General features: G+C 43.0%; 2 long non-coding RNA genes across 6 annotated transcripts; both read left to right on the forward strand.

Annotated features, from left to right (window-relative positions):
• The first annotated feature begins 3,520 nt into the window (after positions 1 to 3,520).
• On the forward strand, positions 3,521 to 84,989 carry LOC141578213 (uncharacterized). Of its 2 annotated transcripts, XR_012508332.1 has the most exons (9): positions 3,521 to 3,583; positions 7,664 to 8,237; positions 9,618 to 10,784; positions 29,972 to 30,157; positions 32,626 to 32,849; positions 57,533 to 58,416; positions 62,482 to 63,054; positions 64,443 to 64,611; positions 84,880 to 84,981. It is a non-coding gene; the product is annotated as an uncharacterized LOC141578213 (long non-coding RNA). The 2 variants fall into 2 exon arrangements; XR_012508333.1 differs by lacking the exons at positions 3,521 to 3,583; positions 7,664 to 8,237; positions 9,618 to 10,784; positions 64,443 to 64,611 and adding an exon at positions 27,320 to 27,477 and having other exon boundaries at positions 84,880 to 84,989.
• A 13-nt stretch (positions 84,990 to 85,002) lies between these two features.
• LOC141578214 (uncharacterized) lies at positions 85,003 to 111,569 on the forward strand. Of its 4 annotated transcripts, XR_012508335.1 has the most exons (9): positions 85,003 to 85,065; positions 87,545 to 87,769; positions 90,805 to 90,976; positions 92,973 to 93,157; positions 93,914 to 94,113; positions 94,414 to 94,537; positions 96,349 to 96,509; positions 99,963 to 100,058; positions 111,468 to 111,568. It is a non-coding gene; the product is annotated as an uncharacterized LOC141578214 (long non-coding RNA). The 4 variants fall into 4 exon arrangements; XR_012508336.1 differs by lacking the exon at positions 90,805 to 90,976; XR_012508334.1 differs by lacking the exons at positions 85,003 to 85,065; positions 87,545 to 87,769; positions 90,805 to 90,976 and having other exon boundaries at positions 91,581 to 93,157.
• Positions 111,570 to 144,179: the final 32,610 nt, after the last annotated feature.

The following is a 144,179-nucleotide window of genomic DNA, read 5'->3' on the forward strand; positions in this document are numbered from 1 at the left end:
TCGGAGGATGGACTTAGCTCAGGCCTCTTTAGAATGGACACGTGAAACTGGAGAAAGACAGTCAAATCTGTGCAGACATTAAAGTTCACTTGAACATGCTCCATCCCTGAGCCAAAGATAGGACAAATATGCAGCACTTCTTAAGGACAGAGGAGTGGTTTCTAAGATTCTCCAAGAATGAATCCCAGGGAACCGGGATGGCCAGTTGTCAAACTGTGACTTTGCTCTTTGGACGGTGTACCCACCAAGGGTATTGGGCTTTTATAAGTTTCCATTTCTCTTTAATACACGTCAGGTGATTAGGACGTGGGCACAAGTATTTGACACCTTGTCGAGGCGACTTTGGTTACCTGCCTAGAAGCACGGGCACTGCTATGGCTGCGTCATACATCTTGCCGCCCATCCCGTTCCCCGGCTCAGTGATCACGGCAGAGTGGTCCCTTGTTGACCTGTCCGTCTCCTCTGTGACATCATAACCCATGAAAAGACCGGAGCGTATTAACGTGGTTTTCTTAAATTCAAAGGAACAGATCAAATATGGAGTCAGATTTGTTTTATCCTACTTCAGTAGTGCCATGGAGAAGGCAGTTTGGGCAGCTTTTTGTAGGGCCATAGAGGCTTTCTCTCTCAGACTCTGGGCACCTTTATTGAAAACCCTTCATAGCTGTCTGGAGTGCTGTAAAACCACTCCGCCTGTTTTGCCCTGAAGATGTGTTCAGTTTATAACTCATCTCTACTCCTTGGAAAACAACTCAATAAGAACTCAGTTGGTTTCCCGCCAGTCATGGGCAGGGGTGGGGGATACCGTGTTATTATTTCATAAAATAAAAATAACAATAATAATAATAATAAATAATAATAATAAAAGAATTCTTAAAACAGCACTGAGCACATTGGAGAGAGTCAATAAATGCTTCCTGGCTTAAGTCAAAAGTGATGACTCAGTGATTCCATGGCTGCTGTATTTGCTGAGCTAATTAATCCTTTGCTCCATTACACATTTTTTTTAACTGAAAAAGAAATACATGCAAATGGTTAATAAATATTCAAACAGAGCACAAAACTACACAAGTGAAAGAAGTTTACCCTCATCCTCTGTTCTTCCAGCCCTCCCTGGAGATGCCACTGTTTACTATCCTTTGGATGCTTTTCCAGATATGGTATGCTCATTCCCAAATATGTATGTAAATTCATTTAAAGTTTTAGTTATTTTTAACTTAAAGGGATTTAAACCCTCAAGTGGCTTCTGCCCAGGTAATAGAACAGAACAAATCTGACTGCATATTAGATCTTTTCATTTGACTTAAACCCTATGCTCTGTCTCCTAGGCTTCATCTTGCTTGTAAAACAATGTTGCTTAGAGCCTGAAATATACAGGAGAGCCTATTCTGAAGGCTCTGACCTTTAAGGATATTTAACACTTTTTCATTCATAAAAAGATAACAAATTACAGAATAGAAAATAACGTTTGTTTTGTTGGAGGTTTACAGAGATTTGACCCAGGCAGATAGCTGCAAGAACAAAGGATTCTAACAACAAGGAATTCCTACACCAGGAAGATTGCAACAACCAAGCACGTAGGAAAGGAGCCTGAATTCTGACTTGGGGAGATGGTTTTCCAGGACATTAGTTTGCCATCTAGGTCTACAGAGACTTGCTATTCCTTGCCCCAACACCTGGTCTCCCAACTTATTGGCCTGTCCTGCACTGAGGAGAATGAATTTGGACTCGGTAAGACTCCTATCTACCTAGCAAGCAGGGCACTGGAACTGAGTGTTATGGAAACAACAGGCCAGCCAAGAAACAAGCACCACTGGGAGGGTTGGAGTACTCAGATTTATTATGCCGGCGGGCTCAGAGGGGCTTCTGCTCCGAAGTTCTGAGCAACTCCAAGACATGCACATGAGGTTTTAAAGGGTTAATTACAAGTAAGGGGTATTAGCCAATAAGGCTCAAACAACATAAAGCAAGGAATCAGTACACTGGAGCTTATCAACTTGTAATAGATCACGTTACTGACACCTGTTGAAGTTGGATTTACGAGTTAGCTTGTTAGCCCAGTAAACTGACACTAAACTTCAGATTTACGAGTTAGCCCAGCAGAATTTAGATCAGTAAACCGACACTTATCACACTTAGATTTGTGACTTAGCTTGTTAGCCCAGCTGGGCTTTTCCTTTACATGAGGATAGCTCTCCCACACCCAGCGAACTACTGTGAGCCCTTGATGGTTCCACTAGGGTGGGGTGTGGTTTACCCAGGAGGGATGGGGACTGTGCACCAACACTCAGGCAGTCTGCTCTGTCTGGGGCTCTGATCTTGTACCACCCCGCTCCCCGACAGCCCAACACCTGGGAGAGTGGAACTAAGGCAGAGATCATGCCTGCCTGTTTCCCAGAGTGTAAAAGGGGAATAGGTACTCTTCCCAAGGTAGTTCTGAGCGACAACACCTGCGGGTGCTTGGTTCCCAGAGCAACAGAAAACCCAGCTCCGCGTGGAGGCAACGGGTGTGATACCCATAGGGGTTCTGCAGAAGCATCGGATGGAGGGCTGGATCAGAGAGGTAAAACATGAGCTGCGGGCCTTGAAGGGTAACAGAATGATACAGAGGCAAGACTGCCGCCTCCTTCGGGGTGCCCCCAGAGGTAAAGCTTTTTCTCTCCATCTCCGCAACGACCCTCCCCTCTCCAGATCCATCCCTTTTCTCTGCTCTTCCGGTCCATCTGTCTCCCTCCACTTTTCCCCTCCTCTCCTCCCCCTCCCATCTTCTCCCTCCCTCGCTGCCCCACCTTCTCTCGCAGAACCCAGAGTGGATCGCTGGCCCTCCTGCGCATGGGCAGTCGGTGCCAGCTGGACCGCGGGTTGGAAGCTCCAGCTCTGAGCCGGGGATCGGCCCCAAAGGCTTCTCAGCTCTGTCGACCGGTAGGCCTTTAGCTCCTGCCCGGGGCCGGGGCCTCTGGCTGTGGAAGTGCAAGGTGGGGGGCTCCCGGGAAAGGGGTCAGGCGGCTGCGGGAGGGCGGGCGGCATGTCACAGACCCCTAGGGCGCCAGTCAGCCTGTGTTCAGCTGAATTGCTCTGGCCAGACCCCTCTGCCCGCGCCACCTAACCCGGCGCCCCGGCCACACCTTTCCATGGCCAGGTGTGCACCTGCAGCCTCTCACCCAGCCGGGCTCCCCTCAGTCCGTGGCTGGCGTCCCCTTCCCCTCTCCCGCCCGCGAGTCCTCTCCTCCCGGGCTGCCTCTCCTCGGCCGCCGGCCCGTCCCCGCCCCTGGGCGGGCTGTGTCCCGGGCGGGTGGGGTCTGCGGACCCGAACGGGGGCAGGCGGCTGGGGCTGGGGCTGGCCTCCGAGCGGGGCTGCAGCCCGCGTTTCCACCAACCACCCCCCCCCCGCTTTCCCTGCCCCTCGACCCCGGGGCTGCCCTGCTCTTCCTTTCCTGCTCCCTGAGGACAAGCTCAGCGGCGTGGGCGCTGCTCCCTGGGCTGAGAGCCTCCGGCTGTAAAGCGCAGCCTCTGGTGGTGTCGGGAAAGTGGATCCTCAGTGCTGAGCGAGCTTCTGTCTCCTCCCTCAGTGTTTCTGCCCCAGGTAAGTACTTTGAACACTTTCAGGTGTAATGATGGCGGTGCTTGTTGATGTCACGTGTTTTTATAGTGCCAGGGATTACAGTGTTGAAAGCAGGGCTTGGTTCAGTTAAAAATGAGCTGAAGGCATGAGGCTGTGACATGGTCCTTCCTTCCCACTCCCAGGGTGAAACGTGTAACCGTCGATTTTAAAAAGATAATTACAGTCCCTAACTAGCCCAGCCCAGCTAGGGTGCGTTAACAGGAACAGCACCACCAGAGGCGTTGGAGACCCAGGGACATTGCAGTCCTAAAGAGCTCCTGGCACAGTTTGGTTTGTTTTGGTTTTTTGTTTTTCTTAAATCGTGGGGCAGACTAGTAGTATAGAGGGAAAAATAATTGTCAAGAAATATTTTTTCATATAACAGCTTTATTGTGATATTGTTCACACACCATGAAGTCCATCCATTTAAATGGTACAATTCAGCAACTTTTAGCATATTCACAGTGGTGCAACAATTATTATTCCAGAACGTTTTCATCACATCAGAAAGACCAGTGAAAATGAGTGACAAACCCACCCCTCCTCAGTGGTGTTTCTAAGGAAGTTTCATGCCTATTCCTGACCGTAAAATAACTTGTTACATTCCATGAAATATCTGGTAGGAATTCTAATCAGAATTGCAATGAATCTGTGTATCAAAACAGGAAGAATTAATGTCTTTATGGCATAAATTTCTTCTACCCATGAATATATCTGGGACTGTATCTTTTCATCTCTCCAGAGCCTGGCCCATGGGAAGTCCTCACTAATTGTTGGGCTTGTGAATGATGAGATTCTATACAACGTTAGTTGCTACTGTAGCCTTTCACAGAAGAGAAAAGTAACCTCAGTGAAGCCAAGTGACTCTGTAATGGTCAGAAAGAGTGACAGCCAGTGCTGGAGTGATCCAGTGGACTTGGTGCTTGCAACCAGGATTCTCCAGCACCTACAGCTAAGGGGATTACAGTATTCTTTTTTTTTTCTTAATGGCGTTGCTTTTATTTTTAATTATTTTTTTAATTTATTTTTTATTGAAATGTAGTCAATTTACAATGTTAGTTTCAGGTGTACAGCAGAGATTCAGTTATAAACATATGCATATGTATATACATATGTAATATATTGTTTTTAGTAGAACTCATTACAAGAAATTGAATATAGTTCCCTGTGCTATATAGTAGGCCCTTGTCATTTATTTTATATTTATTAACGTGTATCTGTTAATCTCCCCTTTCCTGCCTGCTAAGCACAGTTTGCTTCCTATGTCCATGAGTCCATTTGTAGCAGCACCATTTTTCCTAGTAATATATGCTCTTTGGCTGCTTTCAGTTTCAGTAATTCCATGTTATCTGTGAGCGCTTTTCTTCTGGTGGGCTTTATGTGGTTTGCACACGTGGTAATAGAGATTTGTATTTCGGAGAAATCCAGGCCTCGTGTAGTCCCTGGTACAGAGTGCCCACTGAGTTGATGCTTGAACTGGGAAAAAAAAACATAGTAAATGTAGGAATTTCCATTATGGTTGAGACTTCCAGGTTTCTGTAACCTGTTTACCCCACCTTATTATTGGCTGCCCCCATACTGGGTAATTTGGTGGAATTTCATGGTATGGTGGTGTAGAGACAGGGCCTTGTATGCTTCTTCTCTTTCCGTTTTCTAACACTCATTCTCCTGGGCCTCCCAGATCCTCCGACAGTAGTGCCCAGGGCTGGCTTGGTGTTGTGCTGAGGCAATATTTGTTAATAAGGCCCTTTCCTCATCTCTTCTGACCTTCCGTTTCTTTCTCTGCACAATGAGGGCTTAGACTAGATAAGTGCTTTTCAGTTTCTTTTAAAGCCATGTTTCCTTTGAGAAACAGAAAATGCAAATCTCTCCTCCCATCCCAACACTTTAGATTTTGTTACTTCCTGCAAGGAGTCACATAGCTCTTTGTGGAAAATTGATGTGATTGTGATTCCAGGTGGCACAGAAAATACTCTGCAGAGATTTATTGCAGGGAGAGGGCAGAAAAGGGGCAGTATGTCACACTTTCTAGTGTGAGCACTGGAGCAGGGGCTTGGATTTAAATATGGTGTCTGTCGTGGCCTCTCTTTAATCTTGCACAATGTGACAAACCTCTCTACCTCAGTTTCTTGATGTGTCAAGTTGGGGTGATAATATTTTAAGGCTTTTGTTAAACAATATACACATAATCTATTTGTGTCTCAGTAGAAACAAGACCTGCAAGGGATTCAGGGATTTAAAAAAAAAAAATCTTGCCCATAGCACTATGTCGCTGTGTATTTTAAATTTCCTGGAGGGTGATGGTTGAGTCTAAAGTCCATCGTGGGACAGGTGGCCACAGTTCTCTATGCCCCAGATGGCCCCCTCCTCCCCAGTCCTCTTCCTCAGTCCAGGATGAAGTTCCCTAGTAGATTTACACAGAGGACTTGTGGAAATGGCTTTTCATTTTATTGTTTCAACAAGAAGGGCTGCCATCATGATCTCTGTGGTCAGGTTTTGAAGGGCTGCCATCTTGATGTGTAGTCAGGTGAAGGCTATGCAATTGGGAGTTTCTATGTAATAAAAAGGAAAAAAATTACAAATAGAAAATTAGAACAAGGGTGGTGACAGGGACTCTTGGAAGTGAGCACCATTAGCTTTGTTAGCTTCAGGTGCAGTGGCCTCTTGCCACGAGGACCCATCCTCTTGCTCTGAATTTGGAGGGACCTGTGGGTTCAGTGGGAATGTTAACTGAGTGTATCTCATGTGCTGGGCATTGTCCTATTTTTTCTGTGTGTTCCTTTTTTGAGACAGTGAGCACATTTAACCTCAATAGCTTCTTTAAAAAAGTAGAAATTTTATTTTGAGATATAATGTAGATTCCCATGTAGTTGTAAGGGATAATATGGAGAGGGCCTATGGACCCTTTTCCCAGTTTTCCTTAATGGTTCCATCTTGCAAAGTTGGGGTACGATTAATTACTGACTCACTAACAATTTGAGGTTTGTGTTATTGCCATCATTTCTATTCACGGTTAAACTGGGGCTTAGAGAAGCACACACGCCTGCCCAGGTCACCCACATGGTTAGTGTAGAGACGGGTGGAACGTGGGCTTGGGATTTCCAAGCAGTACCAATATGATGGTCTGTGGCAGGGAGCAGCATTCATTTTGCTTGTTTATTCATTCATTCAACAAACATTTATTGAGTAACCTCTGTGGGTCAGATGCTTTCATAGGGTTATCTGATTCTTCAGCAGTACTGAGAATCAGGTAATATTTACTTTTTTTTAAATCTGAGAAAATTAGCTCTGAGAGGTTATTACACCCCCGAAGGAAATATAGCTCATAAAGGAGGGATAGTAAATTTGTAGTCACCCATTTTTATGCAGGTGGTACCCTAGGCATTTTACATTTGCAAACTTCCGTAATCCAGATATATTCTTGTAAGGCAAGGATTTTTTTTTTTAATTGAATTATAGTCAAGTTTACAATGTTGTGTCAATTGCAAGGTGTTTTTTGAATTTTGAATTAAAAAGTATTTTTTGAGGAGGGTAATTAGGTTTATTTATTTGTTTCATTTATTAAAATGAGGTACTGGGACCTCGTACATGATAAGCATGTGCTCTACCACTGAACTGTACCTTCCTCCCCAAGGCAAATTTTCTTATCCATTATTCTGCAGCTTAGAGGTTCAATTAAATTGGAATTGAAATCCAGATCTTTTGTCCCTACTGTTGTCCTTTTCTTTATATTCTGCTGAAGGGGGTTGCGGAAAGCAGTTCCTTTTTTCATTTCTTTATTCCGCATTTTTGAGCAGTGACTTTGCATCAGGGCCTTGCTAGGTGCTTTGAAACAGAAAACAAGAAATGACCCTTCTCTGCAGGGGCAGGAAGCCTAGACCAAAAGCTGGGTAAAGTGATCCGAGCTACGGTAGCCATGTGCAGGCTCTGAAGGACAAACTGTACCCCTGGATTTGCTTGGGCTTCCCCTGCCTTCTGGCTGGTACACACCAGGTCACCGCAACCCAGAGGCGCCCACAGCACACAGCACATTTACCTCGATCTCCTCTCCCCTCTCGGCAGGGCCTGCAACATGAGCATCCCTGACTACGTGCAGTGTGCTGAGGACTATGAGACTCTTCCCGTGGTGGTCAAACCAGTGGGGATCATCTCAGAGGAGAATTTCTTTTGCATCTATAAGCGAATCTCCTTGGTGAGCCAGATCAGCCCGTGCAGCTCCCAGGGCGCACTCTGTACGCACTACAGTCAACACTATGCGCCCAAGAATAGATTGAGCGTCTTCCAGACCCACCGCATGGTTGTGGGCCTTGTCACCATTACCGACTGCCTCTCGGCCAAGGCCTTCGAGAAGCTCCACGTGCAGAGGAGCTGTATGGCACCACGCTTAATGACTCTCAGCTCTTTGTCTTTGTGCTGCATAGGGAGGTAAGCCAAGCAGCTGCGCACCGACGTGTCCTTCAATCTACGAGGACTGCAGGGTGGTGGAGAAGAGGATCGAGGACTTCACTGAGTCACTCTTCATCTTGCTCAAGTCCAAGTGGCTGGATGGGGCCCCTGACAAGCCTGGGGACAAGATCCCACTCCTCTGCATGCCGTTTGGGAAGGAGGACTTCATGGGACTGGACACAGACAGCAGGTAAGTTTACCTGGTGGCCAGTCCACCCTGGCTGTGTGCCGGGTTTCTTCTCTCCATCCAGAAAGGGATCAGCATGGAATAGGACTGTCTTGTATCCAAGGAGGGAGGGAGGTGCAGCCCGCCTGTTTACAGACATTTAAAAGTGAATCCACCTTTGTTTCAGAGAGATCCTTTTAGTGATAGTGTTAGAGCACTTACTCCTGCTTTTCAGCCAGGACCCTGGTGGGGCCCCTGGAGTTGCTGTTCAATAGAGTAGCCACAGCCACTGATGCTAGGAGCACTGGGGAGGAGGCTGGTCTGAGCTGAGATGTGCTGTAGTTAAAATGCACATGAGATGCTGAGGCTTGTCTACTAAAAGCATATATACTATCTTGTTACTTCCTCTATTGATTACATGTCAAAATGATAGTATTTTACATACAGTAGATTATGTAAGATATGTTCTTAAAATCAGTTTCTAGTACTTGTTTTTTGTTTGTTGGTTTGTTTCTTTGTTTACCGTTTTAAATGTGGCAACTGGGAAACTTTCTTTACATGGTTCTCATTTCATTTATGTTGGGCAGCGTTTCCTGGGACAGTCTCATCCCTTTGCTTATAGATGAAATGCTGAATCCCGAGAGGCAGAACGAGGCGCTGGTTGAGCTGGCTTGGAGCCAGTGTCTCCTGCCTCCCAGGCTCAGCACCTGTTCGGCTCAGGCACTCTCTTCCTGCCCGACAGGCAGCATGCCATGTTAGGACATCAGAAACACCGCAAGGGACCTCCGAATGAACTCCTTAGGCAGGGAAAGGCGTATCACGGAGTATGGGAAAGAGCAGAGAAATGTTCATCCTCACTGTTTCCCTGTGATTAAGTCAACGACCCCACTTTGCCTCGGAATTACAGACGAGCTCTTCTGGGCTGCCTAACCCCCAACTTCTGCTCTGTTTCCCCGTGTATCTATTGTGCTGTCCCTCGGGCAGAAGAGGGTGAGATGCCTTTGCCGGGAGGTGGTCCCCCTTTGCTGGGGAGAGTGAGGGAATCTGTGTACCCCCGGCCTAAGGCCTCGGCCCTTGAGTCTGGAGAGGGCTCATGGCGGTCCCACAGGTGATGGTCGGACGACCTGGCACGTGCCGTGCCCGCTGTGGAGGCGGTGCTCTGTGATTCTTGAACTTAACTAAGATCAGATTCTACTTTCTGGTTGTAGGTAAGTTGGAGGAGAAGATGCCAGAGAATTGATAAAAAGAATATCCAGATCAGCCTTGTGAGTGATAGGCAAGAGGACCCGAGTCCCACCTGCGTGAGGTGCCTAGCGGGCTCTGGATGAATTTCCTGTTCCTCCGGGACATGCTTAAGGAAGGGGCAAGGCATGTCGTGGCCATGATCTGTTCTTGTCCTCACAGGGCCCTGTGATCTACATGCCCGTGCTCCCCATCTGCTCCTTGGAGATGAGGTGTCAAGTTTAGGAGCCTGGGCACTGCTGAGCGCACAGCTGCCAGCACCTTGTTACACCGAGGCTGGCTCCTTTCACCTCACATGTCACCTCCTGCTGATCCCCCAGGCTTCAGTCAAGGTAGGTGCATCGGTGCAATGTAAGCTGGGACCATGTTCTCCCCCTGGACAGACTGGTGGGTGAGCAGTGGAAGCCTGGAGCCCTGCCCCAGCCCCCAGGCCAGTGCCTCCTCTTCTCTCAGGAGGCACTGGTGACATTTTTGCTCAGCAACTGCTTGGCTCTGGGTCTGCGGACCCACCAGAATATTCCTGCTTGTTTTTGCATTTTGAAGTCTGCCCTTGGGATTTGGAGGAGTAACTGTATATGTGCTTAGCACATAGTGGTTGACACAGTCACCATTGTTTACCCAGAACCTCGTGTACCAGGCATGGCTCCCGACATCAAAATATAGCAGCGCATTAAACCTCCCTCCTGGTGCGTCTGTCTGTTTTGGTACCGTAAGGTCTCAGCCAGCATTTTAACGTCAGTGAGATAACGCGGCCTGTGAGCTCGGGTCAAGCACGTTCTCCTCCAGTAACTTTTACTCCATTGTTGCTTTTACTATTCCGCAGACATTAATTTTTTAAACAATGCTTTGGTGCAGGAACAGAGCCTAATTCTCTCCTGCTACTCTTGGTGGAAGTGCGTAAAACTGTCCAGCCTGAAATGTGACCACAATTTGTAGCTTAAGACCTGTATAGACCCATGTATGTGGAGTTTTGGTTAGGGGCGCTGACCACGTTGGGGTCCCCCGGCAGCGCCGCTCCCCTCAGGCCCCTGCTCTCCCTGGAGCAGGAGGTGGGGGTGGGTCTCACCATCCCCGCGTCCCTGGCCTCACACACTCACGTAAATTCTTGTACGTGCTGTCAAAGTCATTTTTGTTCTTATGTGTTTCTAATTTTCTCTTGTTCCTCTTTTCCTTTTTCTTTATTCCTTTTTCTCTTGTACTGCCCTGTGAGCATGTTGTTGCGTCTGAAAATGTGGGCTGTGCACACCCTGCATTGGAAATTGCTAGATCGCCCTCCGTGCTGTCTCCATCGCTTTAAAAAGCAAAAACTTAACAGCTGCCTTAATCCAGGTATTATCCTTGTCATCTTTTTATTTTCTAATTTTTTTTAGCACATCACCCACTGGTGTTTGTTACCTCTTAAAATCCTTGCTTTAAGGAACCAGTTTGGTCCTCCTTATATTTGGTGACAAATGCGCCCTTATTAAATTTGTTTGATTGTTTTGAAGAAGTGAGATGCGAATTCATTTAGGCGGCTGCTGAGGGATGTTTTTCATGGAGTATTTAAACTTGTAAAGTCAAATTCTGCAGCATCTTGCTCCATTCCTTCTTTTACACAAACGTGCTTGGCACTCGGTTCCTGGCTGTCGCTGTGTGACGCGCGTGACGGCGCTGCCTGGCCGGCGGTCACTGGTGAGGAAGTGGCAGGCTCGGGGGTGAGCAGCTGTTGGAGGAAGCAGTCACCGTTTTGTTATTTAATTTTTTTTTTTTTTTTGCATTTTACTTCCCGTGCCATTTACTTTACTTTGCCTTCACAATGAGGCAGAAGTTGGTCTAAAATCCATGCCACTCTTTTGTTCCCTTTACGAGGCTGGTTTATCTGAGTATCAGGACAACATGTCCTTCTCCTAAGTAGCTGGCTCACCTGGATCTGGTGGACATAGGGACTGCTAAAGGGGACCGTAGCTTCCACCCTGCTCCAGCCAGTGGGCATTCAGAGCCGGGTCTGTGGTTTGCCTCAGCAGCCGTGCAGGCCTCCCTGCACCGGCCTTTACTTTTAACCCATGTTGGCAGTAAATAGCTGACTCCGTGTCTGTTGCAGCTGACGTCCACCTCTGTCGGCCTTGTCGTTAGTTTGCGGTAGTGAGTCTCCAACACCCCAGTCAATTGTGAAGGAAGATGCTTTGGCCGACCTAGGACCTTGGATTCTCACCCCCACCATGGTTCATCTCACCCAGTGAAAGTGTTTGGCCACCACCATCATGCTGACCATGAGGCCTTGTTTCTCCTTTCATGCACTGGTCCAAATGTGGACACTTCATTTTTCACTGAATTTGTCTCGCTTCAGACAGGAGAGAATATCTAAAGGAGTCCATCACATTGTGGGTGGGGAACAGATCAGAAGTAAATGTTGCAAGTAGAACGATTCTAGTCTGTCCGGGTTGGCAAATGCAGGCTGGGATCTGTGATGGCCGGGCTATGCCCTGGACACAGGCCTTTCCCGTGGCTCCCGAGAGCCCAGGAGTCGGAGTGAGAACAGCCTGGCCTGGGTTCCTCCATCCTCGTCTGCTTACTGACAACTGTGTCTGCTAATTAGGAGCTCCCCCAAACCTCGGGCCCTTCAAATCTCAGACCACGGGAGAACCTTGAGTCCCTTCTCCTGGGCCTCCTTTGTGAGAATACAGTGCCTTCTGAGGTGACCAGTGGCAGGAGATGCCTCCCCCTCCAGGGAGCACCCTTTGGAGGACTGTGACTCAGTGCACCATGCTGTGAGCTTGTGGGGTTCCGGCCGTGGTCCCTGCAGAACCAGACTTGAGATGGGCTTAGTGACGGATATAACAGGACTGATTCCAGGGCAGGGCTTGGGGGAGGGAACAGTGGAAATTGAATGTGACCTCAATCACATAGTTGGGTGCTGGGGCTGTTACTAAAATGGGGTGTCTGGGAGGTACCTGCCAGGAATCGAATTCCAGAGTAAATGGCAGACATGAGACATATTTAAGATGCCATTTGTCATGCAAGTTAGGACTTCAAAGAGGCACTCGGGTCTATGGCCCTGGGGCTCAGGTGAAGGAGCCAGACTAGAGATACACGTTGGGAGTCGTCATTTTTAGCTGGTGTTCACAGACGCGCATGTGAATTAGATCATCTGGAGAGCTGCAGACTGAGGCTGAGGGGGGCAGTGCTGTGCCTGGGTTGGAGGAAAGCCCAGACCATGCAGCATTCGTGTGTCAGTCTGCGGCGTTTGCGATTTTCAGACTAATGCCATTTATCCTTAAGGGGCCGGGGGTTGGGCAGGGCCAGCCTGGAAGAAATCTGAAAGGAGGGTCGTGGCCACGTGTGTGTCTTGGGAAGATGCAGATTCTGCAGGGTCCTGGAGGTTAGACTTCTAAGAAGCTGGAGTTGGAGTGGGGAGAAATTAGTCACACTCACCTGTGAGGGAGGGAGGGCGTCCTTGGGAGTCGCCACCCTACTGGACTCGCTTTCCAATGAACAGAAGTCAATCAGAGGATCTGAGGTGAGAATAGATGGGCACTGGGAGGGGAGCCAACCTGGAGAATGGTGCGTGCAAAGTTCTGGAATAGTCTCCCTGAAAATTTGAGTTAAAAATACCCAGACTCTTAAGAACATTGATAGTGACTGGGGAGGAGGCAGTTGTTTTTCTGGCCTCCTAAGGGTAATGCATGTATTCAGGGATACACAGAAGATTCGGGCAGTCCTTTCCAGGGGTTTGATCCTTACCAGGGGGAACAGTGCAAGTTTAAAGGGGGAGAAGGGCAGCGGAGGGAAGCTAGTCAGTCCCCGTGTCAGGTACCAGTCGGCAGCCCTACTTGCGTGTTGCATTCTCATCCATGCCTCCCAGGTGGGCGATGGCAGCTCCCTTTTGCGGATTGGGAAGCCTTCTCAGAGGGGTTAAGGAATTGGTCCGTTTAGCGGCTAGTCAATGCTGTAGCAGGATTCAAGCAGGGCCTTGTCAGACTTCAAGGGCATGTTCTCTCTACTAATTCCGGTACCTCTCTGTTGACCTGGATTGGTGAATTGGGTCAGTTTTGGAGCCTTTCACAAAAAATACGATTTAAGTGTCTCAGGACAGTTTCACAAAGCTCAGTGTTCTTTGATGGTTCAGAAGCACCGCAGTGCTTTTCGCCCCACAGAGGTAAGGTCTTACTCCTTGCCGATGACGTGGTTGCAAATGACGTACAGGTGCAAAACCAGACTTAGCAGCTTCAGAAGGGAAACTCTCCAGTTCTCCCTTGATCGGCTTTCTTCCACGGGATGTAACTGCTGCAGCATAGGCCTGAGCTTTCCATATGGAGTGAGGGTTTGATAACCAATGTTAGCATAAAGCGGTCAGATGAAGAAAATCGACGTTGACAATTTATTTTTGGGTTACATTAGTGAAGATATTCTATCAGTTAATGACCCATATATCGAATGAATTTGAGTACAGAACATTGCAATTCTTACTTTCTATTTAGAGTTCTCTTACAGAGTAAGTTTGCCTGCTTTCTAACGTCAGCTCCACCACCATGGCACCTATCAGTGTTTTGGTGTGATTGCATTTACGCAGTGAATGTAATCTGGGCTTCCTCAGCCCCAAACACTCCAGTGCAGAATCACGGGCTGTAGCCATCTCTTAGTCACGCAAATACTTCTAAAATTATATGATGCCAGAAAAGAAAGAAGAGGGAGAGAGAGATTGCCTTTATCAAAGTTCCTTTCTATTCTAACTGCAAACTGTTGTTGAACAGCTCTGGTTTCCTTTGGATATGAATATATACATTTCTTTGCATGTAACCCGGGTTTTGGACTAGAACACCAAGCTCTTGCTGTCCACAAGCCACAAAAATAGTAGCCAAATTGCACAGGTGTGAAATAGTTTATACTTTTTTCTGAGAAAGAATCCTTGAATTTGGGACTTGGGCTGTGATTTTTGCTTTTTGCTTCCCCCACCCCTCTTGTAATCTCTCACTCCTTCCCACGTGGCCCCCAAGAGTTCGTGGTTTCAAAGGATTGGGCAAACACCCAGTTGGTCACCATGTACTGTTGCTATAGATGAAGCCCTGCCAAGACCTAAAGGACATTATCAGAGAGGACTTCCTGGAAGAAATGGGCTCTACATTCAATCGTGAGGACAGAGTAAGTGTCAGCCAGGAGAAGGAGTCTAGAGTGTGGCTCAGGTGGCAGGTGCAGCCCGGGCAGAGGCCTGGAGGCTTGTGGGGTGAGGACCTGGGGAGAGTGTCCTGTGTGGTCCAGGGTGGAGTGTTCCCCTGCTTGGTAGGACCCTGGAGAGAGCCTGGGGTGAAGGGCTTTGGAAGACGTTGGGTTTTATTTGAATAGACACTGGAGGCAGTGAAGGGTGTCAGCAGGAAGTGACCCTCAGGAAAGGTACTTCTGGTTTTGCTTCTGATAATATTCTACAGACAGAAGGGTCGGGACGTTCGAGAGCAGGTCTGTCTGCCCTTTGAGACCCACCCCGTCATTCATTTATTCATAACACGCGCACTTCTGTGTGTCTAGGGGAGAGTGGGTGGACCCTCATTATTAAGCAAGATGTATTTGCTTCTTGTGAGCTTAGCAGTGTCAGAAGTTGACTTAGCCTAGAATGTTCTAGGAATAGAGGAACAAGTTGCGGAGGTTGGAGGGAGGGAAGTCTTCCTTGGGAAACAATCAAAATGAGCCTGTAGGTAAGTGGGAAGTAGGAGCAGGACAGGGGGTCCCTGAGGTCACTGGGGACCTGGGAACTGGGGTGAGGCTGGGTGAGCAGTGTCGGGGGCGGGGCTAGAATTCCACCAGGGAGCCTTTGAAGGGTTTGAAGTGGGGTGATGTAATCAACTTTGTGATTTGGGAAGGCTGCCGTTGCTCTGTGTGTGTGTGTGTGTGTGTAGCGGGGAAGAGGTGGATGGTGCCACCAACTGGGGGGGCCACTAAAACACCATTCACAGGCTGGGAGAGGGGCGTCAGGGCTGCTTGGGGGCGGCTGGGGCAGTGTGGATGCCGGATTTCCTTATGGGGAGGGCTTGTTATCGGGGTCGCCCGAGAGGCGACTTTTGGCTGGAAGAAAAGAGATGGAGGCTGCCAGGTGGACTTTCCTCTTCTCTCCTTCCCTGCCTTGTGTTATGATCTTAGCTCAGCCAACTTTTGGAAAAGAAGAGCTAAGTTCCAGGGTAGCCCAGGACTTTGTTGAGCTGGTTCGAGTGAGATCTGATAGGATTTAGATTTCTGTTCAGATCTGCATGTTCACTTAGCTAGAAACCTCCCGTCATTTCGATTTCCATGGGGTATTTATTCTTGATAAAGATTGCTTTCTTGGTGAGAGGAAATTTAATACAGCTGTTATCTTTCTCAAAAAAAATCATATCTTTAAAGAAATTTAATATTCCAAAGAATAGCAAAATTTAAAAATGATAAAGTAAGGCTTTGGTGTAGTTTCTTTGGTTTCTGAGCTAATGTGGAGTTAGAGACTTTGCATTACTTAATAGCACATCCTAAGTGAGCTGTTAGTGAGCACCCCAGGCCCCACCTCTCAAAACACCATTAAAGTTTGCTCTGAAATAGTGAGGTCATAAATGTCTTGTTTGCAGAATTCAGTTTGTTTATATTATGCAGCATAGCTCCATTTATAAAATAATAATAGGTTCAAAATTAAGAAAGTGGAAGATAATTGTTTTTTTAAAGCTGAAACATAAACTTTCTTGTGCTAATGTTGCAACTGGAAATTTTGAAAAGAAAAATCCTACTGTAATATCATCTACGTGGAATACATATATGACTTCCACATTTGAAAAGTAACGGCGCAGTGGTTTTAGAAGTCAGGAGCATTCCAACTCAGATACTGGCATTGATGGTTGCTGGTTTTCAATGGAAGAGCCTAAATTTTTCTTCTTAGCATTTTTTTTTTTCTTTGTATTGAGAGGGCTGAGTAGTGCTTTGCCAGCATGAGTTTGGGGCAATTTGAGGGCAGATGTCGTGTAGCAGCAGTGAGATATTTCCATGCGTTTAATTTTCCGGACATCACCAGGGCACATGTGGGGTTTGTGCATGCAGGCTGGGATGCTGCAGGACTCCCTAATCCATCACCGTTATGTCCTGGAGCTGCTCCGGTTAGTGAATAATTTTCTGTGCCTTGGAGGTAAAGTGGTCTGATGCAAATGATCAGATATGTAGTTAAAGTGCTATTACTTGAAATAAGAGAAACATAGAAATATGGCTCTAACAATACAGGATGAGGGAGGAGAATTGGCTGAGCTGCGTGCAGTGGGGAGTCTTCTCAGGTGACTCCCACGCCGTGATTCCTGCCAAAATCCGTCCCAGCACTGCACGGTAGTCCTGCCGAAGCAAGCATGCACTTTGCTCAGAAACGCACTGAATTTCCTTGCGCCTCTGTTTGTTGGCTTTTTTTGAAAGCACATCTTGCCCTTTGCTTAAATGCCATCCCTGCAAGTCGCGTCATACACTCATCCTTCTGGACCTCGTCCATACATAGCTGCTGAATGGATGAACAGAATGTAGAATCTCCATTTAGTGAAACATTATTCAGACCTAAGAGTGAATAAAAAAAAAAAAAGAGGAAAATGAAAAAGGCCACCTCTTCTGGGAAGTCCACTCTGACTGCTCAACCTGCCCTTTTCTCTTTGAAACACAATCACTTATGCTCCACTCTACTCTTTTTGATACTACTTACAACCCTCTAATAAATTTTAACGTTTTCAAAAAAAAAAAAGAGATGCTGATACCACTTCAACATCGACGAGCCTTGACAAGATCATGTAAAGTGAAAGGAAGCAGACACACACGGCCACATATTGTTGACTTCAGTGATCTGAAATGCCCAGAATAGGCACATGCAGAGGCGGAGAGCAGGTGAAGTTTGCAAAGGGCTAGGTGGAGGGGGGTTAGGGAGTGACTGCTAGTGACAGGGGGATTCTTTTGGGGTGATGAAGTGTTCTGGAAATAGATGGTGATGAGGGCTGCACAACCGTGAGTGTGCAGAAGACTGCTGAGCTCTGTCTCTGGGAGTGCCTGTGGTTGGGGGCGGCTTTATTTTCTTCTCACCCTGCACTCTGAAGAGTCATCTTGTGCAGTGGCCTTTCTACTAGTGTGAGTTGTGAGAATCAGAGACTTTGCAGAGTCTTGTTTCTTTTACCCCCCCTGCTGAGTGTAGGCAAAATAAATTTAAGCCTGAGAAAGTGCTCCATCTGCAGAAATGTATTTCAGTTTTGCATGGTGTAAAAATCTTGAGAGCTTTTTAATTGTTGAGGACAGTCTGTGGGGGGAAATAGCCCGTGAAGCCTTGGGGAGACCTGGAAAATCCGCGCTTCCCTCCCTGACACGGGTGGAGTATTCACCCCAGTTCAGGCAGTGAAGGGCCCAGACCCGTGATTGGAGTTGACAATCGTGAATATTTACGTGTATCCGCTGCTTCATCTTGGATATTAATTTCAAGCTGAGTCATTTGTGGCGGCAGCCTCATCCTACATCAGGAATTTATAGTATCTGCTCTTTGAGATGAAGACCTGACAGAGTTTATTATTTAACAGTCTCCCTTGAATTGATATCTCAGATTCCTTTGTCAAAAGCAAAACAGCAGAAATACAGACGTCCTTTAATGCCAATATGACCTGGAAAGGGTTAAGTCTCTGTGCCTCAGTGGCCTTATCTGCGGTTGGGGATGATGATAACAGTGTTTCCCTCAGAGGGGCTGGTGAGGGGAGAGTGAGGAGCACAAAGGGAGGACTTACAGGAGATGCTCATGAATGACTGAATTTAGTGCTCTCAGCCTGGTGAGGCCTCAGGGGCAGAGATGTCAGAACAGAGCATTCCTAGCCGGAGCTAGATCCGTGTTGGCAGCTGTTGTGATCAGTATCACAACTGTGGGTTATCAGGTAGTTTTAAGACTTGGTAATATGAATTCATGAATAATGTTAGAAGACTAGACATCTCAGATTCAGTTTACATAGTTCTCAAGATTTCCTCTGAGAAATGGATGGTTTTTTCCCCATCTTAAATCTGAGATGAGTCTCTAAAAAATTTCTGTATTCCTCCATCTTTTTGCTTTAATTCTCCATTTCTTAAAAAAAAAAAGTTTTTAAATGGAGTTTATGGGGACTGAACTGAGGGCCTCATACATGCTAAGCACATACTCTCCCAAATGAGGTATAATCTTCTCCCTGATTTCTTTTAAAATTTACTTTCTTAGTATTCAGAGGTTAGAGGCCTCTAATTCTTTTTCTGGAGACTTGTCCATGAACCTGTAAATCTATTATTAATGGACAAAACTTGTTTTATTAAAAAAAATGAATAGTATATTCTGCAATCCATCCAAAAGGAAATGTTCATTGGCTTAAAATGTTTCTCCTTTAAGGTGATTTCTCCTTTTTGGTCTAGCTCAATTTATTAACAGACATCCTCATCATCATAATGACCAAACTCGCTCTGAGTGGACACCTCCCTAAGGTTAAAATACTTTCCTCATGTTTTACTTCATAGCAGGTGTTTGACGGTAGGTATCAGTGTCTCCTTTTTTGCAGCTGAGGGATTGAGAGATGGAGAAGATTGTCCCATATCACACGCAGCTGTCGGTGGCTAGCTCTGTGCTGGAACCCAGGCTGCACAGGATTCATTCTTAATTGCTTCTCTAATCAACCTCCCGTTGAGTGGTTACCCGAACTCCTGTGACTCCATAAATGGCCGATTTTAGTGATCTCAGCCTGATGAGGCCTTCAAAGGGGAGACACCAGTGAGAATGTGAGACAGAGTGGCATAAATTAAAATTGTACATTTTCACAGATGTTTAATTCTCAGGTAGTGGCATAAAAAGTTAATTTTTATGTATTTTAGTGCTCTGTAAGCACTAAAACAAAACATTAAAAATAATTCTAGTGCAAATGAGAAGGGGACTTTGAAAGTCCAACCACTGCAGATGATGTTACTTGTTTTTCTCTAGTGGCCCTTATTGACAGAAATACTTACAAAGACTGAATTGGTTTTATGTAGTCTTAATATGGAAGAAAAGATTGTCAGTGAATATTTTAAGAAAATCTTTATTCTTTTCTTTCCTGATGATATATATATAAGTTGTTTTCATGGCTTAAGTACATTTCCTCATTTGTGAAATTTGAGTAATATCGTTTAACTTGTCTGACTGTGAGAGTAGCCTTGTATAGAAAGAACTCAAGAGGTGCTTAGTAAAAATGTGCTGTCACAATGACAGATATTTTAGAAGGATCAACTCTGAATACTAAAGAGGGTGGCTTATTACTGATGCATATTTAATATGTATATATATGATATATATGAATATGGCTTAAAGTAACAAGGATTCATTTATTTTTTAGTGCACTATGAAGTTTTAATGAAATCTGTATCATTCTAGTGAGACAGGGACTAGTTAAATTGCCTTAAGCAGACGACCTTGAAGATTATTTACACAGAATGTGTATTGTTAGAACTCAGATGTCATGTTGCCGTGTAACCATCCACTCAGACACTTAAATTCGTTGGATTTTGAAATCCACATTGATCATTTTCAGGGAATAAGCTTCTCTCTTTTGTGATTAAAGAAAATTTTGATCTTTTTTCCTGCACTCTTAACAGGTTTAAAATATCAAAACATTGATATGACATGTAACTTTTTTAATAGAGGCAATAAAGCTCATGCTGTTTTATTATGTAAATAAATGTTTTTGTATTTCAACAAACGTATGATTTCCTGGATTTTGAGAAGTATGTTGCAAGATAGTTAGATAACCTACTTTAGGAAAAAACAGACGCGGCTTTTATGAATATAGGCCTAGTACAAATCTGTTCGTTTTTGCTACAGTGCAAGACATGAGGCCTAGGAGAGATTTGCTGCCGATTGCAAGGAGGACAGATCCCATGTCTCAGTCTCCACTCCTGTAAAATGAAGTGGCTGGACTGGATTCTTTCCTCTTCTAAGATGAGTTTCCATGAGCCTGTGTCTTTTGTTTATATTCAGGAGTATTAGCAATATCAGATTAAATACTGTGTTACCCTCGCTTCCCCCGAAGCAAAGTGCAGTATGTGCTACAGAAGCTTTTATTTATCTGATTCTCGTTTCTGATCCTACAGGCAATTTTGTGTTGCATGATTCCTGGCAACCTGGAAGGTCTTTTTAGCCATAGGTGGCGCTTGTTGCACCTTCTTACCGTCTTAATTTTCCTGTTTGTTAAAGAAGGCTTAAACAACGTTATTTTGTTTTGATTTCTTTGCTTGATGCTTCAGAATAGCACAATGTCCATTATGTCTCACTACCTGGAAAAATTGTTCTGCTTATATATTACTTTTATTCTGTCATCTCGCTGTGAACATCTCAGACTTGCTGTGTAAACAATGGCAAAATCGGACTTTTCTTCCAGTGTTAGAAACCAGTGAGCCGAGAATTTATAAAACAGCTAGTAGCGGCCTCTGGAGCACCTTAAATCTGAAAAGTGTGCTGGGTTCCCTGAGTATTGACCCCATTGCTGTGTGTTAATTGGTGGTAGGAGATTTGGTACATATAGGAAGGGGTGTAGTTTTTTGACTTGGGTTTGCGTGCACGTGCTGCCACTGAGCCATGTGAGCCTGAGTCAGTTCGTTCTGAGTTTTTCCCTCGTCTGAGAGATTGGGACGTTGGTATCTGCTTTGTAGAATTGTGAGAAATAGAAATTATGTAAAGTGTTTACCACAGTGGGTATGTCAAGAGGGCTCATAATCTTTAGCTGCTGTTTGGTGTGAAGCCATCATTTTATAGTCTTTGTCAATTACTAAGAAACAGGAAAACAAGAAAAGCTGGCTTTATGATGAAAGATATTTGAGGAGGTTCCATAGTTCCTATACCCATAATTAAGCATCAGCAGAGTCAGAACTGTTATACAGTCACCCTGAACCAACGTTAAGCCACAGAATTTTTTGTTACTTCATATATGTTGGGGCCTATGGGGATCCAATACTTATATGCATGTTGTCTCCAGCAGCCAACTGAGAGATGACACAAAAGAGTAGGCAGGCGATAAATGTCTTCTTTGTTACTGATGAAGCCACGTTCTCCATGAACTTCAGGGCTGTGGGAAAATGTGTGTCATGATACTGTGTCCCAGAATTAGAGACTCACCCTGTCCCAGGAAGCTCTGGGCCACAGCGAGCCTTCCCTTGAGAGGACCTGCCGCTTCATGCACAGGGCTGTCCTGACATGGAGCTGAGCATCCCAGGTGCTTCCCAATGGTGACCAACACTGGAGGGAAAGGTAGGGTTTCACATTCCCTGCTTGTCTCCCCGGACTCACTCCTCACCCTTTTAGTGTGACGAGGGCTAGCTGTGATCCAGCGGCCAGGGGTATGAAGGGAGAAGCACTCTCCATGGCCCAGAGGAGTTGGGAGGAGGCATCCCCTCCCTAGTTTAAACAGGTGGTGGGATGGAATGGGAGGGTGCTCCCCAAGAGTTTATAAAAGGAGAAATAAGGATTTTCTTTGGGACTTATACTAGCCAGGAAACACATAATATTATTAGAAGGGAGACATGTAAATCACTTTTATATTAAGTTGACATTTGTTGAACAACAAAAATGTGCTACATACTTTTCTGAGAGTTTTACAGAAATGAATCCTTCAATCTTCTCAACAAGTGAGTAAGGAAGGATTGATGGTTATCCCAGTTTTACAGTGTGGAAATTTCGGCACGGAGAGGGTAAGTAAGTTCGCCAAGGTCACAGAGCTAGTAAGTGGCAGAGCTGGTATTTAAACCCTGGCTGTCTGGTTTTGAGGCTCCCAGAGATGGGCTTTGGGTGTTTAGAGGTATCTGCATCCCTGAATCTTTGTACCACTTTGCATCAGTTAGCCCAGAAAGGACAGGGAAAGGAGAGTTACACAGGTGCTCACTGTCATGTCTCGGCCACTGTCCACGAAGTGTGCACTGTGATTAGCGTTAATTATTTTCTAGGCAGTAGATCTGTTGGTATAACAGAAATTTAGTCCATTGAGTTAATCTAGAAGCCCTTCCTGCTCTGCTTCTGTCCATGGTTGCCATGTGACTGCCTGCCCGTGATTGGGCTGTGAAGGAGAAAATGTTCTCATGTTTGAACTCTGATATTTCAGTCTGGTTTATAGTTTCACTTCTTCTGTTACATTAATAAGTTTCTGGTTTTCTTGCATCAGTGTGTCATGAGTTTGGTTAATGAGAAACCAGTCCATGGGAGCCCAGGGATGCTAACCGTATAATTTCTGACCACACTGTCGCACTTCTACCCGTGCAGACCTGGCTGGAGGATGTCGGCCTTCCTCACTGATTACTCCCAAGAGCAGGGCCCTCTCCCATCCTCGGATGTGAGGCTGGGACCTCTCTGAGTAGGCCAGTCGGTTGCCAATTCCACCAATCAGAAAATGATGAAGTACCCGGAAGTGGGTTTAATAGAAGAAAAGGGCTTCCAGGTAGTCCGATGGGCTGTTCGAGTCCATTTGGTGAGAAGCTGTCCACTGTCTGTGGTTGAGCTGCTGCTTTGCTGTTGAAAAGTCTGGATTAGATGAAGGGATTTTAAAAAGGAGAAAGGAGTGATTTCAGGTGGTACGTCCACACCGGTGAGAAGTGATGGATGACCGCCTGTGTGAGGCATAGACAGAGTCTTACAAACTTCATAATACAGCTTTAAAAACTCTGCCATCTGAGTGCACTTCATATGGGGTCCAGTTCATCACTGGTCACGCTGAGAGGGCAAATAATTGATGATGGCGGAAAGGACACGGAGGCATCAAAATGTCTCAGTCATGTTCCCTGTTTAAAGGATGTGGCACAATGTAATATATTTGAGCTGGTTTTTCACTGAACAATTTTTAGTGTTTTCTGGGACTCCCCAGTGCCCCAAGGCTCCATGCAGCTGGGTGTCCCCTCAGAGCAGCTCTGTCAGCGCTTGCCCTGGGCTGACGTGTTGTCGCGGGGAGCAGGACGGTCAGCGTCCATGGCTCTTCCGAGATCCGTCTCCTCATCCGCAGTGCCGGGTTGCTCATCCGTGTTTACTTAGTAGGTTAGCTGAGAATCACACGTGATGGTTGTCAGGTGTGATTTGTGATTGTCTCTGTGATTGGCATTTAGTCAGTGTTTGATAGAAACCCTTGTTTTTTTAGTATAATTGTAGCAGCTAGATTGCAGTGGTTTTTAGTCTGTTTTTTTTATAACTTTATTCTTATTTTTAAATATGCACTTATTTTTATTTATTTTTTTGGAGGTACTGGGGATTGAAGCCAGGACATTGTGCATGCTAAGTAGGTGCTCTACAACTGAGTAATACACACCCTCCTTGTCTACACTTGAAAATAAATATTGCAATACACAAAATAGATCTTAAACACCATCATGGGACCTAGTCTCTGTATAGACAATTGAACACGTATGCTATTTCAATAAGAATAAATGTTGTTGAGATACATTTCTGAATCTGTTAATGTGCTTAAAAACGATCATAGGTAGTGATAAACACGAGTCTTTGATCCAGTACTTCTTAGGGTCTGTTTTGCAATCAATGGAAATTACATTCTACAGAGAAGGCTAATTGGGTCTCTTTGATACTTGGATGGTTTAGCAGATGATCAAGGCTTTCAAAAGCTGACAGAATTGTATTTTAAAATAACTACAAAGTTATCTTCTAGAAGTTGGAATTCCTAAGCTTGTGAAGTGTCCAGTAATCCAGGGGGTATGTGTCTGTTTCTGTGTGAACGTTTGTGTGTGTGATTTCAGGAAGGTAGAAATAAGTTCCATATAGACTTCTGATACCTTTCTCCTCAAGTTCAAGGTGTAGGCATATATTTACACAAATAAATTGATATTCTTTTGTCATTTTGCATATTGGAAATAAGAGGTTGTCATACTTGTTTCAGAAGGGTTGGGGAGCATGAGCTTAGAAAACGGGAGGAGAAAGAGGCCGGGAGGCACTACACTCTGTGCAGGATTTGAGGAACAGTAGCTTTTCTTTTTCCTTCTAAAGCAAACTGGCGCTGAATTGTAACATACTATTACTCAGAATTGCTTTTCTGATCAGATACAAATGCCTCAGATTTTTGAAGGCAACATGAATGGTGAAATGTGTTTTAGCAGTTATCTTTAAAAGTAGTTTTATTTTTCAAGTAAAAGGCTATAGCCTGTACTTTCTTCCAGCTGTACAAGACATGCTTATTAATCTATGTACATGATCTGTGTGCTTAGTTTCTTTGTTTTTGTTTTTTTTTTTTTGGAATGCTTTTTTCATTGTGGTTTGAATGAATGTTTAAAATTTCTGGATTTTGATGTTTAGAACATGCTGATTTATGAGAACCGTTAAAAACCTGATTGTTCTTTGGTCCTTGTTTGTTGGGGCACCCTATTGATTTCTGTTGTCTTTTAAAGAGGGAAATGCTTCCTATAGCCTGTAGATCATTAAGTGAATGGTTTGCAGTGTGCCTTTAAAATTCTTTGAATGCATTGAGCATGTTTGTCCAGTGAATTTTGAATTGACTCATTGTAATGACTTTGCTTTTGTTCTGTGGCTTTTGCTCCTCTCCACAAGAATTTGAATTCTCTGTGGCATTTTGTATACGTGTTATTAACAGGGGAAGAAATTTTGCATTTTTTACAGAGCTGGGTTTTCCTATCCCCTCTGAATGCCATCTATACTTGATACAATAAAAATCTGTTATTGCAGTGCATAATTATTTCATAAAATATTTTTTGGCATAATCAGAAACAATGACAAAGAATGATAAAAAAATACAAAAACCTTCCTTCCTTTGAAGAATAGAAATGAGGTGGTCAGGCTCACGCCTGCTTTGTGCCTGACACACTTACTCTCATTTCATCGTGTATCATGATTCGGAGATGGAGTTGCTGCAGGTTTGTAGATTTTTGTTTTAACATTTGTGTTGAATTCTTTCTCCAGGCTGATGTTTCCTGTTGTGTTTGTGGAAAGAGTAGAAGGGAAACAAATAATTTGTTTTGTTTTCAGGAGTCCTGAGTTGATGAGAAAAGTGTTGAGGGTGGGCTGAGGAAAAGAGTGACACTCCCTCTCCTCCCGGCTGAAATTGATAAACAAATAAATCAATTAAGTGTATCGATATTTGACCAATAGTAGTTAGCGGGCCCAAAATGGATAGATATGTCCAATGGAAATTACTGAGTTCACCTGTAGAATTATGTGCTTTACCAAGTAGAAGCAGCTTAGAGCAATCAGAAAAATCAGTAATATGATGAGATATAAAAGGGATATCATATCTTTTATTTCTGAAACTTTTCTACGGTAAGTTGTGTAGAGCTAAAATTAATTTTTAAGAACCAGTATTTAAGAGTGTGGGTGGTTCTGTAGGATCGTTATTCACGGATGTGCCTAGACCCTGCTAGAGTGGCTGAAGATGGCAGGAAAAGACCCAGAGGCAGGATTTGTCATCCTATGGTGTCCTTCATAATGGTTCCATGTGAAAGCCCATGATTGGTTTAACAAACTGTAGCACACCCCAGCCGGCTGTGAACTTTGATAAGAAAAAAATATGCTTAGAAACTGCTTTACAAGCAAGTGCCTGTGCATCCTCACACCAGTCTCCTTGCCTTAAAAAGCAGAGACAATGCTTTGCTTGCATAGTTGAGGTTTTAGATAGCACTCTGCTGGTTGCAAAGCAAGGACCGTGGCCCTCAGCAATAAACGCTGGGCTTGTGTGCTGTTTGATAGTCTATTATCCCCAAAACAAGGACCTGACTGGTCTGGTGGTCTGCTTTGTAATTCACATATATAAAAATGTATCTTGTTCCCCTCACCCCATGACTTCCCTAAAGATACATTAATCCTTTGTACTCATTGTGGATTTTACAATCTCTGCCTCATCCATTCTTTCCCGAAGTTCCTCCTTACTATCTCACAACTGTTGATGAATTTTTCCTTTGATTATACACAATAAATATGGGAGCATTTGAGAGGCTCGTGGAGTTGGCTCCCTACTACCTCTCGATTTCTTGACTTTTTACACAGAGTCTTGAATAATCATTCCGTGCTGTTAAGACTTCTACCAGCCAGATGCCACAGTTCCAGGTGAGAAGTATGCAGGCTTTATCTCTCCTACCAGAGGGAGAGAGAGGAGAGAATTGAGATATGCTCCCCCGTGGTCCCTTCTTGCCCCAGAGCCACTGCAGTTCACCTGAAGCCTTCTGGCCTCTGCTCAGAGGGCCTCTGTCTCAGGACTGACTGCAGCCTTTTCTTCCCTTGTCAACATTTCCTTTCAGAAGTTGGTCTGTTCTCTGCAATTCCACCCTGGCAGATGTGATGGTGGTCAGCGTGCTGGTTGGCAGTCATTTGGGGACTCCCAGGAGCCATGCTGATTCTCAAGAGTCTCTCAATCGGGGTTACAGAACAGTCGAGAACCGAAGGAAGCCCATTCACGTGAGGTCAACAGAGCATTACATCACTTTTATTTTATTTTTGAATTTTCAGTGGAGAAATTAATTGTAGCAAACTGTTCCAGATTTTCGGCCGCCTGCTTTCCTCATCACCACTTCCTTGCTGGCTCTGGTGCTTGTTTTACAGACCAGGTTTCTTCTCTGGTCATTTCTAGCAGCTGGGCTTGCCAAATCCTTGATCTGCATTTGAAGCAGAATGCTTCTTCATGATGTGAAACTAATTTTCCTATTTCTGAATATTTCGTGTACACTCAGCAACTGTTTCAAGTGAAATGCTCTTGTCCAATTTCGGTTAACTCACATTTGCTGATCTCCTGCTTTCATGCTGAAGGCAGTTTCTTCTTCCTGTAATAAAATTTAGCAATTTGCATTTACTATGGGAAGGTACTGGCCCGAGGTGCTTTTATTCTTAACAGTTTTAATACAATTCACCCATTAAAATGTACACCGGTTTTTACTCTATGCCCAGAATTGTGCATCCCAGTCAATCTTAGAACATTTTCTTCCCCCCAACAGGAAGCCCCGTATGCATAAGCAGATATTTCCATCTTCCCCATCCTCCCCCAGCCCCAATGAGCCACTCTTCTCTCTCTGTGGATTTGCCTGTACTGGACATTTCATTTAAATCGAGTCACTTCATGTAAGTGGAACCGTCTATTGTGACTGAGTTCTTTCACACTGAGTAACGTTTTCAATGTTTGTCCACGTTGTGGCCTGGGTCAGTACTGTATGCTTTGCTATTGCTGACTAATATTCCACTGTATGGCTGGGCCCCACTGTTTACCCATTCATCAGGTGATAGGCATTTGGGTTGTTTCTGCTTTTTGGCTGTGATGAGTAGTGTCTCCGAGAAAATTCCTTTAGGAGATTTTATGTGGACGTTTGTTTTCAGTTCTCTTACGTGTGTGCCCAGACAGCAGAATTGCTGGGTCATTCAGAAACCAAATGTTCAACTCCCTGAGGACCTGCCAGGCTGTTTACCAAAGTGGCCACGCTGTGTTACGTCCTCACCAGCAACTGCTGCCTGCTCCGCTTCCTCTGTGTCCTCATTAGTGCTTGTTATTTTTTTTTATTATTATAACCTATTGTTGTGGGTGTGAAGCGGTTTCTTCTAGTGGTTTTGACTTGATTTCCCTTAGAGCTAATGATATTGAACATCGTTTCATTGTGCTTATTGGCCATTTGTATATTTTCCTTAAAAAATACCTTTTCAGATCCTTTATTCACCTTTTAATTTAGTTGCCTTTTTATTGTTGAGTTGTAGGGTTTTTTTTTTTTTTTCATTTGGAGATACAAATTCCTAATCAGATAAATGATTTGAAAAAATTTTCTCCTGTGTATTGGTTTTTCACTCTCTGGATGGTGCCCTTTGAAGCAAAGTTTTAAATTTTGATGAACTCCAATTTATCTCTGTTTTCTTTGTTCCTTGTGCTTTTGGGGTATTATATAATATCTGAGGTATTTTATTTAAAATTTTATATATAAAATAACTTAATTCGTAGGACCGTTCTAGGAGATGGGTGCGGTTGTTGTCCCCAGTTTATGGATAGGAGACTGAGATGCAGAAAATTTCACTGACGTATCAGTGTCACAGCTACCCAGTGCTGTGGGAGTTCAGACCCTCATGTTTGTCCCCAACATCTGTGCTTTTCACCAACATGCTCCACTCTTTCCTGGAATCGTTAATGAAAAACTGTTTCCGTTTTTGATTTCTTGTTAGTTTATTTTCTCTTTGGGGACCTCATCTCCTCATTTTCCTTTCGGATATCAGTGTAGATTTATTTTAGTTCTCATGTAGGCAGAAGTATTGCTATCAGTTAACTTCTTTATTACTCACTCTCCGGTGATGATTGTTGCTATTTGACCTAATCAAGTCATGCTTAACTCTTTCCTGCTCATGACACTGAAAAGAGTCATGACTTACAGCATGCTCAAAGAAGAAAGTACTTGATTGATTTCATCTTGCTACCCAATCAAACCAATCAAATAAAAACCCGGTTTTGACAGATTATATGCCCTCCAGAATAGTGTCACTGACTTCCTTGTGTTTCATTTGTTTGGTCACAGTGTCTGGATAGCGCCTTGCTGTCCAGCAGTTTTGTGAGGATACGGTGCTTGTGAATCATTGTAAGGACAGAATTTTGACAACAGACTATGTTGTTCATTTCACAAGGGCAAAGATAATATAGAAATACTGCTCAGATCTATTTTAAAATTAAGCTTGGAATTTTGAGAAGAATTCAAGAAACCATACAAAGATCTTTTTCACTAATTTTAGATCTATCTTAGACACATTATGGTTACATAGCAGAGTAACTTATCAAGTAGATTTGACAAGAGGTGTGTATTATTGATTTTTTGTTTTAGTTGAAATATTCTATCTGAGATAAAGTAATCAGTGCCTATAAATGCACAAATATGTTTGTATTTCTATGTAATATGGGAGCAGAATTCGTATGTTTCTATATAATATATATGACTGTGTGTTTTAATCTGTCTGTCAGTGTTTTTATAGTTTTTCAGCAATGTTGTAACTTCAGAATTGTTCTAAGAAAATCACCCCAGATTCTAGTGCAGTTTGTACTGTGTATCCTGTCTTATGCATGGGATTCCACTGTCCCCTCAGGGAGAAATTTCCTCTCCTATTGAGTTAGTAGCAGATTTAAAGGAACTGTGATTTCTAGGCATTTGCTCTCCATGTGTTTGCAGTTGGCTGTCAATCACGATATTCCCTTTCTTGAGTTTTCATTGTTCAATTAGAATTTTTGAAAATAAGTGTTGATATGTTGTATTTGTCTCCCTAGAAACTTGATGTGTTTGTGTTTTTCAGTTTTCAATTTCTTAAAAATGTAAATGCACACTTGTTTTTAAGTAGTCCTTTTTCACTAGATATTTGTTTATCTCTTTATATTTAAAATAATTTTTTCCCAATGAATGAATCGTTGTGCATGATTTAAAAGATACCTTACTTTTTATTTTTCTTATTCTAACAGGTATATTCGTTGTAGAGAATTTAGAAAATAAGGATAAACACAGTAATAAGTTAAAATGGCCTCTAATCTCACCTGGAGATACAGTTGTAAGGTTTGAAATTGAGAATTACATGTCCTCTAACGTTGTTCTTCTTTTTCAAGTACGTTTTGGTTACTGAGACCCTCGAATTCCCATATGAATTGTAGCTGCAGCTAGTCAGTTACTGCAGAGGAGCCCACTGGGATTGTGATCGAGACCACGTTGAATATATGGATCGCTCTGTGGAGCACTGACATTCCAAGAGCACTGTCATCTGATCCAGGAATGTGCGTGGTGTGTCTGTCCAGGTATTTAGGTCTTCTTTAATTTTATTTCATCCATGTGTAGAGTTTACATAGTATTATTTTACTTTATATTTTCCCTTTATACTGAGTAAAAATGTGCAAGGTACCAGAATGAGAACTGTATTATAGCCCCGCCCCTTTCTGCTACCATGGACCCTGCGGTCTTTCTTTGCCCTCTGTAAAATCTTGCACAAAATAAGACCTAAGTAACTCTTTCTTGAATGAATGATTTTATGATTGCTGAATGATGCTTGAGAATCCTTGTGATGATATCTTTTTCCCAGACTTTCCCCTTTTCTTAATTATGCCCTTTCCCTTCCTTTCCTCCAGCCTGGGTTTCAGCCTGCCTGTGGCATTGATTTTCCCTATCTGTGGACTCTTCCTTTCACTAGTTCACGATAATGTTACATATGGGCTGTGGAAACTTGCTAGATGTCACGAAAGAGCCAATCCATTGCATGCTAGTATTTTTAGTTTGTGGTATTCTTTTATCTATTGAAATTAAATCAGGCTGACCCCCTGAGCTCTTTTCACCTTCCTATACATGATACTGCTCTGGTTGCTGCATGTGCCCTTCCCCCAGACTTGGTTTTGGAGTTGAGTAAGTCACCATCACTGGAGACCTCTCTTTAAAAGATGAAGAGGACATTTGATCCTTCTCCCTGGTTGGGGACTTGGATGAGATGAGGTAACAGATAAAGAATGGAGCCCCAGCACATTCTGACCACTGCTCTTTCCGTTCCTTTCTCCAGGGGAAAAGAGTACAATTCAAAAATATAATGATTGTGAGCTAAAGAGATAGGCAAGACAACCGATCATTTATAAAATGTCCTTTCATGCCAGAAACAAATGTATTATACACAAAATAAGCACACAAAGCACGGTAGAACCGTGATAACAAACGTGGGTCCGAGTTTGAGTCCTGCTCTGGAATGACCAGTCCTGTGAGATGGAGAAGTGGTAGGCCGGCTTAGCGTCTCTCGGACTAGTTTTCTGTCCTGCAGAGACGGGGCTCGCTAGGCGTCCCCCCCATAGAGGTGCTGGGGGGTGTAAGTGACACACGTGGGCAGCCCTAGCACAGCTTCTCGTTCCTCGTAAGTGCAGGAGAGCATAGCTTTTGCGGTTACGGCTTTATGACCGCCCCGTGAAGACTCTCAGTGCTTCTAAGGGATGCCTTGTGGTTTGGAGATGGGATTCTCATTTCTGTATATACCCAAGGATTGTGTTATTGGGCCCTGCTGATTTGAATCTATTCTTTAGAAAGTACATATTGTAGATATATTTTTCAAGCATGCATGCTTTTTTCTTTTATTATTTATAGTTCTACCCTCTCATCTCTTGGTGTGACTTTTCATGGAATCCAGGAAACAGCCCTAAGCCACCTGCCTCTTCACACGTCTCCGTGGCGGTTTTCTTCCCTGACTAGAAGAGGGTTCTGCATAGGGAATTTTCTTTGTTCCCCTTTTCTTGGAGTCTCTCTGCCTGTCTGCCCACCTCTCACCTGTCCAACTGTCCATTTCTCTACCCACTCATTCTTCTGACTTGTTCCAAAAAGCATTTCAGGCAGCTTACAGAAGAACAGATACCAAATAAGCAGGTGAGAAAATGGGGCCAAGTTCAAACTGTGAGGCTAGGAGGTGGGCCTGTGTTAGGGTTGCAGGCGTGAGACACACGCGTCTGCCCTGTGACTTATATGATCGACAGCAAGAGTGTGCCTGAGGCTCCCAGCAGACACAGGGAAACAGGGTTTGTGGGAGATGCTCACTGGCTGTGAAATAAATAAGTGGCTTAGGATAAGCCCAGCCTTTCCAGCTACTAAGGCTTAGGAGAATATTTTGAGTGTCTTCCAAAATCAGGGTATTGAATCTTTTATTTTTTCAGAGTTCTATGTATAGTTTGTTACATTCTATACCTGGAAATTTCTCCAAAACTGCTTCCCACGTGAGTCCCATGGCTCGGAAATGGGGTGGTTCTGCTCATTGACGGGTGTTGATCAGAAACATAAAATGACAGCCTCAAAGGAGCCTGGGATTTGTCAGTTATGTTTTGTCAGTGCTGTAGATTTCAGAAAACACTTTCAGCGTTTCTCTCCATCTGAGGCGGCAGCGTGTTCTCTTACCAGCATCAGGATCTCAGGGCTACGGGATGGTGGGGGCTGACTGCACTGCCGTGAAGACAGCTAAAGTAGTTACTGCAGGCGTGGTGCTTTCACGTAGTGCATTTCATGTTCTTTAATAGGTTTTAACAGGTAGTTAATTAACTGAGTTAATTAACATTTAATAAATATGATGCTTTGTTGAAAAGACAGTTATAGTCAGAATATAAGTTGTGAACACTTTGAAAACGGTTTCATTACTGAAATTTTAGTAGGGAAGATTTAGTTTATCTTATTTATGCCTCTCTTTAAAAGTAACAGAGAAACAAGACAGAAAAAGCAGAGGATGATTTCTGTTCTTCCTCTCGGCTTGCAGGTGCCCTCACCTCCAGTGGCATCCATCCAGACACCAGCACTGACAGTGGCCGTGCTCAGAACTGCCTCAGCCCTGAAGACACAACTGGCAAATAGAAGGCGGCCACGCCCTGTTACAGCAGGTGCTCTCACTTTGTGGGTCCTTATGTAACTGCGTGGTTTTAATCAGGATCGCCCGTTCTACATTGTGTGGCGCTGCTGCCGTGTCTCCTAGTTATTGTTTCTGTAAGTACTCGTGTATTTTTTTCAATGTGTGGTACTAGACTTCTAAAAATGCATTTTTTAGAAGAAAAATAATGTGTATTTAATAGAAAAGTCTGAAAAAAGGGGCAAAAGGGTCTATCCTGATCCCACTACTCAGAGTTAATAATTAACACTTTAACATCTATTTTCTGTTCTTTTCATCATTGTGTATCTCCTCTGTCATAAAAACCAGCGAGCACTCTGTGCCTTTTTCTGTGTGGAGACCTCCATTTTCCATTGTGCTTATTTCACGTTTTTCTACAATATTCTATCCCCCCTTGCATGATTTTTAATGACCAGTATAGCATTCTGTCTTGTGGAGGCATCTTCCATTTTAGTTCGGACTTAAATAAACTTTGAAATTCCAAGTATACTTAACTGAAGTACTGAAAAGAGAACTGTGGTGGTACCAAAAAGCCCCTACATCCATTCCCCTTTTTTCCTGAGAGTAAAAACTGCTGAAAATGTGGTGTATATATGTCATGACCTTTATGCCTGTGTCATATATATATACACATTCATACATACACGTATATCAGAAATCTATCTATATGTGTGTGTATATATGCTTTATTGAAAAATAAGGCCATACTATATGTTTTCTGCAGCTCAGTTTATTCACTCAGGGGTATATCATAAACTTCCTCCCACTCCAGACTCACCCGGTCCTTTCAGATAGAGTAGAGGGGTCTCCTGATATGTAGGTTTGGTCTCTTGTGCAAGGACACCTTCGGTGGGAGAGTACTGTGGACAAGGCCTTGGACCACGCCGAAACGCTGGCCCCTTAGTGCCTACAGCTCGCCTTGATTTACGGCATCATTGTCTTGATGGTGGATACTTAAGTTTTCTCCATTTTCCACTGTCAGAAATGGTGTTTGACTGGCATCCTTCTTTTACAAACATTCCTGTGACCTTGAATGAGTATTCCTTTAGTTAAGGTTTCTGGAAATTCAGTCCCTGGATGTGACAATTACATACATCACAGGCTGCTTTCAAGTGACTCTAGAAATTCCTTCTCCTGTGGGGAATGAAAAGATGTAGAATAACTTATGTAACCAATTCTCTATCGCTGGATATGATTTCACTTCAGCTTTTCTTCCCACCATTGTAAAAAGTGCTGTGTAAATGCTCTGATGAGTACATGTTTTTGAACTGATTTTTTTTTCTAAGTGAAACGATTCCTAAAAGTGGAGTTCAGTGTGTGTGTACACACGTTTTTCAGAGTTTGCATATCCATTGATATGTCATCCTCCAAAAAGTTCGCTAACAGTTTGTTCTCTCAAAGATGGACACTAGCTAGAATATCTTTTAAAAACATTTGCCAATATGATGAGTAAAAGTGCTTTTTCTTTGTTTTAGTTTGCACTTGATGACCAGAGAGGTATTGAGCATTTTTCACTCATTAGCCATCTGACTTTTAAAAAGTGAATGATCCCTTTTGTCCTTTGCACACATTTAAGTGAGGGAGCTTCTTGTTGCTTTGTGACAGCTCTTTGTATGTTATGAACATTAACCCCTTGTCTTCATCAACATGTATCACAGAGCTTTTACTTGTCATATCTTGCCTTTCATTTTGTTCAGTAGGTTTATTTTTGTTGTGGCCCAAAATAATCTTAAGATAGTAAATGTCTTCTCCTTGGGTTTTATCCTTGATTTTATTCTTAGAAATACTTTCTTATAATGGTATATATCTCTTCTGTAGGTTTTTCTAATCTCTAAGATGGAGATGATAATAGTACTTGTTATAGAGAGGAGAAGTTGAATTAATATGAGCAAAGAGTTATATTTGCTGTTATTAGTACTTTCTAATATTTACATCACTATCTGTAATTTTTCTTGTTGTCATTATGACTGGAATAGAATTTGTTTTTTCCAGGTGATTCTCTGATTGTCCCAAGACAATTATTGAATTCATACTTGGCTCTTTGATTTGAAATCCCACCTGTAAAAATTACTTATGTATACTAGAGTCTCTTTTTGAGCTCATGGTTTATTTCTGTCAATTTTACTTTCTTATTCCAGTGCTATATCTAACATATTGTAAAAATTTATTTAATATCTGACAATGCGATTTTTTTTGATTCTTTTTTCCATCCCTAATTTTCTTGGCTAGTATTATGACTTTATTATTCCTGAAGAATTCTAAAATACTTTTTTCAAGTTAAAAAAAAAAACAGATAAGAGTTGTCATGGGATTTTTTAGTAAGTTTTGAATTATATTTCGGAGAACGTACATCTTTACAAAACTACTTTCCTCCATACAATATGTTGATGTCTCTACATTCACACCTCTTACTTTACCACTCAGTAAAGTCCTGTACTTTCTCCATGTAAAACATGGGCATTGTTTTAGAGTTTATTCCAGATTATTGTTGATGTTTTTGTTAATTTTGTAAGTGAAAATTTTTTGCTATTATATATTTTAACTGTTCAAACTGACACGTAGGAAGGCAGATTCGGTTTGTAAATACTCACTTTGTAATTTGTCATTTAAAATTGTAAGTATTAAGTACTTGTTACAGAATCCTTTCTTTTGTGTTTTTAAAAATTTGTTTCCAAGATTCTCAAAATGGTCATAGCTAAGTAGTATAGGTGGGGAGACAGATGGAGAGAGGTAGTGTGGCTCATGTACAAACTGTGAGCAGTTTCATGGCTGCCTTTAGGCTGGAGAAGCCCCAAAAGAACCCAGGTTAGACAGGGGGTGGCTTCGTATGCACTTGAAAGCCAGCTTTCCTGCCTGTATGGTGAAGCCTGGTGGGCGTGGCAGGTAGGTGATCAAGATCCGATGAAGCTCATTGGCTGCACAGAGCGCTGTGTCTGTGAGAACTGGAGACCTCTGCCATGGGAAATGCTTGGTGCCAGGAACAATGCAGGGGAGCTGGGGAGCCTGTGTGTTAAGGATTTTCCAGTCTTGGGAGTGGGAAGATGAGACTCTGCATTCAGATCTGAGTTTGAATTCATCCTCTCTTGTTTACTGGTCCTCTGACTTTTGTCAAGTTATCTACCCTCTTTGAACTCCTGTTTTCTTGTCTCTCAAAACAGGAGAATTACAACCTGCTGCTAGCATTTGTTCAGGGTAAATTATCTTTGTCTACAAGATGTCACGTATAGTCACAAGCTCAGTGAGAAATAGGCTGTCGCTTCTTCTGCAACTCAGTGCTCGACAAGACATCGGGAGAAAGACAGTTCCTAATTTGTATGTTATGCCAGTAGGAACAAAATTAATGTTTTGCCTTTCCCTAGCAGTATACTTACTCCTTTGCTTCATTACCTCTCCTCCTTTCCTTTCCCTTCCTCCACCAAAAGAACCTGAGACTCTCTCAGAACACTAGATTCAAATTACTTTAAAAGTTGGCTCATTCCCTAGAAATGACAGTGACATAAAAAAATCTGTTCACATCCCAGACTTGACTGTATTTGATTTACACACACACACACACACATCTGGCTACCTCTCAATTCCTGAGGGAGAAGGACCACTTTTTCTGAGTTTTCATTCACTGAGTGTGAGAGCAAAGTCTCTTAAGCAGACTTTCTCCTGGCTTCATGCATGGTTTTTTATTGGATTTCTCTGTGGCCATAGAATTATTCTCCTACTAGAAGAGAGGAAGTGGAGACATAGAGATTCTGCTTAGATATTGGTGTCATCATATTTGAGTTGGAAAGGACTTAAGACAGCATAGAATCGTAACTGTTTATGGGTGAGGATCCATGATGGTGTAACTTGGACAAGAACCTGGGTCTCCTGACATTGTGTCCACATGGATGAAGAGGCAAATGGGTGTGGGATGGCAGGTATCCTTCTTGCTTGAGTTCCAGGGTCTTGCTATTTTTCATTGCTCAGCTGCGTTTAGTTTATGTCCATGTGGCCTCTCATGGGAATGTCACTCTATCCTGATAGATTGAGTTTCTTATCAGCAAAAAGCTCTGGACCCACTCACATTGCCCAGAGTTTTTCTGCTGACCTGCTGACACTTTATGTAAATGAGACCTAAGAAAACTGCTGGATATAAAACCCTTAATTTTATCATTTGCCCTCGAATTCCATAGGAAAGGGGTGCTGTCTCAGGCTGTCTAAGGCTTGATCTGAACAAAGATAGGGTGATAGTTTGTGCTGCTGGACCATCACAAGTGGAATGGGATTTCCACCTTAGCTTTTAGAATCAGGCAGACGAGTTCAAATCTTGCCTTTACCAGTTAATAGCTTCGTGAAGTTGAGGAAGAAAGTTTACTTTTTTGTGTCTAATTTTCTTTATCTGTAAATAAGTTCAGTATTTATTTTAGGGTTTTTGTTTTAGAATTGAATGAGCTAATTGCCTCACTTATACCTAAAATACTGATTGCGTGGTTCTATGCTGGTGCCTTGGTAGTTGATTACTAAGGGAGTTGGCAATGAGAATGGGGGTGGGGGACCCCTGGATCATAGAGATTATATTCCAGGATATGCTTGTAAAAGACTGGATGTGCAGTGGGTTTTTAGTAAATGTATATTCTTTTCCTAATCCCCATTGATTGTATATATATATTTATACTAATATGTGAACTTTTTTGTTGCAATTTAAATCTCTTTGTAGTATTTAAAATATGTAGCTATAACAAAAATACGTGAAATAAAATGATTTGATTTTTATTTTCCTTTCAATAATGAAAACAAAAGAAAATAGAAAAGAAAAAGTTTTGTAGGACTAGAAATAATTTTATTTCCATGGAATCAAGCCTTTATATTAAGTTTTTTGGTTTTGTTGTTAAATGGCATGTAAAATTAATAGGTTGTGACTTCAGTGTTGATAGCTAGGTGAGTTTCTTGTTATTGTTGTCTTTGATGAATTATTTTCACTAGATCATAAATGATGTGCATGCTACATATTGGAAATGAGGAAGAAGTGGAGACATACTAACTCCAATGTATTTTGTTACCGAGTCCAAACTCATTCTACTTGCCGCATGACAGGCCAATAAACTGGGAGATGAGGTGTTGGGGCAAGGAATAGTGACTTTATCTGAAAAGCTGGCAGACCCAGAAGATGTCAGACTGATTTCCTGGAGAACCCTCTTCCCCAAGTCAGAATTCATGCTCCTTTTATACTGCAAAGGGGAGGGGGTGTGGTTGGTTGTTGCAAACTTCTTGCTGTACGAATTGTTTGTCCTTGGTGTCCTTTGTCCTTGCAGCTGTCCATGTGGGTGAAATCATGGTGCCCCTGTAAAACCTTCAACAAAAATAAGGTTATTCTTTATTTTGCAACTTGAAACTCTCTACATAAGTGCAGAAGAGCTAACATCCTTAAAGATCAGAGCCCAGAGAATAGGCTCTCCTGTATATTTCAGGCTAAAGTCAACTTTCTTTCAAAAAAGGTGTAGAGCTAACTAGTCTGAGCCTAGAAAACAGGGCAAAGGATTAAAGCCAAAGGAACAAATCCAACACGGAGTCAGATTTCTTCTTTCCTATTACAATTTCTTTTTCCATCTCATAAATAATTTTAGTAAGAAACATAAGCAATTTTGTATTTTTGCTTCTTAATAACTGATAAGTGGGCTGACTACATTTTTGTGAGCAGGGATGCTGTGCGGGCCTTGGGGTCTCAGCAAACTCTTGTTGAGGGTGGTTGACCCCGCAACATGTCTAATGCCCCCAGGAGTGTTGGTGAGGGTCCCCCCAGCCTGGGGCTCTATTCAGGAAACAGGGTATGGGCATTGCCCTCTGGAGACCTCTTTTTCGGCTGCAGGAAATTTTTTCAGATACTGTGATTGAAAAATCACTCCAGCTGGGGATAATTTGGGAAAAAAGGAAGAGGAAAATTGTTTGGAGTAGAGTAGAAAGAAATGCAGAAGATCAGGGAGGCTGGGGGCTTGGCAGCTGGGCCTATGGAGAGAGGGGAGCAGAGGTGTGGAGGGGCCCGGCTCCAGAAACAGCTCCTGCACCTGTCCCCGCACCCAAACCACACAGCTTTTAATTGGCCTGGGCCACTCTCCTGGCTGGATGTCACCCTGGGCAGAACCTTGAGAACTGAAGTTGACAGGTAGGCAGCACTCACCTAGGGGGTCACTGAGGACTTTGTTCAAGTCCACAGTGCCTTTTCTGGTCATGTGTCTTCACTTGCCCTTTATCTCAGGATCTGAGGAGCAGGAGCAAGGAACTCAGGGAGAGACATCTGACTGTGTTAAGAGAGGACAGAGTGATACGGGAAGCGAGGACAATCGCAGCAAAGTAAAATGACTTCACAACTATTGCATCAGACCTGCAGGTGTGAGAGAGCCTGAGCCTGTCTCAGAGTGCAGGGGCAAGCAGAAAGGAATGGTAAAATTTCCACTGACAATTGAAATTTTGCAAAATAGCCTGCTACTTTTGGTTGTATCACTTGAATGAATGCAGGTGTGTTTCTGTGGGCATTTATAGGTTCACTCAACCCCACCAGCCCCTCTTGCCCACATCAGGGGTGGGTTTTCTCAAGCACAGTGCCCTTCCTGCTTTGGGGGGCCACGCTGAGTGTCCTCGCCTGGGGCCGGGCTGCTGCAGGGCGCTGAGTGCCCGAGGCGCGGCCTGCGAAACATGACAGGAACATCTCTGCTCTTGACTGAGGGCCTCCTTTTCCCCCTGCAGTGTTAGAATGCAGGTGACTCAGTTAGAAGCGTGCATCCAAGCGGTTCTTCCTTGTCATCACCATCTGGAAGTGGAACCTGAATCTTCTGAATTTCTCCAGAATGTGGTTTACAATCACCTTCGACAAGTGGTTGTGTGTCCTCTTACAAGTGGAGGTTTTACTGCCGTTTTCCTGGAACTTACTCACCACTAGTCCATCTGATTTTTCTGTGCTAGGATTCAGTATGGCCTGCTCAAAATTCTGCAGTCAGATCTTGAAACCCTGATGAAGAGGATTATTTTATTTTTTATATGATAGTCTTTTACTTTCAAAATTCAGAATTTTCTGTTCTTTCACTTTTTAGGGTGGATTTGGAGAAACAACTTTCTCTTACTGTCCTTGCGACCTGTTGCTTTATGCCTCTAACCCGTCTTCTGTCACTTTTTAGGCGGTTCTATTCGTGACCCTGTCCAGGTTGTTCATATTATAAAACATAAAGTCTGTGAAAGTACAGTTCCTTTTATTCTGAAAGCATTCCACAGATACCACTAAAATCTGGGTGTGGTTTTAAGAAGACAGAAGTATTAGAACATGTACTTGCAGGTTGCTAGTGCAAAATCCCCAAATCAAAAGTCTAGTTAAATATCTAACATCTTTCTAATCTACCTTGGATTTGTATGGATAAGTGAAGCAGTTTGCTAAGAACTCAAGACCAGGGTTAAAATACAGGCTTGTGTAGCTCAGCAGGTCCTCCAGAGGTGACGCTCTGCCAGAGGGTGGGGCTGAGGGGAGAGGGCGGGTCCTCCCCTCCCTGAGCTGATAGTTTCATGGCAAAGACCTTCATCAGGTGAAGAACTTGGAGTTTCTTCTAAGAACAGTGGGTTTGAAAAGAGTCTTAAAAGCTTGGGAGTGACAGAATCCCATTTGTGTCAAGTAGGGAAAAGTGGCTGGGGGGCCACTGGGAGACTCATGATTCCATGTGGGAAGTATTTGTGGCTTCCACCTGAGAAGTGGGACGGTCAGTGGGGAAAAGCGAACAGATTGAAGTCATGTTAGATGGTAAAATGAAAGGATGAATGATGTCTGTGTGGGTAGGATGGAGTAAGGCCAGGGTTTTTGGGTGGATTAATACGGTAAATGATGGTCCTGCTGTGCTCTGAGGAGGGGAAGCTGCAGAGGGAGTTCTGCGGGAAAACTGATGAGTTCAGCTGTGGGTAAAATGAAAGGCTGTTAGATGTGTGGTCTGGGAGTTCAGGTGAGAGCCAGTAGTGGGTAGGGGGCAGGGGAGAGAGACCTTCAAATCATTTTACCTTGTGAATATACAAAAAAGTGTGAGTAATACACTTACGCCTCTATATTCTGGATTTAAAACCCATTAACATTTTGCTATATTGACTGCAGAGGTTCTTAATTCTTTTAATACAAATAAAATAAATAGAAGCAAAATAGTGGAGTTAATGAAAATCTTAGAGTTGACGTGTGTCCTTGTATGTATTTTGATACCTCATCTGTTTATAACCATAATCTATTAAAAGTTAAGTAGTTTAGCATAAGAGTTAAACAGAGGGACGTGACACACTGTTGGGGGTTGAAGCTGATCTTCTCGGGCAAATTATGTCGCCTCTCTGTGCCTTAGATCCATCTTCTGTGACTTCCCCCGGGCCCCTCATCACAGCTGATTTCCTAGATTAGAAGTTGGGAGGGAGGCTGCTGTAGGGAGAGAGAAGTGGCAACTGCCACGGACCCTGACGAGAGAGACAAAAACAGATTAAAGCCGATAAACTGAGTACAAACAAATACCCTCCAAAGAGAAAGAATCCCAAAGTCTTTTGAGCCACTTAGCGTAAGGGAAACAAAACCACTTGGACCCAAACTTCTTGAGTATGTGAGTATTGTGGGTGGAAATGTGTCATCAGAATAGATTTGAGAAAAGGCGATTTGGTTTCCCTTGATGTTTCCGGTAAGGATGGACAGCAGAAGGGAAAACCCTCCGCTTCAAAGTGAAAGCTGCTATTTTGTGTGAAACTGACCAAAGGTTGGAAAGCAGTCATCATCAGTGCTGGCAAGTGAACAGCCTTCTGGATTGGGTGGGGCACCTACTGTGACTTCCTGGTGACCTGCTGGGTAGGGGCTGGGAGATGGGCAGTAGTTCTGCCTGGTGACCCGGGCATAAACCTGGGCTCTGAAGCTGCTGGTCTGACTAGCAGAACTGGGCACAAGCATTCTTAATGGGGCAGCTCGGGATGTGGCCTGGGACACCTGCCATGCTGAGGGCGAGAGGAAGGCTCCCTTGAGGGGGTGTCCTGCAGAGAGTGGAAAAATCCACCTGCAGGGACGGAAGAGCCTCTGAGCAGGGTGCCGGATACACAGGCATGACTGGCCTGAGCACGGAGGGTTCGGTGAGCCGGAAGTCATACAGTGGCCGGAGCAGCCTTTTTCCTGAGAAACTGGAGGGAAAAGATTTTGAAAAGGCAGCCTGCGGACAGACCCTGTGGTGGGTTATCAGTGACCGGAAAGGACTGGTCAGGCAGGCACGAGAGAACCCTGTGAGCATCCCAGATGGGGCGTCACGCTGAAGGGAGGAGCAGAGTTATACACTTTGCCACTTATTAGCTGTGTGACTTTGAGCAAGATCACCCCACCTCTCTATATATATCTTCATCTGTAAAGTGACAGAGTGACAAGCTCGTGTCATCAGAAGGCTTAGTTTAGCTCTGATCCTCTGTGTCCAGTACTGTCAGTGCTGCCCTGCAAGGTTCTGCAGCGGCTGCTCTTACCCTGAGATGGGAGGGCGTAGAGGGACATTGTAGCACACGAAGGCAGGAGGGGGGTGCTTTAAAAACAGACATGTAGCCGCCTGCAGCTGCAGACATACAGGCAGTTTGATTGATGGTTCTGGAGAGGACTTTGGAGGCCTTAGCATCGACTTAAGACTTGCTTTCCCTTGGGGACCCGGATTGCCTTTGCAGATTAATGTTGAAGATTTGAGCTTCTGGAAAAGCTGCTTTCAGAGATGGGTATATATGTAACATATCGTCTAAAATAAAATGCTTTTATTTAATGTGTGGGACTTTGCAGCTGTTGGGAACAGCTCTTTTGGCCTGGTCACGGAGGACGCTAAGGGTCAGCAGAGCATGCGGGAGGGCAAGAAGCTCGCAGTGCTGCTGCGGGGTGTTCTCCCCAGTAGGGCACTCTGCTGAGTTGACTCTTCTCTGAGTTTGGTTGCCAGATGAGCAGACAGCAAATTATTGAGTTCTGGTGGGTTTGTATAATGACAGGAAGAAAGAGGGACCCGTAGTTTTCTGGACAAGGACAAGCATTTTGTTCTTAATCCAGTGTGTTTCATTGCGGATTTGATGAGTTGTGTCTGTTCTGGAACTGATTTGGGCTAATCTGTATATTTGGAAAGGAACCGAGATGGAATTATTGCAGACACCTTGTTCTTTAATGAGTCCTGTGCAAACATAAACACGGATGAAGCATACGTTTGAATTTAGCGGTGTAGGGAAGGGTTTCTGCACATTACAGGTGAAGGCAAGGCAGAATTCCTCTTCTTTGTGGGCAGGGAATTGGGTCCACCTGTTTTTTCTGTAACGGCTTCTGAGAGCAGTTTATGGTAACTAACCAGCATTGACAAATGGTGGCACACATTGCATTTAAGAGCTGGCCGGCTGCAAACTTGTGTATTGGACAGGTGGATTTCACAGAGAAGTGATGAGGTAGATGGGAGAGAGAAGGAGCACAGGCATGGGCACCCCAGCTTCAGGTTTAAATCGGCATTTCCACACCATAGGAATTTGGAATAGAATGTAACCTCACTTAGCCTGTTGGTGAATCAGTAAAATGGGCATGATAAAATTCACTTCTTCCTGGGTTTGTTGTAAGTTGTGTCGACTGAAATAAATGTTCAGCATAAAAGTTAAGAGTTAAGTTTTATTCGGTGAGAGGACTCCAGCGGGGATGACAGCCTCTCAGATTTCTCTGAGGGACTGTTCCAAAGACTTAGGGGAGGAGCTAAGATATATAGGAGCTTTACAACAAAGACCAGGTAGTTGGAACAATAAAAGATTGCTTGTTATCTAAAGAAAACCAGATATCTCAAGTTAAAGAATTTAGTGCTTTTATATTTATGGGAGGAAGCAAACATTTGGGCTCACTGAATTCATTCATTTGACAAGCACCTAGCTATCTAGGACCAGTATCCTGTCCTTTCTTATTCTGAGTCCCCTCAGAGGGCAGCATTGTGAGTGGCTGCAAAGGCTGGGCTGCAGGCCTGTCCTCGCTGGGGGGTGGCAGCAGCCGCTGTTGACTTGGTTTCAGCATTCTTTGTTTACTGACATGGTTGCAGTATTTTCATACACATTGTAGTATTTTCGTTCACGGACTGATTAAGGATAACCTGCAACCTTGGAAAGCAACCAAGATGGAATTACCTCAGTTACCTTCTAGTTTAATATGCCGTGTGCAAACATAAACACGGATGAAGCATATAAAAAAGATTTGGTGATGTAGGGAAGGTGTTCTGCACACTACAGGAGAAGGCAAGACAGAACTCCTCTTCTTTGTGGGCAGGGATGTGGGTCTACCTGTCTTTTCTGTAGCGGTTTCGGAGAGCAGTTTATGGTAATTAACCAACATTGACAAACAGTGGCACACATTGCATTTAAGAGCTGGCCTGTGCAAACTTGTGTTTTGGACAGGTGGCTTTCATAGGCAAGTGGTCAGGTGGATTGGAGAGAGACGTAGCCTAGGCCTGGGCTCAGATTCAGGCTTAAATAGCCATTTCCTCACCAAAGGGCCTTGGACTAGAGTGTAACTTCCCTTAACCTGTTGGTGAATCTGTGAAATGGGCATGATAATATTCATTTCTTCCTGAGTTTGTTGCAAGTTGTAAACAATATTATAACACACATGAAGCACTTAACAAACTGGCACTTAGCAGTGTTCACTGCGTCCGTCTGCCCCACTTAGCGTGTGTCAGAGCCGTAAAGGCAGCATGTGTCTGTTGAGGACGCACTGGTGGCCCCTTGAATATGTTGTGAATTTGGTGATTTCCTTTAATCCTTGTAACTGTATGTGCCATGGGCAGTTATTTTCTTGGACAGATGAGGAATCACAGGGTAAATAAGACTGTGTAATTTGCCCAAACTCAGACCATAATTTTGGGTGCAGGGTCCTCGGTTCAGCATGGGCCCCTGGGCCTTCTGGCCTCTCCGTTCATCAGGTGTGGGCTCGCCTGTCTCCCAGCCCAGAATATCCAGCAGGCAGCAAGACATACCTGGACCTGTGCTTTTTGAGCAAAACCCAGGAGGGGAGGCAGGTACTAAAGGGATAAACATAAAAACAGACGACAGCAAACTGTGATCAGCTTTGAGAAGGAAAGGAACACACCTCGCTGTGCAGAGATTGGAGCTTTCCCGTCGGGGCTGCTCTGGGGGCGTTCATCTCAGCTAAACAAGCTCTGCTGCTGCACCAAGGCAGGAAGGCAGGGCGCGTGTGGCCAGGTAGACTGAGCCTCGCTGATCGTACTCATTCACCATTAAGCGACAGCTGTCACGGGCACATAACCTTGTAGACAGATGTTGGCCATAATCATCACGTGCATTGCTTGGTAGTTGTATTGGCCCCACCTTTGAGATGAGGTCATTGAAGCTGGGGAGTTTGCTGCATGCCCTTCTATACTTCGGAAATTACCCCCACTGGTCTTTTAACCTAGACTGCTGTGGCTGTCATGTCCCAGCCCTGTGAATGGCATCACGTAGCTTCTCCCAAGCGACCCAAATGACTGACATTAATTTTCTTAATTCGTAGGAAATGGTATGTGACAATAAGAGAAAATGGTAGTAAGAAATTGGAAAACTAGAACAAAATCCAATTCTTCCCCAGCTGGGGAAGGGTACCCAGTGTCACTCACTCCACTCACTGCCTGGCATCTCCTCCCTGCCGACTCCGTGTTCAGAAGCCAATCTGAGCCTTTGAAGAACATTTTGCCTCGTGACACTGTTGACTAGGACCTGCGACAACTCTGTCCCTGGTTAACTCTCTCTTCAAAGCCATTTAAATTTTATGCAGGCTCCTCAGTTCAAATGTAAGAATAGCCTCTTTAAACTTCTTGATGCAGCTCCTTAGTGAAGATATTGCGAAGGAAAACTAGCTAAAACCTGGGAGGTATGAACATAGTGACTGTAACCTCAGCACTTTGTGAAGTTCAGAATCAGAGGGGTGGGAGACTCAGGAAAGGCTTAAGGTAGCAAGGGTAAAGTGAAAGGACGCAGGCTGTGAGACTGAAACATCTCGGTCCCAGCCAGCAAGGCACCTGCGTTCAGGATTGTCTGTGTGAAGAGCAGGTTTCTCACAAAGAAAGAAGAGGTGGGAAGGGAGGGAGAACAGTTAGGTTTTTACTGGGGAAGGAAAAAGTGGGCTGAACATTTCCTGGTTGATGACTGTGACATGATGTTCTTGTATTTTGGAGGGAAGGGTTTTGTGGGGACAGGCCTAGGGAGAACGCTCTGTGGCTGGGGAGTCAGCACAACAGAGAACCACAGAGAACCTGGGCGACGCCAGGGCTGCTTCTGTCCCTTAGCTGGGGCCTAAGAACTCCCTTCACAACCCAGTCCTGTTGATACAAGAAAACAGATGTGGGGCATGAGAAGGGCTGTGTCCCACGCATTAGATGAGCCCCTGGGATTTGTCCCTCCAGATGTTGGTCTTTGGCTTCGTATAGGAAATTGTTCAAGAGCAAACAACTGTTGAGTAAACGTAGATTTACTCAGAGAGATACATTGAAAGTCAAGAGAATCGCCACGAGGTGTGGGGGTTGGGTGCTCAGATTAAAAGTAGGTACACACTCCACAGAGTGTGGGCTTTCTCCGAAGAGGGAGAGAGAGGGGTGACCGCGAGGTGGCGCTGTGTTGCTTGTTTTCTTGGGCTTGGTGGTTTCATATGCTAATAAGTAGAAGGACCAGCCTAAGGGCAAGGGGCTGGGATTCCCGGGGAGTTGGCCATTTCCCAACCTGTGACCTTTTGTGGCTAGCCTTGGGACTGCCATTGTGCCTGGAGGCGTGTTATTCACCATCTTACTATTACAATGGGTGTATAATGAAGCTCAAGCTCTGCTAGTAGTTAAATCTCTTCATCCTGAGCCTCAAGGCCTATTGGAGGTTGAATCCTTCACCATTTTGATGTTAATTGCTGTGGCCTTCCTTGAATGGCTGTGCTCTGTCCCCTTCCATCCTGTCACACTGTGATGACACAGAGAGAGCAAAGGCCAGGCCCTGCCTGTGCTCCTGCATTTAACAGGGGGAGGGGTGGGGTGGGCTGAGGATGACTCTGAGTGGTGAGAAGGTTGTTTCAGATTTTTGCACGTGGGATATGGGGACCTTCCAGCAGTCACAGCGGATTTATCTCTCGGGCATTGTCGCTTGTGTCACTCATCTTTTTCTATTTTTCTTAAAATATTTAATCTAAATTTAATATCAGGTTTTTTTATGAAAGAAATTTCTCGTTTTCTTTTCTTTGGGTCTCTTTTGGAGAGGGGTAGGTAATTAGGTATATTTATCTGTTAGTCGATGCCCTGGGGCTTTAACCCGGGACCCCGTGCACGCTAAGAACACGCTCTACCACTGAGCTCTCCCGCCCGCCCCATCATCTTTTACTTTTTGCTTTAATGTTACAGAAACCACAGGCCAGCGAAGAAACAAGCACCACTCGGAGGGTTGGAGTACTCAGATTTATTTTGCCAGCGGGCTCAGAGGGGCTTCTGCTAGGAAGCTCTGAGCACCTCCAAGATATGCACATGAGGTTTTATAGGTTTAATTACAAGTATGGGGCTATTAGCTAATAAGGCTCAAACAACAAAAAGCAAGTAATCAGTACACTGGAGCTTATCAATTTGGAACAGATCACGTTACTGACACATGTTGAGATTGGATTTACGAGTTAGCTTGTTAGCCCAGTAAACTAACACTAAACTTCATATTTACGAGTTAGCCCGGCAGAACTTAGATCACTAAAGCGACACTTATCACACTTAGATTTATGACTTAGCTCGTTAGCCCAGCTGAGCTTTTCCTTCACATCAGCTGCCAAGAATCTTACAGCTGACTTTCTAGTAGGCCTTTAACACTTACCCTGGCTTATTGGCATCCATTTTTATGACTTTACCTCCCCCTGGTTTCATTTAATTATTGAATCTCCATTTTCTCTTCACTCTCACTTTGTCTATTTGTTGTTATGGTTTTTAAGCTGTGTTTAAAAAAATTGTTTAATTTCTCTTTTAGCAGGAGGCTGAAAGTAAATAAATATGTAAACAAACATCACACTTTAATGCTTTTATACATTCTAAGCTGTTTAGTATTTACTTAAAAACCAAATTGCCTACTAAAGAGATAACATTTTTAAATTATTTTTTAATTTTTTATAAAGGTATAGCTGATTTACAATATGATATAAGTTTCTGGTGTACAATAGATGCACAATTTTTAATGTTATGCTCCATTTATAGTTATTGTAAAACATTGGCTATATTCCCTGTGTTGTAAGTTACATCCCTGTAGCGTGTTTATGTTACATGGAGCAGTTTGTATAAGAAAGTTGGTTATCGCAGAGTCTGGGGCATGGCTGTGTCTGACCCAGGGTCACCGTCACCCTGCCTGTCAGAGCCCAGGCTCTCACACCTCTCTGCAGGGGAGCGAGTGGAGGCAGCCTTCATCAGCGCTGGCACCACCCTCTGAGTGGCAGTGAAAGCAGTGACTGTCTGTGGACGTGCAAAGTGTTGTTCCAGGAGCTTTAATTGCACTTCTGCATTTAATAATTAAAGCCCTCCTTTAAAGAATCCTTTTATATTTTTAATGAATAATACATTTTATTTTGATATTGATAGATTTCAAACCTCCGGAAAATTTACAGGAGTAGTACAGTAAACGCTTAGATACAGTTCATCTAAAAGGGCACTATTTGTCCTTTTGTGTCTGGCTTATTTTAGCATAAAGTTTCAAGGTTCATCCATATTATAGCCTGAATCAGTACTTTATTCTTTTGGTTTGATAATATCCTTTTTCTTTTTATTCCTTATTGGTCTATTTAAAAATATTTTCATTGAAGTCTAGTCAGTTTATAATGTTGTGTCAGTTTCTTGGTTACAGCACAACAATTCAGTTATATAGGAACATACCTGTATTCATTTTCATATTCTTTTTAAACATAAGTTACTATAAGATATTAAATATATTTTCATGTGCTATACAGTATAAACTTGCTGTTTATTCTATACATAGTCAGTATCTGCAAATCTTGAAATCCCAAATTATTCCTTCCCACACCCTCTCCCCTCTGGTAACCATAGTTTGGTTTCTATGTCTCTGTGTCTGTTTCTGTTCTGTATATAACTTTATCTTTTTGTTTCTTTCTTTTTTGTTTTTTGGTTTTTGGTTTTTTTTGATTCCACATGTGAGCGATCTCATATGATATTTTTCTTTCTCTTTCTGGCTTACTTTTCTTAGAATGACATTCTCCAGGTCCATTCATGTTGCTGCAAATGGCATTATTTTATTATATTTTTATGGCTGAATAGTAGTCTATTTTACAATTATACTAAAACCTCTTTATCCATTCATCTGTCAGTGGATATTTAGATGTTTCCATGTCTTGCGATTGTAAATAGTGCTGCTGTGAACATTGGGGTGTAGGTGTCTTTTTGAATTAGGGTTCCTTCTGGATATGTGCCTAGGAGTGGGATTGCTGGGTCATATGGGAGGTCAATTTTTTGTCTTTTGAAGAACCTCTATACTGTTTTCCACAATGGCTCCACCAAACTGCATTCCCACCACAGTGTAGGAGAGTTCCCTATTCTCCACAGCCTCTCCAGCATTTATTGTTTGTGAACTTCTGAATGGTGGCTATTCTGACTGGTGAGAGGTGAGACTTGATTGCAGTTTTGATTTGCATTTCTCTGATAATGATATTGAGCACTTTTTCATGTGCCTATTGGCCAATTGTATGTCTTCATTGGAGAAATGTTTCTTTAGGTCTTCTGCCCATTTTTGGATTGAATTGTTTGTTTTTCTTTCTTATTACGTGTAAATCTGTTTACATATTCTGCGAATTAAGCCCTTGTCCGTCTCATTTATTGCAAATATATTCTCCCATTCCATAGGTTTTCTTTTTGTTTTGCTTACTGTTTCCTTTGCTGTGAAAAAGCTTGTAAGATTAATTACTTCCCACTTGTATATTTTTGCTTCTATTTCTATTGCTTGAGTAGACTGCTCTAGGAGAACATTGCTGAGATGTATGTCAGATGTTTTGCCTATGTTTTCTTCTAGGGGTTTTATACTATCTTGTCGACATGTTTAAGTCTTTAAGCCATTTTGAATTTATTTTTGTGTATGCAGTGAGGGAGTAGTCTAACTTCATTGATTTACATGCAGCTGTCCAGTTTTCCCTACACCATTTGCTGAAGAGGCTGTCTTTACTCCATTGTATGTTCTAACATCCTTTGTCAAAGATTCAATGACCAAAAGTTTGTGGGACTATTCTTGGTAATTTTGTTTATCCGTTCATTGATGGATGGATATTGTTTGTAACTTTGGCTACTCTGAATGATACTGCCATGAATATTGATGTGCAAGATTTTATGAGAATATGTTTTCATTCTGTTGGCTGTACAGTTGGTCCGCCATATCTGTAGTTTCCACTTCATGGATCCAGATGGCTGTAAAGGGACTCGAACATCCTTGGATTATGTTATCCAGGGTGGGGGTTCCTGATCCAACCCCCCGAGGATACTGAGGGATAAATCTATATGTAGGAGTGGAATTGCTGAACCATATAACGCTAACCTTTTGAGGAAACACCATAATTCTCCAAAGAAGATACACCATTGTCCCTTTCCACTGGCTGCATATGAGGTTTCTCTGCCTCCTGAACGACACTTATTATTGTCCATGTTTTGATTATAACCATCCTAGTGGGTGTAAAAAGCGATCTCATTTTCATTTTGATTTGGCTAGTGATGATGAGCATCTTTTCATATGCTTATTGGCCATTTGTATATCTATTTAAATCCTTGGCAAATTTAAAAATTGGGTCTATTTTCTTGTATTGTTCAGTTGTGAGCATTTGTTATATATCCTGGATACAACTCTCTTATTAGATACATGCTTTGCAAATTTTTTCTCCTATTCTGCAGATTGTCCTTTCACTTTAGATTTTTAACATTAAAAAAAATTTCTTTATAGGGGAGGTAATTAGATGTATTGATTTATTTTATTTTTTTGCTAAGCACGCACTCTATCACTTGAGATACCCCCTCCAATGTCATTTCACTTTCTTGATGATGTCCTTTGTAAGAAAATGTTTTAATTTAGATGAAGTCCAGTTTATCTGCTTTTTTCTTCTATCACTTGTGCTCTTGGTATTGTATCTAGGAAACCAAAGCCTATCCTAGGACCACAAAGATTTATACTGTGTCTTCTTTTAAATAGTTTATACATTTAGTTTTTACGTTTCTGTCTGTGATCCATTTTGAATTAAATTTATTTGTTATATAAAATATGGGGGTCCAGATTCCAGATTCATTCTTTTCCCTGCAGATACCTTCTTTTCCCTGCAGATACCCAGGTGTCACTGCACCATTTGTTGAATAGACTCTACTTTCAATGAAGTGTTGTTGGCACCCTTGTGGAAAACTGAATGTAAATGTAAGTTTTTCCCCCTGGGTTTTTATAGTGTCTCATAGATTTATTAATCCAAACTTATGACAGTACCATACTGACTTGAGTACTATAGCTTTTTAGTACCCTTTAAAGTGAGTCCTCCATCTTTGCTCTACTTTTTCAAGATTGTTTTGTCTGTCCTGGGCCCCTTGCACTTCCATATGAATTTTGGGATCAGTTTTTTAATTTTTGCAAAGAAGTCAGCTGGAATTTTGATAGGGATTCCACAGAATTTGTAGATCACTTTGGGGAGTCTTAACATTTTTAACAAAATTGTCTACCATTCCATGAATATGAGATGACTTCCATATATGTAGATCTTGTAAATTTTATTTCGGTGATACTTGAAAATGTTCAATGTACAAATCTTGTAAATTTTTGTTAAATGTGTCTGTCATTTAATTTTTAATGCTGTTGTAAATGGAAAGGCTGAGCTTCTTAAGGGTGGGACTATATATCAATTTGTTTATTTCTAGGATTCCCACACAGCAAATACTCTAGGTTTATATTTGCTACATAAATCTATCCACAACTCTTCTGACCCCCATGTTATAAGAAACCAAGACTCAAGTTAATCTACCTGAACACCTATCTGGAAGTGAGAAATGAGACCCTTGGTTGAGGCTTTGTGCTGTTGATACTGAGAGCTTATTCAGGATGGCTTCATCTTAATTTCTTTTAAACAAACCTTTTGGTGTATTTAGTCAGATACATTAAGAACATGGCCTTTTGATGTGCAGAGGAGCTAAGACTATAATTTTCAAATAATTTCGAGTGAGAGTGTTGTTCTTTAAACCTAATTTGCATCAATCTTTGAAGATTTATGTTTCAGGAGCTTTGACTAAAGAACACCTGTCTTTATTCAATAACGACAACTAAATGCTCAAGCAACATGTAAGAGTTTGAGCAAACTACCCCCTCCCCGTAGTGCTGGTTGGCTGCAGCTGTAACTGGAGTCAGCACTTACCTCTCCCAGTACACTTGTGCTGATCTGCTCAAAGGGGTTCGTCCAACAGTTTGTCAGTCTGTTGGAGAAAGCCATAAAACATTGATTTAAGGTTGCTGGAATGCAATATATTCTTATTAATATTAAGTAAGCACATATTGAGTGCTTACTGTATGTTGGGAATTGTCCCTCAGCCTCACATGAATATTATTTCTCTTAAAACCTCACATATTTCCTTGTTATTCACACTTTACAGATAAGGAGACTGAGAATTATGTCTTCTCTCTTTTGGGGGGAGCTCATTATCAATGACGGGAAGTTGTAAGGAAAAAGATATTGATTCATCCTGAGAAAATATTTTTCTGAGAGTCAGCAATGAAGAGGGTGACCACTGAAGAGGGTGATCATTGTTCGATTGAGATGAGCCCCGGGTTGTACGGAGTCAGCATCCCTGTCCTGGACACGGCACGTGTAGGGCTGTGTGGTGGATGAGGCGGCAAGGGCGCGCAGGGGACGCGGATGCCGGACAGTTGGGCTGTGCTCAGGCCGGTGGGGCTTTATCCTAAGGGCAGTGGACCATCATTGACAGATTTTTAGTAGGGGAGTGGGGTGCTCTCGTAGATCACTTTTGTCTTGTAGAATGCTTAGAAACATTTAGAAGTCTCGGCAGGAGGTGATGTGATGAGTCAGATTAGGGTGGCTGCGAGGTGTAGCAGTGTTCAGTTTTCAAGTGGTTTTCAGTCCCAGGTTTGTGGCTCAGTAGCCGTGGCACTTTGGATGACGCACTCAAGGAAGTGAAACAATTTATCTAATCAATTAAAGCAGTGATGTACCGACTTCCCAAGACTGCTGGAGATCCAGTGAGATTACATGTGTGCAGTGTGCAGCGTGGTCCCCAGCACAGAGTCAGTGCTGTGTGAGTGCCATTGAGTACCTGGTAGGACAGGTGTGGTTGGTGGGACTCCATGACTGAGGAAATCTGGGCCCTGAACGAGGGGTCCAGTCACATCTGTGAGTGATGGGCCTGAGCTGGGATAGGGAGGGAGACCTTGTCCCCCGACCAGGGGCCCTGGGCAGGACTGCTATTGGAGGAGAACCGTGAAGTCAGCTCTTTGCAGGTGGAGTTTGAGGTGCCCTTGAGACATCTAAGTGCAATGTCACGAGCTCAAAGAGGAGGTCTGGGCCCGGCCTTGCATTTTCCTATAATCTCAATCCCTGAGGATGCTGAGGTTTGATCACTGAACGTGAAGACATACTTTACAGGACAAGTGAATAGTAGTATCATCTCTGTCATCAAAGCTCACGTCTATTTATTCATCACTCACTTTGTTAATTGGGTACTTACAGAGCTCACTTTACCGCCCTCACTTGGGTTCAGGCTCCACAGTAAAGAGCTGGTGAGCCTCCCTCTTTTCCAGAAGAAGACACAATAAGCTGGTAGCATTCTGTACCTCGCCAGACTTAGAATTTTAGTTTGTTGTATTAATTCTATTTTCTGTTGGCCATCTCCTGACAGGAGAGACGTTTTACCTCATGATCATATTTCAATTAGCTGTTACTGAGAATTGCTGATCTGATCCCAGTGTATGTATTATATTAACTTTGTACAGTATTTATCATTTTTCTGTCTTTGTCCTTTAATTTTGTATGCCCCTTCAATGTTCTATCCTATTTGGGGAGTTATTTTTTTTAATTAAAAAATGTCTGTTAGCAGTTAAGAAAACAAAAACAAAGAAAAATGCACATGATATCTAAATTTAGAAAATATCTAGTGTGTTTTCTGTCTCGGCAATGGAGTGTTCTAGAATCTCGTGAAAACCTTCATTACACAAGTTCCTTGAAATTCTGATTAAGAAATAAAACCTTCCTTCCTCATCTTTCAAGCTGCACAGCTAATTGTCAAGAAAGTGAGGGGAAATCCTCAGAAGCCAAGACAAACCAGAAAGCAGGGATTCTGGGAGATAAGGGAGCCTTAGAAGCCCTGGGGTGCCTGTTGGCTCCTGAACTGAGTTTTAGTTGCCCTGACAGGAGGGCAGGAGGTGAGCCCGATTCCTCTCACACTGGGAGTTGGATGGCTGATCATATGTAAGGGCAAGCCCATCCCAAGAAGCCTGGTTTACTAAAGGTTGAACAAGGAAAAAAAATCCTCAAGGCAAGAAAGTAAGGAATGTCAATATTTTTGGAAGAGGGGAAAAATAACAAATCCATAGTAAGGATATAGTTTAAAGCTCTTCTGGCATGAGAGTGACCACAAACTCCTGGCAGAAAAGCACAGCTATTCCTGGAATGAGAAGTTGTGTTTTGAATGGATCAGTGAACAGCCATTCCGAAAAAGGCCTCCAGAGTATTGTGGATCAACATACTGGACCGCAAACACCTCTCTTCCAAGGGTCATTTAAATAACCAGAAATGTTTTAAAGGAAAGAAGCCACAATCATATTTCTATTTATTGACATTACTATATGCTAGGAATTCAGAGGTAACTATGTGAAGGTAACTTAGAATAGAAGCTGTGGATGTGCCTGCACGCGGGACATTTCACAGAAGTGACCGGACTTATCTGCAAACATAAATTCCTGCCAAGGGACTCTGCCCATTCCCAGGGGAAACATTGCTTGCAGACAAGAATGTTTATTAGTTCCTCAAAAGGAACAGGCCTGGGAACAGGAGAGTCTCAGTGTAATTAAGATAAGGAAGCTTTAGATGTAGTGCACATGCGTCAACCTAAAAAATGTTTACTCTCTGTGCTTGGCAAGAGTTACTCCTTTGTGTAGATGGTATAAAAAATAAAGGAACCCGAATCTCGGGAGACATTTTGCACCACAGCAGCTCTGTGATTCATTTCGTCGGCAACAACTATGGAGTTGTCTCCTATTTTATGGAACTTACTTTCTCTTTGGGGAGACAAACTGACATAGTCGGGGTAGAGGGAGGTGTTAGTCTGTTGCAATTAGCCAGGAGAGGAGATTAAGAAAGCAGTGAAGGGTGGGTGAACTTTAGCTGAGGACAGACAGCCTTGTTCAGTTGACTTTTAATTGCAGGCTCAATGAGTAGTCACTGGAGGGAATAGATCTTACGGAGGATGGACTTAGCTCAGGCCTCTTTAGAATGGACAAGTGAACCTGGAGAAAGACAGTCAAATCTGTGCAGACATTGAAGTTCACTTGAACGTGCTGTATCCCTGAGCCAAAGATCGGACAACTAGAAAGCACTTCTTGAAGACAGAGGAGTGGTTTTTAAGGTTCTCCAAGAATGAATCCCAGGGAACCGGGATGGCCAGTTGTCAAACTGTGACTTTGCAATTTGGACGGTATATCCACCAAGGTTATTGGCATTTTATGGGTTTCCATTTCTCGTTAATACATGTCAGGTGATGAGGATGTGGACACACGTGTTTGACACCTTGTCGAGGTGACTTTGGGTTCCTGCCTAGAAGCGCGGTCCCAGCTGCGTCTGCGTCAAACATCTTGCCGCCCATCCCGCTCCCCGGCTCCGTGATCACTGCAGAGTCGTCCCTTGTTAACCTGTCCATCTCCTCTGTGACATCATAACCCATGAAAAGACCGGAGCGTATTAACTTGATTTTCTTAAAGTCAAAGGAACAGATCTACTATGGAGTCAGATTTGTTCTTTCCTAATTCAGTAGTGCCATGGGGAAGGAAGTTTGGGCAGCTTTTTGTAGGGTCCTGGAGGATTTCTCTCTCAGCGTCTGGGTGCCTCTATTGAAAACCCTTCATAGCTGTCTGGCGTGCTGTAAAACCACTCCGCCTGTTTTGCCCTGAAGATATGTTCAGTTTATAACTCATCTCTACTCCTTGGAAAACAATTCAATAAAAACTCAGTTGGTATTCCACCAGCCATGGCCAGGGGTGAGGGATAGAATGTTGCTATTTTATAAAATAATAATAATAATAAGAAGAAGAAGAAGAAGAAGAAGAAGAAGAATAAATAAATAAAATCAATAATAATATTATTAATAAAATCAATAATAATATTATTAATAATAATAAAATTAATAATAATAAAAGAAGTTTTAAAACAGCACTGGGCACATAGGAGAGAGTCAATAAATGCTTCCTGGCTGAAATCAAATTGATGGCTCAGTGATTCCATGGCTGCTGTATTTGCTGAGCTTGTTACTCCTTTGCTCCATTACACTTTTTTTAAACTGAAAAAGAAATACATGCATATGGTTAAAAACAATTCAAACAGCACAAAAATACACAAGTGAAAGAAGTTTTCCCTCATCCTCTGTTCTTCCAGCCGTCCCTGGAGATGCCACTGTTTACTATCCTTTGGATGCTTTTCCAGATATGGTATGCACATTCCCAAATATGTATGTAAATTCCTTTAAAGTTTTAGTTATTTTTAACTTAAAGGGATTTAAATCCTCAAGTGGCTTCTGCCTCGGTAATAGAAAAAAACAAACCTGACTCCATATTAGATCTGTTCCTTTGACTTTAACACTTTGCTCTGTCTCCTAGGCTTCATCTTGCTTGTAAAACAGTGTTGCCTAGAGCCTGAAATATACAGAAGAGCCTATTCTGAAGGCTCTGACCTTTAAGGATATTTAACACTTTTTCATTCATAAAAAGATAACAAATTACAGAATAGAAAATAACGTTTGTTTTGTTCGAGGTTTACAGATATTTGACCCAGGCAGATAGCTGCAAGAACAAAGGATTCTAACAACAAGGAATTCCTACACCAGGAATATTGCAACAACCAAGCACGTAGGAAAGAGCCTGAATTCTGACTTGGGGAGATGGCTTTCCAGGACATTAGTTTGCCATCTAGCTCTACAGAAACTTGCTTTTCCATGCCCCAGCAGCGGGTCTCCCAACTTATTGGCCTGTCCTTCACTGAGGAGAATGAATTTGGACTCGGTAACACTCCTATCTACCTAGCAAGCTGGGTACTGGAACTGAGGAAAGCTCTCCCACACCCAGGAACCTACTGTGAGCCCTTGATGGTTCCACTTGGGTTAGGTGTGTTTTACCCAGGAGGGATGGGACTATGCACCAACACTCAGGCAGTCTGCTCTGTCTGGGGCTCTGATCTTGTACCTCCCGCTCCCCGCAAGGCCAAAACCTGGGACAGTGGAGCTAAGGCAGAGATCGTGCCTGCCTTTTTCCCAGCCTGTAAAAGGGGAATATGTACACTTCCCAAGGTAGTTCTGAGAGACAACACCTGCGGGTGCTTGGTTCCCAGAGCAACAGGAAACCCAGCTCCACGTGGGGACAACGGGTGTGATCCCCGTAGGGGTTCAGCAGAGGCATCGCCTGGAGGGCTGGACCAGGGAGGTAAAACTTGAGCTGCGGGCCTTGAAGGGTTACAGAAAGGTACAGAGGCAGGTCTGCCGCCTCCTTCGGGGTGCCCCAGAAGTAAAGCTTTTTCTCTACATCTCTGCTACTCCCCTCCCCTCTCCAGATCCCTACCTACTCTCTGCTCCTCCTGTCCATCTGTCTCCCTCCACTTTTCCCCTCCTCTCCTCCTCCCCCCATCTTCTCCCTCCCTCGATGCCCCAGCCTCTATCACAGAACCAAGAGAGGATCTCTGGCCCTCCTGCGCATGCGCAGTCGGTGCCAGCTGGACCGGGGGTTGGAAGCCCCAGCTCCGAGCTGGGAATCGGCCACAAAGTCTTCTCAGCTCTGTCAACCGGTAGGCCTTTAGCTCCTGCCCGGGGCCGGGGCCTCTGGCTGTGGAAATGCAAGGTGGGGGGCTCCCGGGAAAAGGTTCAGGCGTCTGCGGGAGGGCGGTCCTCGCGTCAAAGCACGCGAGGGCGCGAGTCAGCCTGTGTTCAGCTGAATTTCTCGGGCCAGACCCCTCTGCCCGTGCCACCTACCCCGGCGCCCTGGCCACAGCTGTCCAGGGCCAGGTGTGCACCTGCCGCCTCTCGCCCCAGCTGGGCTCCCCTCAGTCTGCGGCTAGTGACACCTTCCCCTCTCCCGCCCACGAGTCCTCTCCTCCCGGGCTTCCTCTCCTTGGCCGCAGGCTCGTCCCTGCCCCTGGGAGGGCTGTGTCCCGGGTGGGCGGGTTCTGCGGACCCGATCGGGGGCGGGCGGCTGGGGCTGGGGCTGGCCTCAGAGCGGGGCTGCAGCCCGCGTCCCCACCCCCGCTTTCCCTGCCCTGCGACCCCGGGGCTGCCCTCCTCTCCCTTTCCAGCTCCCTGAGGACCAGCTCAGCGTCATGCGCGCTGCTTCCCGGGCTTAGAGCCTCAAGCTGTAAAGCCCAGTTTCTCCTGATGGAGTCTGGAAAAGTGAGCGCCAGTGCTGAGGGAGTTTCCGTCTCCCCCCTCAGTGTTTCTGCCCCAGGTAAGTACCTTGAACACTTTCAGGTGTTATGATGGCGGTGCTTGTTGATGTCACGTGTTTTTATAGTGCCAGGGATTACAGTGTTGAAAGCAGGGCTTGGTTCAGTTAAAAATGAGCTGAAGGCATGAGGCTGTGACATGCTCCTTCCTTCCCTCTCCCAGGGTGAAACGTGTGACCGTCGATTTTAAAAACATAGTTACAGTCCCTAACTAGCCCAGCCCAGCTAGTGTGTGTTAACTGGAACAGCACCACCAGAGGCGTTGGAGACCCAGGGACATTGCAGTCCTAAAAAGCTCCTGGCACTGTTTAGTTTGTTTTGGTTTTTTGTTTTTCTTAAATTGTGGGGTAGACTAGTTGTATAGAGGGAAAAATAATTGTCAAGGAATATTTTTTCATATAACAGCTTTATTGTGATATTGTTCACACACCATGAATTCCACCCATTTAAATGGTACAATTCAGCAGCTTTTAGCATATTCACAGTGGTGCAACAATTATTATTCCAGAACGTTTTCATCACTTCAGAAAGACCAGTGGAAATGAATGACCTATCCACCCCTCCACAGTGGTGGTTCTAAAGAAGTTTCTTGGCTGTTCCTGACCATAAATTAACTTGTTACATTCCATGAAATGTCTGGTAGGAATTCTAATCAGAATTGCATTGAATCTGTCTATGAAAACAGGAAGAATAATTGTCTTTATGGCATAAACTTCTTCTACCCTTGAATATATCTGGGACCCTATCTTTTCATCTCTCCAGAGCCTGGCCCATGGGAAGTCCTCACTAATTGTTGGGCTTGTGAATGATGAGATTTTATACATCATTATTTGTCACTGTAGATTTTCACAGAAAAGAAAAGTAACCTCAGTGTAGCCAAGTGACTGTCTGATGGTCAGAAAGAGTGACAGTCAGTGCTGGAGTGATCCAGTGGACTTGGTGCTTGTAACCAGAATTCTCCAACACCTACAGCTGAGGGGATAAGAGTGTTCTTTTATTTTATCTTAATGACGTTGATTTTATTTGTACTTATTTTTTAAAATTATTTTTAATGAAGTGTAGTCAATTTACAATATTAGTTTCAGGTGTACAGCAGAGATTCAGTTATAAACATATGCATATGTATATAAATATGTTTTAGATTGTTTTTAGCACAACTCATTACAAGAAATTGAATATAGTTCCCTGTGCTATATAGTAGGTCCTTGTCATTTATTTTATATTTATTAATGTGTATCTGTTAATCCCCCTTTTCCTGCCTGCTAACCACAGTTTGCTTTCTAAGTCCATGAGTCCATTTCTAGCAGCATCAATTTTCCTAGTAACATACGCTGGTTGACTGCTTTCAGCTTCAGGAATTCCATCTTATCTGTGGGCACTTTTCTTCTGGTGGGCCTTTATGTGGTTTGCACACGTAATAGAGATTTGTACTTGGGAGAACTCCAGGCCTCGTGTAGTCCCTGGAACAGAGTGCCCACTGAGTTGATGCTTGAACTGGGGAAAAAAGCAGAGTAAATGTTGGAATTTGCACTATGGTTGAGAATTCCAGGTTTCTATAACCTGTTTAGCCCACCTTAATATTGGCTGCACCCATACCGGGTAATTTGGTGGAATTTCATGGTATGGTGGTGTAGAGACAGGGCCTTGTATGCTTCTTCTCTTTCCTTTTTCTAACACTCATTCTCCTGTGCCTCCCAGATCCTCCCCCAGCAGTGCCCAGGGCTGGCATGATGCTGCGCTGAAGCAATATTTGTTAATAAGGCCCTTTCCTCATCTCTTCTGAACTTCCGTTTCTTTCTCTGCACAATGAGGGCTTAGACTAGATAAGTGCTTTTCAGTTTCTTTTAAAGCCATGTTTCCTTTGAGAAACAGAAAATGCAAATCTCTCCTCCCATTCCAACCCTTTAGATTTTGATATGTCCTCCAGGGAGTGACATAGCTCTTTGTGGAAAATTGAAGTTATTGTGATTCCAGATGGCACAGAAAAGACTCTTCAGAAATTTATTGCAGGGAGAGGGCAGGAAAGGGGCAGCATGTCACAATTTCTAGTGTGAGCCCTGGAACAGGGGCTTGGGTTTAAATACGGTGTCTGACGTGGCCTTTCTCTAATCTTGTACAATATGATAAAATTCTCTACCTCAGTTTCTTAATGTGTCAAGTTGGGGTGATAATATTTTAAGGCTTTTGTGAAACATTATACACATAAGCCATCTGTGTCTCAGTAGAAACAAGACCTGCTAGGGAGTCAGGGATTTCTTTAAAAAAAATCTTGTCCATAGCACTCTGTCGGTGTGTATTTTGAATTACCTGGAGGGTGAGGGTTGAGTCTAAAGTCCATCGTGGGATAGGTGGCCCATAGTTCTCTGTGCCCCCAGATTGCCCCCTCCTCCCCAGTCCTCTTCCTCTGTCCAAGATGAAGTTCCCTAGTAGATTTACACAGAGGTCTTGTGGAAATGGCTTTTCATTTTATTGTTTCACCAAGGAGGGCTGCCATCATGATCTCTGTGGTCAGGTTTTGGTGACCTGAAGGCTATGCAATTGGGGGTTTCTATTAAATAAAAAAATATTACAAATAGAAAATTAGAACAAGGGTGGTGACAGGGGCTCTTGCAAGTGGGGACCATTAGCTTTGTTAGCTTCAGGTGCAGTGGCCTTTGGCCACGAGGACCCATCCTCATGCTCTGAAGTTGGAGGGACCAGTGGGTTCAGTGGGAATGTTAACTGAGTGTATCTCATGGGCTAGGCATTGTTGTACTTGTACTGTGTGTTCCTTATTTGAGACAATGAGCTCATTTAACCTCAATAGCCTCTTTAAAATATTAGACTTTTTATTTTGAGATGTAATGTAGGTTCCCCTGTACTTGTAGGAGATAATATACGGAGGGCCTATGGACCCTTTGCCCAATTTTCCTTAATGGTTCCGTCTTGCATAGTTGGGGTACAATTCATTACTGACTCACTAACCCTTTGAGGTTTGTGTTATTGCCCTCATTTCTATCTATCATTAAACTGGGGCTTAGAGAAACACACAGGCCTGCCCAGGTCACCCACATGTTTAGTGTGTAGTCGGGTGTAACGTGGGCTTGGGATTTCCAGGAAGTACCATTATGATGTTCTGTGGCAGGGAGCAGCATTCACTTTGCTTGTTTATTCATTCATTCAACAAACATTTATTGAGTAACCTCTGTGGGTCAGATGCTTTCACAGGCTTATCTGATTCTTAAGCAGTACTGAGAATCAAGTATTGTTTTGTTTTTTAAATCTGAGAAAATTAGCTCTGAGAGTTTATAACACCCCCCAAAGGAAATATAGCTCATAAAGGAGGGATAGTAAATTTGTGCAGTCCCCCCTCTTTATGCAGGTGGTACCCTAGGCATTTTACATTTGCAAACTTCCGTAATCCAGATATATTCTTGTAGGGCAAGGATTTTTTTTAAATTGAAGTATAGTCAAGTTTACAATGTTGTGTCAATTGCAAGGTGTTTTTTGAAATTTGAATTAAAAAATATTTTTTGAGAAGGGTAATTAGGATTATTCATTTGTTTCATTTTTTAAAATGAGGTACTGGGGATTGAACCCAGGACCTCATACATGATATGTATGTGCTCTACCACTGAGCTGTACCCTCTTCCCCAAGGCAAGTTTTCTTATCCATTATTCTGCAGTTTAGGAGTTCAAATAAATTGGTGTTGAAATCCAGATCTTTTGATCCTACTGCGGTTCTTTTCTTTATAATCTGCTGAAGGGGGGTGGGGAAAGCATTTCCTTTGTTCATTTCTTTATTCCGCAGTGTTGAGCACTGACTTTGCATCAGGGTCTTGCTAGGTGCTTGGAAACAGAAAACAAGAAATGACCCTTGTATGCAGGGGCAGGAAGCCTAGACCAAAAGCTGGGTAATGTGATCCTAGCTACGGTAGCCATGTACAGACTCTGAGGTCAAACTGTAACCCCGGCTTTATTTGTGCTTCCCCTGCCTTCTGACTGGTACACACCAGGTCACCGCAACCCAGTGAGGCCCGCAGCCCGCAGCACAATATTTACCTTGATCTCCTCTCCCCTCTCGGCAGGGCCTGCAACATGAGCATCCCTGACTACGTGCAGTGTGCTGAGGAATACGAGACTCTCCCCGTGGTCGTCCAACCCGTGGGGATCATTTCAGAGGACAATTTCTTTTGCATCTATAAACGAATCCCCTTGGTGAGCCAGATCAGCCCGTGCGGCTCCCAGTGGGCACTCTGTATCCACTACAGGCACCACTATGCGTTCGAGAATGCGTGGAGTGACTTCCAGACACACCGCACGGTCGTGGGCCTTGCCACCATTACCGACTGCCTCTCTGCCAAGGCCTTCGAGAAGCTCCATGTACAGAGGAGCTGTATGGCACCACGCTTAATGACTCTCAGCTCTTTGTCTTTGTGCTGCATGGGGAGGTAGCCGAGCAGCCACGCACCAACGTGGCCTTCAAACTACGAGGACTGCAGGGTGGTGGAGAAGAGGATCGAGGACTTCACTGAGTCACTCTTCATCTTGCTCAAGTCCAAGTGGCTGGATGGGGCCCCTGACAAGTCTGGGGACAAGATCCCACTCCTCTGCACCTTGTTTGAGAAGGAGGACTTCATGGGACTGGACACAGACAGCAGGTAAGTCTACCTGGATGCCCGGCCACCCTGGCTGTGTGCCGGGTTCCTTCCCTACATCCAGGAAGGGATCAGCAAGGAAGAGGCCTGTCTTGTAGCCAAGGGCGGAAGGAGGTGCAGCCCGACGATTTACAGACATTTAAAAGTGAATCTGCCTTTGTTTCAGAGAGATCCTTTTAGGGTCAGTGTGGAGACTTCCTCCCGCTTTTCAGCCAAGACCCCTGGTGGGACCCCTGGAGTTGCTGTCCAATAGAGTAGCCACAGCCACTGATGCTATGAGCGCTGGGGAAGAGGCTGGTCTGAGCTGAGATGTGCTGTAGGTCAAATGCACATCAGACGCTGAGACTTGTCTAGTAAAAGGTATGTAAACTATCTTGTTACTTTCATATATTGATTACATGTCAAAATGATAGTATTTTACATACAGCAGATTAAGTAAGATCTGTTCTTAAAATTAGTTTCTAGTATCTGTTTTTGGTTTGTTTGATTGTTTCTTTGTTTACCGTTTTAAATGTGGCAACTGGGAAGCTTTCTTTACATGGCTCTCATTTCAATTTTGTTAGGCAGCCTGTCCTGGGACAGTCTCATCCCTTTGCTTATAAATGAGATGCTGTATCCCGAGAGGCAGAACGAGATGCTGGTTGAGCTTTGTCTGGAGCCGGTGTCTCCTGCCTCCCAGGCCCAGCACCTGCTGGGTTCAGGCCCTCTCTTCCTCCCCGACAGCCAGCATGCCAAGTTAGGACATCAGAAACACCTCCAGGGAATTCCGGATGAACTCCTTATGCAGGGAAAGGCGTATCACGGAGTATGAGACAAAGCAGGGAAAGACTCATCCTCACTTTGTCCCTGTGATTAAGTCAACGGCCCCACTTTTGCCTTGGATGTGCAGACGAGCTCTCCTGGGCTTACTACCTCCCCACCTTATGCTCTGTTTCCCCGTGTATCTATCATGCTTTCCTTCGGGCAGAAGAGGTGAGATGCCTTTGCCCAGAGGTGGTCCCCCTTTGCTGGGGAGAATGAGGGAAGCTGTGCCCCCACGGCCTACGGCCTCGGGCCTTGAGTCTGGAGGGCGCTCATGGCGGTACCACAGGTGACGGTCGGAGGACCTGGCACAGGCCCACTGTGGAGGCAGTGCTCTGTGATTCTTGAACTTACCTAAGATCAAATCCTACTTTCTAGTTGTTGGTAAGTTGGAGGAGAAGATGCCAGAGAATTGATAAAAAGAAAGTCCAGACCATCCCTGTGAGTGAGAGGCACAGGGGGCCCGAGTCCCACCTACGTGTGGTGCCTGGTGGACTCTGGATGAATTTTCTGTTCCTCCCGGATATACCTCTATGACTTTAGTAAGGGGTGAGACATGTAGTGGCCATGATCTTTATTTGTCCTCGCAGGGCCCTGTGATCTACACGTCCGCACACCCTTCTGCTCCTTGGGGATGAGGTGGCAGGTTTAGGTGCCTGGGCATTGCTGTGGGCACAGCTGCCAGCACCGGGCTACACCGAGGCTGGCTCCGTTCACCTCACATGTCACCTCCTGCTGAGCCCCCAGGCGTTAGTCAAGGTAGGTGCATCAGTGCAACGTAAGCAGGGACCATGTTCTCTCCCTGGACAGACTGGTGGGTGAGCAGTGGAAGCCTGGAGCCCTGCCCAAGCCCCATGGCCAGTGCCTCCTCTTTTGTCATAGGAGGCACTGGTGACATTTTTGCTCAGCAACTGCTTGGTTCTGAGTCTGCAGACCCACCAGAGAATTCCAGCTTGTATTTGCCTTTTGAAGTCTGCCCTTGGGATTTGGCGGAGTAGCTGGATGTGTGCTTAGCCCATAGTGTTGACACTGTCACCATTGTTTACCCAGAACCTCGTGTACCAGGCATGGCTCTCGGCATCAAAATACAGCAGCGCATTAAAATCCCTCCTGGTGGATCTGTCTGTTTTAGTACCATAAGGGCTCAGCCAGCATCTGAACGTCAGTGAGATAACGCGGCCAGTGAGCTCGGGTCAAGCACGTTCTCCTCCAGTCACTTTTACTCCATTGTTGCTTTTACTATTCCACAGTCATTAATTTTTAAAACAATGCTTTGGTGCAGGAGCAGAGACTAATTCTCTCCTGCTACTCACTTTGGGAGTGAGTAAAACTGTCCAGCCTGTAATGCGACCACATTTTGTGGCTTAAAAGCTGCCTAGACGCATGTATGTGGAGTTTCGGTTAGGGGCGCTGACCACGTTGGGGTCCCCAAGCAGCGTCGCTCCCCTCAGGCCCCTGCCTTCCCTGGAGCAGGAGGTTAGGGTGGGTCTCACTGTCCCTGCGTCCCTGGCCTCACACACTCACGTAATTTCTTGTACATGCTGTCAAAGTCATTTTTGTTCTTGGGTGTTTCTAATTTTCGCTTGTTCCTCCTTTCCTTTTTCTTTATTCCTTTTTCTCTTGTACCGCGCAGTTGCGTCTGAAAAGGTGGCTGTGCATATCCTGCATTGGAAATAGCTAGATTGCCCTCCGTGCTGTCTCCATCGCTTTAAAAAGCAGAAACTTTTCAGGTGCCTTGATCCATGCATTATCCTAGTCATCTTGTTATTTTCTAATTTTTTGGAATATTTGATTTGTTAGCACATCACCCACTGGTGTTTGATATCTGTTAAAATCTTTGCTTTGAGGAACCTGTTTGGTCCTCCTTATATTTGGTGACAAATGTACCCTTATTCAATTAGTTTAATTGTTTTGAAGAAGTGAGATGCGAATTGATTTAGGCGGCTGTTGAGGGATTCTTTTCATGGAGTATTTAAACTTGTGAAGTCAAAGTCTGCAGCATCTTGCTCGATTCCTGCTTTTACACAAACGTGCTCAGCACGCGGTTCCTGGCTGTCTCTGTGTGACGTGCGTGACGGCGCTTCCTGACCGGCGGTCACTGGTGAGAAAGTGGCAAGCTTGGGGGTGAGCAGCTGCAGGGTACAATGTTGGAGGAATCAGTCACCGTTTGGTTATTTAATTTTTTTTTTTTTTTTGCATTCAACTTCCCCTTGCCATTTACTTTATTTTGCCTTTATAAAGGGGCAGAAGTGGGTCTAAAATCCATGCCACTCTTTTGTTCCCTTTACGAGGCTGGTTTTTCTGAGTATCAGGACAACATGTACTTCTCCTAAGTAGCTGGCTTACATGGATCCGGTGGACACAGGGACTGTTAAAGGGACCGTAGCTTCCTCTCTGCTCCAGCCAGTGGGCATTCAGAGCCGGGTCTGTGGTTTGCCTCAGCAGCCGTGCAGGCCTCCCTGCACCGGCCTTTACTTTTAACCCATGTTGGCATTAAAAAGCTGACTCCGTGTTTGTTGCTGCTGACGTCCCCCACTGATAGCCGTGTCGTTAGTTTGCGTTAGTGAGTCTCCAACCCCCAGTCAGCATTGAAGGAAGATGCTTTGGCCAATCTAAGACCTTGGATTCTCACCCCCACCCTTGTTCATCTCACCCAGGGGAAGAGTTTGGCCACCACCATCATGCTGATCATGAGGTCTTGTTTCTCCTTTCATGCTCTAGTCCAAATGTGAACACTTCATCCTTCACTGACTTTGTCTCGCTTGAGACAGGCCAGATATTCTGAAAGTGTCCATCACATTCTCGGGGGGGAACAGAACAGAAGTAAGTCTCGCAAGTAGAAGGTGTCTAGGCTGTCCGGGTTGGCAAATGCAGGCTGGGATCTGTGATTGTTGGGCTGTGCCCTGGACACAGGCCTTTCCCGTGGCTCCTGAGGGCCCAGGGGTCGGAGTGAGGACAGCCTTGCTTGGGCTCCTCCATCCTCATCTGCTCAGTGGCAAGTGTGTCTGCTAATAGGAGCTCCGCCAGACCTCGGGACCTTCAAAGCTCAGATCACGGGAGAACCTTGAGTCCCTTCTCCAGAGCCTCTGTGAGAATCCAGTGCCTTCTGTGGTGACCAGTGGCAGGAGATGCCTCCCCCTCCAGGGAGCACCCTTCGGAGGACTGTGACTCAGTGCACCTTGCTGTGAGCCTGTGGGGATCCGGCCGTGGTCCCTGCAGAACCAGACTTTAGATGGGCTTAGCAACGGAAATGACAGGACTAATATTCCAGGCCAGGGCTGGATGGAGGGAACAGGGGAAATTGAATGTGACCTCAAACACCTAGGTGAGTGCTGGGTCTGTTACTAAAATGGGGAGCATGGGAGGTACCTTCCAGAAATTGAATTCCAGAATAAATGGTGGACATGAGGCATTTTTAAGATGCCATTTTTTGTCCAAGTTTGGACTTCATAGAGGCACTCGGGTCTATGAGCCTGGGGCTGAGTTGAAGGAGCCGGACTAGAGATACACGTTGGGAGTCGTCATTCTTAGCTGGTGTTCACAGACGCGCATGTGAATTAGATCATCTTGAGAGCTGCAGACTGAGGCTGAGGGGGGGCAGGGCTGTGCCTGGGTTGGAGGAAAGCCCAGACCATGCAGCTTTGGTGTGTCAGTCAGCGGCGTTTGGGATTTTCAGGGCAATGTCATTTATCTTTAAGGGGCCGGGGGGTGGGCAGGGCCAGCCAGGAAGAAATCTGAAGGGAGGGTCGTGGCCACGTGTGTGTCTTGGGAAGTTGCAGAGTCTGCAGGGTCCGGGAGGGTAGACTCCTCAGAAGCTGGAGTTGGATTGGGGCGTGGGTTGAATGTAGTCACACTAACATATCAGGGAGGGAAGAAGGCCTAGGGAGTCCCCGCTCTTCTTGACTCGCTTTCCAATGAACAGAAGGCAGACAGAGGATCTGAGGTGAGAAGGGATGGGCGCTGGGAGAGGAGCCAACCTGGAGAATGGTGCTTGAAAAATTCTGGAATAGTCTCCCTGCAAAATAGAGGTTAAAAAAATCCAGACTCTTAAGAACATTGATAGTGACTGGGGAGGAGGCAGTTGTTTTTCTGGCCTCCTAAGGGTAAGGCATGTATCCAGGGATACACAGAATATTCGGGCAGTCTATTCCGGGCATTTGGTACCGGGTAAAGAGCACAAGTTTAAAGGGGGACAAGGGCAGCGGAGGGAAACTAGCCAGGCCCCGTGTCAGGTACCAGTCGGCCGCCCTACTTGCGTGTTGCATTCACATCCATGCCTCCCAGGTGGGCGGTGGCAGCCCCCTTTTGCGGATTGGCAAGCCTTCTCAGAGGGGTTAAGTTATTGGTCCTTTTAGAGGGTAGTAAATACTGTAACAGGATTCAAGCAGGGTCTTGTCAGACTTCAAGGGCGTGTTTTCTCTACTAATTCCGGTACCTCCCTGGTGTACGTGAAATGGTGAAGTGGGTCAGTTTTGGGGCCTTTCAGAAAAAGTACGATTTAAGTGCCTCAGGACTGATTCACAAAGCTCAGTGTTCTTTGATTGTTCTGAAGCACCGCAGTGCTTTACGCCCCACAGAGGTAAGCTCTTACTCCTTTGACGATGAAGTGGTTGCAAATGATGTATAGGTGCAAAACCAGACTTAGCAGCTTCTGAAGGGAAACTCTCCAGTTCTTCCTTGATAGACTTTCTTCTACGGGATGTAGCTGTGCTGCAGCATAGGCCTGAGCTGTCCGTATGGATTGTGGGTTTGATATCCAAATTTAGCATAAAACAGTCAGATGAAGAAAATCAACGTTCACAATTTATTTTTGGGTTTCATTAGACAAGATATACTATCAGGTAATGGCCCATATAGCTAATGAAATTGAGTACAGAACATTGAATTTCTTACTTTTTATTTAGAGTTTTCTTACTGCATGAGTTTGCCTGCTTTGGAACATCAGCTCCTCCACAAGGGAACTTGTCAGTTTGTTGGTGTGATTGCATTTACACAGTGAATGTAATCTGGGCTTCCTCAGCCCAAACTCTCCAGTGCAGAATCACGGGCTGTAGCCATCTCTTAGTCACGCAAATACTTCTAAAATTATATGATGCCAGAAAAGAAAGAAGAGAGAGAGAGAGACATTGCCTTTATCAAAATTCCTTTCAATTCTGACTGCAAACTGTTGTTGAGCAGCTCTGGTTTCCTTTGGATATGAATATATACATTTCTTTGCATGTAACCCGGGTTTTGGACTAGAACACCAAGCCCTTGCTTTCCGCAAGCCACAAAAATAGTAGCCAAATTGCAAACATGTGAAATATTTTATTGTTTTTCTGAGAAAGAATCCTTGAATTTGGGACTTCAGCTGTGATTTTTGCTTTTTGCTTCTCCCACCTCTCTTGTAATCTCTCACTCCTTCCCACGTGGCCCCCAATAGGTCGTGGTCCCAAAGGAGCAAGCAAACACCCAGTTGGTCACCATGCAGTGCTGCTACAGAGGGAGACCTGCCAAGACTTAAAGGATATTATCAGAGAGGACTTCCTGGAAGAAATGGGCTCTACATTCAGTTGTGAAGGCAGAGTAAGGGTCAGCCAGTAGAAAGCATGAAGACTGTGGCTCATGTGGCAGAGCAGCCCGGGTAGAGGCCTGGAGGCTTGTGCGGTGGGGACTCGGGGAGAGTGCCATGTGTGGTCCAGGGTTGTGGGTGCCCCTGCTGGGGAGGACACTGGAGAGGGCCTGGGGTGGAGGGCTTTCGAAGAGCTTGGGTTTTACTAGAACTGACACAGGAGGCAGTGAATGGTGTCAGCAGGAAGTGACCCTCAGGAAAGGTACTTCTGGTTTTGCTTCTGATATTCTACAGTAAGAAAGGTCGGGACGGGCGAGAGCAGGTCTGGCTGTCCCTTTGAGACCCACCCCATCATTCATTTATTCATAACACACACACTTCTGAGTGTCTAGGGGAGAGAGGTTGGACCCACATTAGTAAGCAAAATATTCCTTGGGAGCTTAGCAGTGTCAGAAGTTGACTTAGCCTAGAATGTTCTATGAACAGAGGAACAAATTGCGGAGGTTGGAGGGAGGGAAGGCTTCCTTGAGAAACAGTCAAAATGAGCCTGGAGGCAAGTGGGAAGTAGGAGCAGGTCAGGGGGCCACTGAGGTCACTGGGGACCTGGGTACTGAGGTGAGGATGGGCGTTCAGGGTCGGGGGTGGGGCTAGAACTCTACCAGGGAGCCTCTGAAGGGTTTGAAGTGGGGTGATGTAATCAAATTTATGCTTTGGGAAACCTGCCTTGGCTCCGCGTGTGTGTGTGTGTGTGTGTGTGTGTGTGTGTGTGTGTGTGTTTGTGTGTAGCGGGGAAGAGGGGGAGGGTGCCACCAACTGGGGAGTGAAATTAGAAGACCATTCACAGGCTGGGAGGCCACAAGTGGGAGAGGGGCATCGGGGCTGCTTGGGGACGGCAGGGGCAGTGTGGATGCCGGATTTCCTTATGGGGAGGGCTTGTTAGCTGGGCCGCCCTTGCGGCGCCTTTTGGCTTGAAGGAAACAGATGGAGGCCGCCAGGTGGACTTTCCTCTTCTCTTCTTCCCTGCCTTGTGTGATGATGTTAGCTCAGCCAACATTTGGAACAGAAGAGCTAAGTTCCAGGGTAGCCCAGGACTTTGTTGAGCTGGTTCGAGTGAGATCTGATAGGATTTATGTTTGTGTTCAGATCTGCATGTTCACTTATCTAGAAACGTCCTGTCTTTTGAATTTCCATAGGGGTTTTTACTCTTGATAAAGTTTGCTTTCTTGGTGAGAGGAAATTTAATATAGCTGTTGTCTTTCTCAAAAAAATCATATCTTTTAAGAACTTTAATATTCAAACAATAGGAATATTTAAAAATGATAAAGTAAGGCTTTGGTGTAGTTTCTTTGGTTTCCTAGTTAATGTGGACTTAGTGCCTTTGCATTAATTAATAGCACATCCTTGTCAGTATTTAAAGGGCTGTTAGTGAGCGCCCCAGGCCCCACCTCTCAAAACATCATTAAAGTTTGCTCTGAAATAGTGAGGTCATAAAGGTTTTGTTTGCAGAAGCCAAACACTTGGTTTATAATATGAAGCATTTCTCCATTTATAAAATAATAATAGGTTCAAAATTAAGAAAGTGGAAGATAATTGAGTTTTTTAAAAGCTGGAACATAATCTTTCTTGTGCTAATTTTGAACTGGAAGTTTCGAAAATAAAAATCCTACTGTAATATCATCTACGTGGGATACATACATGCTTTCCCGTTTGAAAAATAAGTCCGCAGTGGTTTTTGAAGTCAGGAGCATTCCAGCTCAGATACTGGCATTGATGGTTGCTGGTTTTCAATGGCAGAGCCTAAATTTGCCTTCTTAGCATTTTTTTTTTTTTTTTGTAGTGAGAGGGTTGAGTAGTGCTTTACCAGTATGATTTTGGGGCAATTTGGGGGCAGATGTTGTGCACCAGCAGTGAGATATTTCCATGCATTTTACTTTCTGGACATCACCAAGGCACATGTGGGGTTTGTGCCTGCAGGCTGGGATGCTGCAGTACTCCCTGGTCCATCACAGTTTTGTCCTGGATCTGCTCCGGTCAGTGAATGATTTTCTGCGGCTTCAAGGTAAGTTGGTCTGATGCACATGATCAGATGTGTAGTTAAAGTGCTATTACATGAAATAAGAGAAGCCTAGAAACATGAGGGAGGAGAATTGGCTGAGCTGATTTCGGTGGGGAGTCTTCTTAGGTGACTCCCTCCCCGTGATTCCTGCCAATATCCTCCCCAGACCTGCACTGTAGTCCTGCCGAAGCAAGCATGCACTTTGCTCAGAAACGGACTGAATTTCCTTGTGCCTCTGTTTGTTGGCTTTTTTTTTTTAAAGCACATCTTGCCCTTTGCTTAAATGCCATCCCTGCTAGTCACCTCTTACCCTCATTCTTCTGGATGTCGTCCATACATAGCTGCTGAATGGATGAACTGAATGTAGTATCTCCATGTAGTGGAACATTATTCATACGTAAGGGTGAATAAAAAGGAAAAAAAATAAAGGGGAAGATGAAAAAGGCCACCTGTTCTGGGAAGTCCACCCTGACTGCTCAACCCACCCTTTTCCCTTTGAATCCCCACCCCTTATGCTCCACTCTACTCTTTTTGATATTACTTACCACCTTTTAATAAACTAACGTTTTCAAAAAAAAAAAAAGACAGAGATGCTGATACCACTTCAACATGGAAAAGCCTTGATAATAGCACGTTAAGTGAAAGGAACCAGACATAAACGGCCACATATTATTGACTTCAGTGATCTGAAATGCGCAGAATAGGCAAATGCAGAGGCAGAGAGCAGGTGATGGTTGCAAGGGGCTGGGTGGAGGGGGATTAGGGAATGACTGATAGTGACAGGGGGTTTCTTCTGGGATGATGGAGTTTTCTGGAAATAGATGGTGGTGAGGGCTGCACAACCGTGAGTTTGCAGAAGACTGCTGAGCGCTGTCTCTGGGAGTGCCTGTGGTTGGGGCGGCTTTATTTTGTTCTCACCCTGCAATATGAACTGTCATCTTGTGCTGAGGCAGTTCTACTCCTGTGAGTGGTGAGGCTCAGAGACTTTGCAGAGTCATGCTTCTTTTCTCCCCCTTGCTGAGTGTAGGCAAAAATTGTTTAAGCCTGAGAAAGTGCTCCATCTGCAGAAATGTCTTTCAGTTTTGCATGGTGTAAAAATCTTGAGAGCTTTTTAATCGTTGACGACAGTCTGTGAGGGGAAACAGCCCGTGAAGCCTGGGTGCGACCTGGAAGAGCAGCTCTTCCCTCCCTGACAGGGGTGGGGATTTCACCCCCGTTCAGGCAGTGAAGGGCCCAGACCAGAGAGCGGAGTTGACAGTCGTGAATATTTACGTGAATCCGCTGCTTCATCTTGGATATTAATTTCAAGCTGAGTCAGTTTGTGGCGGCAGCCTCATCCTACATCAGGAATCTATATTATGTGCTCTTTGAGGTGGAGACCAGACAGACTTTATTATTTAACAGTCTCCCTTAAATTGATATCTCAGATTCCTTTGTAAAAAGTAAAACAGCAGAAATACACACGTCCTTTAATGCCAGTGTGACCTGGATCGGGTTTAGTCTCTGTGCCTTAGTGGCCTTAACTGCGGGTGGGGAAGATGATCACAGTGCTTCCCTCAGAGGGCCTGGTGAGGGGGGAGTGAGAAGCACAAATTGAGGACTTACACGAGATGCTCATGAATGTCCGAAGTTAGTGCTCTCAGCCTGGTGAGGCCTCAGGGGCAGAGATGTCAGAACAGAGCATTCCTAGTCGGAGATCGATCCGTGTTGGCAGCTGTTATGATCACTATCACCACTGTGGGTTATCAGGTAGTTTTAAGACTTGGTAATATGAATTCTTCAATAATGTTAAAAGACTAGACATCTCAGATCCAGTTTACATAGTTTTCAAGATTTCCTCTGAGAAATGGATGTTTTATTCCCCATCAGAAGTCTGAGTTGAGGCTCTAAAAAAATTCTGTATTCCTCCATCTGTTTGCTTTAATTCTCAATTTCTTAAAAAAATAGTTTTTAAATGGAGTTACTGGGGACTGAACTGAGGGCCGCATACATGCTAAGCACATACTCTCCCAAATGAGGTAAAATCTCCCCCATAATTCTTTTTAAACTTTACTTTCTTAGTATTCAGAGGTTAGAGGCCTCTAATTCTTTTTCTGGAGACTTGTCCATGAACCTGTAAATCTATTATTAATGGATAAATCTTGGTTTATTAAAAAAATCAATAGAATATTCTGCAATCCATCCAAAAGAAAATGCTCATTGATTTAAATGTTTCTCCTTTATGGTGATTTCTACTTTCTGGTCTAGCTTAATTTATTAACACCCATCCTCATCATCATAATGACCAAACTCGCTCGGAATGGACACCTGCCTAAGGCTAAAATGCTTTCCTCATGTTTTACTTCATAGCAGGTGTTTGAGGGTAGGTATCAGTGTCTCCTTTTTTGCAGCTGAGGGATTGAGAGATGGAGCACCTTGTCCCAAATTACACACAGCTGGCAGTGGCTTGCTCAGTGCTGGAACCCTGGCTGCACAGAATGCATTTTTAATTGCTCCTCTAATCAGCCTCCCGTTGAGTGGATTCCCGAACTCCTGTGACTCCATAAATGGCCAATTTTAGTGATCTCAGCCTGATGAGGACTTCAAAGGAGAGACACCAGTGAGAATGTGAGACAGAGTGGCATAAATTAAAATTGTACATTTTTACAAAAGTTTTATTCTCATGTAATGACTTAAAAAGTTAATTTTTTTTTAATTTTAGTGCTCTGTGAGCACTAAAATCAAAACATTAAAAATAATTATAATGCAAAAGAGAAGTGGGCTTTGAAAGTCCAACCATTGCTAGTGATGTTACTTGCTTTTCTCTATTGGCCTTTATTGACAGAAATACTTAGAAAGACTGAATTGGTTTTATGTAGTCTTAGTATGGAAGAAAAGATTGTCAGTGAATATTGTAAGTAAAATCATTACTCTTTTCTTTCCTGATGATGAATAGGTAAGTTGTTTTTATGGCTTAAGTACATTTCCTCATTTGTGAAATTTGAGTAATATCGTTTTCCTTGTCTGTGAGAGTTAGACGCCTTGTATACAAAGCACCCAAAAGGTGCTTAATAAAAATGTGCTGTCACAATGACAGGTATTTTAGAAGGATCAACTCTGAATACTAAAGGGGGTGGCTTATTTCTGATGCATATTCAATATGTATATATATGATATATATGAATATGGCTTAAAGTAACAAGGATTCATTTATTTTTTTTAGTGCACTATGAAGTTTTAATGAAATCTGTATCATTCTTTAGAGACAGGGATTAGTTAAATTGCCTTAAGCAGACGACCTTGAAGATTATTTTCACAGAATGTGTATTGTTACAACTCAGAATTCATGTTACCGTGTAACATCCACTCAGACATTTAAATTCGTGGATTCTGACCAGATCCATTAAGTTTAAAAAAATCCACATTTATCATTTTCAGGGAATAATCTTCTCTCTTTTGTGATTAAAGAAAATTTTGTTTTTTTTTCTTGCACTTTTAACAGGTTTAAAATATCAAAACATTGATTTGACATGTAACTTTTTTAATAGAATAAATCTCATGCTGTTTTAATATGTAAATAAATGTTTTTGTATTTCAACAAACTTTTACGATTTCCTGGCTCTTTGAGAAGTATCTGGCAAGATAATAAGATTACCTACTGTTGGAAAAATACAGACGTTACTTTTATGAATATAGGCCTAGTAAAGATCTGTTGGTTTTTGCTACAGTGCAAGACATGAGGCCTAGGAGAGCTTTGCTGCCGATTGCCAGGAGGACATATCCCAGGTCTCAGTCTCCACTTCCTGTAAACTGAAGAGGCTGGACTGGTTTCTTTCCTCCTCTAAGATGAGTTTCCATAAGCCTATGTCTTTTGTTTATATTCAGGAGTATTAGCAATATCAGATTAAATATTGAATACCCCTCCCTTACCCTGAAACAAAGTGCAGTATGTGCTACAGAAGCTTTTAGTTATCTGATTCTCGTTTCTGATCCTACAGGCAATTTTGTGTTGCATGTTTCCCGGCAACCTGGAAGGTCTTTTTAGACATAGGTGGCGCTGTTGCACCTTCTTAACTTCTTAATTTTCCTATTTGTTAAAGAAAGCTTAAACAACGTTATTTTATTTTGATTTCTTTGCTTAATGCTTCAGAATAGCACAGTCTACATTATGTCTGTCTACCTGTAAATATTGTTCTGCTTATATCTTAGTTTTATTCTGTCATCTCGCTGTGAACATCTCAGACTTGCTGTGCAAACAATGGCAAAATCGGACTTTTCTTCCAGTGCTAGAAACCAGTGAGAAGGGAATTTATAAAACAGCTAGAAGCGGCCTCTGGAGCACCTTAAAGCTGAACATTGTACTGGGTTCCCTGAGTATTGACCCCGCCGCTGTGTGTTAATTAGTGGTAGGAGATTTGGTACATATAGGAAGGGGTGTAGTTTTTTGACTTGGGTTTGCGTGCACACGCTGCCACTGAGCCACGTGAGCCTAAGTCAGTTCGTTCTGAGATTTCCCTCGTCTGTGAGATGGGGATGCTCATATCTGCTTTGTAGAATTGTGAGAATTAGAAATTATGTAAAGTGTTTACCACAGTGGGTATGTCAAGAGGGCTCATAAACTTTAGCTACTGTTTTGTGAGAAGCCATCATTTGATAGTCTTTGGCAATTACTAAGAAACAGGAAAATAAGGAAAGCTGGTTTTATGATGAAAGATATTTGAGGAGGTTCGATAGTTCCTATACCCATAATTTAGCATCAGCAAAGTCAGAACTGTTACACAGTCGCCCTGAACCAACGTTAAGCCACAGAATTTTTTGTTACTTCAAATAGGTTGGGGCTTAATGGGATCCAATACTTATACACATGTTGTCTCCAGCAGCCAACTGAGAGATGACAGAAAAGAGTAAGCAGGTGATATATGTCTTCATTTTTACTGATGAAGCCACGTTCTCCATGAACTTCAGGGCTGTGGGAAAATGCGTGTCATTATACTGTGTCCCAGAAGTAGAGACTCACCCTGTCCCAGGTAACTCTGGGCCACAGCGAGCCTTCCCTTGAGAGGACCTGCCCCATCATGCACAGGGCTGTCCTGCCATGGAGCTGAGCATCCCGGGTGCTTCCCAAGTGTGGCCAGCACTGGAAGGAAAGGAACGGTTTCACATACCCTACTTGTCTCTCCGGACTCACACCTCACTCTGTTAGTGTGATAAAGGCTAGCTGTGGGCCATGGGTCTGTGGTGTGGAGAAGCACTCTCCGTGGCCAAGAGGAGTGGGGAGGAGGCATCCCCTCCCTCAGTTTAAACAGGTGGTGGTATGGAACTGAAGGGTGCTTCCCAAGAGTTTATAAAAGGAGAAATAAGGATTTTCTTTGGGACTTAGTCTAGCCAGGAAACACAGAAGATGATTAGAAAGGAGACTTGTAAATCACTTTAATATTAAGTTGACATTTGTTGAGCACCAATAATGTGCTACATTCTTTTCTGAGAGTTTTACAGAAATGAATCCTTCAATCTTCTCAACAATCGTGTAAGGAATGTTTGATTTTTATCCCAGTTTTACAGTGTGGAAACTGAGGCACACAGAGGGTAAGTTGCCCAAGGTCACAGAGCTAGTAAGTGGCAGAGCTGGTATTTAAACCCTGGCTGTCTGGTTTTGAGGCCCCCAGGCATGGGCTTTGGGTGTTTATAGGTATCTGCATCCCTGGATCTCTGTACCTCTGTGCATCAGTTTGCCCAATAAGGACAGGCAAAGGAGAGTTACACAGGTGCTCACAGTCGTGTCTCAGCCACTGTCCACGAAGAGTGCACCGTGATTAGCGTTAATTGTTTTCCAGGCAGTAGATCTGTTGGTATAACAGAAATTTAGTCCATTGAGTTAATCTAGAAACCCTTCCTGCTCTGCTTCTGTCCATGGTTGCCATGTTACTGCCTGCCCGGGATTAGGCCGTGGAGGAGAAACTGTACTCATGGTTGAACTCTGATATTTCAGTCTGGTTCATAGTTTCACATATTCTGTTACATTAATAAGTTAAGTTTCTGGTTTTCTTGCATCAGTGTCTCGTGAGTTTGGTTAATGTGAAACCAGTCCATGGGAGCCCAGGTGTGCTTACGGTATAATTTCTGAGCACGTTGTGGCACTTCTACACGTGCAGTCCTGACTGGAGGATGTCCGCCTTCCTCACTGATTTCTCCCAAGAGCAGGGCCCTCTCCCATCCTCGGATGTGAGGCTGGGAGCTCTCTGAGTAGGCCAGTCAGAGGCCAAGTCCACCAATCAGAAAATGATGAAGTACCCGGAAGTGGGTTTAATAAAAGAAAAGGGCTTCCAGGTAGTCCGATGGGCTGTTCGAGTCCATTTGTTGAAAAGCTGTTCACTGTCTGTGGTTGAGCTGATTCTTTGCTGTTGAAAAGTCTGGATTAGATGAAGGGATTTTAAAAAGCAGAAAGGAGTGATTTTAGATGGTACGTCCACACCAGTGAGAAGTGATGGATGACCGCCTGTGTGAGGAATAGACAGAGTCTTACAAACTTCATAAAACAGCTTTAAAAGCTCTGCCATCTGAGTGCACTTCATAAGGGGTCCAGATCATCACTGGTCATGCTGTGAGGGCAAATAACTGATGATGGCATAAAGGACACGGAGGCATCAAAAAGGTCTCAGTCATGTTCCCTGTTTAAAGAATGTGACACAGTGTAATATATTTGAGCTGGTTTTTCACTGAACAATTTTTCGTGTTTTCTGGGACTCCCAGCTCCCGAAGTTTCCACGCAGCTGCATGTCCCCTCACTGCAGCTCTGTCAGCACTTGTCCTGGGCTGACGTGGTGTCACGGGGAGTAGGACGGTCAGCATCCCCGGCTCCTCCGAGCTCCGTCTCCTCATCCGCAGTGCTGTGCTTCTCATCCGTGTCTACTTAGAAGGGTTGCTGAGAACCACACGTGATGGTTGTCAGGGGTGATTTGTGGTTGTCCCTGTGTTTGACATATAGTCAGTATTTGATAGAAACACATGTTTTTTTTATAGTTCTGGCTTCTACATTGCAGTGGTTTTTAGTCTGCATTTTTTTTATAACTTTTTTCTTATTTTTAAATAAGCACTTTTTTGGGGGGGGATTACTGGGGATTGAAGCCAGCACATTGTGCATGGTAAGCAAGTGCTCTACAACTGATTAATACCCACCCTCCTTGTCTTCAATTAAAAATAAATATTGCAATACACAAAATAGCTCTTAAACACCATCATGGGACCTATTTTCTGTATAGACAATTGAATACATATGCTATTTCAATAAGAATAAATGTTGGGACATACTTTTCTGAATCTGTTTACTTGTTTAAAAACGATAATAGCTAGTGATAAACACGAGTCTTGGATCCAGTACTTCTTAGGGTCTGCTTTGACATCATGGGAAATTACATTCTACAGAGAAGGCAAATTGGGTCTCGTTGATATTTGGATGATTTAGCAGATGATCAAGTCTTTCAGAACTTGACAGTTTTGTATTTTAAACTTACTGCAAAGTTATCTTCTAGAAGTTGGAATTCCTAAGCTTGTGAAGTGCTCAGTAATTCAGTGTGTATGTGTTTGTGTCTGTGTGAACGTGTTTGTGTGTGATTTCAGGAAGGTAGAAATAAGTTCCATGTAGCCCTCTGATACCTTCCTCCTCCAGTTCAAGATGTAGGCATATATTTACACAAATAAATTGATATTCTTTTGTCATTTGGCATATTGGAAATAAGAGGTTGTCATACTTGTTTCAGAAGGGTTGGGGAGCATGAGCTTAGAAAACGGGAGGAGAAAGAGGCCGGGAGGCACTTCACACTCTGTGCAGGATTTGAGGAACAGTAGCTTTTCTTTTTTCTTCTAAAGCAAACTGGCGCTGAATTGTAACATACTATTACTAGAATTGCTTTTCTGATCAGATACAAGTGCCTCAGAGTTTTCAAGGCAACATGAATGATGAAATCCGTTTTAGGAGTTATCTTTAAAGTAGTGTTAATTTTCAAGTAAAAGGCTATAGCCTGTTCTTCGAAGGGAAAAAGACGTTCTCATTGATCCAAGTGCATGATCAATGTGCTTAGTTTCTTTGGGGTTTTTTTCTTTTTTTTTAAGTGCTTGTTTCATTGTGGTTTGAATGAATGTTTAAAATTTCTGAATTTTGTTCTTTAGAACATGCTGATTTATAAGAACTGTTAAAAACCTGATTGATCTTTCGTCTTTGTTTGGAGGGGCACCCTTTTGATTTCTGTTGTCTGTTAAAGAGGGAAATTCTTCCTCTAGCCTGCAGATCATTAAGTGAATGGTTTGCAGTGTGCCTTTAAAATTCTTTGAATGCTTTGAGCATGCTTGTCTAGTGAATTTTGAATTGACTCATAGTAATGACTTTGCTTTGATTCTGTGGCTTTTGCTCCTCTCCGCAAGAATTTGAATTCTCTGTTGCATTTTGTATACGTGTTTTTAACAGGGGAAGAAATTTTACATTTTTTACAAAGGTGGGTTTTCCTATCCCCTCCGAATGCCTTCTATAATTGATACAACAAAAATCTGTTATTGCAGTGCTTAATTATTTCATAAACTAATTTTTGGCTTAATCAGAAGCAATGAGAAAGAGTGATAATAAAAAATATGAAAACCTTCCTTCCTTTGAAGAATAGAAATGAGGTGGTCAGGCTCACGCATGCTTTGTGCTTGACACACTTACTTTCATGTCATTGTGTATCATGATTCGGAGATGGAGTTGCTTCATGTTTTATAGATTTTTGTTTGAAGATTTTTGTTGAATTCTTTCTCCAGGCTGATGTTTCCTGTTGGGTTTGTGGAAAGCGTAGAAGGGAAACAAATTCTTTGTTTTATTTTCAGGAGACCTGAGTTGCTGATGAGAAAAGTGTTGAGGGTGGGCTGAGGAACAGAGTGACACTCCCTCTCCTCCTGGCTGAAACTGATGAACAATGAAATCAATTAAGTGTATCAGTATTTGACCAATAGAATTTAGCGAGCCCAAACTGGCAAGTTATGCCCAATGGAAAGTACTGAATTCACCTGCAGAATTAGGTGCTTTGCCAATTAGAATCAGCTTAGAGCAATCAGAAAAATTAGTTCATATGATGAGATATAAAAGAATGTAATATCTTCTATTTCTGAAACTTTTCTTTGTTAAGTTGTGTAGAGCTAAAATTAAGTTTCAAGCGCCAGGAGTTAAGAGTCTGGGTGGTTCTGTGGGATCGTTAGTCAGGGATGTGTCTAGATCATGCTAGAGTGTCTGAAGGTGGCAGGAAAAGACCCAGGGCTAGGATTTGTTATCCTAGGGTGTCCTCCATAATGGTTCCATAATGGTTACATGTGGGAGCCCAAGATTAGGTTAACAAATTGTAACAGACCACAGGCGCCTGTCAATATTCAGAAGAAAAATGTGTGCTTAGTAACTGCTTTGCAAGCAGGAGCCTGTGCATCCTCACTCCTGTCTCCTTGCCTTAAAAAGCAGAGACAATGATTTGCTTGCATAGTTGATGCTTTAGATAGCACTCTGCTCATTTCAAAACAAGGACCCAGGCCCTCAGCTATACAAGCTGGGCTTGTGTGCTTTTAGATAGTCTATTATCCCCAAAACAAGGACCTGGCTGGTCTCGTGGTCTGCTTTGTAATTCACATATCTAAAGAATGTATCTTATTCCCCTCACCCCATGACTTCCCTAAAGATACACTAAGCCTTTGTACTCATTGTGGTTTCTACAATCTCTGTGTCCTCCCGTCTTTCCTCAAGTTCCTACTTACTATCACACAACAGTTAATGACTTTTTCCTTTCGTTATACACAGTAAATATAGGAGAATTTGAGAGGCTCGTGGAGTTGGCTCCCTACTCCTTCTCTTTTTCTGGACTTTTCCCACAGAGTCTTGAATAATCATTCCGTGTCGGTACGACTTCTGCCAGCCATAACCCACAGTTCCAGGTGAGAATGATGCAGGCTTTATCTCTCCTACCCAAGGGAGAGAGAGAAGAGAATTGAGATCTGCTCCCTTGTGGTCCCTTCCTTCCCCAGTGCCACTCCAGTTCACCTGCAGCCTTCTGGCCTCTGCTGTCAGGGCCTCTGTCCCAGGACTGACTGCAGCCATTTTTTCCCTTGCCAACATTTCCTGTGCCTTTCAGAAGTTGGTCTCTTCTCTGCAATTCAACCCTGGCAGATGTGATGGTGGTCAGCGAGCTGGTGGGCAGTCACCTGGGGACTCCCAGGAGCCATGCTGATTCTCCTGAGTCTCTCATTCGGGGTTACAAAACTGTCGAGCACCGGAGGAAGCCCATTCACGTGAGGGCAGCGCAGCATTGCATCACTTTCATTTTATTTTTGAAATTTCAGTGGAGAAATTATTTGTAGCAAACTGTTCCAGTTTTTTGGCTGACTGCTTTCCTCACCACCATTTCCTTGTTGGATGTGGTGCTTGGTTTAAGAACCAGGTTTCTTCTCTGGTTATTTCTAGCAGGTGGGCTTGCCGAATCCTTGATCGGCATTTGAAGCAGAATGCTTCATCTTGATGTCAAACTGATTTTCTTCATTCTGAATATTTCGTATACACTCAGCAACTGTTTCAAGTGAACTGCTCTTGTCCAATTTCGGTTAACTCACATTTGCTGATCTCCTGCTTTCATGCTGAGGGCAGTTTCTTCTTCCTGTAATAAAAGTTAGCAATTTGCATTTACTATGGGAAGGTACTGGCCCGAGGTGCTTTTGTTCTTAACAGTTTTAATACAATTCACCCATTAATATTTACACCGGTTTTTACTCTATGCCAAGAATTGTGCATCCCAGTCAATCTTAGAATATTTTCATCCTCCTAACAGGAAACCCCATATGCATAAGCACTCATTCCCATCTTCCCCATCCTCCCCCAGCCCCAGGGAGCCACTCTTCTCCCTCTGTGGATTTGCCTGTGTTGGACATTTCATGTAAATCGAGTCAATTCATGTAAATGGAACCGTCTATTTTGACTAACTCCTTTCACACTGAGTAACGTTTTCAATGTTTGTCCACGTTGTTGCCTGGGTCAGTACTCCATGCTTTGCTATTACTGAATAATATTCCACTGTATGGCTGGGCCCCTCTGTTTACGCATTCATCAGGTGATAGGCATTTTGGTTGTTTCTTCTTTTTGGCTGTGATGAATAATGGCACCGTGAACATTCCTGTAGTTTTTATGTGGACATTTGTTTTCAGTTCTCTTACGTGTGTGCCCACAGAGCAGAATTGCTGGGTCATTCAGAAACCAACTGTTCAACTCTCTGAGGTCCTGCCAGGCTGTTTTCCAAAGTAGCCACACAGCGTTACATCTCACCAGCAAGGGCTGCTATCTCTGATTCCTGTGTGTCCTCATTAGTTCTTGTTATTCTTTTTTTAATTATAACCTAATGTAGTGAGTGTGAAGCGGTTTCTCCTAGTAGTTTTGACATGATTTCCCTTACAGCTAATGATTTTGAACATCGTTTCATTGTGCTTATTGGCCATTTGTATATTTTCCTTGAAAAATACCATTTCGGATCCTTTATTCATTTTTTAATTTAGTTGTCTTTTTTGTTGAATTGTAGGAGCTCTTTTTTATTTGGAGATACAAATTCTTAATCAGATAAATTATTTGAAAATATTTTCTCCTGAGTGTTGTTTTTTTCACTTTCTGGATGGTGTCCTTTGAAGCGAAGTTTTAAATTTGATGAACTCATATTTATCTCTGTTTTCTTTTTTCCTTGTGCTTTTGGGGCAATATTTAAAATCTGAGGTATTTTATTTAAAATTTACATATAAAATATCTTAATTTTTAGGACCGTCCTAGGAGACGGGTGCTGTTGTTATACCCAGTCTATGGATAGGAGGCTGAGATGCAGAAAATTTCACTGACTTATGAGTGTCAAAGCTACCCAGTGCTGTGGGAGTTCAGAGCCTCATGATTGTCCCCAAGCATCTGTGCTCTTCACCACCATGCTCCACTACTGCCTGGAATCGTTAATGAAAAAGTCTTTCCTTTTTTGGTTTCTTGTTTGTTTGTTTTCTCATTGGGAACCTCATCTCCTCATTTTCCTTTCGGATATCAGTGTAGGTTTATTTTAGGTCTCATGTAGGCAGAAGAATTGCTATCAGTTAACTTCTTTATTACTCACTCTCCGGTGATGATTGTTGCTATTTGACCTAATCAAGTCATGCTTAAGTCTTTCCTGCTCATGACACTGAAAAGAGTCATGACTTACAGAATGCTCAGAGAGGAAAATAATTGATTGATTTTATTTTGCTACCCAATCAAACCAATCAAATAAAAACCCCGGTGTTGACGCAGATGGTAAGCCCTCCAGAATAGGGTCACTGTCTTCCTTGTGTTTCGTTTGTTTGGTCACAGTGTCTGGATAGTGACTTGCTGTCCAGCAGTTTTGTGAGGATACGGTGTTCGTGAATCATTGTAAGGACAGAAATTTGATAACAGACTGTATTGGTCATTTCACGAGGGAAAAGATAATATAGAAATACTGCTCAGATCTATTTTAAAATTAAGTTTGGAATGTTGAGAAGAGTTCAAGAAACCATACAAAGATCTTTTTCACTTATTTTAGATCTATCTTAGGCATATTATGATTACATAGCAGAGTAACTTATCAACTAGTTTTGACAAGAGGGGTGTATTATTGATTATTTGTTTTAGTTGAAATATTCTACCTGGGAAAAAGTAATCAGTGCCCATAAATGAACAAATATGTTTGTATTTCTATGTAACATGGGAGCAGACTTCATATGTTTCTATATAATATATATGACTGTGTGTTTTAATCTGTCTGTCAGTATATTTATAGTTTTTCAGCAATGTTCTAACTTTAGAATTCTTCTAAGAAAGTCACCCCCGATTCTAGCGCAGTTTCTACTGTGTATCCTCTCTTATGCATGGGATTCCACTGTCTCCTCAGTGAGGAATTTCCTCCCCTACTGAGTTAGTAGCAGAGTTAAAGGAACTGTGATTTCTAGGCCTTTGCTCTCCATGTGTTTGCATTTGGCTGTCAATCGCGATTTTCCATTTCTTGAGTTTTCATTGTTCAATTAGAATTTTTGAAAATAAGTGTTAATATGTTGTATTTGTCTCCCTAGAAACTTGATGTGTTTGTGCTTTTCAGTTTTCAATTTCTTAAAAATGTAAATGCACTCTTGTTTTTAAGTAGTCCTTTTTCACTAGATATTTGTTTACCACTTTATAGTTAAAATACATTTTTTCCAATGAATGAATCGGTGTGCATGTTTTAAAAGATACCTTACTTTTTATTTTCCTTATTATAACAATTATATTCATTCTAGAGAATTTAGAAAATAAGGATAAACACAGTAATAACTTAAAAATGGCCTCTAATCTCACCTAGAGATACAGTTGTAAAATTTCAAATTGAGAATTACAAGTCCTCTCATGTTGTTCTTCTTTTTCAAGATCGTTTTGGTTACTGAGACCCTCGAATTCCCATATGAATTATAACAGCAGCTAAACAGTTTTTGCAGAGGAGCCCGCTGGGATTGTGATCGAGACCCCGTAGAATATACGGATCATTCTGTGGAGCACTGCCATTCCAAGAGCACTGTCTTCTGATCCAGAAATGTACGTGGAGTGTCTGTCCAGGTATTTAGGACTTCTTTAATTTTTTTTCAGCAATGCTTTGAGTTTACAGAATATTATTTTACTTTTTTTCTTTGCCTTTATACTGAGGACAAGTGTGCAAGGTACCGGGATCAGAAGTGTATTTTAGCCCCTCCCGTTGCTGCCAACATGGTCGCTGTGCTCTTGCTTTGCCTTGTGTACAATCTTGCACAAAATAGGACCTCAGTAACTCTCTCTTGAATGAATGATTATATGATTGTAGGATGATGCTTGAGAGTCCTTGTGATTTTTTCCTCCAGCCTTTCCCCAATTCTTAACTATGCCCTTTCTCTTCCTAAACTCCAGCCTGTGTTTCAGCCTGCCTGTGGCATTGATTTTCCCTATCTGTAGACGCTTCCTTTCACTGGTTCACGATAATGTTACATGTGGGCTGTGGAAACTTGTCAAGAAAGAACAAATCTATTGCATGCTAGTGTTTTTACAGTGTGGTATCTTTTATCGATTGAAATTAAATCAGGCTGACCCCCTGAGCCCTCCCGTGAGCTCTTTTCACTTTCCTACATCTGATACTGCTCTGGTTGCTACATGTGCCCTTCCCCCAGCCTTGGTTTTGGGTTGAGTAAGTCATCATCAGTGGAGCTCTCTCTTTAAAAGATGAAGAGAACATTGGCTCCTTCTCCCTGGTTGAGGACTTGGATGAGATGAGATACCAGATAAAGAATGGAGCTCCACCTCATTCTGACCCCCGCTCTTTCCGTTCTGTTCTCCAGAGGAAAAGAGTACAATTCAACAGTATAAAGATTGATTGTGAGCTAATGAGATAGACAAGGCAATCAATTATTTATTAAATATCCTTTCATGCCAGAAACAAATGTATTATACACACAAAAATCACACAAAGCATGATAATATCGTGCTTATAGACGTGTGTTCGAGTTCGAGTCCTGCTCTGGAGTGACCAGTCCTGTGAGATGGAGAACTGGTATGTAGGCTTAGGCTCTCCAGGACTGGTTTTCTGTCCTGCAGAGATGGGGCTCGCTAGGCTTCCCTCCCCCGTAGAGGTGCTGTGGGTTGTAACTGTCACGCGTGCACAACTGCTCGTTCCTCGTAAGTGCAGGATAGCATAAATTTTGCGGTGATGGCTTTATGACTGCCCCGTGTAGACTCGCAGTGCTCCAAAGGGATGCCTTGTGGTTTGGAGATGGGATTCTCATTTCTGTAAATACCCAAGAATTGTGGTATTGGGCCCTGCTGATTTGAATCTATTCTTTAGAAAGTACATATTGTAGATATATTTTTCAAGCATGTGTGCTTTTTTCCTTTTATTATTTATAGTTCTACCCTCTCATCTCTTGGTGTGACTTTTAATGGAATCCAGGAAACAGTCCTAACCTACCTGCCTCTTCACTCTTCTCCGTGGTGGTTTCCTTCCCTGACTAGAAGAGGGTTTTGCACAGGAAATTTTATTTGTTCCCCTTTTCTTGGAGTCTCTCTTTCGGTCTGCCCATCTCTCACCTGCCCATCTGTCCATTTATCTACCCACTCATTCTTCTGACTTGTTCCAAAAAGCATTTCAGGCAGCTTACAGAAGAACAGATACCAAATAAACAGGTTAGAAAATGGGGCCAAGTTCAAACTCTGAGGCTAGGAGGCGAGCCTTTTTGAGGGTTGCAGCCGTGAGACACACACCTCTGCCCTGTGACTTATAAGATCGACAGCAAGAGTGTGCCTGAGGCTCCCAGCAGACACAGGTTAACAGGGTTTGTGGGAGATGCTCACTGGCTGTGAAATAAATAAGTGGCTCAGGAGAAGCCCAACCTTTCCAGCTACAAAGGCTTAGGAGAATATTCTGAGTGTCTTCCAAAATCAGGGTATTGCATTGTTTCTTTTGTCAGAGTTCTACGTATAGTTTGTTACATTCTATACCTGGAAATTTCTCCAGAACTCCTTACCAAGTGAGTGCCATTGCTCGGGAATGAGGTGGTTCTGCTCATTGACTGGGGTTGGCCAGAAACCGAAAATGACAACTTCAAAGGAGCCTGGGATTTGTCCGTTATGTTTTGTCAGTGCTGTAGATTTCAGGAAATGCTTTCACACTTTCTCTCCATCTGAGGTGGCAGCGTGCTCTCTTAGCAGCATCAGGAGCTCAGAGCCACGGGATGTTGGGGGCTGACTGCACTGCCGTCAAGACAGCCAAGCTAGTCACTGCAGGCGTGGTCCTTTCACATAGTGCATTTCATGCTCTATCGTAGAAGGTTTCAACAGGGAGTTAATTAACTGAGTTAATTAACATTTAATAAATATGAAGCTTTGATGAAAAGACGGTTATAGGCAGAATATAAGTTGTGAACACTTTGAAAACCTTTGAAAACGGTTTCATAACTGAAATTTCAGTAGGGAAGATACACAGTTTATCTTATTTATGCCTCTCACTTAAAGTAACAAAGAAACAAGACAGAAAAGGCAGAGGATGATTTCTGTTATTCCTCTCGGCTTGCAGGTGCCCTCACATCCAGTGGCATCCATCCAGACACCAACACTGACACTGGCCATGCTCAGAACTGACTCAGCCCTGAAGACACAGGTGACAAATAGAAGGGGGCCGCGCCCTGTTACAGCAGGTGCTCTCACTTTGTGTGTCCTTATGTAACTGCACGGTGTTAATCAGGATCGCCCGTTCTACATTGTGTGGCGCTGCTGCAGTGTCTCCTAGTTATTTGTTTCTGTAAGTACTCGTGTATTATTCTCCAATGTGTGGTACTACACATCTAAAAATGCTTTTTTCAGATGAAAAATAATGTATATTTAATGCAATAAGTCTGAAGAAAGGGACAAAAACGGCTATCCAGGTCCCACTAGTCAGAAATAATAATTAACACTTTAACATCTACTTTCTGTTATTTTCATCAGTGAGTATCAGCTCTGTCATAAAAACCAGTGAGCACTCTGTGCCTGTTTACTGTGTGGAGACCTCTATTTTCCATTCGGCTTATTACATGTTTTTCTACAATATTCTATCTCTCCTGGCATGATTTTTAATGACCAGTATAACATTATGTCTTGTGGAGGCATTGTCCATTTTACTTCGGGCTTAAATAAACTTTTAAATTCCAAGTGTACTTAACTGAAATACTGAAAAGAGAACTGTGGTGGTACAGGAAGGCCCCTAACTCCCTTCCCATTATTTCCTGAGTGTAAAAGCTGTTGCCAATGTGGTGTATATATTTCATGACCTTTATGCCTATGACATATATATATACCCATACATACATACATACATACATATGAGAAATCTATGTATATGTGTGTATATATTGTTTTTTGAAAAATAAGGTCATACTATATGTTTTCTGCAGCTCGCTTTATTCACTCAGGGGTATATCATAGACGTCCTCCCACTCCAGACTCACCCGGTCCTTTCAGATAGAGTGGAGGGGTCTCCTGATGTGCAGGTGTGGTCTCTTGTGCAAGGACACTTTTGGTGGGAGAGTGCTGTGGACAAGGCCCTGGGCCACGGGGAAACGCTGGCCCCCTCAGTGCCCACAGCTCACCGTGATTTACCGCATTATTGTCTTGATGGTGGACACTTAACTTTTCTCCATTTTCCACTGTCAGAAAGGATGTTTGACTGGCATCTTTCTTTAACAGACATTCCTGTGATCTTGTATGAGCATGCCTTTAGTTAAGTCTTCTGGAAATTTAGTCCCTGGATGTGACATTTACTTTCATCACAGGCTACTTTCAAGTGACTAGAAATTCCTTCTCCAGTGTGGAATGAGAAATGTAGAATTACTTACGTAACCAATTCTCTATCGCTGGATATGATTTCACTTCAGCTTTTCTTCCCACCAGTGTAAACAGTATATCTATTTGAACTGATTTTTTTTCTAAACGAAACGATTCCTAGAAGTGGGGTTGAATCAGTGTGTACATACGTTTTTCAGAGTTTACATATCCATTGACATGTCATCCTCCAAAAAGGTCGCTCACAGTTTTTTCTCCCACAGATGGACACTAGCTACAATATCTTTTAAAAATATTTACCAATAAGATGAGCAAAAGTGCTTTTTCATTGTTTTAGTTTGCATTTGATGACCAGTGAGGTATTGAGCATTTTTCACTGATTAGCCATCTGACTTTTGAAAAGTGAATGATCCATTTTGTCCTTTGCACAAATTTAAGTGAGGAAGCTTCTTTTTGCTTTGTGACAGCTCTTTGTATGTTATGAACATTAATCCCTTGTCTTCATCAACATCTATCACAGAGTTTTTCCTTGTCATTTCTTTCGTTTCATTTTGTTCAGTAGGTTTATTTTTGTTGTGGCTCAAAATATTCTTAAGATAGTAAATGTCTTCCTTTTGTGTTTTATCTTTGTTATTATTCTTAGAAATACTTTCTTATAATGGTATAAATCTCTTATGTAGGTTTATTTAATGTCTAAGATGGAGATGATAATAGTACTTGTTATAGTGAGGAGAAGTTGAATTAATGTGAGCAAAGAGTTGTATTTGCTGTTATTAGTATTTTAATATTTACATCACTATCTGTAATTATTTTTGTGGTCATTATGACAGGAATAGAATTTGTTTTTTCCAGGTGATTCTCTGATTGTCCCAGGACAATTATTGAATTCATACTTTGCTCTTTGATTTGAAATCCCACATGTATAAAATACTTATGTACACTAGAGTCTCTTTTTGAGCTCATGCTTTATTTCTGTCAATCTTACTTTCTTACTCCAGCGCTATATCTTAAATATTGTAAAAATTAATTATTATCTGACATTGCGATTTTTTTTTGTTCTTTTCTTCCATCCCAAACTTTCTTGGCTATTATTATGACTTTATTATTCCTGAAGAATTCTAAAATATATTGTTCAATTTAAAAAAAAATCAGATAAGAGTATTCATGGGATTTTTATTAAGTTTTGAATTATTTTTAGGAGAACTTCCATATTTACAAAACTGTTTTCCTCCGTGCAATATGTTGATGTCTCTACATTCACACCTCTTATTTACCCCTCAGTACAGTCCTGTAGATTTCTCCATGTACAACATGGGCATTAATTGTGAGTTTATTCCAGATTATTGTTGATGTTTTTGTTAATTTTGTAAGTGAGAATTTTTTGCTATTATATTTTTTAACTGTTTAAACTGACACCTAGGAAGGCAGATTTGGTTTGTAAATACTCACTTTGTAAAAAATCATTTAAAATTGTAAGTATTAAGTAATTGTTCGAGGATCCTTTCTTTTGTGTTTTTAAAAATTTGTTTCCAATATTATCAAAATGGTCATAGCTAAGAAGTATAGGTGTGGAGACAGATGGAGAGAGGTAGTGTGGCTCATGTACAAACTCTGAGCACTTTTATGGCTGCATTTAGGCTGGAGAAGCCCCAGAAGAGCCCACGTTAGACCAGGGGTGGCTTTGTATGCACTTGAAAGCCAGCTTTCCTACCTTTATGGTGAAGCCTGGTGGGCATGGCAGGTAGATGATCAAGGTCTGATCAAGGTCATTGGCTGCACAGAGCACTGTGTCTGTGAGAACTGGAGTCCATCACCATGGGAAATGCTTGGTGCCAGGAACACTGCAGGGGAGCTGGGGAGTGTGTGTGTTAAGGATTTTCCAGTCCTGGGAGTGGGAAGATCACACTCTGCATTCAGATCTGAGTTTGAATTCATCCTCTCTTGTTTACTGGTCCTCTGACTTTTGTCAAGTTATCTACCCGCTTTGAACTCCTGTTTTCTTGTCTCTCAAAACAGGAGAATTACAGCCTGCTGCTAGAGTGTTTGATCAGGATAAATGATTTGTTTCTATAAGATGCCACGTACAGTCACAAGCTCAGTGAGAAATGGGCTGTCACCTCTTCATCTGCAACTCAGTGCTCGACAGGACATCGGGGCAAAGCCAGTCCGTAATTTGTTTGTGATGCAAGTAGGAACAAAATTAATGTCTTGCCTTTCACTTGCAGTATTCTTACTCCTTTGCTTCATTTACTTCTTTCCTCCTTTCCTTTCCCCTCCTCCACCAAAAGATCCTGAGACTCTCTCAGAACACTAGATTCAAATTACTTTAAAGGGTGTCTCATCCTCATGAAATGACAGTAACTTAAAAAAAATCTGTACAGATCCCAGACGTCATTGTATTTGATTTACACACACACACGCACACCCACCCACCCACACAATCAGCCTACCTCTCACTTGCTGAGGGAGAAGGACCAATTTTTCTGAGTTTTCATTCACTGAGCGTGAGAGCAAAGTCTCTTACGCAGACTTTCACCTTGCTTAGTGCATGGTGTTTTTAATTGGATTTCTGCTTTCTGGCCATAGAACTATTCTCCTTATAGAAGAGAGGATGTGGAGACATAGACATTCTGCTGAGATATTGGTGTCAACATATTTGAGTTGGAAAGGACTTATGACAGCATAGAGTCGTAACTTTTTATGGGTGAGAATTCATGATAGTGTAACTTGGACAAGAACCTAGGTCTTCTGTCTTCATGTCCACGTGGATGAAGAGGCAACAGGCTGGGAGATGGCAGGGATCCTTCTTGCTTGAGTTCCAGGGTCTTGCTAGTTTTCATTGCTCAGCTGCCTTTAGTTTAGGTCCGTGTGGCCTCTCATGGGAAGGTCACTCTGTCCTGATAGACTGAGTTTCTAATCAGCAAAAAGGTCTGGACCCACTCATATTTCCCAGAGTTTTTCTGCTGTCCTGCTGACAGTTTATATAAATGATACCTAAGAAACTACTGGATATAAAATCCTTATTGTTATCATTTGCCCTCAAGTTCCATAGGAATGGGGTGCTGTCTCAGGCTGTCTAAGGCTAGATCTGAACAAAGATAGGGTGATAGGCTGTGCTGCTGGACCCTCCCCAGTCATAAGGGATTTCCACCTTAGTTTTTAGAATCAGACAGACGAGTTCAAATCTTGCCTTTACCAGTTATTAGCTTTGTGAACTTGGGGAAGAAACTGTAGTTGTTTGTGCCCAATTTTCTTTATCTGTAAATAAGTTCAGTATTTACTTTAGGGTTTTTGTTTTAGAATTGAATGAGCTAATTCCCTCATTTATACCGAAAATACTGATCGCGTGGTTCTATGCTGGTGCCTTGGTAGAAGATTACTAAGGGACTCAGCAGTGAGAATGCAGGTGGGGGACCCCTGGATCATAGAGCTTATATTCCAGGATATGCTTGTAAAAGACTGGATGTGCAGTGGATTTTTAGTAAATGTCCATTCCTTTCCTTATCCACATTGATTGTGCATATATATTTGTACAATATATGAACAATTTTTTATTGCAATTTAAATCTCTTTGTAGTAATTAAATTATGTAGCTATAACAAAATACGTGAAATAAAATGATTTGTCTTTTATTTTCTTTTCAATATGCAAAACAAAATAAAATAGAAAAGAAAAAAAGGTTTTGAAGGAGTAGAAATAATTTTATTTCTGTGGAATCAATTCCCTATGTTAGGTTTTTTAGTTGTGTTGTTAAACAGCATATAAAATTGATAGGTTGTGACTTCAGTGTTGATAGCTAGGTGAGTGTAGTTTCTTTTTGTGGTAGTCTTTGATGAATTATTTGCACTAGATCATAAATGATGTGCATGTTACATATTGGAAACGAGGAAAGAGTGGAGACATACTACCTCCAATGCAGTCATCTTGTTACCAAGTCGAAACTCGTACTGCTTGCTGCATGACAGGCCAATAAATTGGGAGATTGAGGTGTTGGAGCAAGGAATACTAACTTTATTTGAAAAGCTGGCAGACCCAGAAGATGGCAGAATGACATGCTGGAGAACCGTCTCCCCCAAGTCAGGAATCAGTCCGCTTTTATACTAAAAAGGGGCGGGGATGTGGTTGGTTGTTGCAAACTTCTTGCGGTACGAATTGTTTCTCCTTGGACTTCTTTGTTCTTGCAGCTGTCCACGTGGGTCAAATCATGGTGCCCCTCTAAAACCTCCAAAAAAAAATCAAAGTTGATTCTCTATTTTGCAACTTGCCATCTCTATGTAAGTGCAGAAGAGTTAACATCGTGAAAGATCAGAGCCCGGAGAATAGGCTCTCCTGGATATTTCAGGCTAAAGGCAACTATCTTTTACAAAAGGTACAGAGCTACCAAGTCTGAGCCTAGAAAACAGCAAAGGTTTAAAGCCAAAGGAACAGATCTAACATGCAGTCAAATTTATTCTTTTCTATTACAATTTCTTTTTCCACCTCATAAATAATTTTAGTAAGAAACATGAGCAATTTTTTTAATTTTGCTTCTTAGTAACGGATAAGTGGGTCAAATACATTTATGAGAGCAGGGATGCTGTGCGGGCATTGGGGTCACAGCAAACTCTTGTTGGGGTGGTCGACTCTGCAACATGTCTGATGCCCCGTGGGTGTTGGTGAGGGACCCCATAACCAGGGGCTGTCTTCAGGAACCAGCATATGGGCATTGACCTCTGGAGACCTCTTTTTCAACTGCTGGAAATTTATTCAGATACTGTGACTGAAAAACCACTTCAGCTGGTGATAATTAGGGAATAAAGGAAGAGGAAAAGGGCTTGGATTAGATTACAAGAGAAGGACAGAATATCAGGGAACCTGGGGGCTTGGCAGTCGGTCCATGGGAGAGAGGGGAGCAGAGGTGGGGAGGGGCACGCCTCTGGAACCAGCTCCTGCACCTGTCCCAGGGCCCAAGTCACACAGCTTTTAATTGGCCCAGGACGCTCTCCTGTCTGGATGTTACCCTGGTCAGAACCTTGAGAATCGAAGGTAAGGGGTGGGCAGCACTCACCTAGGGGATCACTGAGGACTTAGTTCAAGTCCACGGTGCCTTTTCTTGTCATGTGTCTTCACTTGCCCTTTATCTTAGGATCTGAGAAGCAGGAGCAAGGAACGCAGGGAGAGATCCAGTAAGACATCTGACTGTGTTAAGAGACGACAGTCATAGCCACACCGGGAGCGAGGACACTTGCAGCAAAGTAAAACGACTTCACAACTATTGCATCAGAGCTGCCGGTGTGAGAGAGCCTAAGCCTGTCTCAGAGTGCAGGGGACAAGCAGAAAGGAATGGTAAATTTCCACTGACAGTTGAAATTTTGTTAAATAGCCTGCTACTGTTGCTTGTATCACTTGAATGAATGCAGGCATATTTCTATGGGCAATTATGTTCACTCAAATCCACCAGCCACTCTTGCCCCCATCGGGGATGGGCTTTCTCAAGCCCAGTGTACCTGCTGCTTGGGTGGGCCATGCTGCGTGTCCTCGCCTGGGGCCGGGCTGCTGCAGGGCACTGAGTCCCCGAGGCACGGCCTGTGAGACACGACAGGAACACCTCTGCTCTTGACTGAGGGCCTCCGTTTCCCCCTGCAGTGTAAGAATGCTGGTGAATGAGTTAGAAGCATGCTTCAAAGCTGTCCGTGTACTTGCCATCCAGAAGCAGAGCCTGGGAGCTTCCGAATTTCTCCAGAATGGGGTTTACATTCATCTTCGACAGGTGAGTTTATGTCCTTTTACAAGTGGAGGAATTACTGTAGTTTTCCTGGAACTTACTCACCACTAGTCCATCTGATTTTTCTGTGCTAGGATTCAATATGGCATGCTAAAAATTCTGGAGTCAGATCTTGAAACACTGATGAAGAGGATTATTTTATTTCTTTATATGATAGTATTTTACTTTCAAAATTCAGAGTTTTCAGTTCTTTCAAAAATTTTTTGTGGGGTTGGAGAAACAACTTTGCTCTTGCCATCTTTGTGACCTGTTGCTATATGCCTGTCACCTGTCTTCTGTCACTTGTGAGGCGGTTCCATTTGTGACCCTGTCCGGGTTGTTCATGGTATAAAACATAAAGTCTGTAAAAGTACAGTCCCTTTTACTCCGAAGACATTCCACAAATACTACTTAAATCTGGGTGTGGTTTTAAGAAGACAGAATCATTAGAACATGTACTTGCAGGTTGCTAGTGCAAAATCCCCAAATCAATAGTCTAGCTCAACATCTAAAATCTTTCTAATCTACCTTGGATTTGTATGGATAGTTGAAGCAGTTTGCTAAGAACTCAAGACCAGGGTTAGAATACAGGCTGGTGTAGCTCAGCAGGTCCTCCCAAGCTGATGCTCTGGGAGAGGGCAGGTCCTAGGGGAGAGGGCGTGTCCTCCCCTCCCTGAGCTGACAATTTGATGGCAAAGACATTCATCAGGTGAAGAACTTGGAGATTCTTCTAAGAACAGTGGGTTTGAAAACAGTCCTAAAAGCGTGGGAGTGACACAATCCCATTTGTCTCAAGTAGGGGAGAGTGGCTTTGGGGCCACTTGGGAGACTCGTGAGTCCAGGTGGGCAGTGTTGGTGGCTTCCACTTGAGCAGTGGGATGGTCAGCGGGTAAAAGCGAACAGATTGAAGGCATGCTTAGATGGTAAAAAGGAAAGGATGAATGATGTCTGTGAAGGTAGGATAGAGTAAGGAACAGGTTTCTGGGTGGATTAATGAGGTAAATGATGGTCCTGCTGTGCTCTGAGGAGGGAAATCTGTAGAGGGAGTTCTGGGGGATAACTGATGAGTTCAGCTGTGGGTAAAGTGAAAGGCTGTTAGATGTGTGGTTTGGGAGCTCAGGTGAGAGCCAGTAGTGAGTAGGGGGAGGGGAGAGAGACTTTCAAATCAGTTTGTCTTGTGAACATACAAATAAGGATGAGTAATGACACACTTAAAACCTCTATATTCTGTATTTAAAGCCCAGTAACATTTTGCTATATTGACTGCAGAGGTTCTTAATTTTTTTTAATAGAAATAAAATAAATAGAAAAAAATAGTGGAGTTAATGAACATCTTAGAGTTGATGTGTGTCCTTGTATGTATTTTCATACCTCATCTGTTTATAACCATAATCTACAAAAAGTTCGCTTGCTTAGCATAAGTGTTAAACAGAGGGAAGTGACACACAGTGTTGGGGCTTGAAGCTGATCTTCTCGGGCAAATTATGTCACCTCTCTGTGCCTTAGTTGCAACTTCTGTGACTGCCCCCGGGCCCATCATCACAGCTGATTTCCTAGACTAGATGTTGGGAGGGAGGCTGCTGAAGGGAATAAGAAGCGGCAACTTCTAGGGATATTGAAGAGAGAGACAAAAACAGATTAAAGCCGATAAACTGAGTAAAAATACCCTCAAAAGTGAAAGAATCCCGCAGTGTTTTGATCCCCTTAGCGTAAGGGAAACAAAATCAGGTTGAGCCAAAGCTCTTGAGCATGTGAGTATTGTGGGTGGGTGGGTGTCATCAGAAAAGGGTTGAGAAAAGGCCTTTTCATTTCCCTAGACGTTTCCAGTAAGGATGGGGAGCAGAAGAGAAAACCCCCTGCTTCACAGTGGAAGCTGCTGTTTTGTGCAAAACTGACCAAAGTTTGGAGACCAGTCATCAGCGGTGCTGGCAAATGAAGAGACTTCGGGATTGGGTGGGACACTTGCTGCGACTTTCAGGTGACCTGCTGGCTGGGTCTGTATGGCGGGCAGTAGGTTTGCAGGGTGACCCGGGCATAAACCCTGGCTCTGAGGCTGCTGGTCTGACTAGCAAACCTGGGCACCCGCAGTCTTAATGGTGCAGCTCGGGATGTGGCCTGGGACACCTGCTGAGCTGAGGGCGAGAGGAGGGCTTCCCTGAGGGGGTGTCATGCGGAGAGTGGGAACGTGTTCCTGCAGGGGAGGAAGAGCATCTGAGCAGGGTACTGGATGCACAGGCAAGACCAGCCTGAGCACGGAGGCTTCTGGGAGCCAGAAGTCATACAATGGCCCGAACCGCCTTGTTCCTGAGAGACTGCAGGAAAAAGATGCTGAAAATGTAGGCTAGGGTCACACCCTGTGGTGTTTTATGAGTGACAGTAAAGGACTGGTCCGGCAGGCAGGAGAGAACCCTGTGGGCGTCCCAGCTGGGGCGTCATGCCGGAGGGAGGAGCAGAGTTATAGACTTTGCCACTTATTAGCTTTGTGACTTTGAGCAAGATCACCTCACCTCTCTCTATATATATCTTCATATGTAAAGTGACAGAGTGACAAGCTCGTGTCATCAGAAGGCTTTGTTTAGCTCTGATCCTCTTTGTCCAGTCCTGTCAGTGCTGCCCTGTGAGGTTCTGCAGCGGCTGCTCTTATCCTGAGATGGGAGGGCCTAGAGGGACTTTGTAGCACCCGAGGGCAGGAAGGGGTTGCTTTAAAAGCAGACATGTTGCCGCCTGCAGCTGCAGGCCTGCAGGCAGTTTGGTTGAAGGTCCTGCAGGGGACTTTGGAGGCCTTAGGTTGTTGAGAGTACTTTGGATGCCTTAGCTTCCTCTTAAGTCTAGTTTTCTCTTGCGGACCGGATTTGCCTTTGCAGATTGATGCTGAAGATTTGGGCTTCTAGCAAAGCTGTTTTCAGAGATGGGTATATACGTAAAATATCGTATAAAATAAAATGATTTATTTAACGTGTGGGACTTCACAGCTGTTGGGAACAGCTCTGTTGTCCTGGTCGTCACGGAGGACACCAAGTGTCAGCAGAGCGTGCGGGAGGACAGGTAGCCTGCAGTGCTGCTGCGGGGTGTTCTCCCGAGTAGAGCACTCTGCTGAGTTGACTCTTCTCTGAGTTTGTTTGCCAGATGAGCAGACAGCAAATTAATGAGTTCTGGTGGGATTGTATAATGACAGGAAGAAAGAGGAAACCGTAGTTTTTCCAGAATAAAACACGCTTTTGTTTCCTGATCCAGTGTGTTCCATTACAGAATTGATGAGTTCTGTCTATTCTGGGACTTCATTGAAATAAACGTTCAGCCTAAATGTTAAGAGTTATATTTTATTTGGCTGGAGGACTCGAGCCGGGATGGCAACCTCTCAGATCACTCTGAGGGACTGCTCCCAAGAGGTAGGGGAAGAGCTAGGATATATAGAAGTTTTACAAGAAAGACCAGGTAGTTGGAACAATAAAATATTGCTTGTTATCTAAAGAAAACCAGATATCTCAAGATCAAGTATTTAGTGCTTTTCTATGTATGGGAGGAAGCAAACATTTGTGTCATTGAATTCATCCCTTTGGCAGGTACCTAGGTATCTAGGGCCAGTATCCTGTCCTTTCTTACTCTGAATCCACTCAGAGGGCACCACTGTGAGTGGCTGAGAGGCTGGGCTGCAGGCATGCACTCGCTGGGGGGTGGCAGCAGCCGCTGATGACTTGGTTTCAGCATTCTTTGTTTACTGACATGGTTGCAGTATTTTCATTCACATTGTAGTATTTTCATTCACGGACTGATTATGGATAATCTGCAACCTTGGAAAGCAACCGAGATGGAATTACTGCAGGTACATTCTTCTTTAATAAGCCGTGTGCAAACATAAACATGGAGGAAGCATACATTTGGATTTGGTGGTGTAGTGAAGGGTGACTGCACATTACAGGAGAACGCAATGCAGAATTGCTTAAGTCCACGTTTCTTTTCTGTTGTGGTTTCTGAGAACAGTTTATGGTAATTAACCAACATTGACAAATGGTGGCAAACATTGCATTTAAGAGCTGGCCGGCTGCAAACATGTGTATTGGACAGGTGGAATTCATAGGCAAGTGGTCAGGTGGATGGGAGAGAGATGGAGCCTAAGCCTGGGCCCACATTCCTGTTTAAATCACCATTTCCTCACCATACGGCCTTGGACTAGAATGTAACCTCTCTTAACCTGTTGGTGAATCTGTGAAATGGGCATGATAATATTCGTTTCTTCCTGGGATTGTTGTAAGTTCTAAAGAGTATTGTAGCACACATGAAGCACTTAGCAGTGTTCACTGTGTGTGGCCGCCCCGCTTGGCGTGTGTCAGAGCCGTAAAGGCAGCATTTGTCTGTTGAGGATGCACTGGTAGCCCCTTGAATATGTTGTGAATTTGGTGATTTCCTTTAATCTTGGTAACTCTGTGTGCCATGGGCAGTTATTTTCATGGACAGATGAGGAATCTCAGGGTAAAGAAGACTGTGTAATTTGCCCAAAGTCAGACCATAATTTTGGGTGCATGGGCCTCAGTTCAGCATGAGCCCCAGGGCCTTTTCCCTCTCCGTTCAGCACCAGAGCCAGATGTGTGGTCGGCTGTTTCCCAGCCCAGAATATCAGGCAGGCCGCAAGACACACCTGGCCCTGCACTGCTTGAGCAAAACTCCGGAGGAGTGGAAGTTACAAAAGGGATAAACATAAAAACAGATGACAGCAAACTGTGATCAGCACTGAGAAGGAAAGGAACACGCCTCACAATGCAGAGCTGCGAGCTTTCCCGTCGGGGCTGCTCTGGGGGCGTTCATCTCAGCTAAACAAACTCTGCTGCTGCACCAAGGCAGGAAGGCAGGGAGCGTGTGGCCAGGTAGACAGGGCCTTGTTAATCATACTCATTCCCCATTAAGCTGCAGCTGTCACGGGCACTTACCTAGTAAACAGATGTCTTCCATAATCATCACGCACTTTTCTTGGTAGTTTTATTGCCCCACCTTTGAGATGAGGTCATTGAAGCTGGGGAGATAGCTGCATGCCCGTGATCACCATGGAAATACCCCCACTGGTCTTTCAACCTAGACTGGTGTGGCTGTCATGTCCCAGCCCTGTGAATGGCATCATGTTGCCTCTCCCAAGTGGCCCAAATGACTGACATTGATATTCTTAATTCATAGGAAATGGTATGTGACAATAGGAGAAAAAGGTATTAAGAAATTGTTTGGAAAACTAGAACAAAATCCAATTCTTCCCCAGCTGGGGGAGCGTACCCTGTGTCACTCACCCCACTCACTGCGTGTCACCTCCTCCCTGCCGACTCTACGTTCAGAAGCCACTCTGAGTCTTTGAAGAACATTTTGCCTCATGACATTGTTGACTAGGCCCTGTGACTTTTCTGTCCCTGGTTAACTCTGTCTTGAAAGCCATTTAAATTTCTTGCAGGCTCCTCCTCTCAGAAGTAAGAATATCCTCTTTCGACTTCTTGATGCAGCTCCTTAATGAAGATCTCGTGAAGGAAATTTAGTCAAAACCTGGGAGGTATGCACACAGTGACTGCAACCTCAGCACTTTATGAAGTTCGGAATCAGATTTGTGGGTGACTCAGGAAAGGCTTTTTTATGGTAACAAGGGGAAAGTGAAAGGATGCAGGCTGTGTGAGACTGAAACATCTCGTTCACAGCCAGCAAGGCACCTGCGTTCAGGGTGGTGTGTGGGGAGTGCAGAGTTCTCACAAAGAAAGAAGAGTTGTGATGGGAGGGAGGACAGTTAGGTACTTTACTGTGGAGGGAAAAAGTGGGTTAAGCATTTCCTGGTTGAACAAGAGGATTGTGACATGATGTGCTTGTATTTTGGAGAGAAGGGTTTTGTGGGGACAGGCCTAGGGAGAACGCTCTCTGGCTGGGGAGTCAGCACAACAGAGAAACACAGAGAACCGGGCAGACCCCAAGGCCCCTGCTGGGGAAGAGGCTGCCCGCCAATTCGAGCCCTGGGGGCGGCTTCTGTCCCTTAGCTGGGGCCTCAGAGCTCCCTTCACAACCCAGTACTGTTGATACAAGGAAAAAAACGTGAGGCATGAGAAGGGCTGTGTCCCAGGCTTTGGTTGAGCCCCTGGGATGTGTCCCACCAGATTTTGTTCCTTGGCTTCGTGCAGTAAAGTATTCAAGAGCAAGCCAGTGTTGAGAAAAGGTAGATTTATTCACAGAGACACATTGAAAGGCAACAGAAAGGCCACGAGTTGTGGGGTTTGGGTGCTCAGATTAAAAGTAGGTACACACTCCACAGAGTGTGGGCTTTCTCCGAAGAGGGAGAGAGAGGGATGACCGCGAGGTGGCGCTGTGTTGCTCGTTTTCTTGGGCTTGGTGGTTTCATTTGCTAATATGTAGAAGAACCAGCCTAAAGGCAAGGGGCTGGGATTCCCGGGGAGTTGGCCATTTCCCACCCTTTGACATTTTGTGGCTAGCCTTGGGACTGCCATGGTACCTTGGGGCATGATATTCACCATGTTACTATTACAATGGGTTTATAATGAAGCTCAAGCTCTGCTAGAAGTTAAATCTCTTCATCCTGAGCCTCAAGGCCTACTGGGGGTTGAATCCTTCACCATTTTGATGTTAATTGCTGTGGCCTTCCTTGAATGGCTGTGCTCTGCCCCTTCCATCCTGTCTCACTGTGTTGACACAGAGAGAGCAAAGGCCGGGCCCTGCCTGTGCTCCTGCATTTAACAGCGTGAAGTGTGGAGTGGGCTTATGATGACTCTGAGTGGTAAGAAGGATGTTTCAGATTTTGCTACGTGAGACATGGGGACCTGCCAGCAGCCATCACAGATTTATCTCAAGGGCATTATCGCTTGTGTTGTTACGGAAAGAACAGGCCAGCCAAGAAACAAGCACTGAGATTTGTTATGCTGGCGGGCTCAGAGGGGCTCCTGTTCCGAAGCTTTGAGCACCTCCAAGACCTGCACATGAGGTTCTATAGGGTTAATTACAAGTAAGGGGCTATTAGCCAATAAGGCTCAAACAACAAAAAGCAAGGAATCAGTACACTGAAGCTTATGAATTTGGAACAGATCACGTTACTGACAATTGTTGACCTTGGATTTACGAGTTAGCTTATTAGCCCAGTAAACTGACACTAAACTTCAGATTTACGAGTTAGCCCAGCAATACTTAGATCAGTAAACCGACACTTATCACACTTAGATTTGTGACTTAGCTCGTTAGCCCAGCTGGGCTTTTCCTTCACAGTGTCATTCATCTTTTCTATATTTCTTTTTTTTTTTTAAGTATTTAATCCAAATTTAATATCAGGTTTTTTTGGAAAGAAATTTCTCTTTTTCTTTTCTTTCGGACACTTTTGGGGGGGTAGGTAATTAGGTGTATTTTTCTGTTAGTGGAGGCCCTGGGGCTTGAAACCGGGACCCCGTGCACGCTAAGCACACGCTCTACCACCCCCCTATGATCTTTTCTTTTTGCTTTAGCTGACAAGAATCTGACAGCTGAATTTCTAGTCGGGCTTTAACACTTGCCCTGACTCCAGGGAATCCATTTTTATGACTTTACCTCCCCCAGGTTTCATTTAAGTATTGAATCTCCAATTTCTCTTCACTCTCAATTTTGCCTTTTTGTTGTTATGGTTGTTAAGGTGTGTTTAAAAAAATTGTTTAATTTCTCTTTTATCAGGAGGCTGAAAGTAAATAAATATGTAAACAAACAGCACATTTAAATGCTTTTATACATTCTAAGCTGTTTAGTAGTTACTTAAAAACCGAATTGAATATTAAAGTGATAACATTTTTAAATTATTTTTTTAATTTTTTACAAAGATATAGCTGATTTAAAATGATATGTTTCAGGTGTACAATAGATGCTCCATTTATAGTTACTGTAAACATTGGCTGTATTCCCTGTGTTGTAAGATACATCCCTGTAGCGTTTTTACATTACATGTTGCAATTTGTATAAGAAAGTTGGGTAACACAGAGTCTGGGGCATGGCTGTGTCTGACCCAGGGTCACGCTCACCCTGCCTGTCAGAGCCCAGGCCCTCACTCCTGTCTGCAGGGCAGCGAGTGGATGCAGCCCTCATCAGCGCTGGCACCACCCTCTGAGAGTCAGTGACAGCAGTGTCTGTGTGTGGACGTGCAAATTGTTTTTCCAGGAGCTTTACATGCATTTCTGCATTTAATAATTAAAGCCCTCCTGTGAGGAAGCGTTTTATGATTTTAATGAATAATACATTTTATTTTGATATTGATAGACTTCAAACCTCCGGAAAATTTACAGAAGTAGTACAGTAAACGCTTAGATACATTTCACCTTAAAGGGCACTATTTGTCCTTTTGTGTCTGGCTTATTTTAGCATAAAATTTCAAGGTTCATCCATATTGTAGCCTGAGTCAGTACTTTATTCTTTTGGTTTCATAATATCCTTTTTCTTTTTTTTCGTTTTTGGTCTATTTAAAAATATTCATTGAAGTCTAGTCAGTTTATAATGTTGTGTCAGTTTCTTGTGTACAGCACAACAATTCAGTTAAATAGGAAAATACCTGTATTCATTTTCATATTCTTTTTAAACATAAGTTACTATAAGATATTAAATATATTCTCCTGTGCTATACAATATAAACTTGCGGTTTATTCTATACATACTCAGTATCTGCAAATCTTGAACTCCCAATATATTCCTTCCCACACCCTCTCCCCTCTGATAACCATAGTTTGGTTTCTATGTCTCTGTGTCTGTTTCTTTTCTGTAGATAAGTTTATCTTTTTGTGTCTTTGTTTTTTGATTTTTTTTTTTTAAGATTCCACATGTGAGCGATTTCATATGGTATTTTTCTTTCTCTTTCTGGCTTACTTTTCTTAGAATGACATTCTCCAGGTCCATTCATGTTGCTGCAAATGGCATTATTTTGTTATTATTTTATGGCTGAATAGTAGTCTATTGGAGAAATATACTACAGTCTCTTTATCCAGTCATCTTTCAGTGGATATTTAGGTTGTTTCCATGTCTTGCTATTGTAAATAGTGCTGCTATGAACATTGGGGTGAAAGTGTCTTTTTGAGTTAGGGTTCCTTCTGGATATATGTCCAGGAGTGGGATTGCTGGGTCATATGGGAGATCAATTTTTTGTCTTTTGAGGAACCTCTATACAGTTTTCCACAATGGCTCCACCAAACTGCATTCCCACCACATTGTAGGAGGCTTCCCAATTCTCCGCAGTCTCTCCAGCATTTATCTGTGAACTTCAGAATGATGGGTATTCGGACTGGTGAGAGGTGAGACTTGATTGCAGTTTTGATTTGCATTTCTCTGATAATGATATTGAGCATTTTTTTCATGTGCCTATTGGCCATTTGTATATCTTCATTGGAGAAAAGTTTCTTTAGGACTTCTGCCCATTATTGAATTGAATTGTTTGTTTTTCTTTCCTATTAAGTGTAAAAGCTGTTTACATATTCTGGGAATTAAGCCCTTGTCAGTTTCATTTATTGCAACTGTTTTCTCCCATTCCATAGATTGTCTTTTTGTTTTGCTTTCTGTTTCCTTTTCTGTGCAAAAGCTTGTAAGTTTAATTAGATCCCACTTGTATTATTTTGCTTGTATCTCTATTGCTTGATTAGACTGCTCTAGGAAAACTTTGTTGAGATGTATGTCAGATATTTTGCCTATGTTTTCTTCTAAGAGGTTTATAGTGTCTTTTCTACATTTTTAAGTCTTTAAGCCATTTTTAATTTATTTTTGTGTATGCTGTGAGGGAGTAGCCTAACTTCATTGATTTACATGCAGCTGTCCAGTTTTCCCTACACCATTTTCTGAAGAGGCTGTCTTTACTCCATTGTATGTTCTCACCTCCTTTGTCAAAGATTCAATGACCAAAAGTTTGTGGGACTATTCTTGGTAATTTTGTTTATCCGTTCATTGATGGATGGATATTGTTTGTAACCTTTGGCTACTCTGAATGATACTGCCATGAATATTGATGTGCAAGTTTTGTGAGAATATATTTTCATTCTGTTGGCTGTACAGTTGGCCCACCATATCTGTAGTTTCCACTTCATGGATCCAGATGGCTGATTGTAAAGGAACTCGAACATCCTTGGATTATGGTATCCAGGGTGGGGGTTTCCTGAAACGAAATCCCGAGGATACTGAGGGATGACTCTATATGTAGGAGTGGAATTGCTGTGCCATATAATTCTAACCTTTTGAGGAAACACCAGGCTTTTCCAAAGAAGCTGTACCATTGCCCCTTTCCAACGGCTGCGTATTGAGGGTTCCCATTTCTCTGCCTCCTGACCAACACTTGTTATTGTCCATGTTTTGATTATAACCATCCTAGTGAGTGTAAAATCAGATCTCATTTTGATGTTGATTTCGCTAGTGATGCTGAGCATCTTTTCATATGCTTATTGGCCAATTGTGTATCTATTTAAATACTTGGCATATTTAAAAATTGGGTCGATTTTCTTTGTATTGGTCAGGTGTAAGCATTTGTTTTATATCCTGGATACTAGTATCTTATTAGATATATGCTTTGCAAAATTTTTCTCCTATTCTGCAGATTGTCGTTTCACTTTACTTTTTTTAAACATTAAAACAATTTATTTCTAGGGGAGGTAATTAGATTTATTCATTTTATTTTTCTTGCTAAGGACGCACTCTATCACTTGAGCTACCCCCTTCCCCTTTCATTTCACTTTCTTGATGATGTCCTTTGTAACAAATGGTTTTAATTTTGATGAAGTCCATTTTATCTTTCTTTTTTCTCACTTGTGCTCTTGGTATTGTATCTAGGAAGCCATAGCCTATTCTAGGACCACAAAGATTTAAACTATGTCTTCTTTTAGAAAGTTTATACATTTAGTTTTTATATTTCCGTCTGTGATCCATTTTGAATTAATATTTTATTTGTTAAATAAAATACGGGGGTCCAGATTCCAGATTCATTCTTTTGCCTTCAGATACTCAGGTGTCTCTGCACCATTTGTTGAATAGACTATTCTTTCAATGGAGTGTTGTTGGCACATTTCTGGAAAAATGACTGTAAATGTAACTTTCCCCCCTGGATTTTTTATTGTGTCTCATAGATTTATGCATCCAAACTTATGCCAGTACCATAATGACTTGAGTACTATAGATTTGTAGTAACCTTTGAGTGAGTCCTCCAACTTTGCTCTTCTTTTTCAAGATTGTTTTGGCTGACCTGGGTCCCTTGCACTTCCATATGAATTTTGGCATCAGTTTTTCAATTTTTGCAAAGAAGTCAGCTGGAATTTTGATAGGGATTCCATTAAATTTGTAGATCACTTTGGGGAGTCTTAACATTTTTAACAATATTGTCTACCATTCCATGAACATGGGATGCCTTCCATATATGTAGATCTTTTAATATTTTTTGGTGATACTTCAAAATGTTCAATGTGCAAATCTTGTAAAATTTTGTTTAATGTGTCTCTCATTTTATTTTTAATGCTGTTGTAATTGGAAAGGCTGAGCTTCCTAAGGGTGGGACTATATATCAATTTATTTATTTCTAGGATTCCCACACAGCAAATACCCTAGATTTATATTTGCTACATAAATCTATCCACAATTCTTCCCACCCCCGTGTCATAAGAAACCAAGACCCAGGTTAAGCTACCTGAACACCTATGTGGAAGTGAGAAGTGAGACCCTTGTTTGGGGCTTTGTGCAGATTATACTGAAAGCTTATTCATTATGGCTTCATCTTAATTTCTTTTAAACAATCCTCTCAGTGTATATAGTCAGATACATTAAGAAAATGCCCTTTCGATGTGTGGAGGAGCTAAGACTATAATTTTCAAATAATTTCTAGTGAGAGTGTTGTACTTGAAACTAATTTGCATCAATCCTTGAAGATTTATGTTTCAGGAGCTTTGACTAAAGAACACCTGTCTTTATTCATTAGTGACAATTAAATGCTCAAGCAACATGTACGAGTTTGAGCAAACTGCCCCCGCCCCGTAGTGCTGGTTGGCTGCAGCTGTAACTGGAGTCAAGGCTTACCTATCCCAGTACGCTTGGGCGGATCTGCTCAAAGGGGTTCGTCCAATAGTTTGTCGGTAGTCTTTTGGACAAAGCCATAAAGCATTGATTTAAGGTTGCTGGAATGCATTATATTCTTATTAATATTAAGTAAGCACATATTGAGTGCTTACTGTATGTTGGGAATTGTCCTTTAGCTTCACATGAATATTATTTCGCTTAAAACCTCTCATATTTCCTTGTTATTCACACTTTACAGATAAGGAGTCTGAGGATTAGGTCTTCTCTCTTTTGGGGGGAGCTCATTATCAATGATGGGAAGTTGTAAGGAAAAAGATATTGATTCATCCAGAGAAAACAATTTTCTGAGAGTCAGCACTGAAGAGGGTGATCATTGTTTGATTGAGACGAGCCCTGGGTTGTACGGAGTCAGCATCCCTGTCCTGGACACGGCACATGTAGCGCTGCGTGTTGGGTGAGGCGGCGCGGCCGCGCAGGGAAAGCGGATGCCGGGCCATTGGGCTGTGCTCAGGCCCGGTGGGGCTTTCTCATAAGGGAAGTGGAACGTCATTGTCAGATTTTAAGTAGGGGAGAGGGGTTCTCTCGTAGATCACTTTTGTCTTGTAGAATGCTTAGAAACATTTAGAAGGCTCGGCAGGAGGTGATGTGATAAGTCAGAGTAGGGTGGCTGTGAGGTGTAGCAGTGTTCAATTTTCAAGTGATTTTCAGTCCCAGGTTTGTGGCTCAGTAGCCGTGTCACTTTGGATGACACACTCAAGGAAGTGAAACAATTTATCTTATTAATTGAAGCAGTGATATACCGACTTCCCAGGACTTCTGTGGAGATCCAGTGAGATAACGTGTGCACAATGTGCAGCATGGTCCCCAGCACAGAGTTAGTGCTGAGGGAGTGCCAGTGAGAACCTGGTAGGTGAGGTGTGGGTGGTGGGACTCGTTGACTGAGGAAATTGGGCCCTGAAGGAGGGGTCCAGTCACATCTATGAGTGATGGGACTGAGCTCGGAGAGGCAGAGAGACCTTGACCCCCGACAAGGGGCCCTGGGCAGGACGGCTATGGGAGGAGCACCGTGAAATCAGCTATTTGCAGGTGAAGTTGGAGGTGCCCTTGAAACATCTAAGTGCAGTGCCACAATCATAGAGGAGGTCTAGGCCCGGGCTGTGCATTTCCATATAATCTCAATCCCTGAGGACGCCGAGGTATTGATCATTGAACGTGAAGATATACTTACAGGACAAGTGAATAGTAGTATCATCTCTGTCATCAAAGCTCAGGTCTCTTTATTCATCACTCACTTTGCTAATTGGGTACTTACAGAGCTCACTTCACCGTCCTCACCTGGGCTCAGGCTCCACAGATAAGATCTTGTGTGTCTCCCTCTTTTCAAGAAGAAAACACATTTAGCTGGTAGACTTCTCTACCTCGCCAGACTTAGAATTTTAGTTTGTTGATTTAATTCTGTTTTCTGTTGGCCGTCTCCTGACAGGAGAGACATTTTACCTCATGGTCAGGTTTCAATTAGCTGTTACTGAGAATTGCTGATCTGATCCATAGTGTATGTTTTCTATTAACTTTGTAGAGTACTTATCATTTTCCTGTCTTTGCCCTTTAATTTTGTTTCCTTTTCAATGTTCTATCCTATTTCGGGCCTTATTTTATTTTTTAATTAAAAATGTCTGTTAGCAGTTAAGAAAACAAAAGCAAAGAAAAAATGCACATGATAGCTAGATTTAGAAAATATCTAGTGTGTTTTCTGTCTCGGCAATGGAGGGTTCTAGAAACTCTTGAAAACCTTCATTACATAAGTTCCTTAAAATGCTGATTAAGAAATAAGACCTTCTTTCCTCATCTTTCAAGCTGCACAGCTAATTGTCAAGAAAGTGAGGGGAAATCCTCAGAAGCCAAGTCAAACCAGAAAGCAAGGATTCTGGGAGATACGTGAGCCTTAGAAGCCCTGGGGGGCCAGTTGGCTCCTGAACTGAGTTTCAGTTGCCTTGACAGGAGGGCAGGAGGTGAGCCCCAGGCCTCTCACACTGGGAGTTGGATGGCTGTTCTTATGTAAGGCCAAGCACATCCTGAATCCTGCTGTATAAAAGGGTGAATTTGAAAGAAAAGTAAAAAAGCATTCCTCAAGGCAAGGAAGTAAGGAAAGTCAATTTTTTTGGAAGCGGGGGAAAATAACATATCCAATATAAGTATTTAGTTTAAATCTGTTCTGGCATGAGAGTGACAACAAACTCCTGGGAGAAAATCACAGCTCCTCCCGGAAAGAGAAGTTGTGTTTTGAATGAATCAGTGGGCAGCCATTCCGAAAAAGGTCTCCAGAGTCTTCTGGATCAAGATACTGGACCCAAACACCTCCCTTCCATGGTCGCATTTAAATAACCAGAAAGGTTTTAAAGGAAAGAAGCCATAATCATAGTTCTATTTATTGATATTAATATATGCTAGGAATTCAGAGGTGACTATGGAGTTGTCTCCTCTTTTATGGACCTTACTTTCTATTTGACATAGTTGGGGATCTTGGTGGAGGGTGGTGTTAGTCTGTTGCAATTAGCCAGGAGAGGAGATTAAGAAAACAGTGAAGGGTGGGTGACATTTTTAGCTGAGGACAGTCCTGTTTAGTTGGTTTGTAATTGCAGACTCGTTGAGTTGTCACTAGAGGGAATTGATCTTATGGAGTTTGGACTTAACTCAGGCCTCTTCAGAATGGACAAGTGAACCTGGAGAAAGACAGTCAAATCTGTGCAGACATTAAAGTCCACGTGAACGTGGTGTATCCCTGAGCCAAAGATAGGACAAGTAGGCAGCACTTCTTGAGGACAGAGGAGTGGTTTTTAAGGTTCTCCAAGAATGAATCCCAGGGAACTGGGATGGCCAGTTGTCAAACTGTGACTTTGCTCTTTGGACGGTGTACCCACCGAGGTTATTGGCCGTTTATAGGTTTCCATTTCTCTTTAATGCATGACAGGTGATGAGGACGTGGGCATACACTTTTGACACCTTGTCGAAGTGACTGGGTACCTGCCTAGAAGCGCAGGCACAGTTATGGCTGCGCCATACATCTTGCCGCCCATCCCGCTCTCCGGCTCCTTGATCACGGCAGAGTGGTTTTTTGATGACCTGTCCATCTCCTCTGTGACATCGTAACCCAACAAAATACCGGAGTGTATTAGCTTGGCTTTGCTCTTTTCCATCCTTCCCTTCGAATGATGATGACTGATAATGGACCCAGTTACGTTTGCAGATGATTTACACGTAGGGCTTTCAGTACAAACCTTGTAATACCCACTGTGTGATCTAGAGAAGAAAGTTACATTCTTTCCAAATTGTTTTGATGCACTTATGTGGGAAAATGATGTACGTTTGAATATGTATTTCCTCTATGAATCATCATGGCTCGAGATGGATATTTGTAGACATGGAATGAGTTTACTGTATTTGAACTGTATGGTCCCCTAAATTCTCCCCAGCTTTTTAAAGTCATCACTGGAGTGCTACCTCCAGAGTGTCCCAAAGCATCCACCGCTGCCTGTTCTTCGGACACTGTGAGTTTCCAAGTTGGAGAAGGCTGCTCGCTGTTGAGGCATTCTCTGGCACATCTCTGGCTGGCTGATGTGAACTTAACACACAAGACTTGGCAGACAGTATCTAACCATGGTCACGTCCATTTCTGGAACACTCATTTAGGATTTTACACCTATGCTAGGGGCATACGTTATTTCATTTAGTTTTCCCAACAATCATAATTAGATTTTATCACCTGTATTAATAAGGAAACTGTCAAAGCGAGTGATGTGCAGACTTTGGACTGGAACACGGGTCTTTCTGATCCCTGTCTCTGTTCCCTCCCCAGCCTATCCTTCCAAATGGCCAGGAGACTCTTCCTCAGTCTTGAGTTTCCTGCTGATGTTACCACTCTCTTTGTTTCTGGAGAGGAAAACAAGTCTAAACTTACTTTCCAGTTGGAAATGGAATGGGGAGTTAACGTTGGAAGCCGGGAGAGTCTGTCCTGTGATGAAGCGGTCTCCGAGCCACTTCCATTGGGACGTCACGTCACTGTCTGGGCCCCTTGCACAGCCTGTGCACAGGTGATAAGCCAGATGTGCCGAGCAGTCCTCCCGGACAGGGCAGTGTGTTGGAATTGAGTTTGGGGATTTGGTTTCATTACATAGGTTCCTGAGGGCCTTGGCCTGGCACTTCAAGTGGGACCACTCCCTGTCCCACAGACTCGTGCTCTGGGCCCGTGCAGACCTAACGTGGCCTCAGCCTGAGGCTCAGGGCCCGTGGTGATGAGAAGCATTTTAGTCCAGGGTCTGCCGGAGGCTCTGACACTCCTGGGCCGTGGGAATTTGTCCAGTATGATAATAATTCCTCCCCGAGTTTCAGATTTCCTTGCCTGTGAGCCGGGGTAGTAATAGTTTCTGAAATGATTGTAATGATTCAGTAACGGGCACAGAGTGTGCTGGCAGGTAGCTGGTGTTTAAGGAGCAGAAGTCGCAGACACTCTGTCAGCCTCTCACTGTGTGCTCTGTGCTTTGAGAGGTTGTGTGTTTGGTGAAAGTCCCGCCCAAACCCTAGGGTCTAGATGAACTGTTGTTCCTTTACTTTCCCTTCATTTACCTCTTTCCCATCTCTGTGTCCCATGTTTAGGTAGCAGATTCCTCTGTCTCAGGGAATACGGATCTTTCTAGTAAAAGGAGAGGCGGAACTCGGAAAGGTGGGGCCCAGAGGGGGTCTGGAGCGTCTGCACAGCGCTGCGTCCTTGCATTTCTGCATCCGGTCCCATCAGTGCATGAAGACAGCCTTCCTCTTCCTTCCTGTGTCGTTGGGTCTCTGTTTTAAGGGAAAATTTTTTACGGGTCTTTTTTCAATTACATGTTTCGTTCAGATGCTTGTTGCTTTTCTCCCTGTGCTTCAGCATTCCTAGGAGAGAATTCAGCAGTGCAGCATCCTCTCCGAGCTCTATGATTTGATCGGCTTCCACCGCAATACCGCCTTCTTCAAGCGGGTGGCCCCCGTGTAGCGCGCGGCCCCCGGCATCCCGGAGCCTGGCGGGAAGGCCTGCTACCGACTCCTTCTGCAGATGCTTCCTGGCTACAGTCTGTCGCTGGATCTGCAGGACTTCAGCAAAGGTGTTGGAACTAAAACATTGCTTCAATCCCATTAACCATACCTGGTTTGGGCCCTGCTTTCCTGTCTCATCAGGGTGAATTCTGATTCGTTTAGAACAGGGCTCAGCAGACTTTTTCTCTCAAGGGCTTGGGAGTAAGTATTTCAGGGTCTGCAAACCTCCTGATCTCTGGTGCAGCTGCTCAGCTCTGCTGTTCAGACGCCAGAGCAGCCGGACATTCCACACACCCACAGAGCATTATTAACAGTGGTGGCTGGGGCTGGATTCGGTGTATGAACTGCAGTTTGTCCCCACAGCCTCCTCTCTATTGACGCCTGCACCAGAGCGTGCATTTGTGACAATGGGTGAACCTGCACTGACACGTCATCATCACCCAGAGCCCAGACTTGACACTAGGATTTACACTTGGTGGTGTGCACTCTGTGGGTTTGGACAGATGTGCAATGACATGTATCCACCGTCACAGCATCATACAGAGTAGTCTGTCTTAGTGACCTTAAAATGCTCCGTGCTGCACCTCATTCATTGCTCCTTCCCCTCTAGCCTCTGTCAGCCACTGATCTTTTAGTCTCTGTGGTTTTCCCTTTCCCAGAACACCATACAGTTGGAATCAGAGAGTTGCGGAACCTTCCCAGATTGGCTTCTTTCACTTAGTAATATGCATTTAAGGTTCCTCCATGTCTTTCCATGCCTTGATAACTCATTTCATTTTAGCACCAAATAATAGTCCATTTTCTGGCTGGACCACAGTTTATCCATTCACCTACTGAAGAACAGCTTAGTTGCTTCTGAGTTCTGGTGATTATGAATAAAGCTGCTATTAACATCTGTATGCAGTTTTGTGTGTGGACATATGTTTCCATTTCGTCGAGTAAACACCAAGGAGCACAGTAGCCGGATCATATGTTAGGAGTACGTTTAGTTTTGTAAAAAATTGCCAGACCGTCTTCCAAAATATCTGGGCCCTTTTACATTCCCACCAGCAATGCATGAGAATTCCTGACGCTCCACATCCTCACCAGCATTCGGTGCTGTCAGTTTTCTGCGTTTTGGCAGTTCTGACAGGTGTGCAGTGGTACCTCGCTGTTTCAGTCTGCAGCCCCTTGATGACAGATGCTGTGGAGCATCTTTCCATAGACTTCTTTGGCATCTAGATTTCTTCTTCAATGAGGTGTGTGTTGAGGCATTTTGCTCATTTTTTAATCAGGTTGTTCATCTTTCTTGTTGAGTTTAAAGTTATTTTGGTATATTCTGGATATCAGCCCTTTATCAATGTGTCCCTGCCCTTCACCTGCAGCACCGGAGTTGTCCTTTGGGTCTCAGTGGAGTGTCAGCTCTTCAAAGAGGTTCCCTGTCTTCCCTCAGCCTAAATACTGTCCTTGTATTTTTCACTTTCATTGACTCATTTTGTTTTTTTTAAATAGCATTTCCCATAATTTGTAAGTACATTAAAAAGAAAAGGGCAATGATTGAACACCACCTCCCCATCAGGCTGTGTGCCCTGTGAGAGCAGAGGCCCTGTCCCCACTCACCGTTTCCCATGACAGCACATGGCACATGTCCATGTAAAAGTGTGTAACGTGGGGCCAAACCTGATGAGCAGCTATGATGACATATTTTGGCTACCATTTATTGAGTAGACTTTGTTTCTGATGTTAATTATTAAATCACATGAATGAAACATGTTTGTTTTGAAAAATAAAACAACAAAGCACACCTCCATTTGATTGGTACTTTCTACTTAGCCTTCTGACCCAGGAGGGGATGTTCACCATCATTTTGTGGAGGAGGTTGTGGAGGTAAAGTATGAGAGTGAGATCAAATAAAGTAAAAATGATAACTATCAGTTGGCTTTATTTTAACTAAGACATAAAAGTTACTTTAAACCCTATCTCAGCTGTTGTTCTGTTGTTTTAAACATTTCTCATAGAATTAAATGGAAGCCCACTAAACCCTGAAAGGGAAATTGTGTGCTCAGGTCCTGAAAAGTGTTTATGTCTATTTCTTGAAATGCACATTTTCCCTGCTGGTTACAGAAAGTCGAGGCGGGAACACAGCCATGCACTGTGTGTCTGCCGGCTTCACAGGCTGCTCACTGTCATTTTCATTTTCTTGTGTTGCAGTTTATGAAGGTTTTCCATGAGATATATTGCTCAGACTTTTCCTGAATGAAGGATTGAATTTTCCACAGGAAATATTATGAAAGAGAGTGACAAGGCACATGGGTTTCCCAAAAAGGAATACTTGATTTAATAAACTCTCACTATGGTGAACTTTTTGAATACAAGCGAGTTGAAAATTTTATCACTAGGTCATAGGCCACAAATCTGTCTTAAGAATAAAAAGATTCAAATTTTATAGAAGAAGCAGTTTGAATCAAGTAGAAATTATGATTTGTACACTAGTTGGTGTTAGAACTTATACTCAGTCTTCTCATAATTGCCTGTGGTAGGAACTGGATTATTATTTATTTATTAAAAAAAATCCACTAGGTGCTATTTGCCCCATTCTTGATGCAGCAGTGCTGAGGTTATTAAGTTGGGCCATTTAGGATTGTTAGCTAGGTTTTCCGGACATTGATTTCAGCCTCTTTATCTTTTTTACAATCTCTTCTTTTGTATAAGCCTTTGGTCTTTTGACAACGTGGAAATACTGCACGGATCTGCCTTTCCCTTTTTTCTTGTCTTTGTGGGAAAAGATTTCTGAAAGACAAACTACTAGGATATTAAGGATTTTGTGTGGGGTAAGTTTGTTCAGTTCTAAGGTTTTCAATTAATACATATTAATACTTGCTATTCAGCTAATGACAGTAAAATTATAAACTAACTTAAGTATACATCAGTAAGTATAGTACAATCAGCCCATCACCCAGATAAAGGAATTCACAAACTTTTCCATATTTCCTTTATTCAGACCTTTGTTCTTTTATTTGTCCTTTGTTGAAGTATTTGTCAGCAAATCCAAGAAGACATGTCATTTTACCCTATGTGCTCAAGTAGGCATGTCTGAAAAATGAGGGCCTTTTTTTGATCAGGTTTTTCCATTTGACCCATGTGCTCGTTAAGTACCAGCTTTATCAGGCATCTCACTAGGCATTAGGGATCCTTGGGGCAATGAGACAGTCCTGGCTCCCAAGGAAGTTAAGGGCTGATGGAAGAAACCAACACAGGAGCTTGGGTGCCTCACTTAAGGTCCCTACTGGATGACACCATTTGGACAAAATTTGTGCACAATACAGTAGGATTCACAAAAGGGCCTGGTCAGACTAGTAAGGCAGGCCGTGAGAGAGGCGGTCAGCAGGGCTACAAGAGGAGGACTCATTTGATCAGAATCTGAAATCCTTTCTGCCAACCTTTCTACCAAGCCCCCAGGGCCCATCACAAACAACCCTGTGCTGTAACTGTTTTTGATTCCAGTTACCACATCTCCTTCAGGAAGGATTTTAAGGTGGAAAATATTTAAAATCCGTAATTGTTGCCAGAAGGGACATAGAACAAAGAACATGTAAACAACACAAATGTCCATCAGTACATGACTGGATAAAGACGAGGTGATACATATATACAATGGAATACTACTCAGCCATAAAAGATGCCATTTGCAGCAACATGGATGGACCTGAAGACTGTCATTCTAAGTGAAGTGGGGTGGAAAGAGAAAGAAAAATGCCATATGACTTTATTTATGGGGAATCTAAAATTAATAGCAATAATAATAAGACCACAAATGAACTAAATACTGTTTTGATTTCTTGAATATATGCAAGCACATCTGACTGTCTTTGGGATTGGATTACCATATTCTGTTTATTCTTTTGTAGATGTCCTTATTCCTCTGGTAACTAATTTAAAAAATCTAAAGCTCTAATCTCTTCTTAGAAACAATAATTAGTACATATATGCAAACTAAAAAATGCAGTATGCTCTATACATGTATTTACATGCAATATGTGTATGTGACGTTGAACTGTAAAAATTCTACCTGATAAAACTGAAAAAGGAAAAAAATAAAAAATTTATTTTAAAAAATCACCCCTCTTTAGATATTAAAACGTTCATTTCTGGGATTCTGTGAAAGACAGCATTGAAGTAGGTTTTTAAGATTTTCTCCTTGTTCCTCGGTGAGCAGCCTGGGCTGCACAGCTTGGCCGCCACAGGCGCCCAGGACTTGCCGGCTTGCTCCTCACTTGTTGGGAGGAAGATTAGCTGCTTCAGGAATATTTATGCTCTTAGAAGTTGCTGAAAACCCCACAGAGCTTCTGTTTACATGGAGTGTATCTGTCAATATACCCTATTTTAGAAATTTGAACAGAAAATTTAAACCCAAGAACTGACAAGCACACGCTGCCCCAGCACGTGGTCAAAGCAGTGCTGCCACGGTGGCGTGTGTTGGTTCTAGAAAAAATGCACAATACACTCAAGAATGAGGGTGAACCCACAGATCTCATCTCAGCAATGCTATGAAGAGGTGGGACCCAAAGCCCCTAAAACAGTGCTGAAGTCCCCAGATGTCTCAGAACACACAGAGCCATGGGATCAAGAATCCAGTGTCTCACGGATCACCAGCTGTGGAGACCGCGTCCTGGGTCAGGAGGAGCAGAATTAGGGATAGAAAGCACACAGTCCTATTGACAGCAAAGCTTTAAAGGTTTTGAATTTACTGAAAGTTTGGCAAAGATTTGCATTTAGACTACTACATTTCCTCTCCTGGGGACGTTAGAAGGAAAACACTGATTAATAGATGATGATTGTAATGGATTAATTATGATACTGATGACATGGGCTGCGAACACTAACCCTGCACTCAGTGTAGAATAAGCCTTTTATGTACACAATTCATTAGGTCTCCAGACCCCTGCAACGTGGCATTAAGCACTCATACAACCATGAAACCAGTGACTATAAAACAGTCACAAGCCTTCCTCTCCAGCATGAGGTAGCAAAACCAGTAAGGGTTTTCAATGACAAAAGCCAAAATCATATATTTTTGGGAAAGAAAGCAAATGAAACACTGAAGAACAATAAACCAAAAGAGCAGATAGAATGGAAAATTTTATTGAAGAAAGCAATGATTGATTCAATTAAAACAGCTAATGTCCCTGGTATAATTGAACCATCAATCCAAATTTTTGGAAAAGTGGGTTGTGAAATTACTGTTTCATTTAACATTGGAATTCCTATTTGGACCAATTTGATATGCACCACTGGTGTGAGGTTAGATATTTAGGTAAAAAACAATATTCCTATTTTTTAAGTTAACAGGAAACGTAACACAGGACTCCAGATTTAGGGAGAGAATGCAAAAAACTACTATCATACTCCATCCAGTAAGGACAAGTGTCCCTGCGTCACCAAAGCAATGAGAACTTGCACAAAGAAAACACAGTTCTCCAATTGTGACAAATACGAGACCGTGAGCCATGAGTTATGAGAACAAGCAACTGTTTAAATGCCATGGGCAAATTTTTTTTTATCATCTTGAAAACATCACTGATGTTCTAGGTAAGAAAATAATTGTTTTACTAGCAAATCCAACTGTCACAGGGTTTTTTCCAAGTGAGAAGGTGATTCCAAAACGTGCAGTAAAATGAGTAAAGATGATCTGCGCAGTGACAGAGATGGTCTTAGACTAACCAGCACCACGATTCCCGGTTTTACACTTGCTCTCTGCTCGTCACCTCTGACACAAGAACTCATCAAATGATTGTTTTTTCTTTAGGGAAAAAAAGATAAATAAAATCTAACTACAAGATGTGGTGTGTAAAGCGGTAATGAAGTTTTCTAACCTTATAATGCAGCCAGTGTAATGTAGCACTTTTTCGGGCACTAGAATTTTTTAATTTATTTCTTTTATACCCTATTTCTGTCCTAAAGGAGACACTTAAAGTTTTCTACTTTATTCAACGTATCTTGTGAGGGTTGTGATATACACTGGTATGGCAGTTTTAAGAGATTCAAAATCGCCTCTGTGGTTGTGGTCAGGAAAGACAAGGCTCCCTCACAGCTGCGACGGAGAAGGAATCCCCGGAGTCAGCCCCTGGGCAGCTTCCGAACCGCATTTGCTTGCACTTAGCACAGGACAACATCAGCAAGTGTAACTCTGACAAGGAGATATCCCCGGGGACATGGGAGGTGCTCTAACATTCTGAAGCCACTTGTTTCCCAATTAGGTAAGGCTTGGAAAAACAGTTTATTAGAAGTGACTCCCTTTGTTTGTGCCTTTTGTCCTGAGAGGTCACTAATTAGCATAGAATATAAAATACCCCATAATATAAGAATTTAGAAACCACATCTTTCCATCAACCTATTTGTTTATCATATTTATAGTTAGGTTACATTTTCTATGACGTTCACTTCCGGGCACCAGAAAAGAAAGGTTACAAAATATTTATTATAAATAGGGGGGACTGGGTCTAAGGGTTAAAAACCACTCCTGCTAACAATAAAAACCATATAATAATTTTAATCTCAGTTGCATCAGACCTTCCAGAATTACTCCTTCAATTTCACTGTTAAAACAGTAATGGAATCTCTGTTCTTCCAAGACTCGGGCCTGATCGCCACCCATCCAGACATCTGTCTGTGGGTCCCTACTTGTCCTCGAGGCCCCCGAACACACCTTATGGGGTGAACTTTCTTCAGTGTCCCTACGGTAGGGGAAACCTGGAAGTCCCAGGCACTATCCAGGATTCACACCTACCTGCAAAAATCAAAGTCATGTGACTGAAACGGGACAACCCAGGTGGTGTGATAGGGCTGAAATCTCACCAAAAAACAGCTTTGGGGGCCTAACCCATGCCCTCCAGCTCCTAACATGAAGAAGGACAGGGAGTCCCAATTAGCCACGAGACTGGGGGGCTTCATTACTCCATGAATAAAGGATTTGTGCCAGTGCCACCTTTAGACAGGGAATCCCAGAACCCAAACTTGGAAGCACCCCATCCCCTCCCCTCTGAACAAATATTCTCTCAAGACACGTAGTGAGAGATGGGAGCCCCGATGAGCTCTGGAATAAGATGCAATCTGAAAGACAGCTGGTAACAAATGGTGTGGAGCTCGGGCAGCCCCCAGGGCCACCAGGCCTTCTGGTACCACTGATACCCACACTTCCATCCACAACAGTTCCTTCAGGACCCTTACGCACACATAACCATCACACAAAAATGATTGCTTAGACATATTAAGAGAAATAACATGAGAATGCCAAATTCAAAACAAGTCAGAGTCAAGACCCCGGAGTATTTACTGAATGAGATCTCACGTGTGCTCCACAGTGAGCTTTAAACCCTTAGGACACAGTCATGGGACAGTAGGCATTTTCTTTCTTTCCTCCAAGTTGGCTTTACTGCAGAACTCCTTAGACACAGGAAGACTCTGGATCCCACCTCTACTAGTTACACAAAGGGCTCATCTCACCATTTGGAGTGGGATCAGCGATGGTGCGACCGGCTCCAATGTGCGCACTCCCATGCCCAGCTCCCCGAGGAGCAGAGCTCCCCCCACAGGAGCAGAGACCCCCAGGAGCAGAGCTCCCCCCACGGGCACTGCAGTGCCTGCAAGAATCAGGTGTCTGATGAGTGAGCCTGGGGCGGGCAAGACAGGAAGCAAGCACCGCTCCCTCACGCTCTGCAGGGGATCTCTGTGTCATCTTGAATAAATACAGTCAGCATTAAAGATGTTTGGCAAGAGGGTAAAAGGTAAGGCCTCCCAAATCTCCTCGCATTCCTTTAGTGGGAGTCCTGTTAGAACACATGGTGACAAGAGACGCTGGCTTTACATGCGCACGTTGCCCTCAGGGCTGCAGGGGAGGCCATGGTGCTGCCTCTGCCCCACCTCCTGCCTTTGTCCTGCAGACCTCACAGGGGCCGCTGACTCGTTTCTCTGACTTTCTCTCCTTGGTTGTGCTGCTCTTCCAGCTTTTAAGAGCTCATAAGAACCTCACCAGAAAATCTTTAACAATGAAAGCAAATCAAATGAAATCAACCACAGAAACACAATGCTTTCATCATTACTTTACATTTTAGGAAGAAATTCTTGAAGACGACTCCCTGACCCGAAGGGATGGATGGAGGAGAAAAGAAAAGAAGACAAGCATTTTTGGCCCACAAAAAATGAAAGGTAACCAGATGGTGGCTAGTTTTCATTGCACCTCTCTGCCCGCCCCAATTTCACATGCCCCTCCCAACTCAACTCATCAGAAATCAACTGAAGGAGACGGCTTTTCAAATTTATTGGAATCCAAAGAAATCGCTCCAGAAACAGTCTCCCAAACCCAGCGAGAACACTGAAAACTGACCAGTGCCAGGATCTGAATACTAAAACACACAGATTCAAACTCCGACACCCTCCCTGGTGGGTGTACTTACCGTGCAGGTGTTGCCGTGAAATTTGTCAGCATCCAACATATAAAAATGAATGGGACACCAATTTTCAACATCACAGTCCCTCTGAAACAACTGGTAGTCAATTAGCGTTTGTCGGCAGCAAAAGTCGATTTTCTCCCCTGCACGTGGAGATCAACACACAGAAGAGACTGATGATCTCCGCTGCGAGTGTAGCTAAGTGTGTCTAAGCAAACTGGCTCCATCAGCCTCCTGATGAGCAGGGGAGTGTGTGAGCCGCGGGGATCAGCAGACTAATGGCCGGGCAAGGAGGGCGCTTCCTTACTTTGGGGAGAAAAACGCGGAAGCAGCACTCACTGTAAATAAATTCTAATTAAAATTTCAGGTGCAGTTACTGCAGCGTAACCCACGGCAATAGATGAGGCTCCCTCCGTGCTGTCCAGTCATGTGAGCCAGGCTCATTATTGTACCTGTGTGTTTGGTTTAGCAAGTGAATCATGTCTGTTTTCTGGAAATTACATGAGGGTGGAAAACCTTCCAAACATGTTCATTTATTTGCTGTGGAATTTGTTTAATCCTCTTAAGAACATTTACAATGACAACCTTCTTAAATAAGCATCTTTGCCCGAGAGACATTTCCAGGCACATGCGCCGAAACCTAGGACAATCCAGAAGCAAAATCAAATCCGTTTCAGCTGCACAGCACCACAGAATGCGTCCAGTTTGCGAGTCAAGGATTTTTTTCTCCACACCGTTTTACTCTTCTGCCCAAATTAATCAGCATCTGCTTCTCTTGTATAGTGAGTATCGTATGACTCATCTTCTCTGCCTGTAAAATGGAAATGGGAGATAATTCTACCCAATAAAATTTCATAGAACTAACCACCAAAATTATATATATTAAAAAAAAAAAAGCCAGGGCTTTATGCTGTCCAGGGTTTGAATCATTTATTTAATGTGTGAATTGTTACAAGAATAAACTTTTCTAAATGTAAAACCTCCTCAGAAATCTTCAAGTACTTTTCAAGAAAAATATCACAGAAAATTTCTGAAAAGTATTTAAAGGAAAATCATTTTTAACTGAATCATATTCTAGGCACACTGAATACATTCTCTTTAGAGAACTCCTACTTTTTTTTTTAATAAATGACCTATAAAAATACACCCAGCATTAATCAGTAAATCTTCATTCCTTATTTTTATAATTCTTAAGGCATGCTATTTTTCTTAAATCAAATGAGGAGGTATTCTCAAGCCAATGGACAACGGAATTACCTAAGAGGACACTATAAAGCAGCAAGAGCAACTAGCACTTTGCCAAGCATTCTGCCTGAGAGTCACTCGTACCATCTCATTTTGACCTGACCACTTGGAGGTGAGCCCCATCAGCCCATTTAACACATGAAGAAACTGAGGCTCTAGGTGGTCATGTTTCCAGTACTTGATGGAGCCAGGATCCAAACCCGGATCTTTGTCTATAGAGCCTGCGCCTTTACCAGATCACACTTAACATTTCTCACTCTTCAAATGCACTCAGTCCGCGAGGTAACACATCTTCCTTGCGTTTCTGAGAGTTTTAGGAAGTACTGAATTACAAGGACTAAGCAGTCATTTGTGTGGGCTAATTTTTTATTTTCTGATTTTCCTGAATCAGCTCAGGCTGAATTCATACTACTTACGAGGAGAAGTCCTGAGGCAGAGGAGAGAGGGGAAGATAAGCCAGACATAAACAATTTCAAGAGATCCAATTCATCAAGGAAGCAAAGTATTAAATAAACCACTTCAGCTACACGCTTGTCAATAAACCTTGGTGTCTCTGTCTCAGCCTGAAGGAGGGTAAGCCCTCCAACCCATCTGCCTTCCAGCCACTTACCCTGGATGATCTTGGTTCCCTCACCTGTGACACGTGTGTTCTCCAGGGAATCTTTGTAGAGATTAAACGATAAAACTATATGCAAAGGGGATAATTATTTGTTAGACAGTAGGCACTAAACAAATAATAAAATTATTTTATTTCATGAAAATGGGACGTAGGTCTCCCAATTAAACATTCCTGATAGAATCCCAACAAGGACTTTAATTTATCTGCCAGAAATTGTAAAATAACTTTTCTTTTTTAAAGGCTGTATCCATTCTCCCTACTTTTTACCAATCCTGGCTGTTATCCTGAAAATCTATTCCCAGAACTTGGCATCCATCTCCCATATTTAAATCCTTAAAGTTTGAAATTATGATGAAGCTTGGGCACATAAAGATTCACACCATAATTCACAGAATAAACAAAGACCACAGGAACAGGGCCACCTCCAGACCCCATATGCTCAGGACAGGCTCCAAGCTTCATAAAATCAGATGCATGCTGTTTGAACAGAAAGAAAATTGAATGTGATCAAGGAGGCTGACATAGAGCACTGGCCAGCTCACGAGACGACTCCTTCACCCCTTATCTGACTTAAGTCATCTAACAGCTATCAGTTGAGGTCTAACTAAAAGTAAAACAGGGGTAGGGTTGGAAAGTAACATTTTTCCTACAATATATACATATTGTCAACTAAAAATTGGCACTTGTCATCTGCCTCTGATTTGATTAAGTCATGAGCCGCTGCAGCTGCTGACCTTGAACACCCTCTGAAAGTAGTTCAGGGTGGAGATCAGGAATGGGGCGCTCTGTGCTCTGGGAAAATGGGCAGAAAATCTTTCAGATAGTTAGACATTTTCAGGAAATTTTATGAGCCCAAATTCTTGCATCTCCTCCTATCTAGAAAAGCACTAAAATCATTAACAGAGACACCTGTTCCTCGACTAGCAGCAGCCTCTGACTTAACGTATACTTGACTGCACGTCCCCATTCAATGAAATCTCATATAATGCTGAACTCCCCCTCAACTTCAGAGCAGTTCCTCCGAGCTCTCTGAGATGCTGACACCTGGGCTCTGGTCCTCATTTTGCCCCAGATAAAACTTAACCCATAACTCTCACGTTGTGTGGTTTATCGACAGTACCACAAAAATTAAGCTTACATACTTGAACTCATAGTAAACATTCAGTATCAAACATTTCTTGACTTAAATTACTTTTTAAAAGTAAATAATTATTCCATTTCTTAAATATAGCATCTTTAAATATAAAGTAACAGATATTTGTGAATCTTAGGAAAATATATTCTGGAAACATTTTTAGCTAATTAATAAAAAAGCTATTGTGTGGAGTTATAGAAATTCAGAAGTGGAAAATAATAGTATTGTAACTCAAGTTCTTGTTTTAATTGCAGAGATCCCGAGGCCTAAAAAGACACATAAATTTGCCTGATTTTATACACTGCCCTTTAACAGAAAGCCTAGAACTAAGATCCTGGTCTTTGAGAAACCAAGACTTGCTCTGCTTGTGCAGGGCTGAACCTGATGAAAATGGGTGGTGAGAAAGAACCAGAATGCGGGGGCCTGGGCGAGGCAGTGGAGGAAAGGAGGGTCTCACCTGGTCGTGGGTGAGAAATAGGCTCCCACAGTGCTGGTGTGATGGGCATCCCCCAAGTGCCTGAAAACTACTATTTGGCACACCTGCCACCGAAACGCACACAAGCTGTTTAACTAGAAAGCTGACCAGGAGGCTTTCTCAGTGACACAACAAGCTATTTTCACGTTAACTCTACAACTACAGGAAGAGAAAGAATAGAAAGCTGATATTAATTATTAATAATTTACACCAAGAGCCAAGGAATTTCCAGGAGAAATATAAAGACTTGTTGGGAGTTTCATTATGTGAACTTACTGCCAATTCAGTTGTCTTAAAAGTTCTTCTATAAAATATATTGTCCTTTGCTGTTCCAAATCACATTTGAAAGAAATAATGTTTCTTAACGGTGTTTCTGGAATTTTCTTCTATTTCCTAACACCAAATCTCAGAGCTTTAAAGAAATGGAGGGTTGGAATTTTGTCCACTCTTCTCTAGGCAATTTGTTGTTCCTTCAAAGAACAAGGGGGGAATCACACAGAAAAGCATTTGAGCATCAGGCTGCTTACATTTCCTCTGGAAGTCTTGGAAAATAACGTGGAAATGAACAGCAGGACAGAAACCTGGCGGGAGGGTCACTGGCTAGAAGGTGAGAACAAATGTGTTCTCCAACGTGCTCTGGTAGCCACTAGTTTAAATGAACCGAGCAATTGTTCAAGCATACACGCACTTCTACGTGAAAATCTCAACCGTTACCAACCGATCAGTGCAGCCCAAAGCAATGGGCGGACTGCAGAGGCCCCCAGCGGCTCATCGTGGTGTCTTACACCATGTGCAGGATGATCGGTTCCTCCCCGCCCACTCCCTCCCCTCCCCTCGAGGGAGAAGGCTGGTCCTGAGTTGAGCTTACCTCATAGCAAGCTGTCTCTCAGCCCTCTGTCTAAAGCAAGATAAAAGCAGGAAAGCTACCTGGGACTTTACAGAACCATCCCAAAAGGGAACTGAAGCACCTTTCTTCCCTCCTCTCTGCTGCCTGGAATGTGGACCTGATGGTTGACCCTCAGGCAGCCACTTTGGGCCATCAGGTTGATGGGCTGAAGATAACAGGCATCTTGTTCTCTGATCCAGGGGCCATTATGCAAACCAGCCCTGGGCTACCGATTGCTTGACTTCTTTATGTAAGAGGGAAATACAATTTTAGCTTGTTTAAGCCACTGCTGTTATCTGGGGAACTAGGTGTTGTGCATTGCCATGGTAAGACCTAATAATAAAGTTAAATATTCACCAAAAACTATTTACCAAATAGTTAATAAATGATAAAGAGATCTTGATTTTTGTTTTAATGCTATGAAGTGTAAATCAACTTTCAGCATATGCCAGTAAAACAAGACACTGTGGAGATAAAGCAAAACAGAGTTTGTAGAACAGAGACCCAAAGCATCCTCCTTTCCAAGGCACAGAAGCACAGCCGTGACTCTACGTGCCAATGCTGGAGTCACATGGGCTCCCTGTTTTCCTTGTCTTGGGTTATGTTTTGTTTCCAGCCTTGGGAAAAATGGATAAGACTGCTGGTCAAATCATTTCAGGAGCAGCTTCCATTGTGTAGAACCCATGTCTCTTACTTTCCTCTGGCTCCTGGAATGTTCTGACACAATTAATCAGTCCAGCCTTCTAAATTGAGAAAATGGGGCTCAATCATTCTGCTTTTAGACAGAGTTAAAAATAGACATTAAAAAGCATAACTAGGAAATCTTATCTTCCAGAGGTCATTGCACAGATGAAATAGGAGAATATCTGTGAATCACTCTGTAAACACTAAGTACAATACAAACAATATTAGTACTGATTCTATGTTAGATCCATCAATAATGGAATACAGAACCCTTTCTTACCAGAAGGAAAAGGTGCTTTGTAATTTTCTGTCGCTTTAATTCTTCAAAAGTTTCTATAAAATTGATGTCTTTAAAAAAATCAATGCACATTAGGGACTAATTTTAAATCCTTCACCTCCCCCTGTTTAACACATATCAAGAATGTTACCATTTCTAGATATTTTATTTAGGAAAGCCTTTGGTATACATGAGGCACAGAGCACGGCAAATTGTCAGTATCACTCAGGATAGGAAAACCATGTTGGATACCCGAACTTGAGGACATGAAGAAGATGCCTGGCATGTCCCACTGACCTTTCAAGCTATTCTTTTTCAAACACTTGTTTCTTCTTGGTCCAGAACAGACACGCATTTGTTGATGTGAGACTCTTTAAGTGAAAAGGTCAACCCATCATTGCCACTTTAGAGACTGAAATCTTACCCTCCTCATCCATGTGGACATAGCATCCTTACTGATTCCTAACATGAAAAATGACCATCGATGACATCTCAGGATGCTCCAATGCAGAGGTTCTCTGCTGCAGTGAGGAGGAAAGAGCCGTGTGCTTCAAGATGTACTTACTGTCTGTAGCTCACTTGGCAAGACACGGCAACTTGTCTAAGCTAAAGCTTAAAAGTGGCGAATAGAGACAACATCCATGGCAAAGGGCATTCGGAGGCTAATTCCTTGGCCCCACTTCATCGCTTCTCAAGAGCCGTGGGCAATACCTTGAGAAAGGCAGCAACGTGGTACCCAAGTCATCAAAAAGCTGCACCTCCACTAGTTGACAGTAAAGCAAGTGTCATCTGGCTCAAAAGATCTCCCTGTGTCTCTACAGTGTATGGCTACATTTTCTTTATTTTCTCGGTTGGGGGACACTCCATTTTTGAAAATCCCCCTCCCTGCAGTAGAAGTTCTTAGTTTCCCAATCAGAATGCAGGCTTGAATGGGGGATAACAGAGCTGATAAAACATAGATCACTATTTATTCCTTGATATATTTTTGGCACATGGACTAAAAATCTTTGGGTCAGTTGGACATCAAGATCATATGTAATTTACACAATTGTCAACCGTCATTTTACTACCAGCTCCTGAAACAGTCACGTGGTCACTAGGTTTTTTTTTTTCCTTCCCTTGACACTGGATTTGATGATATCTAACAAGACACAATAGATTTTTGAAAAGAAATCTGGTTCTCCTTTTGTTTTTAAACTAAATTTGTGTACCTGACCCTGACTTCACGCTAACATTCACAAAAATCTATCCAAGGACACCCACTTTTGACATCATCTCTAGATATCTCGAATACACTGCTGAGCTGATTCTTCCAGATCATTAAAATATATATGCACATTATGCTGTGGTCCTCTTCAATTTGTGGTGTTTTCAGTAATCATTACCTCTTTGGATACTTTATTACACATTTAGCATTTCTTTATCCAATTCAGTTACATTAGTATATAAGATTTCAAAAGAACTGGTTTCTCAAAATGATGATATTTAACATCTATGGCCTTTTCTTAATCAAGTAATTCTATAAGGCTGTCAAGGACAGCAGCGGAAGTTGTGTGTGGTGATTGCTGCTTCAGAGTCTCCGGTCCTGCCCCATAATCTTGCAGGTGTTTACGCATCCTTGTGAATGTCAACACATCAGTCTATTAGGAGCTGAAATTAAACTACTTGTATGCTAATTTTTCTTTTAAAAAGAATAAACTCAATTTCCCCTACTAATTCTTTATTGTTTCTCATACTGAGGCTCACCACTTTTCCTAATATATATGTTTGGTGGGGAGGGGGCACAGCCCTGAAAGCCTGCAGACAGCACCCACTTTATAAGATTAACCAGAGGTGGCCGTGAATGTTGTGTGACTTCAGCCACTGAGCACGAGCACCTGCTGTCCCTCCAACTGTTCTGCCTCCATTGCTGACAGTCCTGAAGTTCACTGCCTCTTGTAAAATTCTACAACATTACAGTTCATATATTTTTAAAAGGTATCAAATTGTGAAAGTCGTCTGTTGATTGTGTAAAATGGGGGGTACTTGCCTTTGCTCATTTCAGGCTAAACTAAGTCCAGAAGGACACACACACACACACACACACACACACACACACACACACTCAGTTCTGAGTGCCCCCAAAGAAAAGTTTGAAAGTCTTCGGGACAGTGGTGGCACTCAAACCTTTGGAATTTTGAGCTCTGTGAAAGTATCACTTATTCAGAAATTAAGCATTATAGTTCTAGACCAACAGAATCAGAGTCCCCCACAAGCTACTTACCAGAATTTTTTAAAGAAACTATCTTCCCTAAAATCCAATGATAAATCAAATATCCATGGAAAGAATGTAGATCAGTAATATCAAGCAACAATTTCTACACTAATGCTGATTAGCCATCAGCCCAAACCAAAGGACATAGAAATAAGACACCTGGAGATAAAGAGATGGAAGAGAGGTATTAAAAAGCAAGAATATAAAAGAAGTAATGGCCTTATGGAAACCTGCTCATTTTTTTGAAATAATTACTTGGTTAAAGGAACTCACTCTTGAGGATTGGTAATGCACCAAGAGGAAATCTAGCAGGGAAAAGTAGCAGAAGCAGGTCTCAGTTTTCTCCGAGGCTGATCCTAAATGAAAAAAAATTTCCTTGGCTTCCACAATACACAACCTGCATTGATGTCTAAGCAGAAGAGTGAGGTGGAGAGAAAACCGAATGTGTGTGGAAGCCATCCGTCACCAACACTGCTGGAAACACAGAATTGTGGTATTGGGGCACTGCCCGACCAATATATATAACAGCAGGAATAAGCTCTAACTAGGTTTCTGAGCGAAAAATGCTTTTAGCTTTAAATCTACTCAAGTAAACATGCAGAGAAATCATGGTAAGTTCTTGAGATTTAGCCTTGCTGTTTAGGTGAGATAAAGGAATTCTTCTACACTTGTTCCATTTTGGAAACAGATGTGAGTGGAAGCCAACTTTCACCTAGGTTTTTGAGAACCCAGTTTCTGGTCTCGGGGAATTACGGTACTTACTTATATAAGGGGAGGCACAAGCTCCAGTTGGCTTTTCCATTCCAAAGAGCTTTTACTTGAAACTGGCTTTCAGAATCATGCTGAGAAATCAGAGTTAGTGTTTCTATATGTCACTCCACCTTTTGTGCTGTATGAAAGAACTCCACACCACATGCTCAATTTTTAGATAATGTATGAGTTTGGAAGCTGTCCTTCAAATAGCTAATTGGGAACCCACAGTTTCTGGGGTAAGGAAACTACGCTACATACATATCTATGGGGATGCACTAGTACCAAAACGGTTTTTCACTGCAAACCGTGTTTACTTGCAACCGGCTCTGAAAAACATACTGAGAAATCAGAGTAAGTGTTTCTGTATGTCACTTAACCGTCAATGCTGGACGAAAGAAAGCCTCTCCACATGATAACTTCTGACATTTGAATGTGTGTTGGAGGTGTCCTTCACCTTACTTTTTGGAAACCCAGAGTTTCTGGTCTAGGGGAACTACGCTACTTACATATCTAACAGGAGGCAGTCGCTCCAAAGCGGTTTTCCTAAGCAAACCACTTTTACTTTGAAACCAGCGTTAGTAAACACGCTGAGAAATCAGAATGTGTTTCTACATGTCACTCTGCCTTTTATGATGGATGAAAGAACGCCACTCCAAATGCTCTATTTTCAAATCTGTATATGTATGGAAGCCGTCTTTCACCTATTTGTTGGGAACCATAGTTTCATGACTAGGGGAACTACGCTGCTTTCTTATATTTGGGGACGTCCTAGCACCAACTCGCATTTCCACTGCAAACCGCTTTACTTGAAACCGGCTTTGAGAAACATGCTGAGGAATCAGAGATAGTGTTTCAGTATGTCACTTAACCTTCAATGCAGGATGAAAGAACGCCTCTCCACATGCTCACTTATGACAGCTGGATGAGTGTTGGAGACGTCCTTCACTTAAAATGTTGGAAAACAAGAGTTTCTGGTCTAGGGGTACTACGCTGCTTACATATCTAAGGGGAGGCACTCGCTCCAATGCAGTTTTCCACACAAACAGCTTTTACTTTTAAATCGGCGTTAGTAAACATGCTGAGAAATCAGAGAATGTGTTTCTACACATCACTCTGCCTTTTATGCTGGATGAAAGAACGCCACTCCACATGCTCTATTTTCAGATCTGTATAAGTGTGGAGGCCGTCCTTCACCAAGCTTGTTGGGAACCCAGAATTTCTGAACTAGGGAAACTACGCTGCTTTCATATATATGGCAACGTACTAGCACCAACTCGGTTTTCCTATGCAAACCGCTTTTACTTGAAACCGGCTTTGCGAAACATTCTGAGAAATCAGAGTAAATGTTTCTGTATGTCACTTAACCTTCAATGCAGGATGAAAGAAAGCCTCTCCACATGCTCACGTCTGACAGCTGAATGTGTGTTGGAACTGTCCTTCACCTAACTTGCAGTAAACCCATTGTTTCTGGTCTAGGGGAACTACGCTACTAACATGTCTAAGGGGAGGCACTCGCTTCAACGTGGATTTCCACAGCTAACTACTTTTACTTTGAAATCGGCATTAGTAAACATGCTGAGAAATTAGAGAATGTGTTTCTACATGTCACTCTGCCTTTTATGCTGGGTGAAATAAGGCCTCTACACATGCTCTATTTTAAAATCTGTATATGTATGGAAGCCGTCCTTCACCTAGCTCATTGGGAACCAACAGTTTCTGGACTAGGGAAACAACGCTGCTTTCATATATATGCGAACGAACTAGCACCAACTCTCATTTCCACTGCAAGACGTTTTTACTTGAAACGGATTTCAGAAACATGCTAAGAAATCAGAGTGTTTCAGTATGTCACTTAACCTTCAATGGTGGAAGAAGGAACGCCTCCCAACATGCTCACTTCTGACATCTAAATGTGAGTTGGAGCCATTCTTCACATAACTTCTTCGAAAACAAGGGTTTCTGGTCTAGGGGAACTACGCTGCTTACATATCTAAGCAGAGGCTCTCGCTCCAAAGCGGTTTTCCACAGCAAACCACTCTTCCTTAGAAACTGGCATTAGGAAACATGCTGAGAATTCAGAGTAAGTATTTCTGTATGTCACTTAACCTTCAATGCTGGATGAAAGAACGCCTTTCCACAAGATCACTTCTGATATTTCAATTTGTGTTGGAGACGTCCTTCTCCTAACATGTTGGAAAACCAGAGCTTCTGGAAAACGGGAAGTACCCAATTTACATATCAAAGCGGAGGAACTCGATTCAAAGCAGTTTACCAAAGCAAAGTGATTTTTCTTTCAAACCAGCGTTTCACAGTAAACATAAAAGGCAGAGTGAAATGTACAAACACGTTCTCTGATTTCTCAGTATGTTTCTTAAACCCAGTTTCAAGTAAAAGCGGTTTGCAGTGAAAAACTGAGTTCGTGCTAGTACGTCCCCATATATATGAAAGCAGCGAAGTTTACCTTGGACTGAAAATCTGGGTTTCCAACAAGCTAGGTGAAAGGTGGCTTCCACACTCCTATATTCCTGAAAATTGAGCATGTGGAGAGGCGTTCCTTCATTCAGCATAAAAGGCAGAGGGACTTCTAGACACACATTCTCTGATTTCTGAGCATGTTTCTTACGCCGGTTTCAATGTAAAAGCGGTTTGATCTGGAAAACGAAGTTGGAGCGAGAGCCCCCCCCTTACATATGTAAGTAGGGTAGTTCCCCTATACAAGAAACTCAGGGGTTCCAACAAGTTAGGTGAAGGACAGTTCCAAGAGAAATTCAGATGTCAAAAGTGAGCTTGTGGAGAGGCTTCTTTCATCCAGCCTTAAAGGTTAAGTTACATACAGAAACAAGTACTCTGATTTCTCAGCATGTTTCTCAAAGCCGGTTTCAAGTAAAAGCCGATTGCAGTGAAAAATCGAGTTCATGCTAGTACATCCCCATATATTGGAAAGCAGCGTAGTTTACCTTGGACTGAAACACTGGGTTTCCAAAAAGCTTGGTGAAGAACGGCTTTCACACTCGTACAGATCTGATAATTGAGCATGTTGAGAGGCGTTCCTTCATGCAGCATAAAAGGCAGAGGTATTCTAGACACAAATTCTCTGATTTCTAAGCATGTTTCCTAACGCCTTTTTTAATGTAAAACCAGTTTGCTGTGGAAAACCGCGTTGGAGAGAGTGTCTCCCCTTATATATGTAAGTAGCGTAGTTCCCCTATACCAGAAACTCTGGATTTCCAACAAGTTAGCTGAAGGACGGCTCCAACGCAAACTCAGATGTCAGAATTGAGCTTGTGGAGAGGCGTTCTTTCATCCAGCATTGAAGGTTAAGTGACAAACAGAAATAATTACTCTGATTTCTCAGCATGTTTCTCAAAGCCGATTTCAAGTAAAGGCGATTTGCAGTTTAAAATTGAGTTAGTACTATTACATCCCGATATATATGGAAGCAGCTTAGTTTGCCTTGGACTGAAACTCTGGGTTTCCAACAAGCTAGGTGAATTACAGCTTCCAAACTCATAGAGTTATGAAAATTGAGCATGTTGAGAGGAGTTCCTTCATGCAGAATAAAATGCAGAGGTATTACAGACACACATTCTCTAAAATTTCAGCATGTTTCCTAACGCCGTTTTCAATGTAAAAGCGATTTAGTGTGGAAAATCACGTTGGAGTGAGCGCCTGCCCTTAGATACGTAAGTAGCTTAGTTCCCCTACAACAGAACCTCTGGTTTTCAAACAAGTTAGGTGAAGGTCGTCTCCAAAACAAATTCAGATGTCAGAAGTAAGCCTGTGGAGAGGAGTTTTTTCATCCAGCATTGAAGGTTAAGTGATATACAGAAACAGATTCTCTGAGTTGTCAGCATGTTTCTCAAAGCCGGTTTCAAATAAAAGCAGTTTGCAGTATAAAACCGAGTCCGTGCTAGAAAGTTCCTATATATATGAAAGAAAAGTAATTTCCATTGGACTGAAACTCTGGGTTTTCAACAAGGTAGGTGAAGGATGGCTTCAACACTCATTCAGTTCTGAATATTGAGAATGTGGAGAGACATTCATTTGTCTAGCATAAAGGGAATGGATTGCGGGAGAAACACCTACACTGGATTCTCACTATGCTTCCTAGTGCTGGTTGGAAGTTCATGCAGTTTTTATTGTAAATACGAGTTGTAACTAGTATCTCCACTTTTATACAAATGTAGTGAATTTACCCACTCATAAGAAACTGTGTTCCCAACAAGAAATTTGATTGAAGACTTTCACACACACTTAACACTCAGAATAGTGCAAGTGGAGAGAAGTTCGTCCATCTTTAAAAAGGAAAAGGGTTGAAATAGAAACACTTACCCTGGACTCACAGTATGATTCAGAGTGCCGCTTTGAAGTTCCTGCAGTTTTCACTGTAAAACCGAGTTGGAGCTAGTACCTCCCCATATATATGCATGTAGTGTATTTACCTACTGAAAAGAAACTGTTTTCCCAACAAGTAAGGTTTCTGATGCCATACACAAATATTTATCTGTCAGAATTGAGAATGAGAAGAGAAGTTCTGTCATCCAGTATAAATCGAATGGACTGTAGTAGAAAAAATTACTCTGATTTCTCAGTATCTTATCCTAGATCCGGGTAAATTTCATGAAGTTTTTCTGTAAAGCTGAGTTGGAGCTAGTAATCCCCATATATATGTATGTAGGGCAGTTTCCAACAGAAAAAAAATGTGTTCCCAACAACCTAGAAGATTGAAGAATTCCCACACACTAAACACTCAATATTCAACATATAGAGAGACGTTCGTTCATCAAGCAAAAGGGAGTGGGTTCAGTAGAAAGACTTATAATGGTTTCTTAGTCTGTTTCTACTGCCGGTTTGAAGTTCATGCGGCTTTAAGAGCAAAACCGAGTACGAGCTAGTACATCCACAAAATAAATATATGTAGTGTTGTTTCCAACACAAAAGAAAATTTGTGTTCCCAGGAAGATAGGTGAAAGACGGCTTTCATGGAAAATTATCTCTCAGAAATGAGCTTGAGGAGAGACGTTCGAACATACAGCATAAAGGTAATGATTGCACTTGAAACTCTTATACAGTTTACTCAGTATTTTTCCTACTCTCGGTCTGAACTACATGCAGATATCACTGTAAATCAAAATGGTAGATACTACCTCCCCATATACATGAAAGTAGGGATTTTAAGAACTAAAAAGAAACATAATGTTCGAAAGCAGCTAGGTGAAGGAGGTCTTTCACACAAATTTATCTCTCAGAAATGACCATGAGGAGAGACATGTGTTCATCTAGCACAAAGAGAAGGGGATGCAGGAGAACCAATAACTCCGGTTTCTCAGTATGTTTCCTAGTGCTGTTGGGACTTCCACCAGTTTAAATTATGAAACACAGTTGGAGACAGTATATCACCATATATATGTACGGAGTGGAGTTTGCAACTGAAAAGAAACTTTGTGTTCCCAAAAAGTTAGGTGAAGGACGGCTTCCAAACACACTTATCTCTCAGAACTGAGCAATGGAGAGACGTTCGTTCAACTACAACAAAGTGAACGGGTTGCAGGAGAAACTTTTACTCTGGTTTCTCAGTGTGTTTCTTGGTGCAGCTTGGAAGTTGCTGCAGATTTCACTATAAAACAGAGTTGGAGCAAATACATCCCCATATATATGTATGGAGTGTAGTTTGCTTCTGAAAGGAAATTTGTGTTTCAAAAAAGCTAGGTTAGGGACGGCTATCACACACAATTATCTCTCAGAAGAGAACAAGTGGAGAGAAATTAGTTCATACAGCACAAAGGGAACGGGTTGGAGGAGAAACCATTACTCAGGGTTTTCAGTCTTTTTTCTAGCGTCGGTTTGAAGTTCCTGCAGTTTTCAATGTAACATCAAATTGGAGCAAGCAACTCCCCATATATATTTATGGAGTTTAGTTTGCAACTGAAAAGAAATTTGGTGCTCATTACAAGCTAGGTGAAAGAAGGCTTCACGCACAAATATTTTTCACATCTGAGCATGTGGAGAGACGTTCGTTCATTTAGCACAAAGTGAATGGGAAAAAGGGGAAAATTCCCTATGGTTTCTCAGTCTTTATCTTAGTGCCAGTTTGAAGTTCCAGCAGTTTTCACAGTAAAACAGATTTGGAGCTTGTACCTACCCATATATACGTATGGAGTGTAGTTTGAAAATAAAAAAAAATTTGTATTCCCAAAAAGCTTGGCGAAGGATGGCTTTTACACACAATTATCTCTCAGAACTGAGCATGTTGTGAGATGTTCGTTCACCTAGCACAAAAGGAACGGGTTGCAGGAGAAACTCATATTCTGGTTTCTCAGTCTGTTTCCTACTGCCGGTTTGAAGTTCCTGCAGTTTTCACTGAAAAACCGAGTAGGAGCTAGTACCACCCCATATATATGTATGGACTGGAGTTTGCAACTGAAAAGAAACTTTGTGTTCCCAACAAGCTAGGTGAAGGACGGCTTTCACACACAATTATCTCTCAGAAATGAGCATGTGGAGAGACGTTCGTTCATCTAGCACAAAGGGAACGTGTTGCAGGGGAAACTTTTACTCTGGTTTCTCAGTCTGATTCCAAGTGCCGGTTTGAAGTTCCTGCAGTTTTCACTGTAAAATCGAGTTGGAGATAGTACCTCCCCATATATATGTATGGACTGGAGTTTGCAAATGAAAAGAAACTTTGTGTTCCCAACAAGCTAGGTGAAGGACGGATTTCACACACACTTATCTCTCAGAACTGAGCATGTGGAGAGACGTTCGTTCATCTAGCACAAAGGGAACGTGTTGCAGGGGAAACTTATACTCTGGTTTCTCAGACTGTTTCCAAGTGCCGGTTTGAAGGTCCTGCAGTTTTCACTGTAAAACCGAGTTGGAGCTAGTACCTCCCCATATATATGTATGGAGAGGTGTTTGCAACTGAAAAGAACCTTTGTGTTCCCAACAAGCTAGGTGAAGGAAGGCTTTCACACACAATTATCTCTCAGAACTGAGCATGTGGGGAGACGTTCGTTCATCTAGCACAAAGGGAAAGGGTTGCAGGAGAAACTTTTATTATGGTTTCTCAGTCTGTTTCCTACTGCCGGTTTCAAGTTCCTGCAGTTTTAACTGTAAAACGAGTTGGAGCTAGAACCTCACCATATATATGTATGGAGTAGAGTTTGCAACCGAAAAGAAACTATGTGTTCCCAACAAGCTAGGTGAAGGACGGCTTTCACACACATTTATCCCTCAGAACTGAGCATGTGGAGAGACGTTCGTTCATCAAGCAAAAGGGGAACTGATTGCAGGAGAAACTTTTACTCTGATTTTTCAGCCTGTTTCCTAGTGCCGGTTTGAAGTTCCTGCAGTTTTCACTGTAAAAACGAGTTGGAGCTAGTACCTCCCCATATATATGTATGGAGAGGTGTTTGCAACTGAAAATAATCTTTGTGTTCCCAAACAGTAATTTGAAGGACGGCTTTCACACACACTTAACTCTCAGAACTGAACATGTGGAGAGACGTTCGTTCATCTTGCACAAATGGAACGGGTTGCAGGACAAACTTTTACTCTGGTTTCTAAGTCTGTTTCCTAGTGCCGGTTTGAAGTTCCTGCAGTTTTCACTGTTAAACCGAGTTGGAGCTAGTACCTCCCCATATATATGTATGGAGTGGAGTTTGCAACTGAAAGAATCTTTGTGTTCCCAACAAGCAAGTTGAAGGACGGCTTTCACACACACATATCCCTCAGAAATGAGCATGTGGAGAGACGTTCTTTGATCTAGCACAAAGGGAACGGGTTGCAGGAGAAACTTTTACTCTGGTTTCTCAGTATGTTTCCTAGTGCCGGTTTGAAGTTCCTGCAGTTTTCACTGTAAAACCGAGTTGGAACTAGTACCTCCCAATATATATGTATGGAGAGGTGTTTGCAACTGAAAAGAAACTTTGTGTTCCCAAAAAGCTAGGTGAAGGACGGCTTACTCACACACTTATCACTCAGAACTGTGCATATGGAGAGACGTTCGTTCATCTAGCACAAAGGGAACGGGTTGCAGGAGAAAATTTTACTCTGGATTCTCAGGCTGTTTCCAAGTGCCGGATTGAAGTTCCTGCATTTTTCAATGTAAAACCGTGTTGGAGCTACTACCTCCCCATATATATGTATGGAGAGGTGTTTGCAACTGAAAAGAAGTTTTTTTCCCAACAAGCTAGGTGAAGGAAGGCTTCCACACACAATTATCTCTCAGAACTGAGCATGTGGAGAGACGTTCGTTCATCTAGCACAAAGGGAACGGGTTTCAGGAGAAATTTTACTCTCGATTCTGAGTCTGTTTCCTAGTTCCGGTTTGAAGTTCCTTCTCTTTTCACTGTAAAACCGAGTTGGAGCTAGTACCTCCCCATATATATGTATGGAGTGGAGTTTGGAACTGAAAAGTAACTACTTTGTGTTCACAACAAGCTAGGTTAAGGACGGCTTTCACACACACATATCTCTCAGAACTGAGCATGTGGAGAGACGTTCGTTCATCTAGCACAAAGGGAACCGTTTGCAGGAGAAACATTTACTCTGGTTTCTCAGTCTAATTTCAAGTGCCGGTTTGAAGTTCCTGTTGTTTTCAGTGTAAAAGCGAGTTGGAGCTAGTACCTCCCCATATATATGTATGGAGTGGAGTTTGCAAATGAAAGAAAATTTGTGTTCCCTACAAGCTAGGTGAAGGACGGATTTCACACATACTTATCTCTCAGAACTGAGCATGTGGAGAGACTTTCGTTTATCTAGCACAAAGGGAACGGGTTGCTGGAGAAACTTTTAATCTGGTTTCTCAGTGTGTTTCGTAGTGCCGGTAGGAATTTCCTGCCGTTTTCACTGTACAACCGAGTTGGATTTAGTACCTCCCATATATATGTATGGAGTGGAGTTTGCAACTGAAAAGAAACTTTGTGTTCCCAATAAGCTAGGTGAAGGACGGCTTTCACACACAATTATCTCTCACAACTGACCAAGTGGAGAGACCTTCGTTCATCTAGCACAAAAGGAACGGGTTGCTGGAGAAACTTTTAATCTGGTTTCTCAGTCTGTTTCCTAGTGCCAGTTTGAAGTTCCTGCAGTTTTCACTGTAAAACCGAGTTGGAGGTATTACCTCCCCATATATATGTATGGAGAGGTGTTTGCAACTGAATAGAAACTTTGTGTTCCCAACAAGCTAGGTGAAGGAAGGCTTTCAAACACACCTATATCTCAGAACTGAGCATGTGGAGAGACGTTCGTTCATCTAGCAGAAAGTAACGGGTTGCAGGAGAAACTTTTACTCTGGTTTCTCAGACTGTTTCCTAGTGCCGGTTTGAAGTTCCTGCAGTTTTCACTGTAAAACCGAGTTGGAGCTAGTACCTCCCCATATATATGTATGGAGAGGTGTTTGCAACTGAAAAGAAACTTTGTGTTCCCAAAAAGCTAGGTGAAGGACGGCTAACTCACACAATTATCTCTCAGAACTGAGCATGTGGAGAGACGTTCGTTCATCTAGCACAAAGGGAACGGGTTGCAGGAGAAACTTTTACTCTGGTTTCTCAGGCTGTTTCCAAGTGCCGGATTGAAGTTCCTGCAGTTTTCAATGAAAAACGGGGTTGGAGCTACTAGCTCCCCATATATATGTTTGGAGAAGTGTTTTCAACTGAAAAAAGTTTTTGTTCCCAACAAGCTAGGTGAAGGAAAGCTTTCACACACAATTAACTCTCAGAACTGAGCATGTGGAGAGACGTTCTTTCATCTAGCACAATGGGTACGGGTTTCAGGAGAAATTTTACTCTCGATTATGAGTCTGTTTCCTAGTTCCGGTTTGAAGTTCCTTCTCTTTTCATTGTAAAACCGAGTTGGAGCTAGTACCTCCCCATATATATATATGGAGTGGAGTTTGGAACTGAAAAGTAACTACTTTTTGTTCACAAAAAGCTAGGTTAAGGACGGCTTTCACACACACATATCTCTCAGAACTGAGCATGTGGAGAGACGTTCGTTCATCTAGCACAAAGGGAACGGGTTGCAGGGGAAACTATTATTCTGGTTTCTCAGTCTGTTTCCAATTGCCGGTTTGAAGTTCCTGCAGTTTTCACTGTAAAATCGAGTTGGAGCTAGTACATCCCCATATATATGTATGGAGAAGTGTTTGCAACTGAAAAGATACTTTGTGTTCCCAACAAGCTAGGTGAAGAATGGCTTTCACACACACCTATCTCTCAGAACTGAGCATGTGGAGAGACGTTCGTTCATCTAGCAGAAAGGAACGGGTTGCAGGAGATAATTTTACTCTGTTTTCTCTGTCTGTTTCCTAGTGCCGTTTTGAAGTGCCTGCAGTTTTCACTGTAAAATCGAGTTGGAACTAGTACCTCCCCATATATATGTATGGAGAGGTGTTTGCAACTGAAAAGAAACTATGTGTTCGTAACAAGCTAGGTGAAGGAAGGCTTTCACACACACTTATCTCTCAGAAATGAGCATGTGGAGAGACGTTCGTTCATCTAGCACAAAGGGAACGTGTTGCAGGGGAAACTTATACTCTGGTTTCTCAGTCTGTTTCCAAGTGCCGGTTTGAAGGTCCTGCAGTTTTCACTGTAAAACCGAGTTGGAGCTAGTACCTCCCCATATATATGTATGGAGAGGTGTTTGCAACTGAAAAGAATCTTTGTGTTCCCAACAAGCTAGGTGAAGGAAGGCTTTCACACACACTTATCTCTCAGAACTGAGCATGTGGGGAGACGTTCGTTCATCTAGCACAAAGGGAACGGGTTGCAGGAGAAACTTTTATTCTGGTATCACAGTCTGTTTCCTACTGCCGGTTTCAAGTTCCTGCAGTTTTCACTGTAAAACGAGTTGGAGCTAGAACCTCACCGTATATATGTATGGAGTAGAGTTTGCAACTGAAAAGAAACTTTGTGTTCCCAAAAAGCAAGTTGAAGGACGGCTTTCACACACACTTTTCCCTCAGAAATGAGCATGTGGAGAGACGTTCTTTGATCTAGCACAAAGGGAACGGGTTGCAGGAGAAACTTTTACTCTGGTTTCTCAGTATGTTTCTTAGTGCCGGTTTGAAGTTCCTGCACTTTTCACTGTAAAACCGAGTTGGAAATAGTATCTCCCCATATATATGTATGGAGAGGTGTTTGGAACTGAAAAGAAACTTTGTGTTCCCAACAAGCTAGGTGAAATACGGCATTCACACACACTTATCTCTCAGAACTGAGCATGTGGAGAGACCATCGTTCATCTAGCAGAAAGGGAACGGGTTGCAGGAAAAACTTTTACTCTGGTTTCTCAGGCTGTTTCCAAGTGCCGGATTGAAGTTCCTGCAGTTTTCAATGTAAAACCGTGTTGGAGCTACTACCTCCCCATATATATGTATGGAGAGGTGTTTGCAAATGAAAAGAAGTTTTTGTTCCCAACAAGCTAGGTGAAGGAAGGCTTCCACACACAATTATCTCTCAGAACTGAGCATGTGGAGAGACGTTCGTTCATCTAGCACAAAGGGAACGGGTTTCAGGGGAAATTTTACTCTCGATTCTGAGACTGTTTCCTAGTTCCGGTTTGAAGTTCCATCTCTTCTCACTGTAAAACCGAGTTGGAGCTAGTACCTCCCCATATATATGTATGGAGTGGAGTTTGGAACTGAAAAGTAACTACTTTGTGTTCACAACAAGCTAGGTTAAGGACGGCATTCACACACACATATCTCTCAGAACTGAGCATGTGGAGAGACGTTCGTTCATCTAGCACAAAAGGAACCGTTTGCAGGAGAAACATTTACTCTGGTTTCTCAGTCTAATTTCAAGTGCCGGTTTGAAGTTCCTGTTGTTTTCAGTGAAAAGCGAGTTGGAGCTAGTACCATCCCATATATATGTATGGAGTGGAGTTTGCAAATGAAAGAAAATTTGTGTTCCCAACAAGCTAGGTGAAGGACGGATTTCACACACACTTATCTCTCAGAACTGAGCATCTGGAGAGACTTTCGTTTATCTAGCACAAAGGGAACGGGTTGCTGGAGAAACTTTTAATCTGGTTTCTCAGTCAGTTTCGTAGTGCCGGTAGGAATTTCCTGCAGTTTTCACTGTACACCCGAGTTGGATTTAGTACCTCCCATATATATGTATGGAGTGGAGTTTGCAACTGAAAAGAAACTTTGTGTTCCCAATAAGCTAGGTGAAGGACGGCTTTCACACACACTTATCTCTCACAACTGAGCAAGTGGAGAGACCTTCGTTCATCTAGCACAAAAGGAACGGGTTGCAGGAGAAACTTTTCCTCTGGTTTCTCAGTCTGTTTCCTAGTTTCGGTTTCAATTTCCTGCAGTTTTTACTGTAAAACCGAGTTGGAGATAGTACCACCCCATATATGTGTATGGAGATGTGTTTTCCACCAAAAAGAAACTTAGTGTTCCCAACAAGCTAGGTGAAGGATGGCTTTCACACACCCTTATCTCTCAGAACTGAGCATGTGGAGAGACGTTCGTTAATCTAGCACAAAGGAACGGGTTGCTGGAGAAACTTTTAATCTGGTTTCTCAGTCTGTTTCCTAGTGCCAGTTTGAAGTTCCAGCAGTTTTCACTGTAAAACCGAGTTGGAGGTATTACCTCCTCAAATATATGTATGGAGAGGTGTTTGCAACTGAATAGAAACTTTGTGTTCCCAACAAGCTAGGTGAAGGAAGGCTTTCAAACACACCTATATCTCAGAACTGAGCATGTGGAGAGACGTTCGTTCATCTAGCACAAAGGGAACGGGTTGCAGGAGAAACTTTTACTCTGGTTTCTCAGGCTGTTTCCAAGTGCCGGATTGAAGTTCCTGCAGTTTTCAATGAAAAACGGGGTTGGAGCTACTACCTCCCCATATATATGTTTGGAGAAGTGTTTTCAACTGAAAAGAAGTTTTTGTTCCCAACAAGCTAGGTGAAGGAAAGCTTTCACACACAATTAACTCTCAGAACTGAGCATGTGGAGAGACGTTCTTTCATCTAGCACAATGGGTACGGGTTTCAGGAGAAATTTTACTCTCGATTATGAGTCTGTTTCCTAGTTCCGGTTTGAAGTTCCTTCTCTTTTCATTGTAAAACCGAGTTGGAGCCAGTACCTCACTATATATATATATGGAGTGGAGTTTGGAACTGAAAAGTAACTACTTTGTGTTCACAAAAAGCTAGGTTAAGGACGGCTTTCACACACACATATCTCTCAGAACTGAGCATGTGGAGAGACGTTCGTTCATCTAGCACAAAGGGAACGGGTTGCAGGGGAAACTATTATTCTGGTTTCTCAGTCTGTTTCCAATTGCCGGTTTGAAGTTCCTGCAGTTTTCACTGTAAAACCGAGTTGGAGCTAGTACATCCCCATATATATGTATGGAGAAGTGTTTGCAACTGAAAAGATACTTTGCGTTCCCAACAAGCTAGGTGAAGGATGGCTTTCACACACACCTATCTCTCAGAACTGAGCATGTGGAGAGACGTTCGTTCATCTAGCAGAAAGGAACGGGTTGCAGGAGATAATTTTACTCTGTTTTCTCTGTCTGTTTCCTAGTGCCGTTTTGAAGTGCCTGCAGTTTTCACTGTAAAATCGAGTTGGAGATAGTACCTCCCCATATATATGTATGGAGTGGAGTTTGCAACTGAAAAAAATCTTTGTGTTCCTACAAGCAAGTTGAAGGACGGCTTTAACACACACTTAACACTCAGAATTGAGCACGTGGATAGACGTTCTTTGATCTTGCACAAAGGAACGGGTTGCAGGATAAACTTTTACTGTGGTTTCTCAGTATATTTCCTAGTGCCGGTTTGAAGTTCCTGCAGTTTTCACTGTAAAATCGAGTTGGAACTAGTACCTCCCCATATATATGTATGGAGAGGTGTTTGCAACTGAAAAGAAACTATGTGTTCCCAACAAGCTAGGTGAAGGAAGGCTTTCACACACACTTATCTCTCAGAACTGAGCATGTGGAGAGACGTTCGTTCATCTAGCACAAAGGGAACGTGTTGCAGGGGAAACTTATACTCTGGTTTCTCAGTCTGTTTCCAAGTGCCGGTTTGAAGGTCCTGCAGTTTTCACTGTAAAACCGAGTTGGAGCTAGTACTTCCCCATATATATGTATGGAGAGGTGTTTGCAACTGAAAAGAATCTTTGTGTTCTCAACAAGCTAGGTGAAGGAAGGCTTTCACACACACTTATCTCTCAGTACTGAGCATGTGGGGAGACGTTCGTTCATCTAGCACAAAGGGAACGGGTTGCAGGAGAAACTTTTATTCTGGTATCTCAGTCTGTTTCCTACTGCCGGTTTCAAGTTCCTGCAGTTTTCACTGTAAAACGAGTTGGAGCTAGAACCTCACCATATATATGTATGGAGTAGAGTTTGCAACTGAAAAGAAACTTTGTGTTCCCAACAAGCAAGTTGAAGGACGGCTTTCACACACACTTTTCCCTCAGAAATGAGCATGTGGAGAGACGTTCTTTGATCTAGCACAAAGGGAACGGGTTGCAGGAGAAACTTTTACTCTGGTTTCTCAGTATGTTTCCTAGTGCCGGTTTGAAGTTCCTGCACTTTTCACTGTAAAACCGAGTTGGAAATAGTATCTCCCCATATATATGTATGGAGAGGTGTTTGGAACTGAAAAGAAACTTTGTGTTCCCAACAAGCTAGGTGAAATACGGCATTCACACACACTTATCTCTCAGAACTGAGCATGTGGAGAGACCATCGTTCATCTAGCACAAAGGGAACGGGTTGCAGGAGAAACTTTTACTCTGGTTTCTCAGGCTGTTTCCAAGTGCCGGATTGAAGTTCCTGCAGTTTTCAATGTAAAACCGTGTTGGAGCTACTACCTCCCCATATATATGTATGGAGAGGTGTTTGCAAATGAAAAGAAGTTTTTGTTCCCAACAAGCTAGGTGAAGGAAGGCTTCCACACACAATTATCTCTCAGAACTGAGCATGTGGAGAGACGTTCGTTCATCTAGCACAAAGGGAACGGGTTTCAGGGGAAATTTTACTCTCGATACTGAGTCTGTTTCCTAGTTCCGGTTTGAAGTTCCATCTCTTCTCACTGTAAAACCGAGTTGGAGCTAGTACCTCCCCATATATATGTATGGAGTGGAGTTTGGAACTGAAAAGTAACTACTTTGTGTTCACAACAAGCTAGGTTAAGGACGGCATTCACACACACATATCTCTCAGAACTGAGCATGTGGAGAGACGTTCGTTCATCTAGCACAAAGGGAACCGTTTGCAGGAGAAACATTTACTCTGGTTTCTCAGTCTAATTTCAAGTGCCGGTTTGAAGTTCCTGTTGTTTTCAGTGAAAAGCGAGTTGGAGCTAGTAACTTACCATATATATGTATGGAGTGGAGTTTGCAAATGAAAGAAAATTTGTGTTCCCAACAAGCTAGGTGAAGGACGGATTTCACACACACTTATCTCTCAGAACTGAGCATCTGGAGAGACTTTCGTTTATCTAGCACAAAGGGAACGGGTTGCTGGAGAAACTTTTAATCTGGTTTCTCAGTCTGTTTCCTAGTGCCGGTAGGAATTTCCTGCAGTTTTCACTGTACAACCGAGTTGGATTTAGTACCTCCCATATATATGTATGGAGTGGAGTTTGCAACTGAAAAGAAACTTTGTGTTCCCAATAAGCTAGGTGAAGGACGACTTTCACACACACTTATCTCTCACAAATGAGCAAGTGGAGAGACCTTCGTTCATCTAGCACAAAAGGAACGGGTTGCAGGAGAAACTTTTCCTCTGGTTTCTCAGTCTGTTTCCTAGTTTCGGTTTCAATTTCCTGCAGTTTTTTCGGTA

This window comes from Camelus bactrianus, chromosome 7 (assembly GCF_048773025.1).
Source record: "Camelus bactrianus isolate YW-2024 breed Bactrian camel chromosome 7, ASM4877302v1, whole genome shotgun sequence".
Classification (NCBI taxonomy): Eukaryota; Metazoa; Chordata; class Mammalia; order Artiodactyla; family Camelidae; genus Camelus; species Camelus bactrianus.